This window comes from Leptinotarsa decemlineata, unplaced genomic scaffold, assembly GCF_025532065.1.
Source record: "Leptinotarsa decemlineata unplaced genomic scaffold, Ldec_3_MD MMD2_P_RNA_scaffold_5, whole genome shotgun sequence".
NCBI lineage: Eukaryota > Metazoa > Arthropoda > Insecta > Coleoptera > Chrysomelidae > Leptinotarsa > Leptinotarsa decemlineata.
This window is the reverse complement of record NW_027412532.1, coordinates 11,122,048-11,253,997: the sequence shown is the minus strand read 5'-3', so window position 1 is coordinate 11,253,997 and position 131,950 is coordinate 11,122,048. Positions and strand designations below refer to the sequence as shown.

At 34.2% G+C, this 131,950-nt stretch overlaps 7 protein-coding genes across 7 annotated transcripts; 4 read left to right on the top strand and 3 right to left on the bottom strand.

The window, feature by feature from the left end:
* The first annotated feature begins 10,596 nt into the window (after window positions 1-10,596).
* phr6-4 ((6-4)-photolyase) lies at window positions 10,597-24,823 on the top strand. Its single transcript, XM_074169537.1, has 8 exons — window positions 10,597-10,745; window positions 15,699-15,977; window positions 16,497-16,707; window positions 16,799-17,039; window positions 19,956-20,338; window positions 24,046-24,186; window positions 24,241-24,392; window positions 24,447-24,823. The coding sequence occupies exons 2-8, from the start codon at window positions 15,787-15,789 to the stop codon at window positions 24,748-24,750; spliced, it is 1,623 nt and encodes a 540-aa protein (XP_074025638.1). The 5' UTR covers window positions 10,597-10,745; window positions 15,699-15,786; the 3' UTR covers window positions 24,751-24,823.
* A 5,517-nt stretch (window positions 24,824-30,340) lies between these two features.
* Window positions 30,341-48,960, bottom strand: LOC111506778 (uncharacterized). Its single transcript, XM_023161983.2, has 8 exons — window positions 48,700-48,960; window positions 47,037-47,351; window positions 44,810-44,975; window positions 44,563-44,741; window positions 44,070-44,498; window positions 39,105-39,584; window positions 35,642-36,269; window positions 30,341-30,597 (listed from the first exon to the last, which is right to left on the bottom strand). The coding sequence occupies exons 1-8, from the start codon at window positions 48,841-48,843 to the stop codon at window positions 30,530-30,532; spliced, it is 2,409 nt and encodes an 802-aa protein (XP_023017751.2). The 5' UTR covers window positions 48,844-48,960; the 3' UTR covers window positions 30,341-30,529.
* A 5,352-nt stretch (window positions 48,961-54,312) lies between these two features.
* Window positions 54,313-55,147, top strand: LOC111506389 (transmembrane protein 256 homolog). Its single transcript, XM_023161446.2, has 4 exons — window positions 54,313-54,510; window positions 54,562-54,828; window positions 54,883-55,017; window positions 55,070-55,147. The coding sequence occupies exons 1-4, from the start codon at window positions 54,415-54,417 to the stop codon at window positions 55,112-55,114; spliced, it is 543 nt and encodes a 180-aa protein (XP_023017214.2). The 5' UTR covers window positions 54,313-54,414; the 3' UTR covers window positions 55,115-55,147.
* Window positions 55,148-60,234: 5,087 nt separating this feature from the next.
* Window positions 60,235-71,852, bottom strand: nbs. Its single transcript, XM_074169536.1, has 8 exons — window positions 71,700-71,852; window positions 71,508-71,623; window positions 71,320-71,456; window positions 70,379-70,791; window positions 69,281-69,821; window positions 69,131-69,209; window positions 65,058-65,597; window positions 60,235-61,722 (listed from the first exon to the last, which is right to left on the bottom strand). The coding sequence occupies exons 1-8, from the start codon at window positions 71,728-71,730 to the stop codon at window positions 61,552-61,554; spliced, it is 2,028 nt and encodes a 675-aa protein (XP_074025637.1). The 5' UTR covers window positions 71,731-71,852; the 3' UTR covers window positions 60,235-61,551.
* Window positions 71,853-72,301: 449 nt separating this feature from the next.
* On the bottom strand, window positions 72,302-78,707 carry LOC111506397 (larval cuticle protein LCP-17). Its single transcript, XM_023161453.2, has 3 exons — window positions 78,565-78,707; window positions 74,835-74,944; window positions 72,302-72,633 (listed from the first exon to the last, which is right to left on the bottom strand). Exons 1-3 carry the CDS (start codon window positions 78,577-78,579, stop codon window positions 72,378-72,380), a joined length of 381 nt encoding a protein of 126 aa, XP_023017221.1. The 5' UTR covers window positions 78,580-78,707; the 3' UTR covers window positions 72,302-72,377.
* Window positions 78,708-107,815: 29,108 nt separating this feature from the next.
* On the top strand, window positions 107,816-112,955 carry LOC141479963 (endocuticle structural glycoprotein ABD-4-like). The gene is made up of 3 exons (XM_074169534.1): window positions 107,816-107,957; window positions 110,626-110,741; window positions 112,614-112,955. Exons 1-3 carry the CDS (start codon window positions 107,946-107,948, stop codon window positions 112,897-112,899), a joined length of 414 nt encoding a protein of 137 aa, XP_074025635.1. The 5' UTR covers window positions 107,816-107,945; the 3' UTR covers window positions 112,900-112,955.
* A 4,650-nt stretch (window positions 112,956-117,605) lies between these two features.
* LOC111506396 (endocuticle structural glycoprotein ABD-4) lies at window positions 117,606-122,283 on the top strand. The gene is made up of 3 exons (XM_074169533.1): window positions 117,606-117,756; window positions 119,455-119,570; window positions 121,942-122,283. Exons 1-3 carry the CDS (start codon window positions 117,745-117,747, stop codon window positions 122,225-122,227), a joined length of 414 nt encoding a protein of 137 aa, XP_074025634.1. The 5' UTR covers window positions 117,606-117,744; the 3' UTR covers window positions 122,228-122,283.
* The last annotated feature ends 9,667 nt before the right edge of the window (window positions 122,284-131,950 follow it).

The following is a 131,950-nucleotide window of genomic DNA, read 5'->3' as shown; positions in this document are numbered from 1 at the left end:
AAAGCGATAAATTAACAATCACATTTGATATTTTTATACCGTTTCACTTGAAATAACCATCACCATCATCAGTGACAACAATGAAACAGAATAACAATTTATTTTCATGAACTTTTAAGAAAAATGAAACCAATACGGAAAATCAAAGCTACAGCGCAATCTACATTAAATGCTCGAATTGAAGACCTCTTTGTTGAATGCACATAGGTTCTAGCATAATAGGTGTAATACTATTACATGTATCTCTTATTTTTTGTTCGAAATGGTCCATATCTGTACTTGGTGTTGAAAAAACTTTATGCTTTATGTATCCCCGAACAAAAAAATCTAAAGGAGTTGGATCTGGGAATCAAGCTGGCCAGTTAATTGGTCCATTGTTTCCAATCCATTTTCTTGGGAATATTGCATCTATTACTATTGCTGTATTATGAGAAGGATCATACTAAATTAGACAACAATCGAATTTTGACCAAAACTGATATTTTCGTTACTTCCAGGATTGAAAATTATAAAAATATTATGATTTATAATTGATTAGGGACAAATAAGCCTTGGAACAAGGATTACGGCAATACAAAAATTCCCAAAACGAAAAAGTACGAATTTTCATTGTGTTAGGGTACCTACCTGTCGAATTTATTGGGTTGTCTGAATTATATTTTGAAGAAATCCGAAACAATTTACAAAAGAAGTAAGGAAAAGACCGTAATTTAAAATTGTTGTTACTGATGATGGTAGTTATTTCAAATGAAACGCTATAAAAGTATGAAATGTGATATACCCTTGGATTGTGAATTCATTGCTTCATCAATACCAGTAATAAAAAAAAACAGGCCCGTATTTAAAAAAAAGTTGAAAAAACCGAAAAACAGCATTTTTGGTTTTCCCCGTATAACTCGAGAAGGGCGAGAGTCCCAGTAAATTTTCTTCGACCATTGTATTGTTCCCGATATATAGGTATAGAGGTAGTTACTTTGACAACCACTCTGCATGAAATGAAGCTTCTTTCATTTTATTTAGTTGAATAAATAAATTAATTGGTTGTGTAAATTCATCTTTGCGCCTTCGTCAAATTTTCTGTATCCTAATTTAATCCTCTTTTCAACCATAAAATCAAACCAATCTAAATCACATTTTGAGAAAAGTAATTATTGGATATTATCGTTGCATAATAACTTCATAATGCTCATTAGTTTTGATTATTTTTACGCTTCACTGGAGTTGAAGATAATGGTGAATCATTCCAACGGAAATTCTTTTATTGATTATTCAAATGTGGTTAACGTTATTTTTTAGTGAATGTTGATTATTTCATTTCATACTTATGCGTTTTTTTCATAGAGGGGTATCACAAACAAGGGGCCACGTTATTTTCATTTTTTTATAAAATAAATACTCTGTAAATAAGGGCACTAGGAGCTAGCAGCTAGCACTAGAAGCTAACAGAACATATTGAGTGTTAGGAATCACACGTTAAAAGGTAAGACCTCGTTAATCCTTAGCTCACATAAGTTTCGACTTCTGAGGGTTATTGTTCTTAGGGATGCTACAGCTGATTACCAGAAAACAGAATTTAAAACAGATTTTTTTTTGACAAATATATTTAATTTTCGAGAAATTTTTGCATCGAATCAAAGCAATAATGAGTTTATTTAACGTGTAAGAAACAGTTAACAAAATGAACTCAATCAAAACCAATTTACTCTTTATCTCAAATTATCTCAATTTTCAATAAATGTTCGACTTGTATATAATAGAATGAAAACAGTAGGCCCATCTAGTATCATTCTATAAGTAACATAAATCTAAGGAAATGAGGTCTGGTGACATTGCCGTCGATCCACAAATGTATCAATTGCAATTTGATTTGTATTCAAGAGGAGATTCTGGCCAGTTCACATGTTCGCTAATTTACATTTTCTTACATTTTGCACTCTTTGAGAATTTTATATTTTCCAACATTTTTGAGCTCTACATCCAATTTTAGATTAACTTTGTTCAGATAATACTATTTCTATTTTGAACCGTTTTCGAGATAAACTGTTTCAAACGGAAACTGACGTGGTTTTCTTGCTCGTTTTTTTGAATTCATTTATTTTGGATATCTAACATTTTTTTTATACTTAGTAATATTTCTTTTTGATCCAGTTTTTAACTGTCTCAGATCATTCAATTCGAAATTGGTATGTACCTACCTTGGAAAAAGTTACAATTTGTATACATTGAGGTATTGGTCTCTAACGTACAACAGTACACATTAATATTTTTTAATAGTGTGCTTTGGAAAAATAAATAAACCAATTATTTAACGTCAGACTTTCGTTGGTGGTTTTGACTGATTGGGATAGCTACCAATTATAATAGAATAATGTCAAGATTAGGTTACAGTAATGAAGATTTCTTGAATTCATTAATAATTTATGGTGAGTGCAATAGAATTGCAAGTAGAACATGCCGAGTATTTTATGAAAGATATCCACAACTTCCGAAGCTGAATAATAATGTGATAAATCGACTACTAAAAAACTGTAGGTTGAATGGAACCTTCCGTCCAAAAATCATTCGTAAGAAGACTAAAGTGGATGATGATGACAATGGTATAACAGTTTTGGGATACTTTCATGCTTCTCTGCACGAGAAGATATAGAGATAGATATACCCTACGTGACAATTTGTCGAATTCTTAATAAGCATAAATGGCATCACTATAAGTTCTACTGTGTCCAACATTTGAAAGAGACTGAGTTACCTCGTAGAGTGGAATTTTTTGAATGGTTACTTGTCAAGACTCAAGAGGATGAACATTTCCTTGACAATAATATGGACAGATGAGGCCAAGTTCACAAAAAATGGAGTTTTCAATAGACACAACAGTCATTATTGGGCGCCAGAAAATCCCCATGTTGTCCGCCAAAGGGGTTTTCAAGAAAGATGACAATTCAATGTATTTTGTGCCATAAAGAATGAGTCAATTTTTTATATCGAGTTTTATGATGATAATTTGGATGCATCAAAATATGAAGATTTACTGAGGAATGGAATTCAAATGATTTTAAATAATAGACCAGGAAGAGAACGTGTATGGTACCAAATGGATGGTGCTCCACCCCATAATTCTCATTCAGTCAGCGAAGCTTTAACCGAAATCTTCCAAGACAGATGGATTGGTAATAACGGACCTTTTCGTTGGCCTCCTAGAACACCAGATGGCAATCCATTAGATTATTTCATGTGAGGTTTCATTAAAAATATGGTTTACTCTACTCCAATAACAACAATGGAAGATATGAAATCGAGAGTTACAACTTCTTTCAATAGTTTGACTCCAGACTTGATCAGAAGCGCTACACATGACAATATTTTGAAGAGATTACATGTTTGTTTAAGTAGAGGTGGAGATGTGTTTGAACATATTCTGAAATACACTGACGAATAAATTAACCCATTAATTTATGGGTTTATTATTTTCAGTTCGTGTTTCAGCGTTAATAAAACTATTGTTTGAAGAGAAGTTTCATTCGATGGTTGAGGAGTATTTTAATAATTATCTTTTCATTGTATTATCTGTGACTAATTGAGAAACATCAAACAAAATCTGTTTTACAACATACATCCTAGTATCAGTTGAAAATTTCATAATCTACCATAGAAGCAAAAAAAATTTGAAAGTCAAAGTATTTTATTATTCAACGTACTCAACATTACAGCAATAAAATTCTGCAAACCATTCTTCCACAGCTTTCATCATCTCTTCGTTGAAAGATAAAATTAAATGTTATACTGAATATTTGGTTTCAACAAAATTACAGAATATTAAGAACGCAAGAAGGTTAGCTTTCACGAATTTAATATATAAAAATGGATGTTTGTTGGTTGGTTGGTTGGTTGGTTGGTTGGTTGGTTGGTTGGTAAGTGATAAACTTCTACATCGCTCAACCGATCGTGATGAAATTTGACATGTATGAGTAATTTTTCATAGAGAAGGTTTTTAGGCTATCAATTTTTCTGTAACTCGCCACTAGATGGCGCTGTAGATACATTTTTTGAAAGCACTGTTCTATAACGCTGCGCACGCCTAAGTTCGTTGATTCTGATTCTGTTAAAACATTGGAACAGCAGCGATACAACAACATAGTACTAATAAGTACTACAACTACCAAATTCTACGCAGGCGAATCCGCGGGCAACAACTAGTCTAAGATATAAAAATGGATGTTTGTTGGTTGGTTGGTTGGTAAGTGATAAACTTCTACATCGCTCAACCGATCGTGATGAAACTTGACATGTATAAGTGATTTTTCATAGAGAAGGTTTTTAGGATATCAAATTTTCTGTAACTCGCCACTAGATGGCGCTGTAGAACAATTTTTTGAAAGCACTGTTCTATAACGCTGCGCACGCCTGAGTTCGTTGATTCTGATTCTGTCAAAACATTGGAACAGCAGCGATTCAGCAACATAGTACTAATTAGTTATCTATAATTACAAATCAGTTTTGTAGAAAAAAAATTTAAAAAAAACGAAAACATCGGTTTTTTCCAAATTTTCTCGGAAACTGTAGTTGGAGTTGTATACCTTGATATTTCCAACTTTTCTCAGTGAAAGGTCTGGTTTCAGTGGAAATCATAAAAAACCATTTTCAACCCCTAAAATTCAACCCACTTGTTTTTAGCAAACTTTTGCACTGATCTAGTACAAAAGAAGAAAACTGAAACCCACGTTTTATATGACACACATTTCATAACACCGTGTACAAATAGAGTAAGGGGGTACACCTGCAAACTGGCTGTAAATCAAATTATCTAAAAGAACAATTCATGTTGACGAGGGCCAAATAACCCGAAACCGGTCGGCAAGTGTGCCCGTTCCAATAATTGAAAATCTATTTCGGCAGTTTTATCGCCAACAGCATAAGCAGGAATTGCTTTTATGAAGAATATTGCACTGACACCTGTCGGATTTAATCCAACGCCCTTCGTAGTAATAGCCAGGGGAGTAGTTGTTTTCTGATAGGTGTCAGTCCATTAGCCTATAGTATAAGTGAGTTGAGACGGGTCTGAATGAATTATTTTAATAGATAATTTGATTTACAGCCAGTTTTCAAGTATGCCCCGTTACTATGTGAAGATTTTTTCCTTATACGAAGAATTGGGCGATTCGTATATGTGGTTGGTTAGTACCTCGTTTACGGGCAGATGGGACGATGACAAATATGATGTTTGTCGTTCGCTTCAGCCTTGTTCGAGGAATGATACTCCGAAAGGAATTCGATTTTTGATTATGGGAAATCATCGACTTCATGTAGATGATGACCTTGCACTAACGAGAGGTCAAATAGCCCGAAACAGGTCTGCAAGTGTGTCCGTTCCAATAATTGAAAATAGATAGCGGCAGCATATTGAGGAATGGCTTCTATGAAGAATCCTGCGCTTACACCTGCCGGATGTAATCCAGCGCCCTTCATGGTATTAGCCAGGGGAGTAGGTGTTTTCTGATAGGTGTCCATTAACCTACAGTGTAGGTGGGTTGAGGCTGGCCTGAATGAAGTGTTTTTTCAGATAATTCAACACCGTGTATGTGACAATTGGGGTTGGAAAATATAAATAGCTTTGCTGATGACATCGCTATACTGTTACTGTATAGAGCAGAAACATGGGCTCAGAACGAAAGCTGAAAGGGATATGGATATGGAAAGGATATGTTTTCAAATTCATTAACCATTTCTGAATGCAAGCAAAACCAAATATTTACCTTCTGCCTCTTAAGCAAGCGGCCTCCGAAACCTAGGTTCGATAGGAATTGATGAAACCACTGAAATATCTGAAGCTGAATCCATGAAGTATCTTGGCTGAATGGTGGACAGACATTCTCAATGGTATCTTTAGGTTGCAAATAATATTTTGAAATTAATAAGAGGGCTTCCTCTGAAAAATGTTTTGGACATTCCAAGCTTGAGAAATGTCTACCTCTTACTGGTACAGCCAATTCGTTTCCATAGTATTCTAGGTTGGGGCGATGTAATAGATGAGAATCTGAATATATTGAAACTGTGGATTTTAAAAATAATATTTTGGAAACCCCGAGACTACCCGACTGACAATTTATTCGATGAAGCTCATGTATGTGATATTGAACAAATCCACACCCTAAATCTACCGTTTCATACCAATAAAACAAGGCAGAAAGAAACGAAATTTCGATCCTTACAAGGTGAGAAGACTATTGGCCAACGTCAGGGCCGTAGCGAAAAGAAAAACCAGGGGGGCGGAATCCAAATTTTCCCAACCCCACCAGCAAAATTTACCAACTTTCGAAAAAATGAAAGCCACGGGATTAGTTACTACTATAATATATTAATTTTCTTACTTAGCTATCTAAAGATTGGCTGAATGCTTATGCCCGTTAGGGTATGCACAAACAAAAGTAAATTTTGGTAATTATAAAAATAATAATGGGAATTATTCTACTTTGGACCAAGGTCCTTGGTTTCCCACCATATCCATCATGTATAGGAATATTCAATACAAATGAAAGGAAACAACACTTGAATAGTATTGTGCTTATTGTTCTCTACTATTATTTTTTCTATCTTCACGGCCCGAAATTTTCCAAGTCGAAAAAACAGCGACAAGTTGGGAATTTCGTAAAATTGTCATTTAAAAATTTGTGGTCTGTTCTCTTACTTGGAAGAAACTAAACTTTTTTGAAATTTTCAAACAACTCAGAATTTCAAAGTATGGGATCTCCAAGTTATGCATGTTAGGAAATCTCGACCTTCTCCTAGTTCTTTCCCTTTTCCTCTTTCTTTCTTTTCTCTCATTTTTATTTTTTAAATTTTAATTCATTTTTTTACTATTATTTTTTTTAATCTTCACGGCCCAAAATTACCAACTTTTTCCCAAGTCGAAAAAGCAGGGGGGAGGGTCCCCCCCATGGCGACGGCCCTGGCCAACGTAGTTGTAGTTATTTGAGTAGTAAACTATTCAATATGTCACCAGATACTATTAGAGAAAGGGAAACTTTTCACCAATTCGAACGCAAAACAAAAAAAGTTATAGTAGAATGTAAACGTCAATTTTTCCATAAAATCATAAATAGTAATTGAAGAATGATGTACCAATGAATCACCCTTATTTATATTTTAGTGAATACGAGTATATTTGTGTATTTGCGAATATATATGTGTGTGGGGTAATATCCCGAATTTTTTCATCGAATATTCTTTTTGAAAATTTTAAGAACTCTATTCGTAGTCAAGAATTAACAAGAAAATAAAATGAAGTGTGTTACATGCCACGTACGACCTGGCAACTTTCTGTAGTATTTTTCTTCTCCTTTGTTTATTCATATAGTTATTTGTAAAATTCTTATCATACGTTTCACTAAATAAACAAATCTTATTTTCCATCAATTTTGAAATAGGTTTTATGCCTCCCTGTAACTTTTATTTTGAATGGAATGCACTCATTCGCAAGTTCAATCGCAGGCAATCAACATATTTCCAAGGAGAATGGCCAGTGTTACATACCACATAACATACAATTTCTGATTTAATGTGAAACAGAAACAAACGCTTTTTGTATTTCCGTGAGCTACTAGACCCGGGACATATACAGGGTCTTCCAACAGGCACTTCCGAACTTTGACAATTGATGACAAATTAGGTGTCATTTTGTCAAATCACCGTGGACGGATGTATCATTCAACAACAGGTGCGAATAATAAAATGGTTTGATCGAAATGGGCAACGTACCGCGCGCTTGGCCCATTTTACGGTCGCCATAATGGTCGACGAAACGCAAGGTCTGCCGAAAACATCTCCCTGTGTAACGGAACGGTAATAGGAACAGTAGGGACTGTATACCGTTATGATACTTAACAAAATGTTAAATTAAATCCCTCAAAGACGACTTACCTTGAGTGGATTGCGGCTGTCTCATCAGAGTCCTGAGATTGGTACCAGTTCTTGTGGTCGAAGCTAATCCGTGTATCAAGAAGCACGATATTATGCGGTGTGATAAACATAAATATTATCAGCAAAAAAACGAATATTCACAGTTGAACTGGGCAGTCGAGAATGGCGGACAATCAACCACATAGAAAAACAATACAACAACACTAATGTTCGTCCCTTTTCATCACTCCAACACACCACAGAGGGCGCAATCATATTGAAGTCGTTTTGAGGGTACAGGGTGAAGCAAAATTAAGAAAATAAAAATGAGTATCTTAGCCGTTCCGCAACACCCTGCATGTGGGAGTGTGTAGGAGAATCCGAGGCAGTCGATTTCTCTTCACTCACAAGAACTCGGCCATTGGCAGACCACAACTTGGCGAATTTTGCGTCGTGACTTGGGCTTGCACCCATACAAAATTCAACTAACCCAGGAATTGAAGGTATACGACAATAGACAACGACATGTGTTCGCTGAATGGGTTCTGGAGCAGTCGGCAACTGGCTCCAATTTTCATCGAAAAATGATCTTCAGCGACGATCATCTCTGGATGAATCGGTACGTGAACAAAAAAAATTGTCGAATTTGAAACGATACCAAACCTCATGAGATCCAAGAGCGTCTAATGCATCCCAAAAAAGTCACAGTTTGGTGTAAATTCAGGGCTGGCGGCGTCATCTGTCCATATTTCTTTGAGACGGCGTTGACCAGGCCATCACTGTCATCCGCGAACATTATAGGTCGATGATTACCAAGTTCTTTTGGATTCGATTGAATGATCTGGACACCAACGACATGTGGTTTAAACAGGCCGGCGCTGTGTTCTGTTACGATATTTTTTTTTTAATTAATTCGTTGCATCGATTCAGATTCAATTGAATATATTTCCTGTATCGCGTGTCACTTCTTCATAAATTTCTTTTCTGTGTGACAAAAACTCTTCGGCTCGATACTGATTCGAAACGACGTAAATTAGGTAGCGATTTCTCGAGAAAATCGTGAAAATATCTGCAATAAATGTTTTTTTTTAATTTGCATTGATTGATTTTCGCAAAAGTGCGGATGTTTGGTGCATTTTTGGGTTATTTGCGGAAGTGAATTCAACCCTTGATTCAATCGAATTTGGATTAAAATAATAAATGGATTTCAAAACGTCTCCTTTGTGCTATGGATTTCGACACAAAGAGGTAAGCGTTCGACATTTTCTTTTAGAAACATAAACTTTGAAAATACCTTGAATTGTTTATAATTTTAGACGTTTCATTTATCACGGACCACCTTCCATATTTACCGGTTTCTTACACTCGTTGTGTATCCAGAGGGAAGTTTCAACCTGTTTTACTTCCTGAAGTATTGCGATTACTTAGAGTTTGGTATTGCTACACCTTCACCTGGTGATTATATGCAACGGACTTGGATAGTAGAATCGACAAAAATAAATACCTCGTAGAGGATTTTCTTTTCTTTTGAATCAATCGTTACGGAAGCAATAAACATAAGAATTGAAAGAGCATAAGTGAATTAATTAAGGAAAAACCGATGCCTATATTTTACGTTATACTAGAGACCTTATTCATAGTTAAGAAGAATTGAATGATTGATTTGTTGCCTGTTCACATTCAATTTTTCCAATCGAAGTTCTTGCAGGAATCGGCTAATTACATCGTTAAGTAGAACATTAAGAATCAGTGACCTTTAAGTTTTTCTTTATCGTGATTTATAATGTCCATATATCAGGTCACACCCTGGGTATTAGTTTAAGATTGAATCTTGTAGTTATCTCTTGTATATCACTTGGCGCCCATTTTGATTAGAAATAATGGCATCAATAGGTCTTTCACAGAACATTTCAGGTGCCCCCTGTGGCACTCCTCGATGGAGTGGGTCGAGAGCTCGGGATCGGTATCTCGAATGGAAGATCCGGGTGAACCTGGACAAGACTCTGGCGATAACAATGGGAAGAACGATATCTTCTCCGGTCAGAAAAGTGAGGATCTCTGGAAGGGATATCGACTGGCAAGCGCGGGTAAAGTACCTCGGTCTGGAACACATATCATAACCGTGAAGGCAAAGATCGAGGGTCGGATCAAAAGTATATACCCTCTGATCAATTGACGATCCAAACTGAGCCTAAAACACAAACTCACAATCTACAAAACGTTGTTCAAGCCTGTCATCATGTACGCTTCAGGCGTCTCCATTCTGGAGAGATTGCATAATAAGTTGATACGGATGATTCTGAATGCTCCGTGGTTCGTACGGAACGAAGCCATCCGCAGAGATTTGTAGCTGCCTTCCATTCAGCAGTCCATACAGTCGAGGAATCGGTAAGTTTTTGATAGTGCGGAAACTCACAAAAATTCGTTATTTAGAGAAACTATAGACTATGCTGACCCGTTTGTCCTTCTCACAAACTGCAGTTGTAAGAGTAAGGGAGCCAGGCTCCAACCTGTTCGAAATTAAGATGGCTGTCGGAAATAGGTCTTTCTTACGAGTAGGTACAAAATTTCGATGATATTTCGTTTCATTCAAATTTAAAGATAGGAAGCGCTTAATGAAAGACCCTATATAGTTTCGCGCTCTCTGTATTGCAGCCAAACACATCGGTTGCAACGTGATCTCAAAGGTCCCATGACAAATTCGACCAATGACGGAGTGTTCAACGCTAGGTCACGTTGCAAATGCCGTGGACGGAAATATTTCACAATCCTGTTTCGGTAGGCGCTTTGTAGTGTTTTGAATTGTTCAAACAATAGTGGGTTTTAATGGTTTATTATGCTGCATCGAAAGGGTGAGTTTTGTTTTGGTATTCATCATGCGTTTTGATTTAATCAAATAACTTGGTCGTTCTCTTTTTCTCAAAGCAAGATTTTTAAACATATCTACGCAACTAGATTGGCGTAAATGTTTACATATGTGACGGAATATGAGTTATATTTGCATACTTTTTTTATTTTTTTGTAACAGCCACAAATTAACGTACTCTAAGTAATGATATATATATATATATATATATATATAATATATATATATATATATATATATATATATATATATATATATATATATATATATTATTTTACATTTTACTTGTAATTTTGACATTATTTTCAGTATCTACTTATATTTTTATATGTGTGTTTGTAAATTGTATTTTTGTATTTGACATTGCTGATGTTTCTTATGAAACCCATGGCAATAAATATATTATTATTATTAATCGGATGATACTCGATGAAAATTCATAACATATTCAAGAAACACTTCACAGTTTCTTAAAAACACAGCACGTGTTTCATTATACAATAGCATCTTCGGGCTTGTCTATACTAACTAAAATCTATATAATATACCTACTCAATGCTTTATAGGTAATTTTACCCAACTAATGTTAAAACTGTGTACTTGAGTTTGTGAATGAATCAATTGAAAGTAATCGTACAAACTTATTTAAATGAACATGTAATAAATGAAGTTACCTCAGTTCATGTATCAGTTTATTATCAGTTTCCACATTTGAAAAATTAATTGGTAACGGAAAGTTATTTAATTATATTTGGTCATTTAGTAAATTACCCGAATTCTTAAATCTATTTAACACGTCCTTCTGCTTGTAAATGGTTTGCATAAGTGGAATTAATCTTTCCATTCAAGAAACTACTTATGTGCTCTTTAGTTCTTTGAGAAAATGTTTTCGCCGTTTGGCCAATATATAAAGTCAACTTATATACCTACTCCTGATCTATCCGACACTGAAGTTTTGTCTTTGTTATACGTGAATATTTACGTTATACGTGAATATTTACGTACGTTCGAAAAAGCGTTGTCCGGTGTCTAATCAGCAATACTTTGTTTTGGAGCCCTGGTTTTATATAGTTGTCATCTTGAGTTGACAGCTGAAAAGTAGACCGCATTGGAAACTCTCATATTTCTTTTGAAATATGTTTTCCGTTAACCAACTGTCGCCCCTTCCTTGACAACCATAGGAAGGGAAACTTGTGTGAGCCCAGGATTAACGACGTCTTACCTCCTGAAGAGCGAATATTCATACGGGTTTGGACGACAGAAATCGACCTTCTATCGTTCTACATAAAAGTCGATTGAATGAGAAGAACTAACTACTCACGCTAACTCGACCGGCGTTCCCCTACTGGACGATATCTTGGATAAGTAAGATTTGATTTTTCTATTAAAACCCTAGATGATGTCTTTGTAAAGAAAAATATGCACGCTAAATTATATTAATGACAATTACTCCTGTATTACTTGACATTCTCAATTTAGAATTGATTGATTTGACTAAGCTGTTTATCATTTTGTGAATTCGTAAGTAATGAAAATCTTTCCATTTTCTCAATTTCTTCTTTATACTGCACCCCCTATCAAATTGCGCCCTAGACCATAGCCTAAGTTGCCCTTATGGGTAGTCCGGGCCTGCTCACGGTGTCAATGTTTCTTAGAAATAAAAAAATATGTCGCTTTCCAGAAGATTTGTCACTGGCGGACGATCACGACGAAATTTTGCAAACCAAATGTGAACAGTACCTATTTTCTGATGCTCCATCACCAAAATTTGAACAAAACAATTATAATATTTTGTCGTGTTAGGCCTTTCTTGAAAATCATTAAAATTCATTCAATGGAATACCTCAATGAGTGATGTATACTTTTTTTACACACTTACTCTTTTCTCTCTCTGTACAAGCTGTTCATTTTCTAAGCTGTTGTTGAATCTAGAATGATAAAAGATTAATTTTACAAATATTCTGATGCCTGATGACTTCGACAATTGCGGAAGTAGCCAAATGTTACACCCATGCTCAATCCTTAAAGAGATAGGATGAAACCAAAGGATGTAATCTTGCCAGGATCACCTTGGGCGACCCTGGGAAGCTGGCGCCAAAGAAATATCTGGCGTTGACCAGAAAAAATCTACGCGTAACAGTAGGATTTCTGACTGGCCACTGTTAACTAAGGGAACACCTCGGACCTCTAAAATTTGAAAAAATACAAGTGTCAGGGGAGGTTAAATATCTGAGAGTGATCCTAGATTCCAAACTGACCTGGAACCAACACTTGGACAGGATAAAGAGGAAAGCGGAAGTAGCACTGATGCTCGCCAGACGCACCTATGGAAAAACAAGGGGGCTAAAACCAGACATGGTATATTGGCTATACACGATGGTGGTTAAACCCATGATAACATACGCATCTCTGGTCTGGTGACCAAAGATGAAGCAGGCGATCGCCATCAATAAACTAGGTGAAGTGCAAAGACTTGCATGTTTGGGAATGACGGGAGCAATGAGAACTACCCCAACAGCTGCATTTGACACTCCTGAATCTACCTCCTTTACACTTTGTGATAATGGAGATGGCCAGGATGGGCCGATTCAGACTGGAAAACTCACCGAACTACAAAAGATATGTGCACGGACCACATGACACCGAAGTACAACTTTAACATAAATTTCACGGCCAAAATCATAAGCCGTGAAGAGTGGAAGACCATTAGTCATCCCGAAAACATGTTTGGAAAAAACACCTGATATACAGATGGATCGAAGACCAAACATGGAACGGGAGCTGGAATATACCGAGCGGAAGTGTATGCTATCTTGCAGTGGGCAAGGCTTTTTAAATTGAGACCTCAAAGAAATGAGCGGATCAATATTTTCACAGACAGCAAGAGCGCACTAGGGGCTCTGACAAACCCGAAGGTGACATCAAAACTGGTCTGGGAATGCCATGAAGAACTGAATGAACTTGCAAACAGGAACAACTTAACTTTGTACTGGGTGCCAGGGCATTCAGGAATCACAGGTAATGATAAAGCTGATGAATGCGCTAGACGCGGATCATCAACTTCATATATAGGTCCTGAACCAGCACTAGGGGTACCAAAATCATTGGAACGAAACCAGATTAGGACATGGACCAATAAGATGCACACAGAGTACTGGAAAAAAGTACCTGGCAACAAATACAGTAGAACCTTCATCAGGGAAACGTCCGAGAAAAGAACTGAAGAACTAATTCAATATAGTAGGGATCGGCTCAGAATAATTACAGGGTTGCTAACCGGTCATTGTCCGCTTAGAGGACACCTGAATAAAATGGAGACCTCAGCTGCAGATTATGCAACGAAGGGATAGGAACAGCTCTACACATCTTATGCGAATGTGAGGCACTGAATCACAGGATGCTGGACGCACAAAATTACGCCCGGAAGAATATGACGAACATCCAACACGGAACCTGTACAAACTAGTACAGAGAACGAGACTGATGGAATGGGTGTCATGAGAAGATGGGAGAATAAACACAATGAGCCCAAGAGGCTGCAGTGTTTTCTGGAGACTTGGACTAAATGGACAAGTCGGACAGCTCCCAAGGTACAAAAAAAAAGGAACACCTCCATAATATGGGGCTAGTGGACATACCTCTATGCAGGATGTTTGAACAGGAAGATGAGACTGTCAGGCATGTCCTATGTGAGTGTCCGGAGTTATCGTCAATAAGAGAGTGTGAGTTCGGCAAGTCTTAGCCTACACCTGCCGATATAAAGGAGATGTCTCCCACTGACCTGTCCACCTTCCTGGAAAGGACAGGATGGACGATGACCTAGGAGGACAACTCCTCGGGAGAATGTACAATTGGTCACATGTGGCCTAAGTGCTGTGGGCTTACACTCACCCTCCCTACTCTACAGATACAGATACAAATATTCTGATGCTAAATTTATCACCCTCTAACGGTTGTATGTGAAAACATACGGGCAACCCTTATAAAAAATAAATATATTCATTTCGTATTCGAAGAGAATTTTGAATTTTCATCTACATCTATCATATTCAGCGTTGCGAACTTTGAAGTAGTTATATCGCCTGTCGCCATAATCCGTTTTTAATATGATCTATCGCATATATCCGTTCTATCCGTTTAGGGTATTGGTGTTTCTTCTCTAACTGCTATTATTCTTGTTAAGGTGGAGGTCTGGTTCCGCTCACTCTCTCATAAGGATTCCTACTCTATCCCGTTTTGTCAGCTTTATCAGGTTTATAGAGTTGCCTAGTTGAGCAGCTGCCTACTGGGAGAGTGGAATGCAACCTGAGGAAGCCGACATTCAATAGCTGAATGTGATCACATTCTACAACCCAAGCTATCGCACTGCGCACTTAGCAACAACTGACTGGCAAAACGTTTGGTACTTCCCGGTTTTTGCTCTCTTCAATCGTGACTCCGGGTGTGAATGCATATGTTCTTATTTTGAACTATAAGTATTTTGAGTTGTACTTTTGAGTCGTTGAACAAAGTTGTAAGTTCGGTGGGAAATCTTTTATTAAAGAACCCAAAATCATAGTAATGTCTTGTAATACCTCTACGATTCCCACATAGGTATATAGCGGCCAACACGTCACAAACTGATCCGTGTGAGAGGACCATATCTTATGAAGACTCGGTCACTATAGAGACGAGGTATCTTATTATCATGTGGTGTCATTGTGGAATTTCTCATATTTCAAGGTTGAAGATATCTTCTTTTCTATCCATACATGGAATCCCATCATATAAAGGGGTATTTATTTTTTTAAATTATATTTTCACAGGTCAACGTCATAACATCGCCAGTACTGCTTTTTCTTATTTGATATTTTCTCTTCCTCCGAGCTGATGTTGGATACCCAGAGTGTTTATAAAAAATAAAAACATTTTATGAGAACTAGCTCATCTTAAATTGCAGATTCAATGCTCAGAAGAAATGCATGAACCTGTACAGGGTTGACGAAGTGAAACTCCCAACTTCTACAATGTATTCTCATAGTCAGTAGATGAGCGGGAGTACTGGCCAAACGTCCAACGGACAGGAAAAACATACAGTGCACTGGTTCCGGAAGGGGTTGAGACTACATGACAATCCATCTTTGAGGGAAGGACTTACTGGAGCCAAAACTTTTCGGTGTGTGTTTGTTCTAGATCCTTGGTTTGCGGGATCTTCAAGTGTTGGTGTCAACAAGTGGAGGTGAGTTGTAGTGACACAAAGTAACAGACATAGTAAAAACTTGCAGTTTACTGCCATTATCCAATAAAAATCTCATAGATCGTTAATAAACTGTGAAAAGCGTAACCATCGACTACATTGGTTCTCGATTTTTTCCTGAACTGCAAAATTATCTGCTCTTCCAAACAATCTGACTTCTGATGACATAATAATATGTCTAGTAAATTCATTGGACTTGGCTAATCTAATTTGATTTTCTACAACATAACATTTCATTAGCTCTCCGAAATTGCTATATTATCGGAAAAACATTCCAAAAAAAGTCTCGGAGTTTGAGTAGAGCCTAGATGATGACACCACGACCAACTGTCGAAAGCGCTCGCATATAATAGGAGTTATAAAGCTTCAAATCCTTTTTGTGAGTTATATTAATATTGAAATACTGAAAATAAAGGAAAATTAGTTGCATCATTCAATATATATATATATATATATATATATATATATATATATATATATATATATCATTTTTGCTTACAGATTCCTGCTCCAGTGTTTGGAAGATTTAGATCGCAGTTTGAGAAAACTCAACTCACGATTATTCGTAATCAGAGGACAACCAGCAGATGCCCTTCCAAAACTCTTCAAAGAGTGGGGAACTACAGTCCTTACTTTTGAAGAAGACCCGGAACCATTTGGGAAAGTGAGAGATCATAATATTACAGCGTTATGCAGAGAATTGGGGATAACTGTAAGTGTTATTCATGGATATTTATTGAAGGGCTCTTCTTTATCGGTGTTTTCTTAAATATTGGTTATGACATTTACACTCTTTTTCTCAGGTGATTCAACAATCTTCGCATACACTTTACCACCTCGAACACATAATTGAGAAAAATGGAGGAAAAGCACCCCTTACTTACCACCAATTCTTAGCTGTAATTTCATGTATAGGTCCGCCTCCTAAACCAGAGGTACCAGTGAATGCAACAACTTTGAATGGGGCCATCACACCTTTGGCAGATGATCACGATGAAAAATATGGTGTACCTACTCTGGAAGAATTAGGTTTCGACACGGAAGGTATGGTTGTTTTGTCCGTTTTAATGTTATGTGTTTTTGTAGCTCCATATCTCAATGAATATTTATTCCACCGTGCCGTGGTACACCGACGGATCGAAGGGAGGGGGGGCAAAGGGGGCAAGTGCCCCCCCCGAGAAAAAATTCCCTCAGGGATGTGTGCTTAAGAATTGCAAACTTTTTATTGAAGCGTCAACCTTTCAAAAAAAAATTTATTTGATGTACGTTCTAATTTTATTTTAATTTTGGCGGTGGTAGTGGCAGCAGAAATTTGCAACCTTGTGACAAAACCATTTCGATAATCGCCATTGCAATTTGTTATTGTTGCTTTGATAAGTAAATAAATAAACTTTCCACACTACATGGTAGAATATAATATATTCCTATATGAATCAAAACGTAGGGTAGACCTACAGGTAAGGTATTTATCTATAACTTGGTGGTTTTAAAAAGTTAGGGGTGAACTAAGAAATCTCGATTGCCCCCCCCCTCCCCGAAATCATGGTCTGGATCCGTCACTGCCGTGGTATATACTGATCAATGGAGAATTTTGTTATCTATACATTGATGCTGTGTTAATTTCTTCAAAATTTTATTTTTTTGCATCTTTTCAGCTTATGATGTCGTTGGGTGATTTTCGGACAATTTTTTTCTATGAATTTAAATTGAACCAAAGTGCTGCCAAAGCAGCCCACAAAATTAACCAGGCATTTGGCAATGATGTGTTGATGAATGTACTGTTCGATGTTGGTTTGCGAAATTTCGTTCCGGCGATTTTAGCCGCGAAGGCAAGCCCCGAAGTGGTCGACCTACAGTATTCCAGAACGAAGATTTAAGGACCCTGGTGGAGACCGACCCATCACAAAATGATGCGTTCTTCTGCACAACCAAAACTATCCTTTTTTGAATCGGATCATCACGTGTGATGAAAAGTGGTTGTACAACAAAAGGAGAAAACCCACCAAAAAGACCGTGGTTACTGTATGGTGGTCAGCGGCTGCTTTGATTCATTATAACTTTCTACAACCGGCCAAATCATCACTACTGTGAGGAAATCGACGAAATGTACCGAAAATTGCTTGAGCAGCAACCGGCACTGGTCAATAGAAGAGGTCCGATCCTGATCCACGACCACGTCTATTTCATAAATCACCCACCAAAAATTAAACGAATTGAGTGTCGAAGTTCTACCTCACCCCCCCATACCTCTCACCAGTAGAACCATCGCCAATCAGGACCCGGCAAAAACGGCCTTCGTTGACTTATCGAATCCGAGTAAACAATTTTTATGCTGACGGAATTAATCTACTTGTGATATGTTGGCAACAGTGGGAGTTTCGATTAAACTGAATATTACAGTTACTAAGTTACTGAGATATTACAGTTTAAAGTAGACTTGTATGAACGGACGAAAGTTTTGAAACAACCTAATAGAAGCTTCATATTCATTGAAAGCAGTTAACAGTGTTTTGTTATGGTTAAATTACAGGAATAAGGAATCCGATTATCAAAATTTTCGAGGATTTGATGTGAGCTCCTATGTCTTCAATCCTTAGTAATATTTATGTGAAATATTTCGAAAATTCATTGATGGAAACTTACCAAAATCGATTTTGAAGTATAGCGAGGATAGATTGCTAATATTTTTGTTCTAAGAAATCGTGGTATACATGGCAAAGTAATATTATTTTTAAACTTTTATATGGATAACTAAAGAAGTAACGTATATCTTTTCCATTATATTCAAGCCGTAGAACCTACCATATAACATAATTAGTTATAATATATGATCCACTTTGAATAATACTCTGCTTATTCTATCTATGTATGATAGACTTAGATGGACTGCATATAGACTTGTACACATCGCCAATTCCACAAAGCAATCTAATGCAGAGTATTCTAGACTACTGGCTGACATTGGAAGCCACAGCATTCTGGGAATGACCTCTGACATTATGCCTCCAACTGTCAACTACTGACTGCCTTATACAGTACTTTTTCTGAGTAGAGAGGATTGGATCATCCGGGAGAAGGAAATTTAAAGAGCAAATAGCTGTTGGCTCACAGATGGATCAAAAAAACCTTTGGGCTCTGGTGCGGGTGTTTTTAGTTGCACACCCAGGACAGAGATATCAACCTGCCTAGGGACCTATGCGACTGTTTTTCAAGCAGAAATCTATGCTCTTGAATTGTGTACGAAGAGATTGGTAGAATCCAATCTCACACACAAGTCAATAAAAATGTTCTCGAACAGTCAAGCGGCGTTAGGAGCTCTTGGCTCCTACCGAGCAACGTCTAAGTTGATAGCGAATTGCCAAAAACGACTCTCCTCAATAGGAAGACTTAACAAATTGTCTCTGGTCTGGATTCCTATCCACACTGGCTTGGAAGGCAATGATGCTGCTGACTTCCTTGCAAAGCAGGGTGCTGCAAGTAGCTTCATCAGATTAGAACCTGTCGTTGGCATTTGTTTGAGTTTTACCAAACAAACATTGAACACCTGGATGGCAAGAAGATTTAAAGACTTCTGGCAAAATATTCCAGGATTGGCTTATTCCAAAACGTGCATTCACCCTTCGAAGCTTAAAACCATACAGATGTTGGACTACAGTAGGAATGAACTACGATGTTTAACAGGCCTCCTTGGAGGTCACTGTCATTTGGAAAATGATGAAACACAAGAGCATATAATTTGTGCCTGCCCTGCTGCGGACCGATTTAGATTTTCAGAGTTTGGTGGAACCACACTTCCACCATCTGACCTGAAAGATCACTCACCATTTAAACGAATCGGCTTCATCAAGAAGCACTCTATTTTGACCTAACCTAACCTTGATATCAGTCATCAATATTTCAAATCAGTACATTGAAAACTTTCAGAATTTTTTTATTTTTCAATCACACATGTTGTTTCAGGACTGAACCCACCAGTATGGCAAGGTGGTGAAAGCGAAGCCCTAACCCGCTTGGAGAGACACCTTGAACGGAAGGCATGGGTAGCTTCATTTGGTCGTCCAAAAATGACGCCTCAATCATTACTGCCATCTCAAACAGGCCTGTCGCCATATCTGAGGTTTGGCTGTATATCTACAAGACTGTTTTACTACCAACTGACTGATCTCTATAAGAAAATCAAGAAGGCGTTCCCTCCGCTGTCCCTGCACGGGCAACTACTATGGCGGGAGTTCTTTTATTGCGCTGCTACCAAAAACCCTAACTTTGATAAGATGCATGGAAATCCTATTTGCGTGCAGATACCATGGGACAAGAATGTTGAAGCTTTAGCGAAATGGGCGAATGTATGTATATGAAAATTGTTATATTCAGTGATGACACTGTTGTCAAAAGTAGATGAACAAAAGATTTCAATTTTTTTTTGGGATTGATAGTTTTACTGTCCAATAACTCATATTGATGATATTTGACATATAAATGGAGTCTGCTTGTCAATTTTTTTTATTAATTCGAAGGGTATATTTTTGGGTATATGAGTATATGTATGGGTATATGGATGGGTATATATTTAGGTATATTTTTACCAACGATGAAAACATCATCACAGATCATGAAATCCTACCACCTATTGGATTATCGGACCATGCAGTAATCTACGCAACTGTTCAGCTCAACATTCACATGCCAAACAAGTACGAAACCGAAGTTTTCAAAATAATCGACTTTGATCAGTTATCCGAGGAACTTTCTACTATCGATTGGACACAACTGTTTAACGCATGTGATGACGTTGATATCCTCTGGGAAAAAATTCTACTCGACCGTAACTGCCTCTGCTGACAAGAACTCCCGCAACAAAATATGCCGGAAAATTGTCTCAAATCATGGATCAATGCCGAAATAATGTCACTCATACATCACAAAAAAAGACTCTGGAAAAGATACAAAAGATCAAAAGCCACAGAAGATTACCAATCTCATCGAAATTTCTCAAAACACTTGGTATCAACAATACGATTTTCACGTCGCGAGTTCGAAGAATACATTGCAGACTCTGAAAACAAAAAAAAAACTGTACAAGTTCATACGATATAACCTGAACACCAAAGTAAGCATTCCACTCCTACGAAAACCTGACGGTTCCTTGTGTTCTACAGACATCGAATCAGCAGAGATTTTGGCCGATTCTTTCACAAGCTTCTTCACGGTCGAGCCTCGAGATGACCAATTACCAAAAATTATAGCAGAACGACTACGTGTTAATCTGACTAATGTGTCGTTTACTTCGGAAAACATTAAAAATCATTTATTGAACATTAAATCGAATTCATCTCCTGGTTTGGATGGAATGAGCCCCTTTTTTCTCAAAAAATTTGCAGAAACTCTCTGCTCTCCGTTGTCAACAATTATGTCAGTTTCTTTCGCAAAATCTCGCATCCCACGGGCTTGGAAGAAGGCATCTGTCACCGCCATTTTCAAAAAAGGCGATAAACTCAATCCAATTAACTACAGGCCCATTAGTCTTTTATCCGTACCTTCCAAAGTAATGGAATGCATCATCGTAGAAGATGTCAGAATTTTTAACAAAAAACGCAATTATACCACCAGAACAACATGGTTTCGTCAAAGGTAGATCAATCACCAGCAATCTACTACAATGCATGAACGATTGGACGACAGCTTACGATAGGAAAATAACGACAGATATCGTTTATCTTGACTTTGCAAAGGCTTTCGACAGGGTCCCAGTGAGGAGGCTAATGCACAAACTTGACACACACGGTATTCGAGGCCAACTAAACCTATGGATTGAAAATTACATGACAGATAGAACTTTCTCAGTCAAAGTGGGCCACTCTTTTTCTTCGCACAGACAAGTCATAAATGGATATCCCCAGGGATCTGTTCTTGGCCCGCTCCTCTTCGTTGTTTATGCAAATGATCTTGCTCTTCACATGAAGTCCAGCAAGTATTTTTTTGCCGATGATACTAAACTGTATGGAAATGCCTTAGTCGAACATCATTCCCTTCAAGAAGACCTCAACTCGATTAGTCAGTGGTGCGATGATTAGCTTCTACCTCTTAACGTCGACAAATGCTTCGTACTTCAACAAGGAAAAAACAATCCACTCCATACGTACACAATAAGCGGTCAATCGATACGTACAGTGTCCTCACATGTAGACTTGGGAGTGACTATTAATACCGACTTAACTTGGTCCGAACATATAATATCCACATGCAAATGCGCAAACACACTGATTTACCTCATCCACCAAACGTTCCTCCATCCATCATATTCAAGTTCCATAAAACTCTACAAAACCTACGTTCGTCCAATCATGGAGTATGCAGGTCCAGTGTGGTGTCCTGTTCTGGTGCGCGATAGGAACTTGTTGGAAAATGTACAGCGTCGAGCCACACGTATGAGTTTTGGTGAAGTGCGTCCAACCTATCCTGAAAGACTGAGGATGGCACAACTGCTAGCTTTTGACCAACGTCAACTCCGTGGATACCTCATCATATCTTTCCGTATAGCTAAGTATAACTATGCTAATCAGAAAGAACTTTTTGTTTTTAACGATGATTCGCGGTTACGTAGTCACACACTCAAATTAAAAAAGGAAAAATTCGCAACGAGGCAGAGACAATATTTTTTGGTGAATCGTATTTTCGAAACATGGAATAGCTTACCCAACGATGTTATGAATTCCGACTCAGTGAACAGTTTCAAAAACAAAATAGACATTTGCTTATTTGCTTAATCGGCTCTATGCATATATTAATTATTTTTCTTTTCTTTTTGCATGCATTGTATTAACTTGTTGATATCCTTCGTTTTTAGGCTTACATAGGACTTTGTCCTCAGCCTTTATTTATATGTAATAATAATAATATAACACTGATATACAATGATATATATCCTACTTTTATCAAAATAGTTTCATCTATATTCATACATTTTGTAGTCATATTTAATATTCCGTAAATCATATATCTACTTATACTTTTATCAAAATAGTTTCATCTATATTCATACATTTTGTAGTCATATTTAATATTCCGTAAATCATATATCTACTTATACATAATATATAAACGTTGAAGAGCTTGACAGTCTCCAAACATGTGATTATTCATATGTAAATATTAGGTTAAATCGAAAGTTTTTGTCTGTTTTCATGGGTCTACCCTTAGCTGTAATATCTCAATGAATCCTTATTCAATATAATCGAATAAGCGTCATCCGACGTAACCTAACTCAATTATTTCGGTCAGCTTAAAAATTGGTCGTACTCGGGATTCGATGAGGCGGACGAAGGCCGTTTTTGCCTGGTCCTGATTGGCGAAGGTTTTACCGGTGAGAAAAAGTTATTGAAGTGCCAGAAAAGATGGTAGTCGATTGGCGGGAGGTCTCGGGAGTATGAAGGGTGAGGTAGGTGATTGGTGGAACGTGCGGACGGACGTTGTCGTGGAACAGGATCGGACCCCTTAGTTGACTAGTGCCGGCTGCTGACGCAATTCTTGATACATTTCGTCGATTTCTTCACAATAGGACTCTGCTGTGATAGTGTGGCCCGTTTGCAGAAAGTTATAGTACCATACAATAGTAACCATACAGTAACCATGGTCCTTTTTGGTGAGTTTTCACCTTTGGAAAGTGCCTGGATGGCTCATCGGTGTCCGACCACTGCCCTAAACGTCTCCTGTTGCCGTAGAGGATCCACTTTCCGTCACATGTGACGATCCGGAATTATTCGACTCACACTTGTGTTACGTTGGCAGAAGTGCACTGATTTAAATGGCGCTTATTTCGATTGAATTGAATGATATATTAGAGTTTAAAGTAGACTCGTGGAAACGTACAAAACTTTAGAAAACGACCTAATATTTCTATGTAAAATTTATAAAATGTTATATTCATTGTATATCAAGTAAATTGATTTGAAAACCACCCAGAAACGAAACTGTAAAGTCTCATTTTGGTAGAGATACTCTCTGAGGATGTGACAAGATTTTCTGAACAATCATTGTTACCATTGCATTCAAGGGCCAGACTGGATTTCCTTGGATAGATGCCATAATGACCCAACTAAGGCAAGAAGGATGGATCCATCACCTCGCCAGACATGCTGTAGCTTGTTTTCTCACACGTGGCGATCTTTGGATTTCCTGGGAAGAAGGAATGAAGGTACACAAACATACCATATTTAGTGTTGAATCCTCACTAATGATTTGTTTCAAGGTTTTTGAGGAGCTGTTACTGGACGCTGATTGGTCAGTTAATGCTGGAATGTGGATGTGGCTGTCTTGTTCCAGTTTTTTCCAACAGTTTTTTCATTGCTACTGTCCAGTGAAATTTGGTAGAAAAGCTGATCCAAATGGAGATTATATAAGGTAAAATTATATTAGTACAGGAGTATTTCAACTATTCCTCATTACCTTTTTCAGGAAATACCTCCCAATTCTGAATAATATGCCTCTCCAATACATCCATGAACCATGGTTAGCCCCTGATAGTGTTCAACAAGCAGCCAAATGCATCGTTGGGAAAAGTTATCCCCTTCCAATGGTTAATCACACAAATGCAAGTCGAATCAATATACAAAGAATGAAACAAGTCTATCAACAACTGGCAAACTACAAAGTGATGGAGACCGCTAGATATCCTGTCAACACAGGTTATAGTGAAACTTTTCAGAGACAACCAAGTGCTGTTACAGTTGGTAACCCCAATAATGGTCAGGCAGCATAAATATTTAAGTTATGTTTCATTTTGAATTGTGATAGTTCTTTGTGTCATTAAAAAAAAAACTAATTCACTGTCAGATTATTTTGAATTCAATAAAAATGCTTAATTAGGGGAATCCAAAAAGAGTTTTTGTGGATAAGGATGACACTCAAAATTATCCTTTCAGACATACTGATTCTATTCTATGTTCAATTATTGCGATATCGTCAAGCCTTTTTCTTCTTGTCAGAGGTTTCAATCTTCCATGTTATTTGTGAACTTATTAGTGGTGAAGACTTATTAGAAATGATACACACAAAAAAAATTGAGCAAAATATATTAAGTTGACTATTACACCAGCACAGTTGAGTTAGATAGTATTAAAACACCTTTCCATTCAATACCGACAAGTATCCTAAGTAAACTACTATATTAATATAACATTTCTACACCATTTTTTCAGGTGATGATAACTAGAATAGTTCTGCTTTATTATTGCACAAAATTCACAATTACAAATACTAATGTAAAATAGGTAATGATATTTCAATGAAATATTGACTAAGCTAACTTATTTTATTCAGTCAAAATGGCTTGATTGAAATTTCTGAGATCGGATTTACATAATATCATCTTCAAAGTCTATTGTTCTAGAAACATGTCAAATCCCTTCGAAGGATTTATCAAAAATTTCATATTTTAATATTTCAATGTATGTAAAATAAGTTCAAATAAAATAGAGATGCACTCTGCCTCCAATAATATTGAATAATTCATCATCTCTCCAATCATGTCTTTCTTTTTCACTCACTGATTGAGATTTGCACATTTCTTCAAAAAATAATTCAAACAATATTTTTTTTTCGAACACAAAGACGTAAGGCACAGCTTTGGGAAAAAATCTTGTAGTCTCCATCAATATATAGAAAGTGGGGAAGTTCCAAAGTAGGCAGAAAAAATTAAGTACATTGAGTTATTTTCTGATACTAACTTTCTCTCATTTAGTTTTCACTCTAAATATTCTTGATGGAATTGAAACAGAATCATACAGAGGAACCGTAAAAAACGTACTATGTGAAAGAGTATTGATATAAAATATCACTTGAACAGTAAACTTCCAATCTCCTAGTGGACTTCTGAAACTTTCAAGTTGCGGCACCAGTGTTCAACTCCTCATCAGAATATTTTCGGATAGCAGTAAGACTTTCATTCATTCCTTGCAAAAACGTTTCAACTTTGAGACACATCTGCTTCGCCACTGTGACAGTTTGTGAAAGAAATATTCATACAACTAGTTGAACTAATCCCAGCCATAGGAATAATTTTGTTTATTTGAAAAGATGATATTTTCATGAGATTAATTTTTGGTTAAACAAAACTTTTGGCTCTCTATTTCTCCGTCAATATATAGAAACGGAAACTTGTAAAGAAAGAAAAAACAAATATGTTTGAAAAAAAAAATGTTTCAAAAATGTTTTTCCGTTAACCAGCTATCGCACCCCTACGAACGACAACCCTCAGAAGTCGAAACTTGTGCGAGCTGAGGACTAACGAGGTCTTACCTTTTAACGTGTGATTCCTAACACATCAATAAAAAGTATTCACTAAAATGTGTAAATCATGCATACAATTTTCTTTTGAATACAAACTGGGAAATCTGAAACAACCAAAGTTTTCCATGGAATTTCATTTCAATAATCTTTCATGTATCACGTTGTGTAGCGTTACTGTATCTTATATCTGTTTCAATTTGATTAGGAATGTTTGGAGAACAGTGGGAAAGTGAAAGTGACATATTTGGAAATAGTTTTTTCAGTTAATTTTATTCTTCCAGTGCATGCTTGAAAGAAAATTATCAACATACCTTTGTATAATGTTTATTGATGTAATTAACTTTTTTCTTCGTTTGAAGAAATAATAACATTCTTATAAAAATAGGAGCAAATTTACTATTTGAAGAAATAATAACCTTCTTGTTAAAAATAGCAAATTTACTATGTGGTAGAGGGATTTTGGATTTTGGACGAAGGAGATTCATGATATTACTTTCAAGATATTTCTGACAAAATATCAATGAATCACTAAGGTACAATTGAAATTGTCTTTATAAGCCTTTTGAGCAAGTGGCTGCTTGAGATATCGCAGAACTGGTTAATTTGTTGAAGATGGGAGAAAATTAAAACCATGTATTTTGGATGATACTTTCTTCATTTCTCAATTTCCATCGATTGTAATTGATTGTATCGAAAAAAATTGTTTTGGAGCACGTTCATTTCTTTTGAGTTAGCTACTCTTCATGTGACAATTCAAAAATTGTGTACAGTCGTCAAAAAATAAACTTGCAAACAAAAAATTAGCAATATCGGCAGAAACGAATTTGGAAGATATTTTGAATTTTAAAATAAAAATATGTATATGAAACATAAAAATCATAAATTGTCAATAGTCTAAAGGATATAAAATATGTTTGTGTTATTAAAAAGGTGAGTATAGCTCAGAAAAGGAAATATAGGTACATGAAAAGTTTGTAAGAAATATATAAACAAAATAATTGAAATAAGTCAATATAACTAACTCATCTATAACTAACTCATCTATCTATCTATCTATCTATCATTACCATCACGTGGGTCAAGTTCCTTTGAAGAAATATATAAACTATTCGCCGCTATAAATTACATTTTCTTTCTTAGTGGTTTAGAAAATCTAACAGGGTTTAATTTCTTTAATTCTTCGAATTGTAATATTCAACAGACAAAAATCTAAAAGTGTTGAGATTCTTGGATGAGTGAAAGTATGGCAAAAAGTGCATCAGTAGATTAATTTGTTGGTCAATTTATTTTTTTTGTACCTAGGGAGCTGTCTGACTTGTCCACTTAGTCCAAGTCTCCAGAAAACACTGCAGCCTCTTGGGCTTATTGCGTTTATTCTTCCATCCATCATGTACAGCCCCATTTTATTCAGGTGTCCTCTAAACGGACAATGACCGGTTAGTAACCCTGTAATTATTTGGAGCCGATCCCTACTATATTGAATTAGTTCTTCGGTTCTTTTCTCGGACGGTTCCCTAATGAAGGTTCTACTGTGTTTGTTTCCAGGTACTTTTGTCCAGTACTCTGTGTGCTTCTTATTGGTCCATGTCCTAATCTGGTTTCGTACCAATGATTTTGGTACCCCCAGAGCTGGTTCAGGACCTATATATGAAGTTGATGATCCGCGTCTAGCGCGGCATTCCCAGACCAATTTTGATGTCACCTTCGGGTTTGTCAGAGCCCTTAGTGCGCTCTTGTTGTCTGTAAAAATATTGATCCGTCTCAATTTAATAAGCCTTGCACACTGCGAGATAGCCTGAAAGACGGATGTGTATAATCCCAGCGGATTGTTGTAGTTTAGATTTCTATCCGCTCGGCATATTCCAGCTCCCGTTCCATGTTTGTTAGTCAGTTAATATACTATATTTTCAAATAGTGGACAATCTTCATTAAATTTTGATTTTTTTATTACATTTATTATCTTTTTTGCATTGTGAGAACTTTATCAATATGTGCGGATTCATCCCACAGACGTCTTCTTTTTTTTAACGAAATACAAATTAATAAACAAAATTAATAGTGGTGGCATTAAACCAGGTTGCTTTCATACAATCACGACTTGGTTTGAAAAAAAAGGATGGTATGCCACGAGAACACTTTTATTCACAATACCCTTGACATTCCTCGAAAGAGACAAACAACTAGCTGATTTATTTCTGAGACTGATACGAGCCTCCTATATCAGCTTGAAATCTAATATTACTCTTGAACATTTCAACAGTGAATTTTCCTGCAATATCAAGTTGTGATTCCTGAGCACTTTCCATTTTGATATTTTCAAACTGATCAAGAGTATTCCACTGAGGTGAACAATGTGATATCACCAGCATCTTCGACATATTTTGATAAGTATTGTGTAATATCATTAACATAAATGATAAACTGTATAGGACTTAGGATTGATCCTTGGGGAACCCCCCATTTCCTTCCTGGATGATACATTTCCCTTCAACACACTAGGTAACCGAACAAATGCAAAAGTATTTCCTGTGATACTGTAACTATTCGATTTTTTTAGACGAATTTTACACGACATATTAATGGAAGATGAATAAACTGAAAACAGCTCAAACAGCTAGGTTAGGTTAGGTCAAAAGTGAGTGGACCCATTCGACCCTCCACCGCAACCCGCAAGAGTTTATTGTGGCTCACACCTATTCAAACTCGAATAAATAAACCCAGAATCTTGACGAAGCCGATTAGTTTTTATGGTGAGTGGTCTTTCAGGTCAGATGACTCTGCCAAACCCTGAAAACCTGATTCGGTCCACTGCGGGGCAGGCACAAAGTATATGCTCTGCATAATTTTCCAAACAGAGGCGACACACACTTTCTTCCGACAGTCCGAGTCTCTGCATATGATGATTCAGACGAAAGGAGGCCTGTTAGACATCGTAGTTCGTCCCTACTGTAGTCCAACAACTGTTTTGTTTCAAGCTTTAAAGGGTGAATGAACGCTTTGGAGTGAGCCAATCCTGGAAGATTTTGCCAGATGTCTTTAAATCTTCTTGCCATCCAGGTGAAGCTACTTGCATCACTCTCCTTTGCAAGGGAGTCAGCAGCCTCATTGCCGTCCAAGCCAGTGTGACCAGGAATCCGGAACAGAGACAATTTGCTAAGTCTTCTTATTGATGAGAGTCGTTTTTGGCAATTTGCTACCAACTTAGTCGTTGCTCAAACAGCTAACTAAATTAATAAAAAGTGGTCACTACCGTTATCAACGACATATGACAGTCATCTCTAATGTTAAGTACAAGTAGCCAACTCGATTAAAAATAAATGTGCTCTGAGTGATAGTCTGGCCAGTTCACGATTGGAAGGTCGTGAATTCGATCCTCACCTTGACCAGATATTTCCCTTGAAAGACCTTATCTAGTTCAAGTTGGGTGATTCTGTATCGTTACATGGCTTCATAGACTGCGAATAGCCTTGATGCTTCCTAAGTGGCCCAGGGAATTAACATTGACTACCGAGAACAAGGCTAATGACCATAAAAGTCGATGCCGCTGAAATCCAAAAAGACGCTCTAAACTAAATTCTTTTCTGCTATGGTTGGTTAATATGAGAACTGATACTAATAATAAACACAAAGTAACCTATTCAGAGAAAAGTAATGTGTTCCAAATTAAATCCTTATCTAATATGGACAAATGTATCAGCCTCTCATGTAATAATCTGTTTTTTCTGAGATACCACTTTCTCTATAGTGAAAGAATATTAATTTTGATTATTTGTATCATATGTGATGGAATCGGTGTAAACTTGATGAAAAATCTATAAAATATTCAAGAAAAGACACGTCTTAAGAAGCTATTGTATAGCGAAACACGTGTTGCTTTTTGTAAAACCGTTTAGTAAAAATCTCACAGTGAAGTGTTTCCTGAATATGTTTGTATCATTTTTCCTTAACTGTAAATGGTTGACCAAGAATCAAATTTTATTTTCTACCAGTCTACCCTTCACCACTCTACCCTCCAAACCCTGGACAAATCATCTCTAACCAAGCTACTCAAATAATTAGAATCAACGTAAAATGAGTCTACTTTACATTTGGATCTTACAATCAGTAATCAACATATCAACTTAAAGAGTATATAACAGGAATATATTGTATAAAAATAATGGCACATCAATTATATTTCTAATTCGATGCTTCATGGACGGACATAAAACTTACACATCTAATTAATATTTAATTATCAATATGGCACGTTAGAAAGGTTCCCTATCCAGTTCGCTTGATTTGTTTTCTGAATTCTCCACTAGAAATGGTTTGTTTTCTGAAAAAGAACAAAAAATTTTCGGCTTTGAATCATGAAAATAGTACAAATCCAATGAGGTTTCCTTGAATGATTCATACCGGTTTCATTATTTCATTTACAAGAGATAGCGCATATATTTTATTTGTTCATATATGATTTTTATTTGATTTCTTACAAATAAATTATATCCGCATATTATATTATTTGGGCCACATCCTGAATTAAACATGAAATTACATGTCTCACTAAGGCTCCAATGGTTATTAATAGCATTACATTTATTTGCATTATTAGAAAGTTTAATCCCTTCAATAGTTGAAAAGGCCAAAGCAATGTTTTTAGAACATAAATTTTGTTCAAAGTTATAATTTTTTTCTAGTAGTGGAATTGAATTTTCACATACAAATCCTAAATATTTTTTTTTCACATTTTTGTTTAATGGCCGAGTTTAATGATTTTTTCCTAACTCAACTCTCAACTGGTTCGATTATTTCTGTTCTTGTTATAGCTTGTACAGTGTGTAGAAACTGATTATCCTCGAAACCTCCAGATATACAGGGTGTTTGGTAGCTGGGTGCAAACCTTTAAGGGGGTGATACACTAACCCATATAGAAAATATTCATACAAACATTTTTATTTTCTAGCGCGTTTTTTATTTTTAAGGGAATTTTTACGATTTTTAGTACAAAAACCCAAAATTGGTCAATTAAATGCTAATAACTTCGAATCTTAACAGAAATGTCCGGTTTTTTAAATTTATTTTAGTAGTCGTATGTGTCCCCAATCGTACTAAAGTAGTTTGAAGCACCATTGTGTCCAAAAAAGTTATGTACAGAGCATTTAAACTTTACAAAAAAAAAAGAAAGAAAATAAAAAATCTGACCTTTGATGCCAATTAAAAAAATAAATAAAATACATACAGGTGTTCAGACACCTTCAAAAACATGCTTAGTTATTGCTCTTTCGTTTGAGGTATCACTTACCTAGCTAAGTCTTAAATTTTTTTAATTAGGGTATCTGAACCAATTAAAGGTCGTAAATATGGATTTTTGTGGAATTAAAGAAAAAAATGTTTTGTACTGTAAAAATTTATTGTTGGTGTTCAAAATGTCCTCCACCATTGCGTATACACTTTCTACAACGATTTCGTACTTCAGTTGTGGTTACTTTCATTTGCATTTCCTGTTTCATAATTTCAAACGCTCCCTCTATTCGCTGAAGTATTTCTTCTCTCGTGGTGATTTCTGTTGTGTGTACGAGTTCTTCCATCCGACCCCACACAAAAAAATCCAACGGAGTCAGGTCGGGCGATCTGGCAGGCTAGGGGATGGGTCCGTCTCTCCCGATCCAGTTGCCAGGTAAACAGCGGTTCAGGTGTTCGCGGACGCTTACAGCCCAATGCGCTGGGCATCCATCTTGCTGAAATGTGATCGGCGTGTCCGTGTCCAATATTGGCACTTCGGCATCATAGAGTAACATTAGCAAGTCGTTTATCATGAATTCGAGGTAATTTTGTCCATTCAAATTGTCAGGCAAAATGTATGGGCCAACCAATGTGCGTCCGATGACCCCAGCCCACACATTTATTGAAAATTGTCTTTGGAAAGAAATCTGAAACAAAAGTGCAATAAAATTAGTTAATTTAGGTAATTAAACACGTGTTGAACATGGGTAATAATATAATAATAATAATAATCATTTATTTACCTGTTTTTTCCAATTTGGATTGCTGTCCTTATCAGCCCATTCATGAAGGTTGTGGAAATTAGTAATTCCTTCCCTGGAGAACTTCGATTCGTCAGTCCAGAGGATGGACTTTAAGAACCACGCGTCGTCAATATCTGGGTTTAGCAAAAAACGGCAGAACCGTATCCGTCTCACCGGATCCGATTCCTCCAAGCTTTGCACACCCGTGCCGTGAAACGGATATTTCTTTTCGTTGTGCATCGTACGCCACACTTTCCATATCGAAAGGTTTAAATCTCTCGCTACAACTCTGATGCTGGTGGTAGGATCCGCTTCGAAGGCTGCGAGAATTTGCTCCTCAACATTGACATTATGTCTTCCTGGATTTACTGCAGGTTCAGCACGATGAATACCAGATTCAGACAGCCTACGATATGTGTTAACTACCGCTACAATTAGAAATTAATTTACCTGCGGTTCGGGTAACGTTCTTGGTACAAATGTCGTGCCAGAGATGCGTTACCATCAGCTCTGCCATACATAAAAATGATATCGGCTTGTTCATGACTCGTAAACTCAGCCATGGCAGCACACACAACAAAAAGTTCGATAGTTCAAAATAAACAACACCTGCAGGAGCGAAAGGCTACAACTGAACACGGTGAATTACAAAAATGGGGAACACAAAACCAACGTCTACTCGCAACTCGAAAGGGCAAAGCAGTGACTAGAGAACTTGTTTGGCCAACCAAACCGACCCGGCGAGGGGTCCAAGATGATTACTCAACTCAGGTACCTAAAAATTGATAAACTCAAAAGCAAGTTTATGGCCCTAGCATATGGTCTAAATCATAACAACAGAATGCATTCCAATTAATGACTAGCTTCAGGTCAAATTCTTTGTTGTAAAATGCCACCGGCACCGGCCTTTGTTCAGTTTTCTCTTCTTTCAAGTTGGGCTAAGTTTCTTATTATTCCATGTAGGTCTAAAAATGATATCGCATATTGCTTTAGGATTTTCGTTTAAAGGTTTTTGAGCTGAATTTCATTTAAATTACTTTTTTTTTATTTTTAAATATCCATATTTACGACCTTTAACTGGTTCAGGTACCCTAATTAAAAAAGTTTAAGACTTAGCTAGGTAAATGATACCTCAAACGAAAGAGCAATAACTAAGCATGTTTTTAAAGGTGTCTGAACACCCGTATGTATTTTATTTATTTTTTTAATTGGCATCAAAGGTCAGATTTTTTATTTTCTATCTTTTTTTGTAAAGTTCAAATGCTCTGTACATAACTTTTTTGGACACAATGGTGCTTCAAACTACTTTATTACGATTGGGGACACATAAGACTACTAAAATAAATTTAAAAAACCGGACATTTCTGTTAAGATTCGAAGTTATTAGCATTTAATTGACCAATTTTGGGTTTTTGTACTAAAAATTGTAAAAGTTCCCTTAAAAATCAAAAACGCGCTAGAAAATAAAAATGTTTGTATGAATATGTTCTACATGGGCTAGTGTATCACCCCCTTAAAGGTTTGCACCCAGCTACCAAACACCCTGTATAACCAAGTGGAGGCGACAACATTCTCTACATAGATATTTTCATGATCGTCAAACAGGACAGCTCAATAATTAGTTAACAAAAAATCTCAAATCTCCATTTTCCAGAAAATCTATATTTTACGAAGGAATAATTGCATATAATGAATTACCAAATGACGTTAAACAATTTTCCAACACAAAAAAACTTTGTTTCATCAATTTACATAAACATATTAGTTTGTTTTTTTTTTGTTAATAATCAAATCAGTTCTGAAGTAGCTCCCTGTGAAGTTATACAGTGTCATCCCCAAAGTATGCACCATATGGGAAACTCACTTAGATGGCCATGACTTCAAATCTAGATGTATTTTTCAATGCTGAACAACTTTTCTAAAAAACATTTCCCGAAATTTTTCAAAATAAAAGTACTTTACTCTTGTATCAAAATCAAATATTTGAAGGCACCCCGTATATTACGTGTGTTTTACTGTATTCTTTTGGTGCATGTTTAGTATTAGGGGATGCATAAACTTTTATCAAGAAAAACTTTTTGTCGAAAAAACCTTAATAAATAAGTTTTCCATACTTTGGGGATGACACTGTATATTTATGTATGGATATTTTTTGTATAAATGATTCCCTGTATGAACCATTGTAGTTTTTCGGGAACAAACAAACAAATAAATAAATACATAGACAAAGTATGGTGAAAATCAGTACAATTAATTATTTTTTGTCATTCCAGAAGTACTCGGGAAAAAAAATGTTTTATTTCAAATAATTCACAATCGACGTTGCTTCTACCAGTCACTGAAGGAGAAATTAAAAACTTGGTATTTTTTTAACACTTGTGGTGCTTGATTCAAGTATTTGTTACATAACGAATAACTCAATCAAACATAAAATTTTACTGCATCAATTAAAAATAGCTCTATAACATCAATATATAAAAATGGAGATTCTGAACCGTTTTAAAATGGTTAAATTAAAGAGAGATTTTTTTATAAAGAAAGGTTTTGGTTTTCTACTTCTCCATCTTTATTATACAGAGGTCACTTAAAAGATTCGCGGCTCATTTGAGAGTAAAGAAATTCTTCTTGGGATATTCTTAAATCTTTCTGAATCCTGTGAGTGCCTTGATCATATCTATTTATTTGAAAAAACTTGAAAAACATGGAATTAGAAGACCGGTATGGAAGCGGTTCCATTCGTATTCATCAAATCACCAACAAAAAATTAAAATTATGAAAAATGGGCAAAGATTTGAGTCAGATATCAAATATTATGGGAAGTATAACAGGTCCCATTCTATTTGTAACCCCTCGTCACGTGTTTCGATCACCAAGTGACCATCTTCAAAAGGAGTTTAATCTTCCTCTTGAAGATGATCACTTGGTGATCGAAACACGTGTCCGGGTGTTAAAATAACGATTTGGTATTGAGAATAAACTGCATTAATATTCATTACTTCACCAAAGGTTCCAAACAGTGCATCACAAGCAGTTATTTTAACAAAAAAATCATTGAAAATCATATATGCGGCAAATTTTTAATATTCCTCAAAATCTGACATATTCTAGGGTTCCTGATATGTTTGCAATTAAGAAAGAGTAATACAAACTATTTTCAAACTTATCTACTGTCATTCCTGTCAGAAGGTATTTATTTAACATAAGAATCAATTCCTTGACGCAGGAGCAAATCAAACTTAGCCTTTACATGGTAAAAATTTCATGTTTTCCTGTTCATACTAACACTATCAAAACGTTCTGAGCCAATCAGTTAACAGAATTCAAAAAGTTACAATTTATAAAATGTGCACGTACCTAAACTCATATTATCATCCAAATCTAGATCCGGCATAGATAAGAACACCTCTTTCTCTTTAAATGAAAGAGGCTTGTTGCTGTAATCAGCTCCCTTCACAACGCTGTTTATCAAACTATCAACCAATATGTCATTGGTATCAGAAGAAAAATTCTCAGGGTTATTGAGGAGTTTGTCAATTTCCATATTCATTTCGGTATTGATACAGGGTATATCATCGAAACTGAAATTCATATTTTCTATGGTCTCCTTCAAATCCAGAAGCGGATCCTTGTCAACATTTTCCAACTCATTCATTTTCTTGTCTTTCACTCTTTTGCGTTTGACGCTCTCGTAACTGTATTCAAAATCGGGATGGAATCTTTCAATGTGCCTCTTCACAGAATGACTGTGTTTCATTTTCTTATCACATTTTGGGCAAGAATACGGTTTTTCTGTTTCGGTGAAGAAACTCTCGAAGGTAATATTCACTGCGTGGCACAATTTTATATGTCTTTTTAAATTTTTGTTTTGCTTGAAAGCCGCCGGACATTCTGGACATTTCAATCCTTTCTCTTTATGGGTCTCCATGTGATGCTTCAACAGTTTCTTTGACTTCACGACTTTTTTACAAATTTCACATGTTGCCTGTCAAAAATAACTATAGATCAGGAAGGGACAATAGCAATAGGAGATAAAAGAGTGATGAAAATGGTTCTACAACATTTACCTATCGTTACCTGTGTTCTTGTCTTCTGCCTTGGCGACAGAAATCAAAGAAATAAAAAAATTTATAACTTCATCTTTTTCTCAGACGCAATTCATTGAAAATGACCCAACAGTAAAAAAATTATGGTATTCACATATATTTGAATTTTTTTCAATTATTCGATGTGCCCAGATTTTCCAAAAAAAACGGCTACTTTAATATTTGTAGATGAATGGTTTTATTGGTTGTTTCAAAAGTTTTGTGCATTTTAATTTCATGTGTTTTTGTAGCTCCATATCTCAATAAATATTTATTATACTTTCTCATGGTATATACTGATCGAAAGAGAATTTTGTACTCTATATATTAATGCTATTCATTTTTTCCAAACTTTAATTTTTTGCCTCTTTTCAGCTTATCACTATATGATGTCATTATGTCAATTTTGTCTACGATATTGGCACTGCTCTTTCTTTTCTAATATTTCTGTTGATGCTATACAGGGTGTAACTAAATAAGTGTAAAACATTTAAGGAGGTGATTCCTCATCGAAAAAAAAAATAGGATCTTTCATATAAAGAAATTTCATTGGAGCATCCCTTGTTAAGATACAGCCCCTTAAAAGGGGTACATAAAATTTGTATAACAGTTTTTTTCACAAGCACTAAAAAAGTTACAATATTGAAATTAACTTGACGTTTTGTACTACCAAAAAGACACTTAGCCAGAAATTTATTTGGATCACTCCATGATTGTAAGGGGTGGAAAACGCAACCCCTAAAATTCATTTCCAATGTAACTTTTTGTCTTATTATTTGTTTATCATTTAAAAATTCATTTCCGATAGTCTGTTTCATTCTAAACAAATAATGTCTCTTGGGTTTTTTGCCCAGAATAAACCAGTTCGCAGCAAAAAATTATTTCAGAAACAAATACAGAGATACATTGTCATAAATGCGAAAATACGAAACTAATCTATCTAGTAGGTTGCTATTAGCGATAGTGACAATTAAATTGGTATGACGCTGTCAGTTTGTGAATTTTCGAAATTGAATTAATACTAATTGTGTGTTGTTGTTCTGTTCCTAATTTGTTACTTCAATAATTCACTTGTTATTAAAGTAGCATACACAAATTATAAAATGGCTGATATGCATTACGTTTACGGTCTATCGCAGGGGAATGGGTTAGAAGCTTCTAGAAGATATGCTGAAATGTATCCTCAACGGCATCATTCTTCAAATAGAAAATTTGCTCGACTTCATCAACGATTACAAGAATATGGTTCATTCGACAAAAGAACGCAGTATTGTGGTCGCCATCGAGAAGTACGAACACCACAGCTTGAGGAAGCAGTACTTAATTTGATTGAAGAACAACCTACTACCAGTACTAGAAAGATTGCTTTCCAGCTAAATGTTGATCATATGACGGTATTTCGAATTTTAAAGGAATAACTCTTATACCCTTACCATCTGCAACAAGTACAGGCACTGTTACTGCGAGACTTTCCAAACCGTCTTGAATTTTGCAATTGGATGCTGGAAATGATTAGAAGAAATTGTGACTTTCTGAAGACGATAGAATTCACAGACGAATGTAGTTTTTCTCGGGACAAGATTATTAATTTTCATAATTACCACATATGGGCTGATGAAAACCCTCACGCTATTGTCGAAACTAACCATCAAGAACAGTTTTTTGTTAAGGTGTGGCTCGGAGTTATCGGGGATTATTTAATTGGGCCTCATTTTCTACCTCCTCGATTAAATGGTGAGGCATACGTTCAATGTTTAAGAGAAGTGCATCCAGTATTGCTGGAGGAAGTTCAGAAGGGATATGTTTTTTATGCATGATGGGGCTCCCGCTCATTTTAGTCAAGTAGCACGTCAGCATTTAACTGAAACATATGCAAATCAGTGGATAGGTCGAGGAGGACCACAGAACTGGCCCGCTCGATCCCCGGATCTCAATCCTCTCGATTTCTCTATTTGGGACCATTTGGTTTATCGTACTCCTGTTCGCGATATAGAGGACTTAAGAAACCGCATCATCGATGCGTGCAGGGTAATCAGAGAGACTCCAGGAATATTTGAGCGAATACGTGACTCAATGCGCCAACGTCTAGACGCATGCGTAATGTCTGAAGGTAGACATTGAACATTTACTATGATTTCTACATGGTGTGTGTTTTGTTATCAATAAATTAGTTTTGTTTATTACCCTTTAATCGTTTAATGCAGGTAGTAACTACAAAATAACAATAAATCCAGTTCGCATTTATGACGATGTATCTCTGTAGCTGTACGTAAAATAATTTTTTAGCTGTGAACTGGTTTATTTTGGGCAAAAAACCCAAGAGACATTTTTTGTTTAGAATGAAACAGGATATCGGAAATGAATTTTTAAATAGTAAACAAATAATAAGAAAAAAAGTTACATTGGAAATAAATTTTAGGGGTAGCGTTTTCCACCCCTTACAACCATGGGGTGAACCAAATAAATTACTGGCTAAGTGTCTTTTTGGTAGTACAAAACGTTAGGTTAATTTCAATATCGTAACTTTTTCAGTGCTTGTGAAAAAAATTGTTATACAAATTTTATATGAAAGACCCTCTTTTTTGTGATGAGGAATCACCTCCTTAAATGTTTTACACTTATTCAGTTACACCCTGTATATTGAGAAAATGTAAAGAATATTGGTGATAATAATGCAACCTGTTGACATGTAAATACGTTTCACAACTAGACTGAAAAAACAAACCAGCACGTACCTCTTCTCGAAAATGAGTTTTCTTTTGATGTTCCTTCAGAGTATCCTTTCTTGTGAAAACTTTTTGGCATTGATCACACTGATGAACGTTTCCCTCATGTAGTTTTAGATGTTTCAAGTAACATTTTCTTGAATTCAGAACCATCCCGCAAGTCGGGCAAGTATATCTCTCTTTTGGTAAATCATGATTTCTCAAATGCACTCTCAAATTTTTCATGAGGGTGAATTGTTTGGAACATTTAGTGCAGGGAAATGTTTTTTTCTTGTCAGGGCTTTGCGGTTTCTTACTGCAGGCATGATTTTTCAAGTGTTCCTTAGACTCATGAGAATTATGGCACCACTTGCAGGTGAAAGTGTGAGCTTGTTTCAAGTGTTGTGTGAGATATTTTTTCTGGAAAAAAAGTTTGTCGCAAAGAGTACACTTGATCTTGTAATATGAATTGCAAACGTGAAACTGAAAGTTTTCTTTTCGAGCAAACATCTGAAAACAAAATTTGGTTACGATTATTATCAACAGTATTTATGGAAAAACGTTCTTGTTTCCAACTATTCCAAAAATTTTTATTCTTTTGATTAAGGTACGTTTTTTTAACAAAATATATAACAAACTCTGATCAAATCTAAATATCTGTTAGGCTAAGGGCTAAAATTCTAGGATTTCATTTTGAAAGTAATTATTAATAATAATATTTATTTCTATGGTTGAAAAGTACAGTTGACATAAATCAATGCACAATAAACAAAGAAAATGTCAATTATAAAAGTAACAGTGAATGTAAAAACATATAAATGTAAATAACTACATGTAACCATAAGTCAGTCAAAATAATATAAACAACACAATAACACAAACAGTGATGAACATCCATAAGTTATGAAAGTAACATATAAATATGAACATTTTTGGGAATTAAAGTTTTTGGCTTTCTACTACTCAATCCAAAAACTTTCTTTCCCAAAAATTAATCACTCCTCAAAATGTAACCCCTTCAATTCAAATATAAAAGTAACTAGTTATAGACTATAAAAAAGCTAATAAAATATAATCAACACACAATTTCTCAAGTATTGAAAGTAAACACTTTAACCAAATGTGCTTAAGCTCAAGATCTCAGGTTAGTTGATTGGTGAATTCTTGAATGGTGTAACAAGTCCTTTGAAGTAGCATTTTTTTCAGCTGACTTTTGAACACATTAATATTTGGGGAATTCTTAAGAGCTATTGGAAGCATATGGTAAAATTTACATCTACTGTACTCTATGCTTTTTCGTTCTATGAACTATGAGTTCTATGAGCGGTTGGTACGATTAGATCTTTCGAACGAGTATTGTGGTTATGATTTGGAAGAGAGGACTGAAAATTGGATTCATTTTTGAAAACGTATGCACTAGCCTCTAGTATGTAGGTGCTGGCAACTGTAAGAATTTTTAGCTGTTTAAAAGCATCTCTATATGAATCACAGTGTATGGTGTGTATGTATGATAAAATTACTCCCTTCTTGCATACGTCCAAAATGATTAACTGCTTCATATTTTACAGAGAGGTTTTTGGGGGCCACATTCTAGCACCATTAGTGCCAGAGGTAAGTCTGTTGGGAGAAAAAGTAAACCAGCATTCGCCAAAGTTTGTTTCATCACATCAAATTCACGATTTTGTTCTACAGATCATTTCAGCATCTGGTGATTTTTGGGTTTCCCTTTTGAAAATCATTTTACAGTGCCTGAATAAATGCATCTTTCAGGATTGTTATTCTATAAAAGTTTACCATGCCCAGAAACCATCTCAAATAAGCCAGATCTTTTGGTTTATCATTGTTCAACATTGATCGGTTTAATACTTCTTGCAGAGATGACAATTCCAAGAAATAAAATTGTGGTCTTATCCTAATCGCATGTTTCACAGTATATAATATTTATTGATTTCTTTAGGACATCCTAATATACATACATTATTTTAAAAATATATAAATAAATGACATAAATAACAAAAATGATGATATGATAGAAGAAAAAAAATGATAAATACCATTTTTCAATGATTCCAGAATGGTTTCAACATGAAAATATACATAACAAATATATCACCAAACAGAAAAAAGAAAATCAAGGATGATATTTTATATAGTTCATGAGTTTTTTGCATTGGAAAACATTTATTGAATCTTTCAACGAATTTGGGAGTTTGTTATACTCATTCAAACCTTTATAAGATTAAGACTTCATCGTACTAGTCAAATTAGTTCGAGGAAGGTGAAATTTTTGGGAGCTACTCGATCTTGTTAAGTGGTTATGGATTTGAGATTTATATATACAGAACTCTTCAAAATAAGTTGGGAGCAAGTTATGTGTTAGTTTGAAAATGAATATAATTGCTAGCTCATACAATCTCTGGGAAACAGACAGCCACTGCAATGCACTTAACATGGAATACCTATTCACTTGTAAAATAATCCTCATTCCACGATTCTGTAACTTTTGCAAAGCCGATACCTTATTTTGGTCAAATGAGTATAAAAGACTAGCACAATAATCAAAGTGGGGTTGGATTATACAATTATATAATGTAATTTTTGAGTACATCGAAAGCTGAGATGAAGTTCTTGAGAAAAAATATATTTTTTTAGTAATTTTTCTATATATATAATCAAAATGAGCATGAAGAGATAAACGATTATCCAGCATGAAACCTAAGTATTTGAATTCACTTACGAACTCTATTACATCACCTGCAATTTGTAATCTTATGTTGAGATTGTTGATGAGTGATAGCTTATAACCAGTTGATAAGATCATATATTTTGTTTTGGAGGTGTTGAGTTTTAGTTTATTGCGATTCATGTACTTGAAAACATTTCTTAGTTCATTATTCATTTGATCAGCTAGTTTTTCTATATTATCTCCTGATATTGATAACAAAGTGTCGTCTGCAAAAAGGTTCATGAAATCACAACCATGGATGGTATCTATATCATTCAGGTAGATTAAAAATAATATAGGTCCCAAAACACTCACCTGAGGTACCCCGAAAATGACATCGCGAGATGATGACACTGAATCCTTTATCTCGACTTCATGCTACGTTGTTTTCAACTGACAAAATATATTCAGTTGTAATAAACATATATACAGGAGAAGCCAGAATGGTCACCACATATTCAAACACTATTGATACATAACAAAATAAGTTAAAAAAAAATCAAGTTAAACTTTATTATTGAAAAATTACTAAAAACTAAAAAATTATTCAGAAGGTCCTAGGTAGCAGTCATCACATCACTCTCCCTCAGCAATCTATGGTACTGACTAGATGAAAAATATTAACATAGTTGGGGGACAAAGACATGGTGGAGGTGCAAGGACTTCAGGCTGCAATAAGTAGAGTTTCCATATAACAATTGATCGTAATATTCTTCTAATAAAATTAAGAAGTTATGGCATTAACGGTGATGTTTACCAATGGTTGTCTGACTATTTATCCCACAGAAAGTAAAAAGTGAAAGTTCAATATAATATCTCACAGGAATTGGATATATAGGTGCGCCGCAGGGTAGCGTTTTCGGACCGCTGCTTTTTACCTTATACTTGAATGGCATAAACTTGTTATTGAATGTTTATTTCGTAAATTTATTTGCAGATGATACACTATTGACATGCAAAAATACAAGCTTAGATGAAGCTATAGATAAAATGAATGCCGCATTAATGGATACAAATGATTACCTCATGGCAAATAAATTGAAACTGAATAAAATGAAAACTAAAGGAATGATTATGACAACAAAATATAAATGGAACAACCTTGATTTAAATGAAATAAATCTACAAATCGATAATGAAAACATTGAAATTGTGTCATGTATCAAAATCTTGGATTTCAGTTAGATAATTTATTACTTTTTGGCAATCATCTTGATTATATCTGTAAAAAAATTTCTGAAAAACTATATTTCTTTGCAAGAATTTCTAGTAATTTATCTACTCATTCTAAAATTACTGTATAAAATGCGATTCCACATTTTGATTACTGTGCTTCTATTATTTTCTTGTTTAATCTAAATCAAACATCTCAATTACAAAAACTTCAAAATCGCGGAATGTGAATTGTTCTAAAAGTGAATAGATTCACTGAAATCAGAATCATGTTACAAACTTTGCGGTGGCTACCACTTTCTTTATGGTTTTATTACTTAACTATGATATATATAAAATTCTGAATAACTTATCACCTTCATATTTTTCTGAATTTGTTAGTCTGAATTTAGAGTGCACAATTATGCCACAAGAAATCATATGGATTGGCATTTATGCAGAACAAATAGGAGAAGTGCCATGAATTCTTTATTTTTCAAAGGATTTGATGCATACAATAAATTACCAAAAGTAATTAAATCTAGTCTATCATTAAGTATTTTTAAAAAACAGTTATTGAAATCCATCCATAATGCTAGATAGAATAATATTTGGTAAGATAATATTGATAAATATAGTATTTGTATGTTGTTTTCTTCTGTTTATCATTGTATTGTAGCATATGTCGGTATTTTTCAAACTAGTAGTTATTTTTTTTTCATTTTTTATTTTCAATTTTGAACTATATCTACATTTTATGTACGTTATATGTTGTTTTCTTCTATTTATCATTATATTGTAGCTACACTTATATGGCAATGTATTTTTAATAGCATATGTCATTATTTTTCAAACTAGAAATTTTCATTCTTATATTTTCAATTTTGAACTATATCTACATTTTAAGTTTTTTATAATTATTTTCAATTTCTATAATATTAGTAATATGTTTTATGTAATATTGTATATTAGGATAACCTATTTCAATAAATATATTCGTCTTCGTCTATAATTATTTTCAATCACTCATATCATTTTTAATTTTCGTTACTTACATAATAACAATTTCTTTCAATATCATAATATTGAACATATAGAACATATTCACACATTCATACCTTATTACAGTCATGGCAACTGAACCTTCCTGTATGCTGAGCCATGTGCAGAAGGAGCTGTCTCAATTTTTTAAAGCTTTTCAAACAGATATCACACATTAGTTGGTCATTCTCCGGTTCTTTGATTTCAAAATCAAATTGATCCATGTTCATAATCGATTCTGAGTTTAACTGAAGGTTTTCATTTCCCAAAAGATGGTTTTGATTTTCAATATTCTCTAATGAGAACTCGATCAGATAATTCTGAGGCAATAGCAAACTTGGATTGTCTAGACTGTCTATTGTAATATTGTCTGATAGTAGGGGTCCTTCCAAAGGATTGTCTTTGGACATTTTCAGCTGCGAATTATTTTGTGACAAATCTGCTTCAGGCTCAGATTTTTTCGACGAATCTTCACTGTGAACAATTTTTTTATGTTTCTGACATCCCTGAAGTCGAAAGATATGATTTTGGACATATGTATAAGAAACTAATGGATTTAGGTGTACCTACTTTTGCAGTTCTGAAGGTTGTATTACAAAATTGACAAAATCTTCCTGATTTAGCACGGTAATGGCCAACTAAATGTAACGCAAATTCTGCAAGGCTTTTATCTACTCTTCCACAATATTTGCAACACCATGTGTCTCTTTTGGTAACAGTCTTTTTATTTCTAACCAAATTCTCTGTTGCTAGAACGATTGAATTAAAAACAAATGTTACTCCTTAAAGATCATCCAAATCAACAATTTAAACTCACCTTCAGTAACAACTGCTAGATCAGTGATATTAGATTCGTCTTGCTGTATGGTAGGCATCAAAAGACTTTTTTGCATTTTGGTAGCATAATAGGGAGAATACCAAACTTTCAATTGTTCTCCTTCCAAAATATCCCTAATAGTCACATAATAAAGATCATCTCCATCCTGAAACGTATCCCTTGACTGGATTATAAATCCAAGCTAGGTAAGAATCACTTAATCCAATATTTCTACATTTCAGTCTGAAAGTCATAAAATGTCCAAAGACGAAAGAACATTTATAAACAATTGTATTTTCACTGTAAAGTATTTGAACACTTATTGCCTGTAATTCCAGAGCTGATGACGAATTAAGAGAAGGCACTTCATGTGTAATGCAATTGGTGAATACTTGATGAAAATCCGTAACGTACTCACTGGACAGTTTACAAAAAGGCAACACATATTCAAGTACAAAATCTCTTGAGCAAGCTATTGTATAGCAAAACACGTATTGCGTTCTTGTAAACTGTCCAGTTAGGTACTTAAATAAGAGAGCACTTCAGAAAGCTTGAAATGAATAAAGACTTACTATGATGATGTCCGTGAATCTAAAATACAAAAGTTTTGGAATGAGCAAATTGAAGTTATTTCATTACTTATAACATGTATTATTTGTAAAAACAATTATTCATTTATGTATATTTTCAGTTATTGTAGGTTATTAAACATTATTATCATCAGTCACTGCTGCACTTACTACATTTATTGTTGGGTAGGTTAGGTTACCGGTTAGATTTTGTTTTATTGAAATTTTGTCATGAAATCACTATATTCTGAAATAAATGGTGAGTCCACTTTTTATTTGTTTCAATATAAATAAGCTAAACTACATGATGACCCCAAGTTATGTGATCTTTCAATAACAACACACAGCCTCTGAATCACCGTCCTACCATGGAAACCAGGGGTTGTTTGCGTATGTATAATAATGCTATATTACCATCTACGCCACTCTTACGGTATTGACGTGACACCGGTGTTGCCCTACGCTCCGGGGGATATTGAATCCGTTGTGGGGAACGAGAAGTGCCGAATTTATTGGAACTATTCGTTCCCCACCCTTAAGCTCATACAAGTTAACAAGTCTGATGTAGTCTTTCTCGACCACCAGCGCAAGACGATATTTGTCTTGGAGTTTTCAGCTCCTGGCAAGACTAATATCGTTCAAAAAGAGAAGGAGAAATGAATAAAATATCGAGATTTTCTCTTCGAACTCCGCAGACTCTATCCAGACCACTCTGTCAAGATGGTTGTTCTGATTATTGGAGTCCTTGGATGCCCTCTCTACTCTCAAATCTTAAAATCATACCAGCCTGCCGCACTAAGGCAGAAATCTTAGCCAAACAGATGCAGAAGGCTGTCATTCTCGACTCACTACGCTTGTTCAGGGCACATGATTCTCAGACTCAATGATCACTTACCCCACGGTGTGGGGCCTGACCAACGCATACTTCGGATTCTTTATTTGCAGTCAGATAATGAAATTGTGTGAGAAGTGTCATTACAAATTTACATAATACAGCTTGAATATTACTGGAATTTTTTCCAAACACCAAACCGTTATTTTAACACATCGACACATGTTTCAATCACCAAGTGTAGAGGTGTTAAAATAATGGTTTGGTGGTGGTGGTTCCAAACAGTGCATCACAAATAATACAAATTAATAAATCTAATTATTAATAATCTAAAAGTAAAATTAATCTGAGTTATTTTAAGACTTCCTGTAAAGTATGAAAACATTTTTTTCAATTAATATTTCTTTAATGATTTTTAGAATACAGAAAAACTCTTCAAAGCCTTCAAATGATCTGGAAGGTGGTTATATATCTTTGGACCAATGTATTCCGGTCCACATGACGTTTTTTTGAAGCTAGCTGAGGGTAAACGAAAATGTTGATGAAATTTCAGATTTCTTGTAAAAGTTGATTTGTTTTTGAACACATAAATACGCAGTTCAAAAATATAAACCGATGTTAGTGTTAAGACATCATACTCCTTAAAAAGTGCCTTGCCTAATTCTCTGTTTCAACAATTCGCTATGCACCTCAAAATACACTTCTGTGCTATAAAAACATTTCCTACTGAGGGGGATCCACCCCAGAAACAGACGCCATACTGAAGTCTTGATTCCACTTGAGGAAAATGTTTACTGTTTATATACTGTATATATACTTAGTTTACCTGATAACAAATCAAATTTTGTTCCTCAATACTACTTGCAGCTGCTATAAACATCATCCAGCTGCATTCATTTTCATTGCTGGTATCCAAGAAGTATTCGGAAAACTCATCTTCAGAATTGCAAAATAATTTCAGTGGAAAATTAATTGCAGGTAAAAGTGTACACAATTTTTTAGCCTGTACAGGACCAAATTGGATTCCTTTTTCGATATAATACGAAGCTACAACTGTTTGAGTTTCATCTGCCATTGTCCTTATTTCTAAATCATCGGGTAGTGTCAGCCTTGCTTTGGAAGGAATAGGTTTGTCTGGAATCTGAAATATTACAAACATAGTCATACATTTTATTGATTATTCCCAGTCTTCTTATTCGTCACTTCAGCCGTCGATAAATAAAATTTTGTAAATATTTGTAGAATAGACAAATTTACAAGAAAGTAACGTGCCTTTGTGGGTTCTTTAATATAATTACTTCATCGAATGTACTGATGTACTTTAGACAGAATCGAATATTCAAAAAGCATACAAGGACATATTATAATAACAATCTTCTTTAATATTTTGATCAACATTATTGAATTACACTGTCAAAAAATGGAACAATGGTGAAGTTCAACTAATATAACATAAGAAATCCTAAGTTGTTCTTTCACTTAACCCTATAACATAATATCAGGAGACAATGACAACAAAAAACTTTTGTACAAGATTCAATAGTTTAATATACATCAAGACAGAAACTGAAAAATATGTAATAGAATTGCCATTACTTGATAACAATCCATAAACTATTCACTGAACAAGTTCAATAAAAATCTTACAATGAAGTGTTAACTGAATGAAAAATTGAAAATTTTTGGAGCTGAATATATAAAATAATGTAAAAGAATGTCCATATAGGACGAAACTGCAGTAACGTTAGTTACAAATGAAAGTGGTAAAAAACAGAAATTTTCATTTCTCTTTTCATTATGATCTCCTACCACGTAGTAACAGCTACATCCATCAATTTATCTTTCAAAGGCTTTTCTGATTATTACTACCAATAAATTTTCTCTACTTCTGTGTCTCATTAGTGAATTTTACTTGATTTAATATTGTCTGAATGCTACTGAAAAATAAAAAACTATACAAAATGAATCGAATGAAAAAAGCAAATCACTAAATTTGTCTAGGAACATTATCATCTTCGAATAAAATTTATATAGGGATATGACCTGTCAGTAAGTATATATGTGAATATTATTAATGTTTCTGGAATTACATCTGAAGCCTTTCTCACATCCTTTTAAAATGAAATAATATACATATGATTTTGTTTGATATGATGATGTTTGAGCATTTGCAACTTATCAAATAAAAACAGTGTGGCAATTGAATTTTCTTACATACATCTTAAGAGAAACCTGTATATTGATATACCTACATTGAAAAGTATTTGCCAGATCGTTTATGCATAAACTATAGAGTAAAGAAAGCAGAACACCTCTATCAAATTTCGTCAGATGGACAGTTAGCTCGTCACCTATCTTTTTTTTAAATAAGTAACTATTGAAGGATTTAAATGATAACTCACATGCAACAACAAATACAATTTGCGATCAGTAGATATCATGAATTTAAATAAAATAATGTTTCTGATATTGAGTTCAATAGTACTTACGTGAGAGACTACACGAATTACATTACAATCCATTGGAAAATGATTTGCTCCACATATTCCACAAACTGGATTATTTATTTCACATTTTTCAGGAGTTTTTGCTGTTACTTCTGACAGAATTTCAACAAATTCAGAACTATCCATTGTAAATAAAAGACTAGTGGACTAGGACGCAGTATTTCTTAATGTATGGATATAATATTCTTGGATATTTTCAAATTTTTTTTATTTTGATTAACCTTCAAAACAGTTATGATTACCCAGTGATGCCAATAATGAATTAGTAAAATACCCACAGCCGACAGCTATGATTCGAAATACCTGACTTTACCTACATGAAATTTTAAAATACCTGCATTTTACCCAAAAACTATGTTAAAAATTATCAAAAAGGCTAGCGCATATGACGAAATATAGATAAATATATTTTCATGTGTGGTCAATATTTCCTCTGTTATCTTGAAAGAATTTGAATGTAACAGTTCTCAAATACTCGGTTAGACTCAAAAACCCATTCAAAAACAACAGAAGGCAAAACCCGAAATTCTAATAAAAAAAAAGCGCACGATGGCCACACTGTGTGTGATTATCAATTCCTCTACTTTCAATCCAATGGGAAGGTGCGACATTTAATAATTTACCATGACAGTTGTTCAATGGTGTGAATGGAGTACATCAGAAAATTAATGTTAAGATATTCTCAATTATGAAAAAAGATAAACGCGTTTCTCAAACCCAATTTGAAAAGATCACAGAGTGGGCTAAATTTAGGTTTCAAATTTCGAGCATCAAACTCTAAAACGGCCTACACACGTTACGATTTTTCATACTGCTTGCAGTACGATATGCATCGGTACTGCCGTAGTAACGATAAATCGTAACGTGTGTAGGCAAATTGGATGTTTTGCAGTATGCAGTCGTCGAATCGTTCGCAGTACGGAGTTTCCATAAAATATCGTATCATCGGTCGTGTATGAGGTGGGGTTGTAAACAAGTTGGAACGTGTGGAGCTTATTGCTGCGGTAGTTATGATTTTATATTGTTTATAATGGATATAAAAAATAAGATCTTCTGGGAAGAGTTTATTGCTGTATATAAAGAAAACAGCTGTGGGATGTAAAATTAAAAGATTACGCAAATAAGATAAAAAGAAATTCAAGTTACGATGTTTTATTTGCAAAATTTAAAGAGTTGTTTCCAAACCAATCTCAAGAAGTGATGAAAAAGAAAATAAACAACATAAGAACATCTTTTAGACGTGAACTTGAGAAGGTAAGATACTTTATATGTATTTAAATCAAGATAGTTTATGATAGTTCAATATAAATTTCTTCATAATTTTTGTTTACATAATTCATAATTACCAGAATCGAAACGCACTGGATCTGGGACCGATGATATTTATGAGCCTTCTCTTTGGTACTATGATTTATTACTTTTTACTAGAGAAAGTGAAACAGGACGAAAAGGAGTATCAAACTACGACGACGAAGCATCAAATTTGAACAGAGAAACAGATATGGTAAATAATATGATTTTTTATTAGCATATTATGCCACTAATTATTGCTATAACATACATTTATTTGGTTACTATTTCACCATACAATCTTGAAAAGAAACTCTACCAACAGTATTAAAAAAATTTTTGTAAGTTTCTCTTACAGTTTTTGTGAAGACATTTGAGTTTGTAGTTTTTGTTTTTTCCAAATTGCTCATGCCACTGCTACTTTACTGCCTCCATTGTCCCGGTATTAGACTGCTATTGGTAAAATCATTACGATCAACACGTTTTTCGGATATGTAATTGTTTTTAGATGTCTTTTTCAAAAAATTATGCAAAGCACAACATGCCAATATTATATTATCAATATTTTCTGTGCTCAAGTTGATAGGCTGTAAAAATATCCGAAATCGTGAAGCCAATATTCCAAAAACATTTTCCACAACTCTGCGAGCTCGGCATGAACGATAATTAAATATTTTTTCATCATAAGATATGTTTTTTTGGGAGTACGGTTTCATTAAATTTTCCATCAGTGGGAATGCTTCATCCCCAATGAAAACATATGGTACCTTATCATCTGTTCCTGGCAATTTGGTGGAGCTAGGTATGTTCAGCTTCTTTGCGAGTAAACGCTTACATATACTTGTTTGGGACCATATTCCTCCATCAGAGACTCGACCATTTGTTCCAGTATGGACGTATATAAATTCATAATTTGCATTTACTACAGCAAATAGAACTACACTATATGTTCCCTTATAGTTATAGAAATATGATCCACAGTGGCTGGTTTTGTTATATTTATATGTTTTCCATCAATTGCGCCCAAACATTAAATTGCCAAAGATTTTGGAATCCATTGCTGACTTCTTTCCATTCAGCTTCTGTTGATGGAACCTAAAATATGTCCATTATGAAACTAATGCAAACTAGACAGGGCTGACTGATTTTTTCTGCTACATAGATATACACAAGCGAAACATATAAATGTAAAATATATCGCAATATTTTTTTATTTCCAGTTTTACATTCATATATTCCTTACTATTGATAAATTACTAATTTTTCTATTTTTTCTTTCAGAGTAACTGTTACACTGAAGGAAACTCGATATTGTCACCTATCAGTACCACATCTAGTACTGATGAGATTTCACAAAGCTCATTGAAGTCCCGATTTGAAACAACTACCTCAGTAACACCACAAAATGTTTCCCGAAAGAGGACTGCAACAAGGAAAAATAATAATGTCTGGGAAGAAAAAAAAAAGGCTCTCTATGATGCTGCTCATAAAGTTTTGTCCGGTGAAGAAAATGTAGATGACGAGTTTAATATAACGGGAAAAAGATTTGCATTTCAATTAAAAAAATTGGATGATCAGCAGAGACTCATTGCGGAAAAGTTGTGGTCGGACATCATATTTTACGGCGCACAGGGAAAACTTGAATTAGACTGCACACTGAAGTTTCCTTCACAGAATGTGCTGCAACGTCAAACAAATAACAAATATACTCCCATAGAATCAACATTTCTATCGCAACAGTATTCAGAAATTAGCGGTCAATCAGATTTACCCCCTCATGAAATCACTAAAGATAGGTTAAACATGTTCGACATCAAATCTATCAGACTATATTTTACTTCAGCCGCATAGTGCAAATTGTGAAGAAGATAATTGTTAAATAGGTACCTATACTGTTTTTTGAAACTGAATTATTTCCTGATTTTAAGTATTCGCTTTAAGTTTGACGAGAATTTTTTTCCTTTCTCAGTTTAAATAATGTTTTTTTAGGTTCGTACGATATTTTGCAAAATATAAAATTTTCAAATTTAGAACTTCTTTTATACTTACCTTTAAATAATCATTTTTCAGTGCATGATATAGCTTTGCACGTCTCAGGTATAATCTCACTTAGGGCTTGAGTTCAAATACCTGTTCTAAACTTAAGGTCTTCATAAGAACATCCTGCTGCTAAATATCTTAATGTAGCGACCAATCTTTCTCCAGCAGAAATTGCCTTTCTCATGATTTTGTTTTGTTATTTTATTGCAAACTAAACCCATTAAAGACGTATAAGTATCAGAATCCATTCTTAAATAATTCTTAAAATCACAAGGCTCTTCTTGTTGCAACACTTGTAATAAATTCATATGAGAAAATTTCTTTTTGTCCATTAACCACTTTTTACACCATTTTCTCTTCTTAACTTCTCGTTGTTCATCGTCATCATCTACCATTAACACCGTAGCTAAAAGGACAGCAGCTTTTCTTTTTGAAATTTTTGAAGACATACTTGCAAAACTTTTTAACCAACACTTTTGAACAATAAAATCTAAACTTCGGCAGTACGATGTGTCGTTAGGTGTGGATGAAAAATGGCTGTACTGCATGTCGTACGATTTTCTTTACGATTTGCAGTTCAACATGCAGTACGAAAAATCGTAACGTGTGTAGGCCACTTACGAAGACGTTGAATATGGTCATATAATTAAGGAACCGGGATCAATGAAATATTCATTCATTCATTGTTATACATTTGCCAATTGTGATATTATTTTACATGTCCTCATGATGATGAGTAAATCCAAAAATTATTGTTCTGCGGACCATTGTGATGATCAAAATATCATATCAGATATCAAAATATGATTCCATACAAAACTTTTGAGCAAAGCGAAGACCCCCGCCCCTCCCTACAAAATGCTCACGTTATACTTGAACGGCACCCAGTCATGACACAACTCTCCCCAGCAATCTATGGTACTGATCAGATGAAAAAAAAAATAAAATCGTGTCGTAACCTTAGTGAATATGTGAATTCTTATTACTGTTATCAATTTTGATTTAAAAAAAGTGGGTTTCAAATTTAATCAATTGAATAATCAATACCTGTGGTAATAAAACGCTGAAATTCATTGAATATTTTTATCATTCCTCAGAGTTTTTGAAAAAAATACTTATTCTACATGGGAAAGGGGTACAAATATTTCAATTTATCTGTGGCGGCAATTCAATTCGTGTAAACTTATGAAATTCGAACAAGCAAGGCTGCTTCTTTATAAAATGGTCAAGTTGGCCAAGTAAGTTCATTCAGTAATGTTCAATATGCATTTATAACCAACCAATCGTAATCAAGTGTACCTTAAACCTAAAATACCTTACTTTAGAATAATCCGAAGATCTCATAAACTAATATATATTACCCCTATTCTCCGTATAGTAACTTATGAAGCTTATAACTGAAGCTCGCTTAATTCGCAAACTGTATATACCTACATTGCAAGAGAAATTTGCCTTGAGCCCGCTTATTCAAGTTAGGAAAGTTAAGTTCACGCTTTGACAGCTTAGAGCCCTATAGTCCAGCTTTTGTGAACGTAACTTAGTTTTTGCCTGCGGTGGGGACCGATAAGTACCACTAAAACCTACAATTGTATCTACAATATTCATATTGTACAAATATTCATAGACTACAACATTCAACCTTCCGTGACCTTACTCATTTCACTATCTGATGAAAAAACTTTTTGCGTTAGTTTTTAGGACTGAACCAAACTGTTCCTTCATCTTAGCACTCATAAGTATGATGCATGAACTTTCTTAAAGAAAAAGTTTAGTCTATGAGGTGTCATATGTATATTTAATATGAAAACTACATAAAAAAACAACTTTTTTATTTTATATATTAATTTTATTTTGTGTTTTTTCATGATGAGCGCATTTTCTATTTCCATGTGCTGGAATCGAGTATACAAAATATGGAATGTTAATATTATTTACTAGCCCATGTTAGTACTTGAGATCCCCTCTTCTCAAACACAATACGACAATATTTTGACACATTTACACAATTATGACATTAAATTCTTCTTCTTCTCTCTATTAATTGTGCTCGGTGAGCATGATTTACTTGATAAATTTCAGCAATTTTCAGGAGTTTCCACATGTGTTTTGCTCTTTAGGAGTAAAAACATTCAAGCTGAGCAAATTTTTCAGCCGATCCACAGTATTCCGTATAGTTACGGAATATTATGGTCGAGCCGTCGAGCTAGTGAAGCCTGACTTTTTACGATATACGGAGAATAAGTTGGTAGAATTGACAATTGACAATACTGTCTTTGTTAAAAATTATACGTGAATTTTAAAATTGACAGACTTCTGGGCTTGGTTAAAAAATTGTTCTATAGATCTGTAAAACAGACCCATAACAAAATGGGATTTAATGATATGCTAAATTATGTAGTCTATGATAATCCGGTTTCAAAAACTGCTGTGTCTCTGTCCAAATCTACTTTATCTCTTGTTTCTGTAAGTAATATATTTAACTATTACTACCATCACTTATTATTATTTTATCAGGGCAATAAAACTTCTGCCATCCCTTCAGTGACGGTAATTACAGAAAAGACACCTTTATGGAAAATGGCAGCAGAAGGTGGCCCCTTTATCAAAATAGCAGGGATTATGGGAGCTTCCGCAGTGGCTTTGGGTGCGTATGGAGCACACAAAAAATACCCCAAAGACAAAGTCAATGAACTCAAACCAATTTATGAAACCGCAAGCCGATACCACTTTTTTCACACATTAGCTCTCTTAGCAGTTCCTATGACTAGATATCCTAGTGTGGTAGGTAGTACATTATCATCCAATGATAACATATTACCTTTGACTGTTTTTTAGACTGGAAGTTTGCTTATAACTGGAACAATACTTTTTTCTGGAGCATGTTATTATCACGCATTCACTGGAGAAAATAAACTTGGAAAAATGGCCCCAATAGGCGGCACCTTACTTATTTTTGGATGGCTGTCCATGGTTGTTTGAATTGGTTTCTTATACTAGGTAATAATGTATATTAATTTTTTAGGTGAATGATTTGATCTACGTTTGTGGTGCATATACGAAAATGTAGTTTTTTTGTTGGTAATAAACAATATAAGTAGCATATACTTTGAAATTTCCTGGTTAACTTGTTTTTCAAGAACAGATCCAACCATGTTTATCAAGTTGGATGGCATTCAACAATAATTTTACTGCCAAAATGACATTTATATGTTTTACAATGAGTTATGAAAGTGATCAAATACAATTTAAGAGTATTGGTGATGGCGAATTCTGTTCTCAAGTTTATCAGTGTGTGGCATATATCACACATAAATGTAAGTGAAGTTCTGTAACAATATTTTACATGAGTACCATAAAAATTGTAGGTCCTATTTTACAAGATTTATTTCTCAAGTGGATTACTCTCACACCCAGAGAAAAATTTTTACTGAACTATATTGCATTTTATGTTTTTGATAAGACACAAATTGAATTGTTCTCTCCTGTTATTCAAGGGTTCAGCTATTGGAATAGTGTACAAGATACCGAAGGTAATTATTTTCAAATTCATTTTTCTTTCTGAATTTCATTTCATTACAGGTGCTTGTGGTTTTCATGAAAACCCGCTTGAATTCAAATTTGATCTGGACGAAGAGAAGCAAATCTTCCAAATAATAATGATTATAGATCAGGTTGTGTCCAATATTTTGATAAGACCCATGCTATGCATAGAAATAAAAAAATTTAAGAGTCGTGACAGATCAAGATTAGATCTCTTTCATAATGGCCAAGGAGACAATTCATTTTTTAATGCTGCTTGAATGAGTATAAAACAAGATGACTTATTATTTTATTTATTATAAACTTTCTTGAGAAATATTTTTGATTCAATTTGGAAATTACGTACTGATGAGAGCCGTGTTATCTGTCATTGCAAGTGATGGAAAAAGTTGTGCGGAATTTGATGTTTATTGAAATAATTCCCACTCTGAGCCTGAAAGTTCTATAAAAAAGATGTTTTTCATGTAAATTAGCCTGAATAACTGTACATACTTTTGGGTAAAAACATCTACAAAAGATATTTGGGGTAGGATTTAAAAAAAATTGAAGCACATAATTGCTTTCATCCTTTCTTCGGAAGATTCCCACATTTTTTTTACTATAAGGAAGAAGAAGTAGAAAGCCAAAACTTTCTCAATAATTATTCTCTCCTAAAAATATATATTTTTCAATTTAAATAATATAGCAGATGCGGAATTAGGAGAAAGCAATGTTATTTGTCACCTAATAATAAAATGTTGTTTAAAATGTTCTCTTGTTTCTGGATCATGACCTTTTTGACCTTAAGTCACAATGAGGGATGCAGTAATAATGATTTGATTCTGAACCGCTAATGTTCATTTAACGTTAAGAAATGATACTGGACAAAATCCCCCAGTCACCTGAAATTCAAGAAAAGACCATATTTCCCTAGTAAATGTTGGCTACACTTGATGTCTAGTATATTGTGAACTTTGGAGTGTAATTTGAAAATACATATTTTTCTGAAGAAGGACGAAGGTAGCAAAGTTAACCTGATTAAAGACGAAGATGACCTGAAAACTAGTTCTTAGACTGGCAAACAAACTTCGTATTTGTATGCTAATATGCAAAGTTTGTGTAATAAGTTGGACGAACTATATTGTTTTATAAAAACAAATGGCTGTGATATCTTGGTATTGACGGAGACGTGGCTGTCTGACAATGAACTTCAATTTTTTGATCTAGATGGATTTGTGGCTGTTCATTTCTGCAGAGAAGGAAGAGCTGGAGGTGTTTCGGTATATATTTGTGAACATATTGATTTCAGTGTGATAGAAAAAGTTGATGGTTCTGATCAATATCATTTAATGGCAGTTTTGTTAAAATCTTTAAATCTGCAAATATATGGTATGTATAGACCACCTAAATATCAGTTTAAGGAATTTATTGATATATTTCAGAATATATTATGTACCAAAAAGAATAAAACTATTGTACTGGGAGATATGAATTTCAATCTCCTGAATGCAGATTCAGGAGATTGAGTGGTTTTAGAGTATGTAACGAATTCTCTACTGGATCATGTCCTGGTTAATGAAAATAGATAGATAGATAGATAGATATCCTTTATTAGTTCTTTGTAATAAGAAACCTTTTCTGGTGTAGAACATGTCAATTACAGTAAACATTACAGAAATAGTAAAAAAATCATGAGGCAATGTCATTAATATTGGTTAAGAATATAAATGGTCACAGATGTATAAATAACAAGGTTATCACAGTCAATATACTTAATGTAATATTGTTATATTAGATACAGAACACGAACATATACATCTATATGTAGGGTTCAAAAGAGGCAACTACATGACAATGCAGAATGATACGACATGAAATATTTAACGCGAACAACATCAGTGTGATGTCTCAATATTCAACTATGCTCTGTCTGATCATAAGCCATTAAATATCAATGTAGATATTGAGCTTGTATACTTTAAACCAAAGATACTAACAAACTTCAGTGTAGTTAAGCAAGATTTATTCAAACAAAAATTTAGGGACGCGTCACAAAATTGTGAATCCATTGACACAATGGATACGCTAACAAAGGTAATAAATGCATGCAAAGAAAGTTCTAGTTATAAGATAAAATTAAAAGATCGCAAAGGGAATGATTGGATGACCTATGATCTATTGAACTTAATAAAAGAACGAGATAGTATATATAAAAAAATAAATGGAACAAATCCAAATTCTGAAAATATAAATAAATTGTGGATGGACTTTAAAGTATTCAAAAATAAAGTTACCAATGAGATACGGAAACAAAAATCAATTTATTTCAAAGCTGAGTGGCAAAAAGCAGGTAACAATGCAAAAAAAAATGGAGAGTAATAAACTCGATAATAAATATAAAGAAGGAAAAAATAAATCACTGACCTTCAAGAGGTGGCAAATATGTTCAACAGGTATTTTACTAGCATAGGTCAATCAATTATTTCCAATATAGATGTTAATATAAAAGGTGTAGATTTTGAGGAACTATCATATGGCAACTCAGTATTCCTAAAGGAAACCGATGCTAAAGAGGTATCTGAAGGCATAGCTGCACTCAATAAAAACTCAGCAGCAGGGCACGACAACATACCCGTTAAAGAAATGATATTAATTGAAAAAAATGTCATTTCCGTATTCGTTAATTTGATAAACGATATTTTCAAAGCAGGGATATTTCCTGAGATAATGAAGACTGGGAAAGTAATACCAATATTTAAGGGTGGTGATAACAAAAACTTAGAAAATTATAGACTTATAAAAATTGTGTGCTCATTCTCTAAAATTATTGAACCTATAATAAAGACAACAATAATATACTTTGTTGATAGTCATGTGGGATTTGATATTACATAGGAATTGGATAAAAAAAGAATGGTTATTGCAGTGTTCATTGATTTAAGAAAGGCATTTGACATTGTTGACCATACTGTTCTTCTGAACAAACTATGTTGCATGGGTATAAGGGGCAAAACTTATTCTCTCATTGAGACATTTTTAAAGGAAAGATCCCAGTTTGTCGCTGTTAGTGAGAGCATGAGTGAGTATATAAAAAATAATTGTGGCGTACTACAGGGTTCCGTTTTGGGGCCCCTGTTCTATACACTGATGGTACTGTCACTGAGGCAGGAAGGTATTTCACGTTCGCCGATGACACGGTCCTTTTGTACAGTGGATATGATTTACATTTACTGGAGAACACAGTTAGTGAAGATCTCTCTAAATACTCAAATTGGCTTGCACATAATAAACTTGAGGTGAACTCTGAAAAAACCGTTTACATGCTATTTAAACAAAAAAAATTAGAATTTGTGGAAATATTGAATTAAGAATAAATAACTTACCCTTAATGAATGTTGCAAAAACCAAGTATTTGGGACTCATAATAGATGATAAGTTAAACTGGTCAGGACACATAAAACATATTAATGATAAAATTGTACCAATGTTAGGAGCTCTATATAAGTGTTCCAGTTACTTGAGTTTCAGTAATAGATACTTGGTTTACAATACATATATATTGGCGAATCTTAGGTATCTGTTAATCATATGGGGTAATTGTGGCATTACCAATTTCAAAAAAATTCAAATGCTACAAAATAAATCAATAAAAATTTGATTTCAAATTCCATTTTGAACCCACAAATGATTTATTCTCACTGAACCCAATTAAATATCTACTTAAACTTGAGCAATGCAAGAGCATATATAAAATAAAAAACAAAAGAATCAAAAGCAACAACGATCTACTAGTCAACAACCAGTTTTATGAGTATAATACAAGGGGTTGAAATGACTTACACCTGAGCATGGTAAGAACGAACAAAGGATCATGCTTTTACACAGGCTGTAAAAGTCTTCAATAAATTACCTGTCCATATACGTGAGTTGCCGGGCTATAGTTCATTCATCAATAGTTTTAAAGAACATCTGAGCCTCGAAGCACACGTCTGATACTTTGATACTATGAGCTTAGTAGTGGTTTACTAGTTTTTATGTTTCAGTTGTCATGTTGAATGTATGTGAATCCCGAGACCAGCATTTTTGCTGATTAGGGAGAATAACAACATATTTTATATTTATAATGTCTTAACTATGTTGAACTGTACGCTGTTGTTATAATGAAAAAAAATTTACTCAATCTAATGTTCAATCAAGTACAGTGATTAGCATGTATTCTAACTACAAATTAATTTTTGTAAGATGTAGTAAAATTGAATTTTTTATATTTGATTAATTGATGGATGTAGCCGTTACTACGTGGTAGATCATAATGAAAAATGAGAATTGAAACTTCCTGATTTTTTACCACAAATGTTCGTAAGGGGAGATGTCATTGCATCTACTTAGCTTGATATCGGTCAAGAATCAAGGTAACAATAGCTGAACAGTCCGATTTATTAGTTCCGCCCAAGAAATGATTTATTCAGGTAAGTTTTCAAAAGCAATAATAATTTTTGATTTTGGCGAAGTCTGTGTGCCAAAAACTTTATGGATAGGTAGTTTATATAAAGTAAATTTACATATTTTATATCCTTAAGACTGGGAGCTCAATGATTTTTCTGGCTACGGGTACACAGTCCGAAAAATTTTAGTTGAGAAGAAAGAAAATTGAAGAAACAAATACAATTTCAAAGAATGAAGTATATTTACCATTAAAACAATGCTATTTTTCAGCAGATATGCTGTAAACTAAAATATACATGAAACAAATGATAAACTAGAATGTAACAGTTATATATATATATACAGAATGACATGAAATCTATCTCAACATCAATATTTTTTTTATGTAGTACAGCAGTAATTATCAAGCAGAATACACGTTGATGAAATTTACAATAATATAATAATGCACTGAGTTTAAATCATTGAATATTGAATGAAAAATGTGAAAACTTTTATGAAATCTCGATATCTCAAACAAAATATACAGTATGTCTCAGTAAGTTGTAATCATATAAAAACCTTTTTTATTATTGATTTTCGGAAAAACATTATTCACAAAAAATTGTGCAAACCTGAAATTCAGGTTTGCACAACAGTCGTAACGAGGTTTCTCAAAACATATGAATTTTGCTCCAGAGAGAAATACCTTTATTACAAAAAAGAATGAAAAGAATAAAAAATTAAGTTGTATATGTAAAATAGGTTGATAATATTGAGAAACTGAAACGTTATCACGTTTTGAGAAATCTCAAGAGATAACTTTTCTCTATCTAAAACAACAAAATGTAATTTTTATTGTAAATTGTAAATGTAATAACACTTTTAAGATATTGTCAAAAATAAAGGTACTTTACTCCTAGGTAAAAATAATATTTTTGGCTAACCTCACACAAGACTGAAATAATTTAGTAACCAATGAATGGTTGCATTTCAGGTTTCAGTCCTTGAAGATATTTTAATAAGATTTTTTTCCTTAAAATCAATAATTCTTGTACTGATGTAATGTAGATTATATATCGAAATCCCTAAAATATTTCCCAGCCAATCTTACTGGAATGAAATGTTCATATTGATAACTTTTGTAAGCACATGAGTAATTATCCCCCTAACGCCTCATGACATCTAGACAGAGGTATATAAGTATGTATGTTACGGGGGGTATGAAGATTACTGCTATATATTATACTACACTGAACTGAATTTGTGAAATTATCTCCCTGAAAGAATTATTCTGTTGATAGCTTCCCACGAAAATGAAATTTTAAGTTATCTACCAACAACTATTGATATCATTTTTTTAATAAGGAGCCCTAGGTACCCCTCAATATAAGCCACTGCATCTAGATAACTTTTGGTTAGCAAATAAACTGATTGAGTATATGGTTAACTCATTGACCAAACCGAATTTGATGAAGCAAGAATTTTCAGAATATACTCAATTGTTGAATTATTTCATTATATCCCAATGATTAGGTGGATTCACACAACTGGTTTTATTCAAATGAAGAACTTCTTCGGAGGCCTTTTCTTACTGACTCTCGTCTCAGATTCATCATCTGAATCGGGTATTACTCTTCTTGTGTCATTTATACCAGTCGTCTCGCCTGGGAATCTCGCCACAAAGTTTTCTTTTCCTATGATCGTACTTTGGGGGTAGAGTGGTCTTACCTGCAACATTGAAGAAATGGTTATCCATAAATGTTTATGAGATGAACGATTTTCATAATTACAAATAATATGTATCATTACTCGTTCGAAATAATCAGAAATGCTTTTTGAAGGTTCAACATCAATTCAGTTGATACATCTGTCCTACAAATTATTTATTTCTGAAAAATCTATCTAATGAATAGCAGTTTGGAACTCAGATAAAAGAGATCAAGTTGAGGTGTCTCAAATAGAATGAAATTTAGGGAAAATTAATTCACGAATTTATTGAATTGTGAAGCAGTCAAAGGCAAGTTTGTTATATTATTATTACTCTTTATTAGCAAATAATGCTCCTCATAGTACAGTCAGTCACTTATAAAATACAAAATATTAAAAAATATATATAAAATTAGGATATGAATTCTGATTCCACTTGAATTAGGAATTTGAAGAGATGTGTTTTCCCTGTATTGAGTATAAGTTTGTTACATTTGAACCAGCATTTATTTTCACTTGCTTTGATATTTTTTCCTCATAAAAAATGGTGGTTTCATCAGCGAAACTGATTATTGTTCCTTCACTTTACATTGTCAATTAACTATTTGAGTAGAGGAAAACAAGGGACCAAAAACTGTCCCTTGTGGTACATTATAAATAATCAATCGGGTTTCATGTGTTGTCGATCTGAACGGTAGCTTTTCATCAAATCTTTAGGATCTCTCATCTCATGTCATAAAAATTGATCAAAGGTATGAATAAAATTATCTATCTATCACAATTTTTCATCACATGGTCGTCTATTTTAGGAATTTCATCCTGACGTTTTGCTGGCACAAGTGGCTAACTTCTTCAGAGGTTCATACATGGATGCATAAGGAAAAAATTCCAAAAACCGACGTCCTCCAAACCCGAAAAATAGAAACAGTGATCTATCTAATTTTTTAGTAATGTCAACTTAACTAACATTGAAGTAATTGATACTTTTCTGTCTGACCACACTTATCAAATTGGTTCTTTCAAAGTAGTCTCAACTATAAATAGTAGTATTAAATACATTTCCACACGTAATCTTCACGAATCTAAGATAAATACTCTCCGAAACATACTATCAAGGGAAGCATGGATAGATATGTACTCAGCGGTAAACTTTCAAGAAAAAATATCAGCATTTTACGAAACATTCTTATACCACTATAAGGTAGTTTTCCCTAAATTAACTAAACGAACAAAAACTCGTAGAAACAATGATTTTCCCAAACACATCAAAGATATGCACAATATGCTGTGTGAAATGAATAGGCTACGAAAGGAATTAAACAACTCTAACTACACACAAAGTCACAATTCCTTTAAAAAAGAATATCACATCAAAATACTTGCAACAAAAGAATAATGCTCGTCTTGAAAATAGCTTTAATATCATGAAAGAAAGCTGGAAAATAATAAGTGAAAACCATAACAAAATACATCAACCCTTATCAAACATAATAAAAACTGTTAATAATAAAAACCTACCTATTGAAAATATGGCAAATTCAATCAATGAATATTTTATAGAAAAGAATCAAAATAATAATGCAATTCCCAAGTATCATATGGAAATCAATAAATTTCACTTGAGCTTCTTTCTTCCTCCAACAACACCACCAGAGGTAATCACTCTAATAAAAAAAACCACATCAAAACCAGTGGAAGGTATCGACGAGGTAAGTGGCAAAGTCATAAAATGTGTTGCTGGATACATCGCTGAGCTCTTGTCCTAATTAATCAACGAATCCTTCACTGCAGGTGAGTTCTCAAATATTTAGGAATCCAAAGAAATACCAGTCTTTAAAAATAAAGGATCGGCAAGTGACTTGACCAACTATCGTCTGATCTGCATGCCAAGTCACATCGCTAAAATATTTGAATCAGCATATTCCGAACGATTGACTAACTATCTTGAATGATTTCATCTACTACCAGAAATTCAAAATGGGTTCAAACTAAGTCTACCACTGGAGCCATTGGAGATGGATTGGATTTTATTTACGAGGCACTCAACGAAAAACAAAACACTATTGGTCTTTTTTATGATCTAAGTTGTGCATTTGACTTAGTAGATCACAAACTACTACTCATGAAAATGGAAGGTGTGGGGATACGAGGTAAATCACATAATTGGGCAGAATCATATCTTTCAAATCAATCTCAAACGATTATTCTTAATAATGAACGGTCCAAGTCAATGAAAACCTCTAGAGGAGTGCCTCAGGGTTCGGTACTCGGGCCTCTGTTTTTTATCATTTTTATCAGTGATATTAACAGATCATGTGGTACTCCTGATAGAATCATAAAATATGCAGATGTGACAAAACACATCCTCAGTATGAACAACTCATTGAGAACTGCAACAAAGCATCTCCTGAATTTAGTAAATACTGTCAAGAAAATGGCCTAACATTGAATGCAGAAAAGACGAGATATATGCGATTTCTACCAAAAAATATGACATTTGATTACAATCCTCATTTACATATTGACAACAAATCTATTGAAGTCGCTGATAAAATGAAATTCCTGGGGGTAACATTAGATCCAAAGCTCATTTGGGAAACGCACGTGAACACAGTAACCACAAAACTAAGTTCTCTGTGTTATGTAATCCGAAATATAAGAGACACAGTATCACCCCATGTATTGAAGCTTGTATATTATGGATTGGTGCAGTCAACTATTCAATATTGCTTAATATTCTGGGGTTCAGCAACACATCTCAATAGAGTTTTTACAGTCCAGAAACGAATATTACGAGCCATGCACAAAATGACCCCAACATCATCGTGTAAAGAGGTTTTTAAAAAATAAATTACACTACCAAGTTTATTTACTCTGCAACTTATAATGTATGTCAAAGAAAATAATCAAATATTAAAAAAAAAAATGCTGATTTATACTCTTATAATACACGAAACAAATTAAACATTCACCAACCTTTTTCACGCTTAGAAATTGCACAACATGCTCCCAAACACATAGGAGTTAAATGCTATAACAAGTTCGGTGACATATTGGATACAGACAAAACTCTAGAGTCAAAAAACATTTTAAACTTTAAGAACAAACTTAAAAAACATTTTTAGCAAGTCATGCTTTTTATGATTTAAATGATTTTTTTAAATTTCAGATGTAATGTGGATTGAATGTATTAGTGTAAGTATAGTGGAAGTCTCGAATTATCTTGAAGTGCACCCTTTGTATTTTAAACTGTTTGACTAGTCTGATAAATTTATGTAATTTTAATTATGTGGATTTCACGATGAATAAAATTAATGTTAATGATAATCTATCTATCGATCAAAATTTAGATATACCTTCTTGAACCTCTTGAAATTGTTTCCACTACCATAAGTGACTGCCCCATCTGTAACATCTCCACTTTTTCGAGATCGAATTGAGATATCTGGCATGACATCAACAATTACTTTATTTTTGAACAAATCAATGAAACTCTGCATCTCTGTATCATATTGTTCTTCATTCTTCACATGCCTACTTGTTTCTTTCGATATCCACATATAATTCATTTCGTGATTCTCAATTTTATATATACTTGAGGAATTGCATGTTTTTTCAGGTGACTTGTCATTTACTCTGGTACTAGAAAATATATTCGGTAGAGTTTCTTCATCTGATGGTTTACGTGCAGATGATTTGAAAGGATTGTCATCAGATATTTGAGATACTTCTTTACTGGATTTCTTCGTTAAACTGAAGGGGTTTATTACTCTAGATGTCGATTCTGGATCTTTTCTAGATTTTTTCAATAACATCGCAAAAGGTTTGTTGTTATCATCTTTTTTGTTTTCACTTGCGTCACACTGTTCTGCTTTTCTTTTATTGGATGTAACAGCCTGAAAAGTGTGATATAGAAATATTTGTAATATTTTCTAGGACAAGAAACTGAAAATGATTAAATATCATTTACTACCAAAAATATTTCATTTCTAAAAATAAGACTGAGTGTTGGAAATAATTTTTGTGGAAGATTAAAGTGTTATTTGAAGCAGTCACAAGCACAAGTTACTGTGCAAATTTAATATATTTTTACTTGAGAAAAATGTTCTCTATTCTTCAGTAACTTGTCTTATTTAATTTTGACTATAAAAAAGAGCTATAAATTTTATAGGGCACTTATCGTAACATTACGAAGACCTATATCTAGCTCCATCTTCAGAATTAAAAATCAACAAAGTAATATCAGAAAAACTTTGTTACTACATTGCAAGTTTAGTCAATCAACAATTTCGAAATTTTTTTATTGACCTTTTTTTTGAGATTCTCACTTTCTACAAGGCGAAAAAAATAAAAATTGTAATGAAAAACTTCATATATAGTAAAACCAATAATGATTGAGAGTAAAGCGCGTTGTCATATCTGAATTTTACGTTACCAGTTTATAGCAGAATCAAAATATAGTAAGCAGTAGAGTTGTAGGTTGTGGCAAATTATAGATAATACACAATACTAGTACGATTAAAAGGTATTATTTATGACAAAAATCAGTAATGAGCTTGTAATGAGTAATACTTATACATTTCCTGATTACTGATCAGTTAAAATTCATTATTTTCTGTATAGTGTTAGATATTTATTACAACTAGTGGCAACGCTGTACGCAACGATATTTCTGTCTTTGTCACTTTACCGTAACTTCCATCTCATCGTTGCAGTCCTTACTAATGTACTTGCAGTAATGAGCGTATCATTGGTTTGTGAATTATACAGCGTGAATTGTACGTTTTACAGTTAAGTTAGTCAGCAATCGACGTGTTGTGATAACAATTGGTGAAAATAATAGTGCTAATAAGTGTTTAAGCGTTTAAGTGCTTAAGCTTGTAATTCTACGTGTGTACCTCCGAATAACCAACCGGGCATTTCTACATCATTAAGTTCCACAATTACAAAAGATAAATAAGTTGATATGTGCTCTGATTATACCGGTGTACCAAAATCATCGATTTACAAAATACTAAGAGAAGCAGAAATTCATGTGGACGTACAAACGCCAAAAACTAGTAGCGGACGAAAAAAAATCACAGTTGATGAAGAAGCCAAAACCAGTATACGCAGAACTATTCACAGTTTCTTTTTCAGAAATGAGCTGCCCACACTACAAACAGTTCTGGAGGCACTTAGCGATTATGAATTGATCCCAAAAATGGGTAAAGAAACTTTTAGGAAACTTGTACACGAAATGAAATTTACGTACGGAAAAGTTGACAGGAAAAGCATTCTCATTGAACGTCAAGGAATAATAGCATGGAGAAGAAACTATCTAAGAAAAATTGACGAATTTCGGAAGCTCAAAAAAAATTGTACTTCATGGACGAGACATGGGTTAACCAAGGACATACGGTCAAAAAAGTATAGCAGGATGGTAATATAACAAGTGCACGACAAGCCTTTATTGAAGGTTTGTCAGTTGGGTTAAAAGGTAGTCGTCTGATAGTTACGCATATAGGAAGCGACAGTGCATTTTTACCAAATGGTGAATTAATATTTAAATCTAAGAAAACAGGCGACTATCATGAAGAGATGAATGCGGAGGTGTTTGAAAAATGGTTTGAAGGCATCATTCAACTTGTGGAACCTGGGTCTGTCATCGTCATGGACAATGCCCCATACCATAGTCGACATTTAGAACCATTACCGAAACAATCATGGAAAAAAGTAGCAATTCAAGAATGGTTAATTAATAAGAACATCCAATATAACAAAGATAGTTTAAAGGCAGAACTACTTCAGCTAACAAAATTACACACAGACAAATATAAAAAATTCGCAGTGGATGAATTGGCGTTAAGTCGTGGAATTACAGTTTTAAGGTTACCACCATACCACTGCGAATTAAACCCAATAGAATTAATCTGGGCGCAAGTAAAAGGATATGTGGCACGAGAAAACAGAACATTTAAATTAGTGGACATGCAACATCACCTACAAGAAGCTATTCGAACTGTTTCTGCAGAAGACTGGAAGAAATGCATGCAGCATGTTTTAAAAGAGGAGCAAAAAATGTGGGACGTAGACAACCGTATTGAACACAATATTGAACCAATCATAATTCACTTTGATGATAGCGGTAGCAACAGTGACGAATCTGAGGTTGAAGATTAGTCGAAAATTTGTACATTTACATTATATTCTATTATCAAAAATTTGTAATTTGTATTTTCTAGTACCCCTGACGATGAGTTTAAGTTACTCGAAAGCTTGAGAATAGTTATAAAGAGTTCACTTATCAATTGCCAATTGCTGCAACCCAATAGTGAAAAAAAGTTATATATATATATATATATATATATATATATATATATATATATATATATATATATATATATATATATATATATATATAGATTTCCTTTGCCAATTTCATCTTTGTCTTGGACCAACGTTTATATATATATATATATATATATATATATATATATATATATATATATATATATATATATATTTACGATTAGGTAAATTACGATATTGCAAAGTTTTAATTAAATAAATAAAAAATGTATATGAATATTTTAACTAATTGTACTAAGAATTTTTCTTTCATTCTAAACGCTCTCAAAAATTAATAAGCACGCCCCCGATTTGCTGTCAACTGGGCTTACTTCTACTCTCAATCATTATTGGTTTTAGTATAGGTGTAGAAAGGCCAAACTTTTTAGTTGACTCCAATAAGTTACTGCCATATACCAAAAATACACAAAACCTAATGCTCCTTAACACCTATTATAAGTTAACAGGGTGTCCTTGTTGAAAATTAGTAAATCTTCAGATCAATCTACAAATGTTTACCAAAAACAATCACATCTTAATTAGATATCTCAACTACACATGAAACCATCAAGTGAGTGTTGAAAAAAGACATAATAAATGATCATTTTGAGTAGTAGACTGAGTAAAGCATGTTATGACATCAGAATAATTCGAAAAATATATTGATTCAAATGCAGTGCTAAAAAATTATGTGGCAAACATGGCGAGAAGTAAAAAGTTGCCTATGGATCAGCGAGGTATTCACAATCAGAGCAAGAAAGAGCATCAAGAAGCTTGCATAGAACATGAAGGAATGTGTTATCCAACAAGGGTGAAGTATCAAGAAGAATTCTCTATAGCAGGGCAGTGAGAACAGTTGGAAGAATGATCACAAGTGTGCCATTAGAGTGTTGAATGGCGAGGCATTCCCAGATATTAGCTTAGTTCAGAGAGATGGTTGAAACAAGGGACGGGGTTAAAAGCGATAGTAGAAAGTTGCAAAAATTGTAAAGTAATAGAGTTGAACCCACACAAACGTAACAATATCATTCTTCTTTCTACTATACGATTCTAAGTTGGATTACAACATAAAAACTCTGGAAGAGTTAAAATTACAAACCTTTGAAATGAAGTTATCATTTTGCTTTTCTGCTTTGTCTTTTATTGTACTATTGTTCCTTTCTTGCACACCCGTTTCCCTAAAAATATATTTTTTTTACAAAGGCAATAATTTTTTTTGCAAGGGCAAAAGTATTAAACAATTTTTCACCTTGTACTTTTATCTTTCTCTAATTTCAATTTCTTGATTGGATTACCATGTTCTGTTTCATTCCTAACCCTTTTTGAACTATCCTTTTCGATAACTGTTTCACAATCGGTTTTTTCTTTGGAAGTATCAGTTTTTCGATTTTTTATCTTTACAGCTTCCATTGTGGGATCGAATGTGTCTGGAATGATCATTCGTGTTTCACCTTCTATTTTACAAATACCCTCAGAGAAACATTCACTTTCTGTATTTGGTACAAGGGCATTGTTTTGTGTAGGTTCTATTGCTCTCGAGGTTGGAAATACCTCTTCTGCCCTGTTGAAGTTTGGATTACAATCTTTGTCACATGAACCGTGAACTATGGCCATTGCTATTTCTTGAAGAGGGATAGTCCTTTGGCCTTTTTTAATGAAATTCTTGATTATTTTGTTGAAATGTGTGTCTTCTTCTTGATTGGGAGTTTGTATGATTATAAAGTCTTTTTGACTGTTGAGAATATCTGCTAGAGGTATCGAAGTCTTTTCCCAAGACATCGCCGCACCTCCTGCGAAATGACAAAATATTGTCAATTCATATACTAGAGTTTTTTCTAAACGATGTTCTCTCAAACATATTTTTTAATGAAGAAAAGAGAATTGAAACTTTCTATGTTTTTTACCAATTTTATTTGTAACTAACGTTAGTACAGTTTCGTCCTATAAGGACATTTTCAAACTTATACATTAAAGTTTATTGTATGAGTTTGAAAATGTCCTTATAGGACGAAACTGCAGTGATATTACTTTCATTTGAGTTTTAAAAAAACTATTAGCAAAAAACATTCAAAGAAGGTTGCTCTCACCAAGAGACAAATGAAATCCATCTATGAATTTTAGTAATTATTGGAAAAAAATGCAAATCATTTCTACAGAAACTTTTTGTCTATAAATGAGCTGAAACTGCCACTTCTGCCAAAGTGGGTTTCTAAACGAAAATTCTACCATTGCAATGTATAATTTGTCAATTTTCTACTGGTTTTGGGTTGTTTTGAAGGTTTCCTACTATTTTAATCAATATATTTTATCATAAATATGAATATTTTTCTGATATTAGTCAACTTACCTACTTTTTTGATAATATCTTCCATTTGCATTTTAGATTTTTCCTTCAAGAACATGAATGTTTTTCCTTTGAACAATTCTTTCCTGGTGATATTACTCTTCAATTCTACTTTATTCAGTAAAGCCTCAGCCATTGGTGGATTTTGATACTCTTCAATGTTAGGAGGTGGCAATCTTTTGTTAATATTTTCAACATATTTGGACCAATAAGCTGGAATCACTATTGGTTTTTGATCGATGAGAGCATGCAAAACTTTAACTGTCAAAGTTATTTCTTCTACAGTTAGATGTGTGCACTCCGAAGTCCAGTTATCTGTATATAGTCCTCCCAGCAGGGCAATGTCCTTCTTTAATTTAGTTTTATGAATACTACTCAAGCGTGTACCACTAGTTACAAAATTTTGCACCTTGAAGCTGAAAAAATTGTAGCAATTAATAAATAAAATGTTTCTCAACAAATCAGAGGAAAATATTCGTTTTGATAACTCAAACTAGTTTGGAAACATTTTCAATGTTCAGACTTCAACGAATATTCAAGTCAAAACTTGGTGCTTCAATCTACTTTCGCAGATATTACCATTCAAAAGTTGACTAATGGGCTTTCTTTTCATAATCATTTATTACAGACCTTTGATCACTGGCTACTTCAATTTTGGTAAAATTGCATCTTTTCCAGCAAACTATAAAGTTAAACTAGAAACAAATGAAACGTTGAAAAATTTATATGACCTCTGACGAGATAGAATGTGCTTTCCACAATTGACTCCGCATTTGTAGTTTGTGTAGTGTTTTATTAGGAATAAGGCTGAATTGACAAAAAAGTACTATCACATCACAGTATCAGTAGGTTTTGACTTCATATGTGATATATTTTAAAAATAAGCACAAGTCAAAACAAATATTTCCTCTAAACAATAAACATCTCTAAAACTGAAATCTTACATAAACTGACTAGATATGACCCCAAACTGTATAATGTCATTATTTTTCAATCTGATCTCTTCATTTGGAGATATTTCCTTATTTCTGTATTGAGTTTTATACTTTGATCCACAGTCTTCAAGTGTTGCATGATTCTCCTAAAATAAAATAAATAATACAAGATACATCCTCACTCATCCATCATTTACCTTTATTCGTATTATAGCATGTCTTCTGCTAATAGACTGATCATTTTGTAATAGAATATCACAGTCTTTTCGCCCAATAACAAATTCATTTTGATTCAGCAGATAAAATGTTTTTCCTAAATCAAGAGAACATTATTTTGACAAAACTCGTATAGAAAATACATCAGTTAGTTATTATTCAATAATATTTACCGTCATTTTTATTTTCCAGTAAATATAACATTTTTCCTTGCCAATATAGCCTTTATCACATATCAAAACAATAACAAATATTCAGATAGAAAAAGGTTGACAACAGACATTCTTCTTCTTATTATTGTCTTTAGGTGCTCTCTCTCTTCTTTATTGGCCGATGCTTCCTGTTCAGGCGCAATTTAGGTTCAACAATAATGTTATTATCCGGAGTTCTGATTGCACACATTTGGCAAACATTTATGGCAGGTAACAAGCGAAATGTACTACTCGTACTTAATCAACACTTGTGTCTCTAGAATGCAACATGATGATTTGAAAAAAAAATCACGTTATCAATATGAAATTGAGTGGTTCGAAAAGTAGGTACTGCAGAATTATCGTCCCCATAGACGTGATTTAGGTTTGAACTTTCTGAAGCTAGGTTAGGAAATGGGGTTTTTGTTAGTTTATTATAGGGATCGTTCCTAATTGAGTTATCAATGCTCTCATAATATTCCAGCAAACATATTGTTATAGCCCGAACGTCCATTGAATATGCAATGGATATCCAGCTGAAGTTCATGTGTTGTCAAGAATGGGTTCAGAAATGAAATTCTAGATACTGTACTCGCAACTATATTTCAATGACATTTTCACTTTTTACTTAAATAAATAATCTACCTTATTAACTAAAAATTAATACTCTTTCGATGGATTTGCTGCAATCCATGCAAGCGCCTTGAGAATGAGTGGAGGTATGGGAGGTGGTGTCGGCAAGTGGTTTCCTTCAGGGTGGAATCCATTCTCGTCAGCTGTGTATTTCAAGTTGATCTCTTGACCTTCTGGTGAAGTGTAAAGAAAAGATCCTTGAACAAACAAGTCGACACCATCTTTGTTTATTTTTCGAACCTTTCCTTCTTCCTGAACATATATACCATTATCTGTTTCATACCTGAGAGAAAAGAAAATTGTTGATATAAAACATTTTGAAATAAATAAATAAATAAATGGGGGTTTGATAAACTAATAAGCTTAGATATTGATCGTGCACTTTCATTATGTAACGAACAAACATTACCTGAAGACACAATTTTTTGGATATCCATGTCGAATGGTTTGTTCGATATCTTTTCATGAAGACATGAACGTTGATGCGTTTGAAGAATATTTTCAGCAGAAGTTAGATCTCATCCACTCAACGCTGTGATTGTGATGGATAATGCAAGTTATCAATCCAGAAAATTAGAAAGAATACCAATTAATGCAAGGAGAAAAGCGGATATCATAGAGTGGCTTCGACAAAAAAAATATTCCATTTGATGAAAGTATGGTTAAAAAACTATTGTGTGTAATATGTTCAAATGAAGCTCGTTTCATGGAATATGTAGTCGACAAGATGACACAGAAACGAAATACATTTCTACTCAAGTGAAGGATGACATTGCAAGAAGAAACACATTTGAAATGAAAAAAATGTTATGTTAGAATAGAAGAGGATAACATGTCAAAATTAGAGCATTCAGTTGAGAAAATTGTAAAACCTTTAATCATGACATTCAACGAAGCTTCATACCAATATCCTGGATGGCAAGAAGCTTTATGGACTTCTGCCAGAATCTTTCAGGACTGGTTCACTTTAAGGCGTTTATACCCTTCGAAGCTTGATACCAAACAGTTGTTGGACTACAGTAGGGATGAACTACGATGTCTAACAGGCCTTCTTATAGGTCACTTGTCATTTGAATCATCATATGCAGAGACTCGGACTGTCGGAAGACAGTGTGTGTCTCCTCTCTTTGGAAAATGATGAAACAGCGGAGCACACACTTTATGCCTGCCCCACTGGGGACCAAATCAGGTTTTTAGAGTTCGGCAGAGCTGTACTCTTACCATCAGACCTGAAAGACCATTCATCATACAAACTAATCGGCTTCGTTAAGAAGCTGGGTTTGTTTGGTCGAGTATGAATATTTGTGGGCCACAATAAACCCTTGCGGGTTGCGATGGAGGGTCGAATAGACCCACTCACTTATTTGGACCTATCCTAACCTAACCTATACCAATATCTTCTTAAATAAGTTATGTAAATATTTTAAATTGAAATGTTATAACAATATTGATTGTATATGAAAAAAAAAAACAAAGTTATACGTTTCAACAAGTATTTTTGATAAATTTCATTAGTTCGGACTTCCATTCTTCAATATGATTCTATAATGACCCGAAGACAATTGTGGATATTAACAATCAAAACATCGTGAACTAACTTGGTTTGAAATCTTTTTTAAGTTTTCAATTCATTTTCAATTCATTGCCTATTTTCATTTTTATTCCTTTTTTTCATTTTCACTCTATAGACATTTGTATATTATTTTATTCGTTTAACTGTATTTTTATTTCAAGTTTCATTGCTTTATATTTTTGCTTAATTGCTTAATATAATTGATATTTCAGCTATTCATTTGAATTTTATTTATATAGTATAATTATATTATAGTATAATCATATTAAACAATAGAAGTCGAAATGAATGAAATTCCCCATGAAACATTGTCAACAACTTTCAAACAAGTATTTTTTATTAAATACCCAAATGCATGCCACTGCTGGTAGAAAACGACTCGAACACCTATGAAATCTTCTGTTTGGGATCCGTTTGCGATAAAAAAATAGGGGGACCTGGTGAAGTATTATAGATTCGTCTATACCAGCTGTGGCAAATTATAATGCAATAACAAAATTATAATGGAATCACAAAATTTCGTTTGAGTACTGTATTAGCGTTTTGAAATCTGCATATATGTGATAGGAAAATTAATCATTCAATTGAAAGTACAGCATTAAGTGCAGGGAAAACTATGACGTACCTATATTGCTATAGGGTAATATGAGAGATCTGATTGAATTAAAGATCCAAAATGGTTTGATTTCTCTTGAGAATGCAAAGGGAGAAACTCGCAGAAAAAGTAGATAGTCGATAGAAAATTGTTTAAACCGAATCTGGTATATAAGTATAGGACAATTTTTGTGAGTTAGAGGAAACTCAACAAACAAAAGTGCATCAGTAGGCTGTATTGAGAGGGAAATAGATCAACCCACTAACTTTTTAAACGTGAAAATGAACGGGAAACGTAGAATGTAAATGAAACTCACGCATATTCATAAGATCCATCAGGTTCGAGTTCTTGAAAATGTCTCACGGTCGAGAATTGCGACGGTATAGTTGCAGCTGAAGCTGCGGCTATCACAGCCATTATTGTTACCTGCAATGATAATAATAAAACTAAAAATCAAGTACTAATTTTTCTTTCCAGTTGTTTCAGACCAATTCCTCAGAGGACAAACGCCATAGCGTCAAATTGTTAATAAGATGCAAAACATAATAGTTTGATTCGTCTCTTTATTTTCCATACGGATATTTCCTTTGTCAATTTGTATAGAATAGAAGTTGACAAAAAAAATTCCTGTCAAACTCTTCTGAACCCAATTATATAGAACTATTGAAAAATCAACTCATAACTTACAAAAAATATTCCTCATCTGTAGTATTATGAATATGTTGAACGGTGTTCAACGTGTTTTCTATTACTTCATTCAAAAATATTTAATATTTGCAATAACACCTTTATCTCTCCCATATTTGATTTTTATTCTTCCATCAATATACAAGATTATTACTGGAGTTTTTTCCCAACACCAAATCGTTATTTTTAACAGGTGTTAAAAGTAACGATTTGGTGTTGGGAAAAAACTCCAGTAATATTCATTACTATACCAAAGGTTCCAAACAGTGCATCATAAGAATATACAAGAATTTTTGTTTATATTTCTTCTTCTACATTTTCTTCAATTCTCACGAAGTTTTTATTCTCTATGTCAATGTAAAAATCAATAACCATTAAACAGGTTTATTCATACAACGAAATTTGTTCTGAAAAATATCTATATAGATATTTTGGTTCTCATTTCCAAGATCATTTTTTGCTTGAAAAAGCTATTTTATTTCTTGCTTGAGAAAGCTATTGTGTGTCAAAAGTTGTGTTGCGGTTTTGTGAACCTTCTATCGTGAAAATCAAAATAAATCTCGTAAACGAATATGGATTTCCTTCGGCCAGTTCCATTCAATTTCCAAACAAATCTTAACTAAAACAGCAAGAACTATTTTCCTAATATTTTTAGCAAGTTACCAGAAATATGTTTCAAAATTATTTGTGGACTCGTTGCCATTATCTACTTAATTAGAAAAATATTTCTGAAACGTTTATTAGATTCAAGAGTAATTCTGAAGTCAACTGAATAATAAAAAATATGTTGAAAGTAAATTGTCCAGTTGGAAGTTAATTACTATTTTCAAGAAAGAAAATATTATTTTTTAGATTATTTTTGGATTTGTTAACCTCCCACAATCTGAAAAAATAAAAAAAAAATAGAAATTGCAATGGAGAACTTCATACAGATGAAATAGGATCAACTTTTTAATTCATCCCGATGAGTTATTGCGTAAATTTAGAGTATTTTTCACAAAGAAAAATATTCTAATTATCATGTTTCTGATGACAATCAAAATAATGCTAAGAAATTATACTGATAATTATTTTAACTGTGTGAAAGCTATTTTCCAGGTTTTTGACCATGTTTTGCAGAGCAATTTTGAAGTCAACCGAATAATAAAAAAATGTTGAAAGTAAATTGTCCATTTGGAAGTTTACTAATATTTTCAAGAAAGAAAATAATATTTTTTAGACTTTTTTTTGGATTTTTTCACCTCACATAATCTGAAAAAATATAAAAAATGGCAATGGAGAACTTCAAACAGATGAAATAGGATCAACTTTTTAATTCATTCAGATAAGTTATTGTGTAAATCAAGAGTATTTTTTCACAAAGAGAAATGTTCTAATTATCATATTTCTGATGACAATCAAAATAAAGCTGAGAAATTATACTGATGATTATTTTAACTGTGTGAAATCTATTTTCCAGGTTTTCGACCATGGTTTGCAGAGCAATTCTGAAGTCAACCGAATAATAAAAAAACATGTTGAAAGTAAATTGTCCATTTGGAAGTTTATTACTATTTTCAAGAAAAAGAATAATATATTTTACATTTTTTAAAGATTTTTTCACTTTCCAGAATCTGAAAAAATATAAAAATTGCAATGAAGAACTTCACACAGGTGAATAGGATCAACTTTTCAATTCAAATGTTAATTCAAATGTTTTAATTATCATAATTTTGATGACAATCAAAATAATCTGGTTCGTTTCATTTTCAAACATCTTCGATGAATATCTAACGAGTTTGAAAATGAAACGAGCCAAAGAAAAAAATTGAAAGATTCATTAGATTTTTTCCAATTATGAAGCCTTTGGAACATTAAGGCAAGTACCTCTCTAATTTCTAAGCTCTGATGAATACTATATTTTTCTTTGTGAAAATTACTTCGAATTTCCTCAGAAACTTATCGGAGTGAACCAAAAAGTTTGCATTTTCTACATCACATTGTGGAAGGTGGGAAACTCCCAAAAAGGTCGATAAAAAAATCTGATTTCTTTCATAAAAAATAACTCGTTCAATATTTGAGGAGAATAATTATCTTTGCTTTTGCAAAAAATAAATTCTCAGAGTATTATACCCAATAAAAAGCTTTGTTGATATATTTGTATAGAATTGATAACAGGAATTGGACAAAAAACAGGAATGGAATGATTAAAAGTATCTCTAATATTTTTAATATCACTCTATATTTGACCGATTGAAGGTTCGAAAAAATCTTAAGATCTTTACTGAATTTATTATTTTCATTCATAGTTCCTACTTGTACATTAACGTTATTAGCGCCTGGCAAAATTAATTATTTCCAAATTTATTCTTATTTTGTTAATGAAATATCAAACTCTGAGCTGAGTCTTTTGACGAAGGTATAGAATAGCGATTGAAAAATTATTTATAAAGAAGACTGAAAAAACAATGGAAACTCATGGAAAATGAGAAATAAAACTCCCTATGTTTTCATACCACTTGTATTCGTACGTTACTGTTGTAACGTTAGTTACAAATACAGTTGGTATCAAAACATAGGAAGTTTTATTTCTCATGATGATGATCTTCTATCAAGTAGTAACGGCTATATCCATCAATTAATTCAATGAAAACTCATACACAGATATTTCTTTCAGATACGAACTGAAAGAAAACAATCAGCTTTTCCGACGGAAATAAGAAACTACACAATGTAATCAATCATACAATATTGATACCAAAATATACTTTCATGACGGATTTTTCTTCAGTTTTGTTAACGAAAGAAACATCTACGTATGTTTTATCAAAGAGTACCATCGTTTATAAATTGAGTTTTTTATATTTTCTCATTTTCTCTCAAGTTTCCAATTCTTTATAATAGTAAAACTGAAAATTCAAATAATTTTGAACAACTTGCAGTTTGGAGTTTGAAAAACTGAAATCATGAAACACTAATAATTGATTGTTGAAAACAATTATTTTGCGTTGTGTCAGTTGAAAACGTTTTTTGAATCCATATGATCAATGCTTAATTGAGATCTTGCTGTTTTTATTTTTCTATCTTTCTTTTAGTGCGAGAAACATGGAAATCATCCGGAAGAGAAGAAAGTAGAAAATACGAATGTAAAAAAATATGCATTAATTAAAATTTTTTTTAATGAAAATTAGAAGAAAGAGTCTACCTGAATCAACCATTGGATTGCACAGTATGAAATACACCAAACATTCACGCAAACTTTAGTAATGTAATGACAAAAATAGTGTCCTACTGATTGTATTATTCAAATATATGATGCCAACTTCTCAACGAGCCTCAGTTCAGATAAGAAATGAAGAAAGCCGTACATTTATACCTACCAACAATTTGAGCATCCTGTAACACTCGCGAACACCACTTGAAATTATTCCAATGGAAAATTCACACGAGTTTTTATAAGCTGCACCCTCCCTAATAATGAGGAGAAATTACTATGTATAAAAAATGGAATTTGAGTTTAAGGTTGAAACATGAATATATACGCACTTATTACGAAATTTTGAATATATTCGGAAACTTGGAAGCTCAGATTGTTTACTTGATAAAGATGATGGATACTCGTGATGTTCGTTACACCGCAATTTCGCCTTGACTTTTTTTGTCAGTTTTTGTTAGTGAATTCCTTTTGATTAATTGATATGGCTATCAACAGTATCGTAACAAGACAGAAAAAAGCCCGCGGAGTTTTACAGTGAGAGTCCTCTTTGCGTGTCATAATTTGATTACTGTTAATCAAGTTTGAAACGTAATCGTTTATTAAAAGATCCAGTTACACCATTTAAAAACGCAATTCCATCTTTTCTGTATTGGTAAAATGAACGAGTAGTTGTTCGACTAATAATAATTGTTTAATTTTTGGAAATAATGAAATATACTGACGGAAATAAAAAATAAAAGAATATCACGAGAATATATTATTTTGGGGTATTTTTTAAAGAAATATAATTTGGAAATGTGCTTTGAAATTTCATTTCATACGAATTATGTTAAAAAAATAAGGTAAATTTTCATTTTTTTTTCAAATATTTAATTATTCAATCAATTTTTACTTGTCCCCTTCAAAGTAGTCACTTTCAGATATAATACACTTGTAGCTACGTTTGTTTCAATTTTCGAAGCAGTTCTGAAATGCAGTTTTTGGTATGTCCTCGAGCACTCTGAGCGAATCGGTTTTTTCTCCTCAATCGTCATGGGCCTCTTCAATCTTGGAAACAGAAAAAAGTCGCAGGGTGGAAAATTTGGTGAATACCGTGGCCGAGCCATGAATACGGTATGACGAAAAAGAAATGACGATTTAGCAGGTGCATTATAGTGATGCAAAAGCTATGAATTATTTTTCTACAAAAGCTGACGTTTTTTTCGTATTGTTTGTCGCAAGTGGCCTATAACTTCGAAGCAATACTACTTATTGACTGTACGACCAAGAACTCCTGATGCACTACTCCACGGTAATCGAAGAAAATGGTAAGTAAAATCTTGACAATTGATCGACCTTGGCGTGCTTTTTTGGTCTTGGCTCTCCTGGACTCTTTGGAACGAATATACTTTGGTTTCGATGTCATAATATAATCATATACCCATATCATTCAACAATTCCTGGGCGATGCTCATGCGACGTTTTTTTTTTGGTCAAAATTCAGCCATTTTGGAATGAACTTTGCTGCCGCACGCTTCATGACCAAAAGTTTCACTTTTTTCGATAGTAGAAAATAGCCAAACACACAAAATACTTCAAACTTTTATGATTCTCACCAACAAACTCAATATGCTAAACAGCTCAAACAGTGAAAAAACATCGCTAATTGACCGTACGTAGCCCACGAAATTTGAACCTTTTCCTTGTTTTCTGAACATACCTCGTATTGAGTACAATGGATGATGTATAAAAACAAACATGAAAAACTCTTCAGAAATCGCACCAGTTCTGAGAACTATAATTGTGGATTTGTTTTACCCTCTTCACTATAGTGGATTGTATTAATATGGTGACACTGAATGTTTTTTCCTAATAGTTTTTTAAAGCTCACTTTATATCAGTGGTTGAAATGAAAGTAATATCTCACTGAATATTACTGGAGTTTTTGCCCAACACCAAATCGTTATTTTTTTTACACCTCGACACGTGTTTCGATCACCAAGTGATCATCTTCAACAGGATGTTTTATTTTCCTCTTGAAGATGATCACTTGGTAATCGAAACACGTGTCGAGGTGTAAAAATAACGATTTGGTGTTGGGCAAAAACTCCAGTAATATTCATTACTACACCAAAGGTTCCAAACAGTATATCACAAGTAATATCTCACTATTGAATTGTCCATTATACACTTCTAATTGTAAAAATTGAAATTGAGCATAGTAGGCTGTACTTTCAGGACACAAATATAATTCATGACAATGAGCCAACTAATGGATCACCTATAGTTTTTCTCCTTGAAGGCTACAAAAGTGGCTGAAGCTGTAATCAGCTTCAACAGTATAATATACAAAACCATCTGATAATACCTACAAATACTGTATAGTCAAATATCTGCTTTTAGCAGGTTGGATTATATTCGATAGATGTCAGTGCAGGATTCTTTACTGAAGTTATTCTTGCATAGGCAATAGATTTTCAATTATTGGAACACACTGGCACACCGATTTCGAGCTGTTTGGACACTCGTCAGTCAACGGTAGTGTCTATCATCAACATAAAGTCGATGATTTCCGATAATTGAAAACCAAATTTATTCAGAGTATCATTCCCCGAACTAGACTGAAGCGAACAACAACCAACAGGTTTGTAATCGCTCTATCTGCCTGAGGCAGGTTGGTTACCTGGTTCACAGGCAGATGAAGCGATTACAAACCTGTTGTTTGTTGTTCGATTCAGCCTAGTTTCTTTTCAAAATCTCATTGGAGGTCAATGTCTTTACAAAGGCATTTCTGTTGTATTCAGAAGATTGTTGAAGCATTTATATTGAACCATTCGTTAGTTACTATCTTTATGCTTGAAGAAGCTATTGTATAGCGAAACACGTGTCGCGGTTTTTGTAAAACTCTTATAGTATTGATTAGTTTCTTAATATGGATTTTCATCAAGTATGGGTCAGTTCTATTCAATTAGTTACTATCTCTATTTTTTGTGTGTTACTGGGCATACATAACTTGAAAGCGAAACTTCCAGAATAGGCTTCTGAAAATCTTGTTGCTCATGGCAAGCCAGAAATACAATTCTATTCCACAATATTGACGTTTTCTGAATGAAAAAAAAAACAAGAATGTTGGGAATCAAAAAGGCAACATTTTCAGGGGAGCTCAGTTTTTGGTCAAAGAACGTTTTCATATTCATCGTCTCCAAACAAAAACTTCCGCAAAAATTACAGAAAGGAAGGAAAATTACACAAAACATTTTTTCCCCCTTTAGGTTGAACTCGACTTTTGAAATAAAATTCCACTTACGTGAAACCCTGTCCTACTTTTTGGAAATTTTGGGATGAAAATATGTATACTCAACTCCTCATCACCACCTTTTTGAACTTTTAAAGTGGAGGAAACTTCTGAAGAAAGAAAGGAATAAATTACCTTCATATGTATAAACAACTTCTTTCATATGACTACGCATTTCTCGTACAAGATTACGATTTTATGTCACCAAAAATGTCAATTCTGCTCTTACTATAACGACAGTTCGAAAAAACATCCATACCTACTGTAAATTGACTCATTCCTAGCCAAATGCATTTCCTTTCGAACAAATCTTGAGTAACTTTTTTCGAAATCAATTGCCCTAACACCAAACTGATATTTTTGCACTCGACGCGCGTTTCAACAACAAAGTTAGTACCCTCAGGAAAAGAAAATTGATACATAGTCTAGTCTGGTTAATCCTTATATACTAAAATTTGTTACCTGAGGTTGTATACCTGAAGTCCAATATGGAATTTCTCGGTAATTAACTACCTGCAAGTTCTTAGTAATTTTTCTCTTCCTAACAGAAGATTAAAAAGCGGGCTAAACGGGATGGGTCCCTTATCGCCATTCATGCTGTTCTTACATTTTGCTATTTCTAGACTCTCACAGGCATCGAGTAGCCTGGTGTCATGCACATGCTTAATCAGTTTCAGATTGTTTTCACCAATTCTGTGGTCCTTGTCTAGAGCATGTTGGGCGACACTGGATTTTTCTATCCTTCCGTATTTCATGTGTGCACAATGCTCCTTGAAGTGGGTTTTAATCGCTCGTCGGCTCTGGCCGATGTATTTGCTGTTGCAATCTTGACAACTTATTTCGTAAATCCCCGACCTTTCTGTGTTTTATAGTCTATCTTTTGGATTACCAAGAAGTTTTATATGCAACTTTCATGTTTACTTTATCGAATATCTGTTGAAGCCCTCTCGTGTATTGGGGTTCATATGGGATTACTATAAACTTGTTATTACTCTCCTCTTTTTGAAAAGTCGAAGATTTACGAAGTGCTTCCCTGAAACTTGAATTTTCTAATTATCTTGTCAACTATATTTGGGTTAAAACCGTTTGCTTCAGCTACATACCGAATCACTCTCTTTTCTTTGTCGTACTTATCTTTCTTTGAAGGAAAAGTTATTAACCTGTGTACCAGAAATTGCAGTGCCGCTGGTATTCTCAGGTACTAAAGTCAAGTAGTTGAAGTTTATTTGGTAAATTCTCATTCCAGACATGGTCAAATACCTCACCAAGTATCAAGGGCAACATTACCTTGGTGCACTTGATTGCATTACTCATTAAGACATTTACATCCCAATATTGTGGACAAAGAAGTATTAGAGAAGCCTACAGAAGTTGCTCAGTGGGTTTCGAAAGCGTTTCATTTGCCCGACAGTATTGCATCGTTAAGAAATTAAGAAAAAAATTACATTCATTATAATGCTATCCAGATTGGTACCGTAGAGCTTCAGGGCAAGTGTCTTACGGCGAAATATCGATGTCTACCAGTGAGGATGACAGTGTTCCATGTAAATGAAATTTTCACCTTTCATTAATTATACTGTGTAGAAATCATTTGAATGATATCTGATTCAATTCCATAACGAATTTTTGGAATACAAACTGAGTAAGTAGATAAAAGTGTTTTTTGTATAATTTAGTGTTCATATATAAGTATTTGTTTCGAAAGAATTTTTTATTTCGTGTAATTCAATGTTTATAAGAAAGAAGCTGATTCAGGAGGGCTTTTTCTTCAAGTTTGTGTGCGAGAGTTACTTTTTTGCATGATCTACACATTCATATATAGAGTTACTTATTTTCAAATTGATTACTTCCTTCCTTTCTCTGGAAGATTCTCACATTTTTTTCTGTATCAAGATCGAGTAGTAGAAAGCCAAAAACTTTCTTTTTCAAAAAATGTGTGATATTTTAATGAAAATTTCAGTTTTGCTTGATTTTTTCGAAAACAATCTCCGTACCGTACACTAGATATTCACGTGATAGATAAATATGTTAATAACGTTCCATTCACCTGATTGGAGTCGCGATCATTATTTGCAACCTTGATACTCTGGAACATCGAAGAATGGTTGGAGATTTGTCTCTCTTCAATAGATACTTTCGCACAGACACCGTGTTGGAGTTCGTGAATCAAGCGGACTGAACTACTGTACTCTTATTTTCGTAGAAGAACTTTATTGTGTATGTTAATACATGAAAATAGGAAAGTGACTTTCAATATAAAGTTATACACACTGACAATCAACAACTTCAACTATTGCAACTATCCAGTAAATTAACAACTACAAACTATTCAATAACAGACATTATTTAAGTGTCACAAATAATGAATTATTCACGTTTTTGCAAATGAATTTAATTTCCATCGCTTCAAATCCAATGTGAATCGCTACTTTCGCACAGGCACCGCTCTTAGAGCTTCCTAAGGTTTTTCCTGTAGTGCTTGTGTTCTGTCCTTGAAAAATGAATTTTTCATTGAGGCCTTTCAAGCTTATCTACTAAAAAGAATAAAATAAATTCAGTAAGTGGTATTAATTGAAGTTAAAATAAATTATGCCTTCCTACGTATATCTAGATATCTTCCCACATACTAAATATATCGTTACCATTGTTTACAATTCAATATTGTACTTGTTTTCAATTCATAGTTTTGCTTGAAACTTTATAATGTTCTGCGCTATTGGTTCATAAATAATTTCCGACTAATGAATCCTCTGTTCTGGTTTCGACTGCGAAATGATCCTAAACTGTCTTGAACCGTCCCGAATCGTTCTTGCTCTCGAGGCTGAACTGTTGAGAACCGTTCCCGTTGCGACGGACTGTGACTGCTCATCGTTTTGAGGTTCAACTCAGTACATCTAAAATTCCACTGTTCAAAAGCTCTTTCATTTGGAGAACTGCGTTTATATGAAATACATTTTCCGAGAAGGCTTTTCCAATGTTTGTGTTTTGTCCTTTGTTGCAATGAAAAAAAGACAGTTTGTGAAGTTTCATTCGTAAACCTGTTATATTTCCACAGATGCATGGGATTTGGAATTATCGTAAAACAACGCAGTGAGCTACCGAAGTGATTGCCTCCTGGTTTGTGTGATAAATTCAAGGTGAAGTTTTCGTCAATGTTGTCGATCTTTATCTTGCATTTTCGACCCGCCTTCCTTATATGATATATAATCTTCTCATTAAGAAGTCGTCGACTCATCCTTAAAATGGAAATTGATATCCTTGATTTGTATTTTTTCAAAGATTTAACTTTTGAACTTTCGCAAATACGCCGATAGTTTTTCAATATATTATAGATGTATTAAGTTGGTCTGATGGTTTCGAAACAATCAAACACTTTCATTGACAACAATAATGATAATAATGATATTTATTTGACCATAAAAGTAAAGTGAATATAAAAGTTTGAAGAAAAGAAAAACATATACAAAATCAAAATAATCAATGGCTGAAGATCTTATCAACCAGAAGAGTTTTTGAGTGAGCGATTCAGTGTTAAATGAACATATTTTTGCTGATGAACAATAATTCAAAGTATACCGCGCGGACATAAATAATCGCCACCCGTTTTTACTTTTGAACACTGCAAGATATCAGAATCACTCAAAATTTGTATGAAAAGGAATCATTTTCAATACTTTTAAACGACAACTGGAAAAAAAGACACTAAGTGCGACTAGGTAATGCATGAAAAAAAAGCGAATAGTTAAAAATAGATGAGGGAGTAACGGTGTTAATCTATTCGAATATGTCACGTAGCATCTTATTGTTACGTTTGTTTCTTAGACGTATTAGTGAAGAGGACCGACACTAAGTGGGAAACATCTGTATACCGAAAAACCACTCACACAGGACAGTATCTGAACCAGGAATCCAACCACCATCAATCGACTAAGAGAGGAATCATCAAGACTCTAGTAAACCGTGCTTGCGGGCTCTGTAATACGAAGGAAGGTGTCGATAAGGAACTAGACATCATCATAAATGATCTTCAACGGAATGGTTACTCCAAAGCGATGGTAGAATAGACTTTGGCTAAAAGACAGGGAGATCCTCGCAAGGAAGAGAAGCTGTCACAACCAGTGCTTGCACTTCCCTACATCGGAAAATTATCGGAAAGGATAAGAAGAATTGGTTCCAAATACAACATCAGAACGTGCTTCGGGTGTACTGAATTGAACTCTTGGTGGAATCAAATGTGCCAAGTAACTTGAACACTTCCCGTGAAAACATCTATATAAAAGAGACAAATCTCCAATCTTTATTCGATGTTCCAGGCTATCAAGGTGGCACGTTATGTTAGGGTCTTCAGTCTGGCGAATGGATGAAATCCAGACATATTAGTGTCCATTTCAATCCCAACAAACTTATCGAAGCAGAAAGCGGAATTGTCTGACCTGACATTATTATATCCAGACATTTATCTTCTTGGAAATATCGATGGCAGGATTTTTGTGGCATTGAATTGAAACCTGGTTACTTTCACCCAAATTCGAAATCACTTCCAGATCCTCATTGAGATATGCAACCTCCTGTTGCCGGTGAAGATGTGCCTCCGTAGCCTATGTCCTGGAATCCAAATGAAATGACGAGACAAGTGTGCTTCAGATCCGGTAACACTATCCGTAGCAGCCTCACGAAAACCAGGCCACCAAACGCAGACTGCGATTGCAAGAATTGCATTTATCGGATACCCTGTGAGTGCGGAAAATCCTATATTGGTGAAACTAAGAGGCCATTGAATGTTCGCATTGCCGATCACAAGAAACATACACAGCGAGGGGAAATCAACCAGCAAATCAGGAATAGCAGACCATGTTTGAACCCATCAACGTAACATCGACTGATACCAAGCTGAGATCATACACAGAGAGGAGAATTGGTTCAGGAGGAAATTCAAAGAAGCCGCATACATGTTGTCCAATAACGTATTCAGCCAAGCTAGCGTAGAGATACGCAACCCATCATCAAGCGAAAAATGGCCAACTCCCGCCAAACGGTCATCTCCCACTAGTGAAGCGGAAAATGGAAAGCGAGGATAAGTGAAAGTACTCGAATGAGACATAAAAATCAGTCTAGTCATCACCCGAAGACGATTGTTGATACTAACAATCGAAACGTCGTGAAGTAACTTGGCTTGGAATCTCCTAACTTTTTATTTTAATTTTTGTTCAATTGTTCTATTTTTACTTGAATTCTATTTCACTATCATTTCATTTTAGGTTTTTTTGCCTAATATAATTGTTATTTTCAGCTATTCATTTTTTTGATTCGTCTTTTGTAGTTCTTTCAGGGATTTCGAATAATTTTATACAGGCTGATTCACGGTGGATGGCACATTAGACGTTTCTGGTGAACCAGACAACGGATCACTTTGAAAATTCAATGGAGGGCATATTCGGACATTCTCTAGCCAACTAAAATATTTTCGACAATGCGGTGTTGCCGCTTCTATTAGAAAGCAGTAGCAACTTTGATTTTTCAAATGGAACACTCTGTATATAATATTATTTTTGGAATCTCCAACAATTGCCCGACAACTTTTCTTGATATTTTCCTATACCTATCTGTTACCGTTTTCGAAATAAAAATTAATTTCAATTTTTTTCTTCGAAAATCATGATTTCTAAAAATGCCGATATCTTTTAGTTAAGAAGTACTATGGTATCGAAATTTGGTTTGGAGTCAGGTGATACTTGGACACTTCCCACACGTCAGCCTAATATCCGTTACTTCAATACAGGGTGGTAAAAAATACAGTTTTTTCGTTTGCTTGAAAAAATTGCTGAAATTTGATTATTTCAAATGGAACACCCTCTATATTATTGAAAATTCGGAAAGCTGCTGAAATTTGCTTTCTTTCTATGTATATCATACCTATACCTAACTAGTCAAGTTTCGGACTTATGAACATTTATTTGTGAAAATGTCCCTTCAGAATGGTATTTCCATTCGGTATTTGGTAAGCAGGCCATGATTACTATTTGACAGTAGCGTTGTGACATTCTCCTAATAATATCGACATTTTCGTCACTTAAGAAGTTGCAAATACCTTCAAAACGATGGAACAAAACTATTCAAACGAAGTTCATATGAATTTGTTTATTATTTTTGGACAGTGTAACAAAATTATCAGCAGAACATGTAGAAAGTTCAATGAAATGTATCCGAATCTACCGCCAATGAACCTCAAGAAATTTATACGAATTCAGAACAATTTCAATGCATTTGGATCAACTTTAAAAGCACCAAGAAACTTGCCTCGACCCGTAACTTTCGAAGACAACCAGATTAATGTCTTAGCATATTTTCACGCATTTCCCGAATCATCGATAAGAAGTGCTGAAGAAGATTTGGGTATAAAATATTCATCGGTTCAAAGAATCTTGCGAAGACATAAAATGCATGATTATAAATTCACCAAAATTCAAGCAATGAAGCCTCAAGATCCTCAACAGAGAGTAGAATTTTGTGAAATGTTGACACGCATTCAAGAAGATCCACTTTTTTTAAATAAAATTATTTGGACTGATGAATCGAAATTTTCGAGAGAAGGGATTTTCAATAGAAAAAATCGTCATTATTGGTCCAGTAAAAATCCTCACGTCACAAAAGAAGCCGGATTTCAAGAAAAATTTAGTTTTAATGTCTTCTGCATGTTGATGGACAACAAATTGAGGTACGTGATATACGAGGAGTCATTAACATCCAGAAGCTACCTGAATATTTTGGAGAATACTGTAGACAGTTTCGTGGATAATCTGCCACTCGAAGATTATCGAAACTGTTGGTACCAACTAGACGGAGCTCCTGCACATTGCACAAGAGAAGTGAGCGCAGAACTGGATAGACTATTTGACGATCGGTGGATGAGGCGCTTGGGACCATGGAATTGGCCAGCGAGATCACCCGATCTTAATCCATTAGATTTTTATTTGTGGAGAATGTTTAAAGAAAAAGTTTACAAAATACCCGTGCGTTCGAGAGATGAATTGTTAGAAAGGATTGCCCAAACATTTGAAGATTTGGATCCCAATGAAATCAGATCTGCCACCACGAAAGCAGTCAACACCCGCATTTTAAAGTGCTTGGAAGTGAACGGCCAGCGATTCGAACATATTTTGAAATATTCCACATGATTGTTTTACTTTTTTATAATTATTCATATTAATATTTCCAATTTCAAGTTTCTTGGTGCTTTTTTAAAGTTTATCCAAACATATTGAAATTGTTCTGAATTCGTATAAATTTCTTGAGGTTCATTGGCGGTAGATTCGGATACATTTCATTGAACTTTCTACATGTTCTGCTGATAATTTTGTCACACTGTCCAAAAATAATAAACAAATTCATAAGAACTTCGTTTGAATAGTTTTGTTCCATCGTTTTGAAGGTATTTGCAACTTCTGAAGTTACGAAAATGTCGATTTTATTAGGAGAATGTCACAACGCTACTGTCAAATAGTAATCATGGCCTGCTTACCAAATACCGAATGGAAATACCATTCTGAAGGGACATTTTCACAAATAAATGTTCATAAGTCCGAAACTTGACTAGTTAGGTATAGGTATGATATACATAGAAAGAAAGCAAATTTCAGCAGCTTTCCGAATTTTCAATAATATAAAGGGTGTTCCATTTGAAATAATCAAATTTCAGCAACTTTTTCAAGCAAACGAAAAAACTGTATTTTTTTACCACCCTGTATTGAAGTAACGGAGATTAGGCTGACGTGTGGGAAGTGTCCAAGTATCACCTGACTCCAAACCAAATTTCGATAACATAGTACTTCTTAACTAAAAGATATCGGCATTTTTAGAAATCATGATTTTCGAAGAAAAAAATTGAAATTAATTTTTATTTCGAAAACGGTAACAGATAGGTATAGGAAAATATCAAGAAAAGTTGTCGGGCAATTGTTGGAGATTCCAAAAATAATATTATATACAGAGTGTTCCATTTGAAAAATCAAAGTTGCTACTGCTTTCTAATAGAAGCGCCAACACCGCATTGTCGAAAATATTTTAGTTGGCTAGAGAATGTCCGAATATGCCCTCCATTGAATTTTCAAAGTGATCCGTTGTCTGGTTCACCAGAAACGTCTAATGTGCCATCCACCGTGAATCAGCCTGTATAATATTAGACGGTGGAACTAATGAAATTCATCTTATTATTAGATATAAATTCTCTAATATCCACATATTTCATTATTATATTCCCTTTTTTGTTTGAGCTGGAAGCATGTCATAGAGTTTTGGACCAATATAGAAAATATATCTCTGTGTGTGGCTTTTCCTGAATTTTGGTACTTTGATCTAGTTTGTCTTTCTTCCGAGTCTTGGTCTTCTAGATAATATTTTGAGAATAGTGTTTTGGGCATAGTGTGTTATTATACATTCCACCTCAGACAGTGAGTTAATGTATGAACGTTTGATTGTAAATTGAAACTATATAAAAAGTATTTGTTTCGGTGACGATCGTACTTTTTTCTTAAACAGAAATGTCATCTGCCAAAATGTGCGGTATTGGTCAGACATAAATCCACATATTTCTCGAGATCACACTCAAACTGTTGAGGAAATCAATGTCTGGGTGGGAATATTGGGAAATCATATTCTTGGTCCCAAATTTATAAAGGCAAATCTGACTTGTGATTCATATCGAGAAATTCTTCGAATTCCTCATTTATCCACGGAATCTAGAAATCTAGTTGTTTTCTAACAAGGTGGTCTACCTGTGAGAGATATTGGTCGTACCAAACACCCAGGCATGCGGACTGCTAGGCGTGGTACGCTGGAATGGCCTCCTCGTTCACTGGATTCAACTCCTCTCGATTTTTTATTTTGGAAAGTTTATGTTATGCAACCTGGGACAATACACGAACTTAGAAACAGAATTACCGAAACTTTACGCGAGTAACATTCTAAAATGTTAAAATGAGTTGGAAAACAGACTGTTTTACTGTTTGAACATTTTCTCGAATTACTTTTCTATGTTTGAAATAAATAATGTTATGTTTTCGACTTAGGTTTGACAATAATTTACTACACAAACACTTTAAATGAAAGTTCAGACTAATACTCAATTGTATATCGACTGTGTTAGGAATCACACGTTAAAAGGTAAGACCCCGTTAATCCTTAGCTCGCACAAGTTTCGACTTCTGAGGTTTGTCGTTCGTAGGGGTGCGACAGCTGGTTAACGAAAAAAAACAGATTTTAAACAGTTTTTTTTTAAACAGATTTATTAGATCACTTCGTACCGCACTGTCAACTGAAATATTTGATCTGAGTGTTGGTAGTGTTTATATAAGGTAATGGAAATCTTTGGAAGCCGATAGCGAAGTCGCCGGAAGTCTCTCGAAACGACGCCACATCTAGAACGATCTCGAAGTCGAATTGTACTCTACCAAGTCACAATCGATTTACGACGACCAGTGGTGGCCAGGGTTATTTTTTTCACAACAAAAATATCGAGAAATAAAACTCTGTAGTTTTATGCCTTTGAAATTAACACATATTCATCGGCAAAATATGTTACTTATTTAGTTCCCTGTTGACGAAGATTTATTTCAAAAAATCTGACATGGTGGCGGAGGTATGATATTCCTAATCCCAAATTGAAACATCGATAACCCGCAACCTGTTATCGAAATTAAGAAAAAAATAAGGTCATTGTATAGATGATTGAAATACCTTTCATACAAAATATCACAAAACCCATCCTGAAAAAAGTTGATAGCTCCTTCTCGGCGGAAAGGGATGTCACACTTTTGACTAAGTACTATATATAAATGATTCCCATCTACAAAAACTGTATTCGACTCTCATAACTTTCCTGTTCGGAAGTTAAGAGGGCCAATAAATTGTTTTTCTACTCAAAAAAGTACTAATATTCACTGATAAGAACCGTATAGGTGAAAAGTTTTGCTGGGAAAAAATAACTCGACCCAAACAAAAATTAACTAATGAAAAATAAAATGAAAATAATAAACTTTACTTTCGCCGAGTGAATGAATGAATTGAAATTACTTTATTAACTCTATTTTCTGAAATCATTTAATTTTGTATCAGTACTTCAGTACTTGAAAATTATTATCATATACTGACGTACTCAACTTGAGATTCAACTCGTATTTCATGTGATAATGTTCGATCTCTCGAACATACAATCAAATTGTTATTAATTTATTTATTTCAACGTCTGGCCAATTAGTCACAGTTATTCTGTAAAAACTATGAAATTCAAAAATAAGGCTAGTATTTAGTTTTTGTCAGAGATGATTATCAATCATACAATACCAAGTGCCTTCTCCTTTCTCTAGTGAAATACGGTCTATTAACGACACGAGTTTATATAATTAAACAAATTAAACTAATAATAACGGGTCTTTCATTAAGCGCATCATATCTCTGCATTTAAATAAACAACGTCGTTCAAATGTCCGTCACGGTTTTTTTGGCTGGAGGGCATCCGAAACGTCCAATTTTTCATGACTCTGGTGCATACATCAGGCTAAATTTGGTGTCCAGATAATCCAATTCAGGCTATAAGAAGTTGGTGATAATGGACCTTGAGTTGTTGCCGTTATGGCCTGACCATCTCATTTTCGAAGAAATATGGCTCGATGACGCCACCAGTCCAAAATCCACACAAAACAATTACTTTTTCGGGATGCATAGGACGCTTTTGGATCTCATGTGGACTGGAATCGTGCCAAATTCGACAATTTTGTTGTTCACATACCCATTCACCCAGAAATGGCCTCATCGCTAAAAATGATTTTTCGACGAAAATTAGGGTCAGTTGGCAACTGTCTCAGTTCCTGGGTCAGTTGAATTTTGTACAGGTGCCGACCCAAGTCATGACATAAAATTCGCTAGGTTGTGGTCTGCCAAAGCGAGGCGACGCGAAATCGGCTGCTTTGAATTCTCCTGCACACTCTCACAGATAGCGATGATGTTTTCGGCAGTAATTGCGTTTCGTCAACATACAGGTGTTGTTCGATCGTTTACCGAACTAGTAGACTCAAATTTATCTACCATATTGCGAATATTTTGGATGGTTCACGAGTTTTGCCGTGGTCTTCTTTGGTTATAATCTCCTAACGTTTCGAATGTAACTGTGGCAGTCATCTTCAGTGAAGAGTACCTACTTCGAGGTGAGGCCACCTAAACCTGATACCTATCAGAAAAGAACCATTCCTCTGGCTGATAAGACGAAGGTCTTTGGATTATATCCGACAGGTGTCAGTGCAGGATTCTTTACAGAAGTAAGTTCTGCATATGCTTTTGGCAATACCACTGCCGGAATCGATTTCCAATTATTGAAACAGGTACACTTGCAGACCGGTTTTGGGCTATTGGGGCTAATCTTCCATTGTATGGGATATACTCTTCCTATCAAATTATTCGAACTTCAATGTCAATAATGGAAAATCCAACAATGAGCACACGGGAGACTTAATCACAAAGAAAGTAGTACACAAAGCATGCAGTGATTTCTAATCCTGTCGAGAAGTTGCAAATATTTCAGATGGATGAATTGATTTTATCAAAATATTCGCAGCTGTCCAACAAAACTTTTCTGTTGAAGCCCTGATGATATACAAATCGTTTTGTTCACAATTTGATTTTGATTGTCTCAGTTCTTCCTGCACCTATATATCAAAAAATCTGTTCAATTCGATAGTAATTCATGAATTGCCAAAAAAAAAACCTGAGGAGAAAAAATATTATGAATAAATCAAACCCCGTCTGGACAAGAAGAGCAGCCATATTTGAAATGGGTACTTATAATAGTTAGACCACTGAGAAAATTTTACATGCAAATTAAGAAAACACATTGAAAACGGCAGGTTTTGATAATCAAGCTTCGATTTAATTTCCATTTGAGCCTTTATTATGTTTTGGCGATAAAATTCAGTATGCCAATTGGATTTAAATGGTAGCACATTTTCCCATTATAGAACTCAGTTTTAATATAGAATCACGTACTGGAACCAGCTGCTATTCTAGATAATATTATCATTTCCTTTGTACTGCAGAATGCTCAACTTTTGCAGGTGTATTCTAAAACAGTTACGCATCGGAACATCATCTCAGTTGTTTTCGGCTTACACAATTTTTATTAATTGACAAGATTATTGAATGGACGTGACACCGAGATAAAGATGCAAATATCAGAGGATAACATTGGCTTGATTTAAAAATGTAATTAATTCGACAATTGTAAAACCGATATTATATAATGGCGAGCTAATTTGAATAGAAAATATATTAGGTATACCGGAGTTATTGCTTCTGAAACCAAATAGTATGATAGGTGTTGTTTCAAAAACGTGGGATTACAATCCATAAATCACAAAACATCTCAATGTCTTCTTTCTCTTTATATTATGCAATGCCAGGACTGGACTTTAAACGGTATACAAATGTGACTAGAATGCCAAGTTTCACGAAATCTCGAGTTGACTTTGATGAATATTCAATGGTATTTCATGAGTGCTCCGAAGTTAATGATCTGAATTCGAACAAAAACATATCCAGAATGACCAGAATGATAAAAACAATAATAAATCTTCATTGTTTCCTTTCTGTACATAAAATAGGCCTGAAGCTATGCTTACACTTAACCTAAGTTGTACAATTGAATAGTAATGTATTACAAAAGCATTATTATCAAAATATATAATGTGTACATCAAGTAGTGATCTATAGTACAGTAGCTTCCGAGTATGCTTGGGGGCGGGGCTTCATACATGATAGATAGATAGATTTTTATTTAATCACGTTATGAATATACATTTGTGACAAGTCATAGACAATTGGTACAAATTAGTGTGCAAATAGAGAGAACAATATAAAAGCATCATAAAATTTAAATTTTGAAAATGATTTACAAAATAGTTAACAAATAAATAATCGAATTATGAAAAAGAAAGAGATTCTTAAATATAGTAATATAAAAAATTAGTCTAAATATGTACTTTACATGAAATCATGTACAGAATAAAAACAATTTCGTATAAGGTACTCTTTGATTTTCCTTTTGAACAAATTGAAATTCAATTCAGTCACATTATATGGAAGTTTGTTAAATAAAATTTAATGTCAAGAGAATTTCGTAATGACATTTCAAGTCTAAATCTTAGCTGTCTGAGTTGTTCTGCATTTCTAGTTTCATAATTATGATGATCTGAGTGATTGGGGAGTAGTATTTTGTTTTTATATATCTCTCACAGTGAGTAGAAAATCAATATACAGGGCAAATACATTATTCCCAATTTTCTAAAAAGTGGTTGGCAGTGTGCGTCGAATGGAGGTCCAGCTATAATTCTCATGGCTCTTTTTTGTATGCGAAAGGCTCTGATCGCATAACTAGATCTACCCCAAAGGAGTATCCCATATGATAGATGACAGTGAAAAAGTGAATGATACGAAATGAGAAGTGTTTTATGGCTCAATGCTTTTTTCAACTGGCGAAGTAGAAATAACTGTGTCGAGAGTTTTTTACAGAGATGGTCAATATGTGATTCCCATCGAAGCAACTCATCTATAATTATACCTAATAATTTACCTTGAGTTTTGATTGTTACCCTGGTATTAGAAGATATAGTTATCTTCTGAGTTTTTCCCTATTTAGTTTCAGTTTGTTGGATGTAAACCATTATTCTGTTTTGTATTCGGTTTCTTTGGCATTTACAAGTAAATTTGAGATATCAGAATTTGATTGTAACATTGTGGTGTCGTCGGCAAAGCAGATTACTGTACTGGGTAAAAGGTAATAGAATACATCATTTATATAGATTACAAAAAGGGATGGACCCAAGATGGATCTCTGAGGTATTCCATTATTCATAGACCTTTCATCTGATAAGTTACCATTTGTGTATACTGCCTGCTTTCTAGATGGGATATAAAACTGGAAGTATTTTAAAGATGATCCTCTGATACCATAAAATTCAAGTTTCTCTATTAGTAAATGATGGTTTACACAGTCAAAAGCTTTGCGCAGATCCCACAATGTTAGAACAGTCCTTCTATTCTCGAAACATTTTTCTAATACATTAATCAACATTAATTTGTTTCACACGCACGTTTGACTGATTTTCCATTTAGGATTGATGATCTGGAGAAACTCAGCAGAAACCATTTCAGACATAATTTCGTATTCATATCTTGAGAATATTCTTTTTAGAATGGCAAGATTGTGACTTAGACTGAAGCGCATTGAAAATCAATCGATTAGGATTTGCTATAATCTTCAACAAGTTTCTGCGAATTCTGAAATGATTTAAATCATCATTTCAATAATGGCCTTGCCAAGAAACATAAAAATCTGCTAGAAGAACCACTCCTGTAAAATTGAAAGGTCAAAGACTAGACAGAAATGGACATGCCACAAGAGCAATGTAGGTGATGAAAATCATAAATTGAATTATTTTTGGACGATTTTCTGTTCTTCCTAATGAACCTTTTCTGTAGAATGGATAGACATAAATAACTATTTTACTTGCTCTGCTTGTTTCGTTGTGTATAAAATCATTTTATTTCAAAAATCGAAACTTGCCGATTATTGTTTGAAGGTGGTTGACAATGTTTCGTGGTGTATTTCACCAGTTCGGACTTCCATTGTCTACTATGATATAAATTGATTTGAAATCCCTGAATTTTCAGCTTGTATTAATATTTAAATTTTTCTTTTTTTGGAGGCAAACCGCGGACACGTGTTTCTGGCTATTGGCCTCATCAGCGCGGTGTCAGCAACAGGAGCTAACCGTGCATATGTGAAGTTTTTCATTTTTGGTAACCAGTTGTTGTCCATCCTTGCAATTGGCTGCACCGCGCTGATGAGGCCAATAGCCAAAAACACGTGTCCGCGGTTTGCCTCCATTTTTTGAGTGTTCTGTCCACAAAATTTCTCCTTTTTGATTTATATCATACACACTCGATAACATATTTATCTCTGTATTTATATCCTGGACCCGGAAGTCACGCAGGGTGCTATAGCTGCCTACGTGGTGATGTTAGATTATGCCTGGGAATGCTAGGTCTTCTAATTGAAACCACAAATGTGCGGTTAGCTCCTGTTGCTGACACCGTGCATATGTGAAGTTTTTCATTTTTGGTAACCAGTTGTTGTCCATCCTTGCAATATATATATATATATATATATATATATATATATATATATATATATATATATATATATATAATAGTAATTTTTTCGGATAATCTTTTTAATTTTTTACAGATTCTTTCAGGGATTTCAAATTAATTTTTATTGCGGATTATTCATGTTATTTATAGCAACATCATTTTACTATTAGATATCTAATTTCATCTACCTAAATCACTTTTTTCAAATTCAACTGCGTTAAGCTTCAAATTGACGCTTGGTTAGAAAGTTTCCATTAATTTGATTTTTGAAGAAGAGAAACATCAGAAGCTTCATATTCTTCAGTGGGTTCATTTCTAGGAAAGAAAAAATGGTACATCACAGAAAAAGTCGTTTACATTTCGACCTCTTCATGCCATGTCAAATATTGAATTGTATAAGTCTCTTTAACTAATCTAGTTTTTGCCATCTTATCTGTTCTCCGCTGGTTTACCCGCATTACTGTGGGAACCTACCCTTTGTGTTATTCCAGGTCATGATCTATTTATATACCATTTGAATTCCTTGAGCTGTTCAGGCGTGAAAAAGTAAAAAACGTAAATACATACATTACATTCATCCATCCTCACAAACTTTAGGCATTTACAATATTAGTAGCAGTAGGATTAGTAGGATTACCAATGTATTCCATTCTAATCCTTTCAGTTTTATTTTCCTGATGTTATTCAATATTGTATAAGTCGTTACCTATTGATTGACTGACACTCTTAAATTAACGTACAGCCGAAGCTACTGAACCTAGAATCTTGAAATATGCAGGTAGGTTCTTTGTATGGCGTAAATAAGCATAAAAAAAGGGACTAATGAATTTCCACCTCCCAAGGAGGAAAATAGAAGTTTGAAGATTGCATTGAATTTCGTCAGTTTTGAAGTTGGAATCCTGAATTTTTTTTGGGTTGATGAAAAAGTATTGTAACTATTTATTTAAAAGGTCTGTCATGAAACTTAATGTGACAAACCAAATTCTACGCAGGCGAACTTGCGGAGAACAACTAGTGTAATAATAAAATACATCTAGAGACAATTGTATGAACGACTGAGAGTTAAGATGACAAAAAAACAGAATAGGCAAAAATGCATTTATCAAATTTCAGGTTGTTGAAAGCAGTTGATTGAATATTTCTTATCTGACACAAATTTTCGACTTTTTTATATATAATTTACAAAGATCAACCCTACGAGCACTTGAAAAAAATACTATCATATACTGCAAAACACTTTCATGATTTATTATGCAATTACAGTTCTTTCGATACAGAACTACTTATTGATTGTTTCATTGACGATGCTGCAAAAATGTAGTGAAAATGTTTATATATCTATGCTAGTCTTTTATTGTTCTAATTTTACATTCTTAATTTTTCGGAATATAAGAAAGATAACAGTACTTGAAAAATTCTGATTTTGAAAATACTTTTTGAATATTTTCTAAGGTACGTCAATGCGTAGTTATGTTGACTCACCAAAAGTATTACCCAATTATACAGTGATAAAAGCCATATGGAATAAATTCATTATTTCGGTTACGTTACATAATTTAACAAAATCCCGAAACACGTCAAATTTTCATTATAATTTGACATACATCAACGGAAAAATGCTACCCCTACCTTCAATCCCGTCGCAGGAGAGGTACAACCCCCAATTTTTTAAATGGGAAGTCTAGGTTTGTGATATATCGTTCGAAAGCTCTCTTCATTCTCAATTTCAAAATGTTATCGCTTTCAAGTTTATTGCAACAATTAAATATAAAATAAATTAAAATCATGTGGTTAACGAAATTCGATAAAATATACTCAAAACTTATTTCCTGTTGAGGTATTGATAATAAGAAAGTGAGCAAAAACCATAGCAATATTTTTTTTAGATGGTATTCTTTAAAAAACTGTATATGATTTCCGTGGCAATGTTAGTTCAAAACGCTTTGTGAACTTGTTTTGTATGTTACAACATTAGTTGCCAGTCTTTTAATATTTGAGTTTAAAGTTCGTTAACTCTAAGTCTGACGAATGGTTAGATTACCGTAAATGCATAAAATAACAGTTTTGCAAATGATTGGTTACGGATATAGAACCCGAACACAACAGGAAGTAGCTCACTTACTTCATGAGAAATTTCCTAATTTACCGCCCATATCTCAGCGAACATTAAGTAAAATAGAGAAGCAGTTTCGCGAGCTTGGTCATGTAGGGCAGATAAAAAAAGCAGCTGCAATGAATGGTGAACTCAAACTAGATGCGATGCTTGAGTTCGAGGAAAACTCACATTCAGCGAGTAGACAGGCATCCACTACATTCAATGTTAGCCATACATCGATAGTAAACATATCAAAAGAAAATAAAATGCATACCAATAAAATGATACCTACTCAGGAGCTCATAGAAGACGATTTTGATAGAATAACTCATTTTTGTGAGCAAATGATGGACATGGTGGATAACAATATCATCCAATTGAAAGACGTTACGTTTTCTGATGAGTGTACTTTGTCTCTTAACGGTCATGCTACTGGTCAATGGGAAATCTTCACTGTATGAGAGAAGAACACACGCAATACCCTCAAAAGGTTGATGTTTGGGCATGGATTGTAGGAAACCATATCATTGGTTCCTTGTACATTGAGGGCAACTTGAATGGTGATATAATTATTTGGCACTACTTCAAAATGATGTCATTCCAAGTTTATATTCTAATCCAGGAATTCCTCAAGTTCCAGTGAATACGATATGGTTTCAGCAGAATGGAGCAACACCACATTAACAAGTTAATGTCCGGCAATACCTCGGTGGATAGGGAGGCGAGGATCGATTGAACGGCCAGCGCAATTACCTGATTTTTCATCATTAGATTTCTTTTTATGGGGATATGTAAAGAGCAATGTGCACAAACCTAAACCTTCAGATTGAATGACTTAAAAGAACAAATAACGCTTGCGAGTAGGTCGGTCACGCCTGATTTGTTGAATAATGTTAGAAGGTAGTTTTATTTGAGATTAGGATGTTGCCAAGACGTTCGCGGTGAAAATTTTGCACATCTACTTCGTTAACATCCACAGTTCTTTTACGTATTCTACATTTCATTACGTTTTATATTACATTTCAGTTTTTGAGTTTATCTAATTTCGGTAACCACATGATTTTAATTTATTTTATCTCAATATTTGCAATAAACTTGAAAGCGATAACATTTTTGAATAGAGAATAAAGAAATCTTTCAAACAGTATATCACAAACCTATACTTCCCATTTAAAAAATTGGGAGTTGTACCTGCCATTCGAAGGGGGTTGAAGGTAGGGGTGGCATTTTTATGTTGAAGAATGTAAAATTGAAATTTACATTCGACCTGTTTCGGGATTTTTTAAAAATATGTTCAGTAATCGAAATAATTAATTTATTCCATTTGGCTTTTACACACTGAAGGTACACACATCGGAAAAGTCTAGGGATATTTTTAAAAATGGCAATAATTTTTTTTTTAGATCGCTTTAGGGAAAAAAAGTTGACGGGTGATTATTAAACGAATGTAACTTACAACAAAATTTATTAAATGGTCAAAAATACTGAGTGCGCATATAAGCAAAACTAAAAAAAAATATGGGTCTTCTTTGGCACCCCGAAAAAAAATCATAATACCAAAAAAATTAGAATCAGTACAAAGTATTGCCTCCACGCTGGTTTATTACGGTCCTACATCTATCGTGCATCGACAAAATGAGATTGTCAATGTCTTGTTGAGGTACATTTGCCCATTCAGCGATTAAAAGTTCTCTCAATTGAAACGTTGTGTGAATATTCCCCAAATGCGAAGTAATTCTTCGTTGAAGCATGCCCCACACATGCTCGATGGGATTCAGGTCCAGTGATTGTGCTGGCCATGGCAATACATCAACTCCTTCGTTGGTGAGCCAGTCAGTCACTAGACGCGCGACATGTGGACGAGCATTTTCGTGCATTAGGTGGAAGTTTTCACCAACAGCACCAGCAAACGGACGGACGATAGGTAGAGGAATGGTGTCGAGGTACTGTCGAGCTGTGAGGGAGCGATTTGGAAAAACGAGATCGGTTCTGCCGCCGATCATGATTCCGCCCCATAGCATTACTGTACCACCTCTGTATGTGTGGACTTCCTGGACGTGTCTCAAACGTTCATTATTTCTAGGTCGTCTCCACAGTCTTACTCGACGAGAATCTGGATGAAATCCAAATCTGGATTCGTCTGTAAACAAAACTGTGGCCCAATCATTTACATCCCAGTTTTGATGTTCTTGACACCACTCTAATCTTCTACCGCGATTGCCTCTCGACAAAGGTGGACATCTAAGTGGCCTTCTGTTGTGGAGATCTGCTTCATGCAGTCGATTTCTAACAGTATCACGACCAATGGTTACCTGGTGCGTCTGCTGCAACTCAGGTGCTGTGATTGTTGGTTGTCTTCTTGCGGTTAAGACCATAAATCGGTCTTGAACTGCAGTTGTAGCGCGTCCTCGCCCTGGATGTTGTTCGGCTGGACTGCCAGTTTTACGGTAACGCCGCCAAAATCGACTGATAACACTTTGGGAGACCCCCAAACGAAGAGCTACATCATTTTGTCGCATGCCACCTTGAAGAAGCCCTACAGCTCTATTCATCTCAGCCAATGGTAAGTGATGGCGTTCCATGTTAAAGCACAATATTTCCAGTTTAATTGCTGAGCAAAAACTGCATAGAATGTACAAACTCGGCACTTTCAGATTATTCATTTTAGCCGAAAACCTACAGTTTGTAAAAAACTTGATAAAAGATTAGTTACCGTTTTTGCAGGCTTTGTTTAACCCATAGAAATCTACAGGGTGGTCGAGTGTACCAATTTAATCGAAATTAAACGACCTCGTGCATTTATTTTTATGATATTTAGTATGTTATAAAAATATCCCTAGACTTTTCCGATGTGTGTATATTCATATTATTCACCCATGACTTTTGGCATAATTTTCCAAAGAATTACCTGTAATTCGATATCATCGTTCAGAATATCCTCAGGTGTCGCGCTCAATGTGTCTAGTGCAAGATTTGAATTTATCACTAACTCGAAATCAATTACATAACTTTTTTCGTACAACACATAAACCGATTATTGGAGTGTCAAGGTTGATTAAACTTTCTTGATCAATATACGGAGTGTTGAATTTGTAAATTGATATATTGAAATGATATGGATAAATGGCTATTGGCGTCAAATATTGAAGTTGACGATTGGGTGACTTGTTTAGTTCGAATTTTGCATTAGTTACATTCCTTGAATTTGAAATGAAAAAATATTGATTGTAAGTTATAGAAAGTATTTATTGAGGATGGTTTTTGGTTTGAATTGTTTTTAGGAAAACTGTTGAAACTCCTATGATGATCTAACTTTGACTCATTTGTCACATCATTGATAGAATATTTGGGAGACTTGTTTAGTTCGAATTTTGCATTAGTTACATTCCTTGAATTTGAAATAAAAAAATATTGATTGTTAGTTATAGAAAGTATTCATTGAGGATGGTTTTTGGTTTGAATTGTTTTTAGGAAAACTGTTGAAACTCCTCTGATGATCTAACTTTGACTCATTTGTCACATCATTGATAGAATATTTGTCATGGATTTGAAGTCATGTATCTATTCGGTGTACACCTTTATCTTCTGAATGATCAACTATATTGAAAAAAACTAAGGATCGACTTGTTATTATCCATTTATTAGAAGGAAGTTGTATATGGGGAAAAGGGCGAAGTAGATGGCAAACTAGATTGATATTTCTGATACATTTTCCAAGACACAATTTGAATAGTTATTTTGATAGTTTCAAACACAGTTGAAGTATACGACAGTTCCAAAATCTGTTCTGTTTGAAACCTGTTTTTCCGTTAATCAGCTGACGCCCTCATACGAACGACAACTTTCAGAAGTGGAGAAACTTGTGCGAGCTGAGGACTAACGAGGTCTTACCTTCAAACGTGTGATTTCTAACACGGTTGCAGAATCATCCCAGCTCCAACCAGATAAATTCTCTCGAGAAAAATATCTGGTCGAGGCGAGAATCAAACCCACGGCCTTCCGATCGTGAGTCGGGCGCACTACCACCACAGCCAATTCCACAAAATGCTACTGTGAAACCAGACTGTCTACATGTTTTGTGGAGGTGAGTAGGTAGGTAGGTAGGTCCAAAGTGAGTGGGTCTATTTGACCCTCCACCGCAACCCACAAGGGTTTATTGTGGCTCACATCTATTCACACTCGGTCAAATAAACCCAGCTTCTTAACGAAGCCGATTAGTTTGTATGGTAAGTGGTCTTTCACGTCAGATGGTGAGAGTACGGATCTGCCGAACTCTAAGAACCTGATTCGGTCCCCAGCGGGGCAGGCACAAAGTATATGCTCTGCTGTTTCATCATTTTCCAGACAGAGGCGACACATACTGTCTTCCGACAGTCCAAGTATCTGCATATGATGATTCAAATGACAGTGACAATGTTAGAGATCGCAGTTCATCTCTACTGAAGTCCAACAAGTAGAGGTGGGTACTTCAGTTTTGTTTTTCAAAAATATCTTTCAAGATAATTGTCTAAATATCCAATGAATAGTTTTGTATATTTCCTTCGACTTTCGATAACATAAAAGTTGTTAGATTTGATGATGTGATGTAAAAAATATGATTTTCTCCTAACCAGCTGCCACCCCTTTATGAACAGTAACCCTTAGAAGTCTAAACTTAAGTCTAAACTTGTGTCTAAACTGAAGGATTAACAAGGTCAGTACTAAAAATGAAGATCCGAAAAGGTCTTACTTGAAAGGAAGTGAAAATTAGCACAAGTTATTTCTACTTTATTGATTCGATAACATAAACTCTAGAGTATAAACTCCACTTAAAAAAATCACTTTAAATTTCAAACTGTACAAAAGTTTATCAATCCGATCTAAATTTAATACTAACAATTGTACTTATAAGAACTAATCGTTTGAATACCAAATAATTCAGTTATGTATTTTAATTTTTCTGTACTATTTTGAAAATAGACAATATTTTTCATTAGCGTATGAAATCGTATGTGTCGATTCCTGTATACCTGTAGTCACAAGAATTATTAATGAAGATTATTATCATCAATAGTATTGATGAAATTTTTAAATATTTCTGACGAAACGTAGCAAATGTTTCGTCTGCTATTGCGGCAGACATCAACACTTCTATGTTCAATAAAATGATGGATGTAGCCGTTACTACGTGGTAGGAGATCATAATGAAAAGAGAACTGAAAATTTTTATGTTTTTCACCACTTTTATTTGTAATTAACGTTACTGCAGTTTCGTCCTATATGGACATTCTCAAACTTATACAATACAAGTTTATTGTATAAGTTTGAGAATGTCCATATAGGACGAAACTGCAGTAACGTTAGTTACAAATGAAAGTGGTGAAAAACATAGAAATTTTCATTTCTCTTTTCACTTCTATGTGCGTTTACTGCAAAGAAATACTACCGATTATATCTGCCGCAGTAGCAGACGAAACGTTTCCATTTGACCACGGCCTAGTAGCCCGAATTATTATCCAATTCATATCACTGACAAAATATATGATTATATAGCCGTACTTCCTCTCATTGAAAAATTCAAAGGTCAGAGGGTATGTTACAATGAACAATAAAAACGAATAGTACGAATGGTGTAATTGGTGAATTCCATTATTTTGGTGTGGGTGTCTGTTTTTCTTGTTAACCTACTTAAGTATTCGTAGGAAGTCAACCGTAACGTTATTCTTTCATTGTTGAGGAAAATATCAGTATGATAATTTCGATGATGGGCCACTGATATCGGTGGTGTAACAAAACGTCCATCAATATTTCAACCAGAGAGTGACTTGAGGAAAGTTGAATTGATAAGTTATAAGTATTATCAGAATAACAAGTAGACAAATAGACATTTTTGTTATCATCGAAGATATAAAGGAGAAAGAAAGTAGTTTTTTTGAAGGCACAACACGAGCACTACAGGAAAATCCTTGAGGCGCTCCAAGAGCGGTGCCTCTGCGAAAGTAGCGATTCACATTGGATTTGAATCGCTGGAGATTAAATCAATTTAGAAAAACGTTCTTAGAACCGTAGTTGTCTAGATGAAAGAGTTCTTAAGCAGTGAAATTCGAGGTGTACTGAGTTGAACTGAAACGAAACGATGAGTAGCCACAGTCCGTCTTGTATTTCTGATATGTACCGCTCTTGGTGAAATCAAATGTGCCAAAAGTCACTCGAGCACTTCCCGTGAAAGTATCTATAAAAGAGAGATAAATACCCAACCTTTCTTCGATGTTCCAGACTAACAAGATTGCAATTGATGTTCGTTAAAGGGAATGGCTCTTTTCTGGATGGAATCCAGCAGCTTCAGGGCATTCTTAGAAGCGGAGCTCCATACATGAGAACAATATTCCAAAGAAGGTCTGATCTGAGCTTGTGTGTACAATTTTCTGGTTCGGAACAGTTTTCCAAGCTTTTGAGAAGCAGCCTTTGCGATTCCAGAGACATGATTGTGCCCACGCATATTGGTGTCTATTTCAACCCCCAACAAACTTATCGAAGCAGAAAGCGGAATTGTCTCTTCTGACATTATTATATCCGGTTCGGAGCCTAGATTTTCGTAGCATTGAATTGAGCCTGGTTACTTTCACCTCAATCCTAAATCACCTCTAGATCCGCATTTAGATATACAATCTCCTGCTGCCGGTGAAGATGTGAATCAGCAGCCGATGTTCTGGAATCCAAATGGAATGACGAGACAAGTGTGCTGTCGTCAGCTAAGCAATATATTGGATTCTTGGTTTTTTCCAAAAAGTCGTTGATATACAGTAAACAGAGGGTTGGATACAATATAGATCCCTGGGGAACACCAGGCTTGATGGTAAAAGTGTTCGAGAGATATACATCGAAGGTCATTTTAAAAGAAACACAGTTTTCCAAATATCATTTCAGTTAACTAGATAGTTAGTTGGTCGTACATAATACATAAAAGTTGACCAAGTTTGCTTGAACATATCTCACAACGAATGGATGAAACAGGGAATGAAAGGCACTAATAGTATTTTAGAAAAATGAGATGACTTCAATTCGATAATGAATTGAATTCAGGTCAAGAAAAGATGAATACAGTGAAGCTAGTATATACATATTTGAGATCAAGAATTATATTATATTCTTCCTCATTGTTTAAATCAATGAAAATACCAATTCAATTAAGAGTAGTTTTATTGTAGTTTAGTACTGTGATAGACACCGAGATGTGTATTAGAAATTGAGATATGGTTAGGTTATATGGTTTGCCTTTGATAATGTATCCTACAAACGTAGATGAACGTATTAGACACGAGAACCTGGAAAATATATTTGATACAGTTATTTCCTTCTGTGAAAGTTTACAATTTTTAATGTTTATTGATTTTTCCAACTGTTTTGAAGCTTTGCATTCTGTTTCTATATTTTGCATTCTAAAATGGATGGATTAATGAATAAGTCAATGACAACTGATATATAATATAATATATATTAGAAATCACACGTTGAAAGGTGAGACCGCGTTAATCCTTAGCTCGCATTTCTGAGGGTTGTCGTTCGTAGGGGTGCGAATTATATTCAATGAGTAACTTTCACCTAAACATTTGAATGCATGTACCTATAGTATGTACCTATGCATGTACCTGTGTTATAATACGATATTCATTGTTGTTGTTTTTTATTTTAAGAACTCAAATTCCGAACATTTTGTAAAACATTTCGATTTTGTTGACAAAAAAAGTCTTATTACAATAATAAAGCCCATATTGATTTTCCATGAAAATAATTGAAACATTTTCACATTTTTTTTCTAGATGCCGTTCGCTAACATCGCAACTTCATCAATAGTTCTACTTGACAATTTTTATCGAGTAAAGGGTTAATCTATTCATATACTGATTGTATTCATAACTTTATAGAAGTGTACAGATTAGGATGAAATACGCTCGACCGATGCCTTCACACGAAGAGCTCCGTGCAAAACGCCGTTTCGGTTACGCTGTCCCCCGTCAGCAGATACTTAGTCGACGGTGTGACAACTTGTATTGTGTCTAGCGAACGTTGGATAATGGTTAGGGTGCACAAAATAGATTAGGTTGAATTACTCTTTTTCCATAACAAAGTTCTGAAAAAAAGTTTTTGGCTTTCTACTACTCCATCTTGATACAGAAGTTACTTCTCTTAAAATTGATTACTTTCTTCCTTTCTTTGGACGATTTCCATATTTTTCTGTATGAAGATGGAGTAGTAGAAAGCCAAAAACTTTCTTTCCCAAAAAATTTGTCACTCCTAAAAATATAACCCTTTCAAATGAAACAGTTCTGAAGTTTCGTTTATATTGAATTATATCCATAATTTTATAAGTATATTGCTTGAAAGAAAGTTTGTATATCTGAATGGAAAAATGTACTTACTCACATCTTAAATCATAGCTATGACTTCATCAATTATTATTTTTGACAATTCATAATTGACTACAGAAAACTATTTTGAAATAAGAAAACCCAACTGTATAATCCATGATTTCACTTTTATGATGGCGGTTTCGTATGAAAAGCTGTTTGAACTATTTGAATAGATGTTTTGATGGCCAAAGAACACGAATTGAATGTTCCATCAATTGTACCTGATGAAACAAGTGTCTTCTGAACATATGTATAAATTTTGAAAATCGTTTTCCGTATTTTCTTCACATAAAATCAAGATTTCGCATTCAACATCATGGTCACAGATAATGAATATATCGCCTTCATAATAGATACAATATTTCAAATATTTGATGATATAGGTGTATAAAGTTGTACGAACGTTCTCAAGTCCGTTCCTGCATATTTATGAAGACTTGAAGATGATTTGCCATCCATGGCCAAAATTCTCATGAAATTATGTAAAATGCAAATTTTTTTGACTGGGATCAGACAAGTATAAAACTAGACATTTTCTTCACAAATTGCATCAGTTTCGATCTATCGTCGACAAAGAATCACACACAATGTTCAAATTGGTAAGTACTTTACACACTTGTACATGTAATGTCTTCTTCATTTTTTACTAGATAAAATATAATTGAATTCCTACAGTGAAGTGATTTGTTGAGAATGACCTCCATCGCGGTCGTTTAAAGGTCCGGAAAACTTTACATGTATAATTCACTATGTTACATTATATTCTTGAAATAGTTAGCAACTTTCTTTGAAGTCAGGAATATTCTTTTAGGGTTAGGTTATTTTCTAGATTAACCGATGTAGAAAGTTTTCAAAGTGCTCAATCACTCAAAAATTCTTTGATTTTTTTGTGTCGGCATTCACTTTTCATTGAAACCTATATTTTTAAATTTTATTTTACTCCTTAAAATTTGATTTTATGTTTTACTTTTACTTTCACTTTTTATTTTTACGTTTCGCTTTGTATTTTAATGAAAATTTCATTTTACTCCTGAAGAATGAAGCGTGATCTACAAATAAGATTTTTTATGTATGAATTCGTTAATGTATAATCCATAAACACTACATATTTATTTCGTCATTGAAAAACATCAAATATATAGCAATCATATTTTTGAAACTACTAAAGTTTTATTGATTCATTTTTTGTCATTATGATTGAATTTACTCTTCCTCATAATGGAAGCTTTCAGTCAATAACAACACTTTTGTGGAAAGTTACATCAGTAAAAATCATTGTTTGCTTCAATATTCTTGAAGTGTGAACAAATTATTGCAACCTGCATAATCCGATATGGAAATGAAGAAATGGTCCTTATTCCTAGTTCAAAATTTAATTCCACTAACATAATACTTTCGAAGTACCAAAATATTTAGCTCACTTTTTATCGAAACATAAATGGAAAATATTTTTTATTCAGCTGGTAAAAGCAAGGAAAAATCTTGACACAAATATGCTAATCATTCAATTTTCTGAAAGTTTCATTGAAAAAAGACCTCTACGAAAATTGAAGTGAAATCGTTGATCTGACTGGTGAATCTTGTAAATTTTCATAGAATTTTTATCAGTTTCAATTGTAAGTGACTGAAATTTTGAGTAGGATTATTTGAAAAAGTTGAACATTATTTTCTCAAATCATGAATGGACTTGATGAAAATTAATAATATTATGCATGATAATGATTGTAGACGATTTTCGCTAACACCGTAGCTTCATAGGTAGTAATGTGTGTAATACTACCTCATAGAAGATGCGAACCTCACCAAAAACAATGTTCATGTGAAGTATTGTCAAACATTTATTCACTATTCCTTAGTTTTGTGCTCATAGTTCCTGGAGTAGAAAAACGACCAGGCCACATATTTCAACTATATGGTATGGCTTGTAGAGTTGAGGCGTGTCTACACAAGCTTACCAAGAAACTTGGCTCAATATAAGATCTGATAACTTTTCAAAATTGCAAGCAATATGTACTTCTCTAGTTAATACATGAAAATATTTTTGGTGGGATATCTCTCCTTTTGTAAATCGCTTCTAGAAGTGTTCTAGCAACATGAATGTCAATTTCATGTCCTATTATGAGCAATATAGGAATGACTCTGGAAATGGATAGTCTAGATACCAATTTTCGTGTATCTAGATCGGAAACTAGTGAACGTTCCATATAAACTTTTATCCCAACTAGTTTATGGGATTTCGAGAAAAAGAACTCTGTTCCACATTGCGATATTGCTTCTCCAGAAATGTCAAAAAGCCAATTGAAATAATTATGATGACGAGAACTGGATTAGATAAAGTATCAGCATGTAAAATGTGGGAGCTTCTGCTTAGGCACTCATCTTATTTATATGAAATAAAAGGTTGCGAAAGGACGACTGACATGATATTAACAGAACTCTGTCTACTGAGGTACTGCTTCAGTGAAAATTTCGTGATGATAATAATAATAATCGGCAATGTGGCATGAGCTTGTACCCACAACACAGCATTATGAGTGCTATATGCGGCACTAAGATATTGACGAGACAACAACATTGCCTCACATTCCGGAGGATATTGAATCCGTTGTGGAGAATGAGAGGTGCCAAATTTATGGGGAAATCAAAATGAACTTTTCGAATTTCGCACTAGATGGCTTAGCAGCCCAGTAAGTAAGGTTATCTTGCTGAAAAGAAATGAGTAGCATTTTGATATTCATTAAGTTTCGTTCAGCATGCATGACTATTCTAGAATTACATATTGCATATTGCAGTGCCTTTTCATTGTTGGTCGCCACCATTTGCGTTCTTCATAATAGTCAATCTAGATATCTTCTGTACGTAAACTCTATTTTTATTCTGTAGTTTTAATGGGGCTTTTTTATCATTCGGCTCTGCACCCAACCTCTATGACAATTGTGCAGGTCTTCGTTTTTGGTTGGTTCTTTTTATCACCTTTATGACTGCTAGAGTCCGTCTTAGTTCTGTATAGATAAGTGTTCTTTTATTGATATGCGAATCGTGGCTAGAATGAAATCTAGCCACGATTGAAATCAAAAATAATAATTGCAACTAAAGAAATTCAAAAAAATATCTTCAGGGGTTAACTTTATAAACATTCCTAATACCATCCAACTTCAAAAACTTTCAGTTGAATCAACTTCAAATACAGTTTCTAAGCAGGTATTTGAAATTTGTTAGACTTCACGGACAAATGAATTCTTTAATTCAACAATGTATTATTTTCAGGCTTTAGTATCAGTTTTGTTGGTTGCCGTATATGGTGCCGAAGTCCGTAATCCCGTTGTAGCTCGCATCTTGGCCCAGGACCAGTCTGTTAACCCAGATGGAAGTTACGCATGGAAGTGAGTAAAACATAATTTTTTTGAATCGATCATTGAGTATGCAACACAAACAACACAATTCAAGTTCAGTTAGGCGGTTGTGTGTGAGTGCGACAGACATCATATTAGTGATAGCCAGTACCAGCGATAGCTTTCATTCTTTTGAAAACTCACATACATAATCGCACTTCTATGCTTTTGTGAGGTAGATTTCAAATTATTCAAAAATTTGCTCAATAATATAATGAGACAGTCGATGAAGTTTTGCCAATATGAGCACAAACATAATCAATTCATTTATTTTCAGTTTTACTATTTATCCAATGACATACCTCAGCAAACACTGGAAAATATTTGACTCAACATTTTTTTCTAAATAAAAAGTTAGTAGAATAGGCAGGTCATGAGGAATATCATCACACGATAGCGCTCGCCATTCACAATAACGTTCTGGCCATTACCGTCTTTAAAGAAGTACGGCCCGATGATTCCACCGACCCATAATTCACACCAAACAGTGACTTTTTCGGGATGCATAGGTAGCTCTTGCAATGCTTATGGGTGGTCTCCACTGCGGCAATTTTGCTTGTTAACCTATCCATTCAACCAGAAAAGAGCCTCGTATCTGGACACAATTTTTCGATAAAAATGTGGATCTTACTCCAACTTTGCCAGTGCCCATTCACCAAATGTTAGACCTTGTGGGAGGTCGTGTGGCTTCAATTCTTGCACAAGCTGTATCTTATAAGGTTTTACACCCAAATCCTTTCGCAAAATTTTCCACATAGTGGAATACCAGAGGCCCAATTGCTGCGAAAGGCTGCGAATCGACATTTCACAATCATCACGAACACTGGCGGATAAAGCCGCAATATTTTCTTCGATCCTCACTTTACGAATGCGTGTTGGTAGTTTAATGTCCAGTAATGTAAACTGGGTTCGAAATTTAGTCACAAACTTCCGAATAGCTCCCTCAGTAGACCGACGAAACTGTCTATGAATTTGAAGAAGTACACGATGCAATTTCTTCACCGAGAATGAATGTTGATAAAAAAATTCAATAATTTGCAAGCGTTGTTCATTCTTAAGTCGATTCATGGTTAAATTATAGATCAAACTGAACAAGTTTGACGATGACACAAGACACGATTCACGCGTGATCTGTCAAAAACAGTGTTGCCAAAAAGATACCAGCAAAAAAATCACTCAATAATTTTTCACCTGAATTCATAAAAAAATCATGTGAACTTGTTGATAATTTTATGAAATTTTAATTCTTTTGTTTGGATTTATTTTCGCTGACAATTAATTCAAAATTTTAAAAACTAGAAAAAAACGACGAATTTACACAACCTTGAAGAAGGTTGATATTTTGCAGAAATTTCATTATTTGTTTTTTCTAGCAATGGAAATACCCCAAAATTTACAGGATTTGAAAAAATTTAAAATTTTCCAAAAGTTCTTTATTTCATTAAAAAAATTATACTTTAATGAAATTCCATCAAATTTCTTAATAAAATTTGATTGAATCAGAGTAAAATTTGGACGAATGTTCCATGTTCTCGGATTTTTTTTTTGTGTGAAAGTAACATGAACATTTTTATGAGAAAGGTTTAGATATTTCTCCCTGAAAAGTGGTTTGAACCGTGCAGAATTTGAACAGGTCAGGAACAATGTTTCAGATGACTCACTTCATATACTTCATAGACACATTATTACGAACTACCAAATATGAAATTTTTGTCCAAAACGTTACCACATAAAAGTGCTACCATTTGATTCGGAATAGTACAATAGCAATCAGCTGTATTGGTGATTGAAGAAAATCAATTATTTGATATGATTCAATCACAGTCCCCTTTCCTCGATTATAATAACAATTCCTATTTATAGATACGAAACTGAGAATGGCATCCAAGCCGGAGAAGAAGGAGTTCAAAAACCAGTGCCAGAAGGTCAAGCAACGGCTGCTCAAGGTTTCTTCCGTTACCAAGCTCCCAGAGGAGAACCAATTGAAGTAAGATACACAGCTGACGAAAACGGTTTCCACGCTGAGGGTAATGCTATCCCCCAACCCCACCCAATCCCACCCCAAATCCTTAGAGCTTTGGACTGGATCGCCGCACACCCTGAACCAGAACAACGCCCACAAACCCAACCAGCTAAATACTACCAATAAAAATGAGAGTAACTTTGTTTTTCGTGTATATATAAAATAGACCTAAAAAAAGTAAATTTGTATTTATTTTTCATCCTTGACAAATATTGTGTTGAAATCAGTGTTGCTGAAGGACCAGTAATAAAAATATATACTTAAAAGAAGAAAACGCTCGTCCTTCAAGAACAGTTGATTCCAGTAATGCACTCGTGGATCAGTATAACACCACTGATGAAACTTGTGATGGAACTTGTGATGGATTGAAACAGTGTTATCTGGTGTTGAAGCATAGGACTCAATTCGTTGATGTGACAATGCCAGATGGATCTAATGTGAGCCCTAGAAGTTTAGCTTTTCCACCCATTTGATTCAGAGGATTGCATGAAAATTCTTTGTGTTTTATTAGATTTTAACTTGAAACTATTCGCTACAAACCAATCATCAGCTTTCTGTTCAAATGACATGATAGAACACTCTAGGATGTCTTCATTGACCATTTTCTACCTTCCGTCATGCTGTTTGCTTCCCTTGAACTTTTTAGAATGAGATTCCATATTCGATTAAGGCTCACCGCTTCTTCTTTTATGTTGAAATTATCCGTGTGTTTGTGGATCTCTATGGCCTCCTGTACCAGTCTGCTATTGTATCTCTGGTTGGGGCCAATGAGTTATGTGTTTTCAAACAGAATCCTGTGGTTTTCTCCAGTGACTGCGTGTTCTGCCACAGCCGACCTGTCCGTTTGACCTAGTCTGCAGTTTCTTTCATGCTCCTTCATCCTTATTCCCATTGGTCTTTTGGTGGTTCCGATATACCGGGTGATTCGCTAATGTGAGCCCTAGAAGTTTGGCTTTTCCACCCATTTGATTCAGAGGATTGCATGAAAATTCTTTGTGTTTTATTAGATTTTAACTTGAAACTATTCGCTACAAACCAATCATCAGCTTTCTGTTCAAATGGCATGATAGAACACTCTAGGATGTCTTCATTGACCATTTTCTACCTTCCGTCATGCTGTTTGCTTTCCTTGAACTTTTTAGAATGAGATTCCATATTCGATTAAGGCTCACCGCTTCTTCTTTTATGTTGAAATTATCCGTGTGTTTGTGGATCTCTATGGCCTCTCGTACCAGTCTGCTATTCTCTCCCTGGTTGGGGCTAGTGAGTTCTGTGTTTTCAAACAGAATCCTGTGATTTTCCCCAGTGACTGCATGTTCTGCCACAGCCGACCTGTCCGTTTGACCTAGTCTGCAATTTCTTTCATGCTACTTCAGCCTTATTCCCATTGGTCTTTTGGTAGTTCCGATATACCGGGTGATTCTCTAAGGTGGCTCACCCACCTTAGAAGAACGAAATTTGAAGTTTTTGTATTATAGTTCAATATACATTTTTTGACATATTCACTTACTTTGCCGTACTTCCGATTTCACCAGAAGTGAACCCAACTTTCGATTTTTAAATGGAACATCCTATATATTTTACTTACTTCGATCGAGAATGATATTCTGAATTCAACAATACTTCACTTGTCATTATTAACCAGATTAAATCATTTTTATTCCAATTTAAATTTTTTGATCTAGAATGCCATGGATCATATAAATCGCATCATTCTTGATCAAGTAATATGGAAAAACTACGACTTCCCCATCATGCATAAAAACATATCCCTTCTGACGCCCTAAAGAACTTCCTCCAGCAGTACTGGATGCACTTCTCTTGAAAATTGAACGTATGCTTCACCATTTAATCGAGGAGGTAAAAAATGAGGCCCAATTAAATCATCCCCAACAACTCCGAGCCACACGTTAAGAGAAAACTGTTCTTGATGGTTAGTTTCGACAATAGCGTGAGGGTTTTCATCGTCCCATATGTGGTAATTATGAAAATTAATAATCTTGTCCCAAGAAAAACTACATTCGTCTGTGAATTCTATCGTCTTCAGAAAGGCACAATTTCTTCTAGTCATTTCCAGCATCCAATTGCAAAATTCAAGATGGTTCGGAAAGTCTCGCGGTAACAGTGCCTGTACTCGTTGCAAATGGCAAGGGTATAAGAGTTGTTCCTTTAAAATTCGAATACTGTCATATGATCAACATTTAGCTGGAAAGCAATCTTTCTAGTACTGGTAGTAGATTGTTCTTCAATCAAATTAAGTACTGCTTTCTCAAGCTGTGGTGTTCGTACTTCGCGATAGCGACCACAATCCTGCGTTTTTTTGTCGAATGAACCATATTCTCGTAATCGTTGATGAAGTCGAGCAAATATTCTATATGAAGGATGCTGCCGTTGAGGATACATTTCAGCATATCTTCTAGAAGCTCTGACCCATTCCCCTGCGACAGACCGTAAACGTAATGCATATCAGCCATTTCCTCATTTGTGTATGCCTGTTTAATAACAAGTAAATTATTAGAGTTACAAATTAAGAACAGAACAACAACACCCAATTAGTATCAATTCAATTTCGAAAATTCACAAACTGACAGCGTCATACCAATCTAATTGTCACTAGCGCTAATAGCGACCCACTAGATAGATTAGTTTCGTATTTTCGCATTTATGACGATGTATCTCTGTAGTTGTTCGTAAAATAATTTTTGCTGCGAACTGGTTTATTTTGGTCAAAAAACCCAAGAGACATTTTTTGTTTAGAATGAAACAGGCTATCGGAAATGAATTTTTAAATTGTAAACAAATAATAAGTCAAAACGTTACATTGGAAATAAATTTTAGGGGTTGCGTTTTCCACCCATTACAACCATGGGGCAAACCATGTAAATTACTGGCTAAGTGTTTTTTTGATAGTACAAAAGTCAGGTTAATTTTAATATTGTAACTTTTTTAGTGCTTGTGAAAAAAATTGTTATACAAATTGTATGTACCCCCTTTAAGGGGCTGTATCTTAACAAGGGATGCTCCAATGAAATTTCTTTATATCAAAGATCCTATCTTTTTTTCGATGAGGAATCATCTCCTCAAATGTTTTACACTTATTAGTTACACCCTGTATATTAGGAATCACACGTTGAAAGGTAAGACCTCGTTGATCCCTAGCTCACACAAGTTTCGACTTCTCAGGGTTGTTGTTCTTAGGTGTGCGACAGCTGGTTAACAGAAAAACATATTTTAAACAGATGTCGCATTCAAAATGCTAACTTCGAGAAATTAAAATTTATGAATTTAAACTAATTTTGAAAAGAGAAAATATTTGTTTGTTTGTAATGGATAAACTCAAAAACCACTTTCCCGATTTCAAAATTTATTTCGCCTTTAGAAAACTACATCAACAGCGAGTAACATGTGATGTAGTTTATTTTCAAAAGTATTAGAGATTTTCTGGAAATTACAAAAGTTCAACCCAAGTTATTGAGAGTTAGCTTATAAAAGTCAGTTAGAAGCAGCGTGATACTAGTGTACATATTTCATTGTAATTTAACAAATATTTCAATTTTTATTTTCAAATACATTCCCAATATAATATACAATTTATTGTATAACATAGTTATTTTATTTCAATTATACACAATATACACATTCAAATGCATGTACCTATTGTATTATGATACAATATTCATTGCTGTTGTTTTTTATTTTAAGAACTCAAATTCCGAACACTTTGTAAATCATTTCGATTTTGTTGACAAGAAAAGTCTTATTACAATAAAAAAGCCCATACTGATTTTCCATGAAAATAATTGAAAAATTTTCACATTTTTTTCTAGATGCCTTCCGCTAACACTGCAACTTCATCAGTAGTTCTAGTAGACAATTTTTATCAAGTAAAGGATTAATCCATTCATATACTGACTGTATTCATAACTAGTGAGTAAATGTACAGATTAAGATAAAATACGCTCGATCGATGCCTTCACACGAAGAGCTCCGAGCAAAACGCCATTTCGGTTACGCTGTCCGCCGTCAGCAGATACTTAGTCGACGGTGTGACAACTTGTATTGTGCCCAGCGAACGTTGGATAATGGTTAGGGTGATGAAAATCGATTAGGTCGTATTACTCTTTTTCCATAACAAAGTTCTGAAAAAAAGTCTTTGGCTTTCTACTACTCCATCTTGATACAGAAGTTACTTATTTCAAAAATTGGTTACTTTCTTCCTTTCTTTAGATGATTCCTATATTTTTCTGTATGTATCTGTATCTTTTACAAAAAATATAACCCTTTCAAATGAAACAGTTCTGAAGTTTCGTTTATATTAAATTATATCCATAATTTGATAAGTATATTGCTTGAAACAAAGTTTGTATATCTGAGTGGAAAAATGGCCTTATTCACATCTCAAATCATATATATGACTTCATCAATTATTATTTTTGAAAACTCATAATTAACTACAGAAAATTATATTGAAATCAAATCAAATCAAAACTGAATAATCCATGATTTTACTTTCAAGATGGCGGTTTCGCATAAAAAGCTGTTTGAACTATTTGAATAGATGGTTTGATGGCCAAAGAACACGAATTAAATGCTCCATCAATTGTACCTGATAAAACAAGTGTCTTCTGAATATATGTAGAAATCTTGAAAATCGTTTTCCGTATTTTCTTCACGTAAAATCAAGATTTCGAATTCAACATAATGGTCACAGATGATGAATATATCGCCTTCATAATAGATGCAATATTTCAAATATTTGATGATATAGGTGTATGAAGTTGTACGAACGTTCTCAAGTCCGTTCCTGCATATTTATGAGACTTGAAGATGATTTGCCATCCATGGCCAAAATTCTCATGAAATTATGTAAAATGCAAATTTTTTTGACTGGGATCAGACAAGTATAAAACTAGACATTTTCTTCACAAATTGCATCAGTTTCGATCTGTCGTCGACAAAGAATCACACACAATGTTCAAATTGGTAAGTACTTCACACACTTGTACATGTAATGTCTTCTTCATTTTTTACTAGATAAAATATAATGGAATTTCTATAGTATTCGATCCGATATGGAAATACAGAAATGGTTCTTATCCTAGTTCAAAATGTAATTCCACTAACATAATACTTTTGAGGTACCAAAATATTTAGCTCACTTTTTTATCGAACCATAAATGGAAATAATTTTTTATTCAGCTGGTAACTACAATTCTAATACCCATAGAAAATACTGTTAAAAAATAAATTGATGGATGTAGCCGTTACTACGTGGTAGGAAATCATAATGAAAAGAGAAATGAAAATTTCTATGTTTTTTACCACTTTTATTTGTAACGAACGTTACTGCAGTTTCGTCCTATAGGGACATTTTCAAACTTATACAATATAAATATAAGTTTATTGTATAAGTTTGAAAATGTCCGTATAGGACGAAACTGCAGTAACGTTATTTACGAATAAAAGTGGTAGAAAACATACATATGGCTTGTAGAGTTGAGGCGTGTCTACACATGCTTGCCAAGAAACTTGTCTAGGTAATACATGAAAATATTTTTGGTGGGATATCTCTTCTTTTGTAAATCGCTTCTAGCAGTGTTCTAGCAACATGAATGTCAATTTTAAAGCCTATTATGAGCAATATAGGGGTGACTTTGGAAATGGATAGTCTAGATACCAATTTTTGTGTATCTAGATCGGAAACTGGTGAACGTTCCATATAAACTTTTATCCCAACTAGTTTATGGGACTTCGAGAAAAAGTACCCTACTCCTCATTGCGATATTGCTTCTCTAGAAATGCCAATAAGCCAATTGAAATTATTATTATGACGTGAACTGGATTAGATAAAGTATCAGTATAAAAAATGTGGGAGCTTCTGCTTAGTTACTCATCTTATATATATGAAATAAAAGGTTGCGAAAGGACGACTGACATGATATTAACAGAACTCAGTCTACTGAGGTACTGCTTCAGTGAACATTTCCAGATGATAATAATAATAATAATAATCGGCAAAGTGGCATAAGCTTGTACCCACAACACAGCATTACGAGGGCAATATGCGGCACTAAGGTATTGACGAGACAACAATATTGCCTCACATTCCGGAGGATATTGAATACGTTGTGGAGAATGAGAGGTGCCAAATTTATGGGGAAATCAAAACGTACTTTTCGAATTTCGCACTAGTTGGCTTTGCAGCCCAGTGTGTAAGGTTATGTTGCTGAAAAGCAATGAGTAGCTTTTTGTTATTCATCAAGTTTCGTTCAGCATGCATGCCTTTTCTAGAATTACAATTGCAGTTGTTGTTGGTCACCACCTTGTAGTTCATTAGCGTTCTCCATAATAGTCATTCTAGATATTTTTTGTACGTAAACTCTATTTTTATTCTGTGGTTTTGATGGGTATTTTTTATCATTCGGCTCTGCACCCAACCCCTATGACAATAGTGCATGTCTTCGTTTTTGGTAGGTTCTTTCTATCACCTCTATGACTGCTAGAGTCCGTCTAAATAGATTAGTGTTCTTTTAATGATATCTGAATCGTGGCTAGAATGAAATCTATCATAATTGCAACTGAAGAAATTCAAAAAGATATCTTCAGGATATCTTCAAATTTGAAATTTGTTCGACTTTATGGACAAATGAATTCTTTAATTCAACAGCGTATTATTTTCAGGCTTTAGTATCAGTTTTGTTGGTTGCCGTATATGGTGCCGAACTCCGTGATCCCGTTGTAGCTCGCATCTTGGCCCAGGACCAGTCTGTTAACCCAGATGGAAGTTACGCATGGAAGTGAGTAAAACATTTTTTTTAATCGATCATTGAGTATGCAACACAAACAACACAATTCAAGTTCAGTTAAGCGGTTGTGTGTGAGTGCGACAGATATCATACTAGTAATAGCCAGTACTAGCGATAGCTTTCTGTCTTTTCATTATCTCATATCTATGCTCTAGTGAGGAGATCTCAAATTATTTAAAATGTTGCTTACTAATTATAATGAGACAGTCGATGAAGTGTTGCCAATATGCGCACAAACATAATAAATTTTTTTTCAATTTTACTATTTATATAATGATATACCTCAGCAAACAGTGGAAACCATTTGACTCGGCATTTTTTCTATATAACCAGTTAGTAGGATAGCCAGGTCATGAGGAATATTTGAATTCTGATGTGGAATATCTACATATCGATTTGTACAGAATGCAATTTTGTGAAAGAATGGTTGAAAATTGAATTTTGTGGAGAAAGACAAGTAACGGGTGATTTTTTAATAGGTATAGGATTTTAGTTTCAAAGCAACACACAAATTTTGAAAAAATTGATGAAATCTTTATTGGAATCGCATTGTTTCGCATGCCGTGTGGCATGTGGCATCCTCTTGTTGAAACCACATGTCAGGCATGTCCAATTCTTCCATTTTTGGCAACAAAGAGTCGTCAATCATCACACGATAGCGCTTGCCATTCACAGTAACGTTCTGGCCATTGCCGTCTTTGAAGAAGTACGGTCCGATGATTCCACCGACCCATAATTCACACCAATAAGTGACTTTTTCGGAATGCATCAGTAGCTCTTGCAATGCTGGAGTCTTCACTCCAGATGCGGCAATTTTGCTTGTCAACGTATTCATTCAATCAGAAATGAGCCTCGTCGCTGAACACAATTTTTCTATAAAAATGTGGGTATTACTCCAACTTTGCCAGCGCCCGTTCACCAAATGTTAGACGTTGTGGGAGGTCGTGTGGCTTCAATTCTTGCACCAGCTGTATCCTATAAGTTTTCCACATAGTGGAGTAACATACGCCCAATTGCGGCGAACGGCGGCGAATCGACATTTCATGATCATTACGAACACTGGCGGATACAGCCGCAATATTTTCTTCGATCCTCACTCTATGTATGCGTGATTGTAGTTTAATGTCCACTAATGTAAACTGGGTTGGAAATTTAGTCACAAACTTCTGAATAGCTCCCTCAGTAGACCGATGAAACTGCCCATAAATTTGAAGGAGTGCACGATGCACTTTCTTCACCGAGCATGAATGCTGATAATAAAATTCAATAATTTTCAAGCGTTGTTCATTCGTAAGTCGATTCATGGTTGAATTATAGACCAAACTGAACAAGTCTGACGATGACACAAGACACGATTCACGCGTGATTTGTCAAAAACAGTGTTGCCAAAAAGATACCAGCAGAAAAATCACTCATTATTTTCTCTATCTCTATCTCTATTCTATCTAAATTCATAAAAAAATTACGTTGTGAACTTCTTGATAATTTTCTGAAATTTTATTTCTTTTTTTTGATTTATTTTCACTGACAATTCAAAATTTTAAAAACTAGAAAAAAATAACGAAAATAACGAACGAAACAAACAATTCTAATTTGGGTTGATATTTTGCAGACATTTTATTATTTGTTTTTTCTAACAATAAAAATACCTCAAAATTTAAAGGATTTGAAAAAATTTAAAATTTTCCAAAAGTGCTTAATTTCATTAAAAAAATTATACTTTAATGAAATTCCAGCAAATTTCTTAATAAAATTTGATTCAATCTGAGTAAAATTTGGACGAATGTTCCATGTTTTCGAAATTTTTTTCTAATTGTGTGAAGTAATAATAGAAATTTTGAGTAACATGAATATTTTCATGAAAAAGGTTCAGATATTTCCAACAAAATTCGTTCTTAATACTTAAGAATTAGTGTTTCGTGTCAGAATATTTGTATACTCCGAAGTTAAAAATTTCTACCAGTTTACTTAAAAATTTCTTACTCAGTTTTGATTGATTCTAAGTAGCTTAAAAACACATTTCGAAATCAAATCACAATTTTCAATGATTACTCCTGAATCGACATTTTTCCCGTAGTAGTATACTTAAAATTTGAAAAAAATTGAAACATTATTTGAACCGTGCAGAATTTGAACAGGTCAGGAACGATGTTTCAGATGACTCACTTCATATACTTCATAGATACATTATTATGAACTACCAAATTTTAACTTTTTGTCCAAAACGTTTCGACCGGTAACCATTTGATTCGGAATAGTACAATAGCAATCAGCTGTATTGGTGATTGAAGAAAATCAATTATTTTATATAATTCAATCACAGTCCTCTTTCTTCGATAATAATAACAATTCCAATTTGTAGATACGAAACTGAGAATGGCATCCAAGCCGGAGAGGAAGGAGTTCAAAAACCAGTGCCAGAAGGTCAAGCAACGGCTGCTCAAGGTTTCTTCCGTTACCAAGCTCCCAGAGGAGAACCAATTGAAGTAAGATACACAGCTGACGAAAACGGTTTCCACGCTGAGGGTAATGCTATCCCCCAACCCCACCCAATCCCACCCCAAATCCTTAGAGCTTTGGACTGGATCGCCGCACACCCTGAACCAGAACAACGCCCACAAATCCAACAAGCTAAATACTACCAATAAAAATGAGAGTAACTTTGTTTTTCGTGTATATATAAAATAGACCTAAAAAAAGTTAATTCGTATTTATTTTTCATCCTTGACAAATATTGTGTTGAAATCCGTGTTGCTGAAGGACCAGTAATACAAATATATATTTAAAACAATATCTCCAGTGCACAAAAAGAAGAAAACGCTCGTCCTTCAAGAACAGTTGATTCCAGTAATGCACTCGTGGATCAGTATAACACCACTGATGAAACTTGTGATGGAACTTGTGATGGAACTTGTGATGGATTGAAACAGTGTTATCTGGTGTTGAAGCATAGGACTCAGTTCGTTGATGTGACAATGCCAGATGGATCTAATGTGAGCCCTAGAAGTTTAGCTTTTCCACCCATTTGATTCAGAGGATTGCATGAAAATTCTTTGTGTTTTATTATGTTTTAACTTGAAACTATTCGCTACAAACCAATCATCAGCTTTCTGTTCAAATGACATGATAGAACACTCTAGGATGTCTTCATTGACCATTTTCTACCTTCCGTCATGCTGTTTGCTTCCCTTGAACTTTTTAGAATGAGATTTCATATTCGATTGAGGCTCACCGCTTCTTCTTTTATGTTGAAATTATTCATGTGTTTGTGGATCTCTATGGCCTCCCGTACCAGTCTGCTATTGTCTCCCTGGTTGGGGCCAATGAGTCATGTGTTTTCAAACAGAATCCTGTGGTTTTCTCCAGTGACTGCGTGTTCTGCCACAGCCGACCTGTCCGTTTGACCTAGTCTGAAGTTTCTTTCATGCTCCTTCAGCCTTATTCCCATTGGTCTTTTGGTAGTTCCGATATACCGGGTGATTCTCTAAGGTGGCTCACCCCTATAACTTATTTATTATTGGATATAGAAAAACGAAATTTGAGGGTTTTGTATTATAGTTCAATGTAGGTACATATTTTGACATATCCACTTGCTTTGCCGTACTTCCGGTTTGACCAGAAAATACCCCAACTTTCGATTTTTGAATGGGACATCCTATATATTTTCACTCATTCAGATCGAGAACGACATTCTTAGTTCAACAGTACTTCACTTGTCAATATTTGACAAATTAAATCATTTTTATTCCAATTTATAATTTTGGATCTAGAATTCATTGGATCGTGTAAATCGCTTCATTCTTGATCAAGTAATATGGGAAAACTACGACTTTGAGGCCAATGACATCACAGTCGTTTTAAGAATTATTTTATAGTCGCAAATATGAATTTTTCCAGTTAACTTGATTTTTTTCAAATAGAAAGGGGGTGGCTCGTCGGCCTTCTGTAAAAGATGCTTTCCTTAGAAATCAAATTAATGATTTTCTTGAAGATTTGCCATTGGCTAACTAAGTTGATATCTATTTTCAACAAGATGGAGCGGCATCTCACAATTCTCAAGTCGTAAGAGAACATCTGTATGATACCTTCCCAGAAAAGTGGATTGGCATTTATGGACCTATTCAGTGGCCTGCGAGGTACATTCTTGAGTTGTCATATTTTTACATAAATGTTTTATTTTTTTTATATTCTAGATCAACAGATCTTACTCCGTTAGATTTTTTCTCTGGGGAACAATTAAAAATCAGGTTTAAAATACAGCATCAGTTACATAAAGTGAGGGTGGCACAGCCAATCAATGTGATGCGCGTAACAAATGAAAAAGTTCAACTTGGCCGTGATCAAGTCGTAGTATTCCCATGTGACTTGATCAATAATGAATCGATTAACACGATTTATGGCAATCTAGATCAAAAAATAAAAAATTGAATAAAAATGATTTTATTTGTCGAAATATTGATAAGTGAAGTATTGTTGGATTTAGAATGTCATTCTCGATCGAAATAAGTGAAAATATGTATGTCCCATTCAAAAATCGAAAGTCAAACCGGAAGTACAGCAAAGCAAGTAAATATACATAATCCTCAAATTTCGTTTTTTATCTCCAATAATAAAAAAGTTATATGGATGAGCTACCGTAGAGAATCACCCGGTATACCTTTCCACAAGTGCGATAAACCCTACTGCTGATACTGAGTCCCTTTTGTCTTTAGCCGACCTGACGCTTTGTTCTATTTTCTTGTTTTAATGTTGTGTTTTCCCAATAGTTTTCCAATTCTTTTTGTGACCCTAGGGATATATGGTAGATACGCGCGTGCAATCATCTGTTCTTTCTCCCTCTTTTGAACCGTATGACTTTTCCGTTTCATGGCGAAACGTCAGGAAGAAATTCCAAAAATCCACGGCCTCCGAACCCGAAATATACTGACACTGCCAAACAGTGTTGTACAACGAATGCTTTTGTTTCATGTGTATCCTGTCAATTTCTGCTTTCCTTTATTTTGAGTTCGGACATTCATTAATGAAAAGGCAGAGAAATGAAAGAATACTTAATTGACTAAATCATAGTCGCTGACTTCAACTTTTATATTCTTATGAGATATAAAATGCATCTGTAATGAGGAATGATTCAAGACTATATATTAGAGATATTTGTCATGACTCTTTTTTCAAAAAGAACATCAAGAATATCATTCCAGCATAGTTTGGATATTTTTTATAACTTTCATATTTAGCTATTCGCTGTCTTTTACCATGAAGGCAAAAATGCCAACATTGGACACTACGTGACCGATGCCTTCCACGTCGGCTACAATAATTGCTGGATTAGGTACGACGATTCTTCGGTCAAGACCGTGCAAAATGAAGACGTATTGAAACCCCAGGGAACGCGAGTTCCTTATTTGCTGTTCTACAGGAAAAGCGATATTTTCCTACCTAAATAAGGTTGCGTGGAGTTACGTAGAGTTCAGCGTCTGGAATCTTACGGAATTTCTCGTTTAAATTTTTATTGAAATTGATATTTTTTTTGGTTTCAATGAATTATTTTATTCTTTCATTAGTGATAGGTATTGTTCAATTTTTAGTGTTATATGTATATTTGATTTCGTTGGAACCAATATAAACTTACAGTTATTAAAAAAAAAAAATGAAAAAAAAAAGAAATTAAAGGAAATGCGTATAATGATAATTGGAACGATGGAGTGGGAGTCGCTTAGAACTGTGGATATAATTGGAGATAGTGCTACAAAAAAATTATTCGGATCCGATGTTAATACGTGTACCACAAAACTTCAATTCGCTAATAAATATCATAGTTAATAGTGTCAAAGTTATAAGTTCGAAAATACAGGCCACAATTAATTGCAACTGTGTTATTTCCAAATATCTAGTGACCTTAATGTATCAATGATATCATGACCCAAGTCCGAGATTGCAGATTCATGACTATATGATGATACTTTCCGATCCATGGCCAAAATCCTCGTGATATGTAAACTGCAATTTTTTTCTAATTTTGGATCCAAAAAATATATATAAAATGAGTCATTTTCTTCACAAACGACATTAATTTTATTCTGTCGTTGACGAGGAATATAAGCTTTAAGCTTATCGTCCACTTGTCCGGCACATCACAGCACGGCAGGTCCCGTCAAAATACGGATAGGATTGGAACAATGAAAATGAATGGACAACCGCCCACTAGCCCGGCACGGCACAGCTAAGAGCGTCCGTCGCCGGCCAGCGCCGGCCAGCATCATCTTGTCCAAAAGTGCCTGGGAAGTTTCAGTCTTTCTCTTTTGCTATTCCATCAATTGACAGCACAATGTCAGACGGTACCTATGAAAATGGAAGAGGAAAAATTTCAAGTGAAATTCCCTTGAAATCGAACAAACAGCACCTTCAGTATGCTGGTTGTAGCTGGACAAGTGGGCGGTGCTACTACCCGTTGCCATCGGGTGGCGGACAGCGCCGTGCTGTGCTGTGCCGGACAAGTGAGCGACAAGCTTTACGGTATTGATGGAAATAATTTGACATGTCACTCCCTGATGACAACAACAACCACAAGCTGCAGTGAGTACTGCGTTTTATTTTGAGTTGATACCTTATTGTAGATTCGTTTTTGCTTTACAATAAAAAAAGTGAAAAATTGGTAAAAAAAGAAGAAAAAATAACTCTTGTTCAATAACGTAAATTATACCTTCTTGTATACAATAGGTAAATCACAATTGTTAAATACTTTTTTTAAGATTAGTAGAGGCAAGACTATCCCAGATTTATAATCTGATCTCAAAAATCACAGATACATTCAAATAGAGCAAACTTTAAGCTTAAGTAGGAACTAGTGACCAACAGTTCTTTATCACGTTGAAAAGTCTTAGTGAAAAATAACGTTATTTGACGTTTCTTAGACTTGACCCTTATCTCACATGAGTTATTTAGGAATATTTGAACAAACGAAAGTGACAAAACAACCTTTTATTGTCTTTCGTCCCCTATCGAGGTAGGAAATACAAGTAATTTACAAAAATGAGAATTGGGAAAATGAGAATTAGGAATAACTAGAATTAACAATGAACTAAGGTTGAAAGTAAGTTTACAAAAATCTCATTGAATATAAATTCTCCTGAGGAGTGAAAACATATCAACTGACTTACAGTTCCAAAATATTTTTGTAAAATGAATCATAGTGATACTGAGGGATAATTCTTCTCTGAATTAAATCTTCTATGTCTTTTTTCATTTTCTGCTAAAGGATTTTTTTCCGAATAAGCTGGTACTAGCTGGCTTGGGATCTGTGACGGCATAGATGTTCTGTGACGACTTCTGTTGTTTTCTCTGACGTCAATCTCCTTGAATTCTTCATTTTCATAGGATGTCTGGTAGAAGGAGGAATTTGCGTGCTGTTTCTCTACACGAATAATTTTGATGTCATGCCAAGTAACCGTTTATCTGTCGGTGTTCACATTGAAATTGCTTCCCAAACTTTAAGATCGTGAAATGTTTCGTGGTTGAGAATGTGCACTTTGTAGGGAAGGCCGGTTTTCTTCGCCGATTGAATCAGGGTCACGTATTGGTCTGGAATGTAGATCGGAGATGCACGTAAATGTCTGAATTTTTTTTATCGATTATGCTGTGCACATTGTCTCCTTCATTTTGGGAATGCCCACGAATGTGATGCTGCGGATATCCAATTCATGAGTTGCGTGCAGGTACAAACTACCCAAGTATTTATTTTTTTGTTGGCCACAACAATCATCAGAATAGAATATAACATTCAGTTCAGCATCAGGGCGTTGTTCCTTGAGGTCCTTGGGGCAGAGGTAGACGCAGATTCCGATTTCTTTGGCTCCTTGTTTTGCCTCTGTCCCATTCCAAAAATAACAATTTACGTTTCTAGCATGCGAATAACTGATGGTGAACTTAAAGCAATTGAGTTGGCTTTTATAATAAAAGGATCAGACGAGCCCCCTTGGTGATGGCATGACAACTTGTAGATCGTACATATATGGGTTATCCTTGTGCCTTCCTTTTCTGCTCTGTCTCCTCCTTGTGTTTTTCGAATGTAGCTCTCATGTTCTCCTTTTCTTCATCGTTGGCATCACTATAAGATTCACAGACATCACATTGATCTTTTTTCGGTTTAAAAGAAAATGTTAAATTCTGAATTAAATATTCTATTGAACATGACAGAATTTGCTGGGGGCAACTCTTTTTGCTCCCGACTTGCTTTATAGTCCCTGAATAGGTCTGCAAGGCTCTTGCCACCTTCGATAAACTCTCTGGAGGTCTGAGCCCGCAAAGAGTCGGATTCGATGCAAGGGATCGAATTTATAAATTGTGGGTCAACTGTTGGATGATTATTGTGTTTCCCGCGTCGGTCTTCGGCAACGAATTATGTAGATGATTTTTTTGAGAATGCAGTTTGTATTGTTCGAGCCACGAAAAATTGTTTGCAAACTCTCATGCGGACGGTATGCACGTCGAAATAGAAGGATCTGTTCATGGCACGGACGTTTTGAGTGCTAAAGTATCTGTATTTTGGTTTTATTTTGTCACTGTATGATACAATGAACTCCCTCTGCCGCTGGACATCGCCTAAACTCCAAAATCCACAAAATAACTGTTGACGAACTTCTTCCTTGAGCATTTCCGAGCATTTTGAATGGCATTTTGATCCACAAGGTGGTCGGATTTTCGTGGTGGGGTGGTGGTGAATCGTTTACACCAATTCAACTGCTATCTGGCTGCCACTGAATTCCCTCAAGTTAGAATAGTTTTTTGAGATTGATAGAGCTTTTTTTCCTGAATCCAGTGATACCAATAACTCAAAATTGTCATATTTTAAGTTGTAACACTATTGAAGCAAGGGTACGATATCACAATCAAAAAATTACAAACAATAAATGACAAATTCAAATATTTAAAAAATTACTAATTTGTCAATATTGAGAGACATTATATCATGCCTTGATCGAAAGCCATTTACGGGTGGCATAGGGTGGGTTCGTATAAACTCACAAACCGTTAGAAGTTATTCAGAAAAGGTTCCTGAGAATGATATTATCAAAAAACTATTGTTATATATCTGATCACTTCTCCAATGAAATCAATGATCTCGACTCGAGACAGTTGTATTACCTTAATGTCAGAATGAAATATCATTCAACAGGCACATGTGTACACTTATTATTATGGTACCCGTCAGAAAAATTGTGCCTTTCATATTGAAATATTTTCAACAAAGATTATTTTCTTGTATCGAAACAAAACTATACAAATCTATCCCTTATGAAAAAACCAGAATCAACAGTTTCTTTCTATTAAGAAATCTATTACATTATCTCCGAAAGACACCAAGAAGTTGAATTAGTGACATTATCGAAGGAAAGGAATAATATATTTTTAATGTTATCTTCTATGTACAAGTTGTTGTATTTTGTATACAGTGTGTCCGCAAAGTAGGTATGGAATAAATTCGATATTTCCAAAACCAAAGGTCGTTTTACAAAAACCAGAACCACGCGATTTTCAATTTTAATATTCTAGATTTTACAACAAAATTTCATCATACAGGGTGATCAATATTAATGTTCTGACGTCAACGGTATTTTTTTAAATGCAACACCCTGTATTTGGTGTCAGTTTTATATAATTCGTAATGAGCTGATTCCGAAAATGCATGATACTTGTGTTCTACCGGACAGAATTTGAAAGATGTGCGTTTTTCGTTTTACAAAAACCAGAACCACGCGATTTTCAATTTTAATATTCTAGATTTTACAACAAAATGTCATCATACAGGGTGATCCATGTGCTGACGTGCTGACTTCAACGGTATTTTTTTAAATGCAACACCCTGTATTTGGTGTCAGTTTTATATAATTCGTAACGAGCTGATTCCGAAAATGCATGATACTTGTGTTCTACTGGACAGAATTTGAAAGATGTGCGCTTAGAAAATAAATTTTATTGATATCTAATAATAGTAGAAATTAATTATTTTATATTTTTTTCTAATGATTAATTCAACAATGGGAAAGTAATCCAGTAATGACTACATGACTTTATTTCAAATGTTCGAACTGTAGTTCTTGCTGTATTTGACAGTAACATTAACGTTGAATAAATTCTTGTTGAACCTTGTTTATGGTTTCTTGTGAAATATTGTTTATTTCTGTTCGAATTTTCTCTTTCGATTCTTAAATATTTGCTTTACACTTAAATTCATTACTTCTTCAAATTAACTCGAAGCAATACTACGGAAAATTCACGAATTAATACAACAACTACTGTCCTATTTAACAGTTACTGAACGTCAATCGAAATAATGACATTTCACAATAATAAAAAAACTAGCCGCCTAGTTTTTTGAAATTATTAAGAAATACTTGTTAGCACGATTACTGTCAACTACAGCAAGGACTACATTTCGAACATTTAAAATAACGGCATGTATTCATTACTGGATTACTTTCCCATTATAATTAATTAATTTCTACTTTTATTAGATATTAATAAAATTTATTTTCTATGGGCACATCTTTCAGATTATGTCCGTTAGACTCCAAGTATCATACCTTTTCGGAATCAGAGCGTTACGGATTATCTAAAACTAACACCAAATACAGGGTGTTGCATTTAAAAAAAAATACCGATGATGTTATTACATCAATATGGATCACCCTGTATAATGAAATTTTGATGTAAAATGTAGAATGATAAAATTAAAAATCGACGTGTTTCAGGTTTTTGTAAAATGACCTTTGGTTTTGGAAATATCGAATTTACTCCATACTTTGCGGACACACTGTATATCTCATTATGTATTATCCAGCGTGTTTTCTGATAACGAAACTTTAGATGGTGATTCGTTAGATCGTTTTAAGAAAAAAGTTATTATGAACATATGTCTGGACTTGCTTCGTTTCTGAGATACAGGGCATTGAAGTTTGAGAAGAAACGATATTTATAAAACATCATGAATATCCTTACACCGATTTGGTTGAAATCACTGTTGATTGACAACTCTGACTTTCACTGATATGACAACACTATCACTGTCAGCTGGCCTCCAGATTTATTTTCTCGAAAACTAAGCTAGATATGAAGAAAACACAGACGATGAAAAATTCGTATTTTTAGTTGACTGATCGACAAAATAAAAAACTACGAAATGTTAGTGGAGTACTTTCTTTTTCTGTGGTACCCACTGAGACTCTACTGGATTTAATAATTTCAATCTAGTTAGAGATAAATGAGCGCCTCATTACTTCAAATAACTGTAGTAAATTTTAATTAAATCGATGTAAGGATATTTATGATATTTTATAAATACCGTTTTTTTAACTTCAACGTCCTGCATCTCAGAAACGTAGCAACTCCGGACATATGTTCATAAAAACATTTTTTAAACGACCTAACGAATTACACTCTGAAGTTTTGTACCGTCGTTAATGAACACTCTGTATGTGTGCGTTTGAATATGTAGATGGTGTGAAAGCAAATGTATGAGGAAATTGTTTGAACTTTTGTCAGATTTTTTGTATCCTGTTTATACATTTATGTATTCCTATCATTTCTCACCACTTCGTAACAAGTATTAAGTGAAAATTTTTTATATGAATATTTTTATTATACGAAAATCAGCTTTTTGGCTTTCATTTGTCCAGTTTCTGGCAAAAAAAATCGAAGAAAACTTAACTGCTTTCTTCTCTCCTTTAGCAGATTTCCTCATATGCATAACCTAGTTAGCAAGGTGGGTCTTACTTTAGAATGACTTCACAAGTTGTTTAAAAGTTTATAAAGTATTAACAACCAACGATAACCGTAACAATTGAATCTCATTGCTTTTTGTAACAGTCGTATATTGTTTTTCTCAATGATTTTATTAGATGAACATCTAAAAGTTTTGGTAATCCTATATCACATCGCATAAGGTTTGTTTTTGACTATGTTACGTACAGTTGAGAAAGGAATTTCGGTCAAATCAAATCAAATCACTTTATTTCTTTAAGACAACATACAGTCGTATAAGAAAGAGTCATGGTTATAACCGCATGGTAGTACGGTCAGGATTTAAATGAAAAAATGTACAAAAGGAATATAACAGTACATTAAGGATTATATAACACCAAAAGACATGTTCACTTATACATATACATAATACACAGAATATTGATTTAATAAAAATACAGATTCACATTAAATAAAAATTCAAGTTGCATGTATTCATTTAAAGAGTATAGACGTTTCTCAACCAGATATTCTTTGAGTTTTTTTTTTAAAGTACGTTCATGTTTTAAGCTTTTAATGGAGGAAGGTAAGTTGTTGAAAATCTTTGCACCGATTCGAGCTGGAGCTTTATAGGA

What these genes read in the sequence shown, in the direction of transcription:
- phr6-4 (XM_074169537.1), top strand. Translation starts at nt 15,787, where the DNA reads ATGAGCGGGAGTACTGGCCAAACGTCCAACGGACAGGAAAAACATACA. An exon ending in CTTTAGCGAAATGGGCGAAT is followed by an intron (nt 20,339 to 24,045) that starts GTATGTATATGA and finishes ATTGCATTCAAG; the next exon opens with GGCCAGACTGGATTTCCTTG. An exon ending in CCAAATGGAGATTATATAAG is followed by an intron (nt 24,393 to 24,446) that starts GTAAAATTATAT and finishes TACCTTTTTCAG; the next exon opens with GAAATACCTCCCAATTCTGA.
- LOC111506778 (XM_023161983.2), bottom strand. Translation starts at nt 48,843, where the DNA reads ATGGATAGTTCTGAATTTGTTGAAATTCTGTCAGAAGTAACAGCAAAA. An exon ending in TCTAGCAGTTGTTACTGAAG is followed by an intron (nt 44,742 to 44,809) that starts GTGAGTTTAAAT and finishes CAATCGTTCTAG; the next exon opens with CAACAGAGAATTTGGTTAGA. An exon ending in GTTGCCATGACTGTAATAAG is followed by an intron (nt 39,585 to 44,069) that starts GTATGAATGTGT and finishes TTTTGTTTTCAG; the next exon opens with ATGTTTGCTCGAAAAGAAAA.
- LOC111506389 (XM_023161446.2), top strand. Translation starts at nt 54,415, where the DNA reads ATGGGATTTAATGATATGCTAAATTATGTAGTCTATGATAATCCGGTT. An exon ending in CTACTTTATCTCTTGTTTCT is followed by an intron (nt 54,511 to 54,561) that starts GTAAGTAATATA and finishes TTATTTTATCAG; the next exon opens with GGCAATAAAACTTCTGCCAT. An exon ending in TTTTTGGATGGCTGTCCATG is followed by an intron (nt 55,018 to 55,069) that starts GTTGTTTGAATT and finishes TTAATTTTTTAG; the next exon opens with GTGAATGATTTGATCTACGT.
- nbs (XM_074169536.1), bottom strand. Translation starts at nt 71,730, where the DNA reads ATGTTATATTTACTGGAAAATAAAAATGACG. An exon ending in GAGAAAGATAAAAGTACAAG is followed by an intron (nt 69,210 to 69,280) that starts GTGAAAAATTGT and finishes ATATATTTTTAG; the next exon opens with GGAAACGGGTGTGCAAGAAA. An exon ending in ATTTCAAGAGGTTCAAGAAG is followed by an intron (nt 61,723 to 65,057) that starts GTATATCTAAAT and finishes TCAATGTTGCAG; the next exon opens with GTAAGACCACTCTACCCCCA.
- LOC111506397 (XM_023161453.2), bottom strand. An exon ending in GATGGATCTTATGAATATGC is followed by an intron (nt 72,634 to 74,834) that starts GTGAGTTTCATT and finishes CTTTTCTCTCAG; the next exon opens with GTATGAAACAGATAATGGTA.
- LOC141479963 (XM_074169534.1), top strand. An exon ending in GATGGAAGTTACGCATGGAA is followed by an intron (nt 110,742 to 112,613) that starts GTGAGTAAAACA and finishes TCCTATTTATAG; the next exon opens with ATACGAAACTGAGAATGGCA.
- LOC111506396 (XM_074169533.1), top strand. An exon ending in GATGGAAGTTACGCATGGAA is followed by an intron (nt 119,571 to 121,941) that starts GTGAGTAAAACA and finishes TCCAATTTGTAG; the next exon opens with ATACGAAACTGAGAATGGCA.